The following is a 142,270-nucleotide window of genomic DNA, read 5'->3' on the forward strand; positions in this document are numbered from 1 at the left end:
GGGCTCCCTGCTCGGCGGGAAGCCTGCTTCTCCCGCTCCCACTCCCCCTGCTTGTGTTCCCTCTCTCGCTGCCTCTCTCTGTGTCAAAAAATAAATAAAATCTTTAAAAAACAAACAACGCCCCCCAAAAAAACAAATCTCTAAAATCAGACCAGCACTTTCACCTGTTTACAAAATGACGGTATTTTTTACTCTCAAGGTCAAAACACCGCTGAAGACTCAGTAATGTTCCCCAAATATCCCCCGAACTGGGCTCCGTTTTTGCCTGTGTTTTGAAGCCCAGTGGAATATGGGGCAGTGATCTCCCCCCCGGCTTGGGGGAGGGTGTGGGGGAGGGGGAGGCTCGCAGACTCTAGTCGCTGAGTTCTGCCCTCTGTGGGGCTGGCCAGGTGGTTTCTGGCCCAGGTGCAACGCACACAGGGCCCCAGGGGTGCTTTTTTGCATTTTCTCTGGCAGTTGCCACCGGGGTTAAGCATGGCCAGTGATGCTCTTCATAACGGCCACACACAACTGCTTAGGTGTTTTGCTGAGGAGAAGCCACGAGCAGGGACTCTCAGGAGCCCAGAGCACCCAGCTCCCCCCTCCCACCCGAGTCAAACCTCAGGCCGGGGTGATCCACATGAGGTCGAGGGTCCAGGTGGCACTTGAGGGGAAGGGAATAAGGCCGCACGTGTCCCTAGGAAGGCCTGCTGTGGGTGGAGGCCCTCTCTGCCCCCAGGACCAGCCCACCTCCAGGTCCTTTCCAACCCCGCTCTGGTAGCACTGCCTTAGATTAAGCAGAGAGACAGGCCAGGGTATCCAGCCACCATGTACATCCAGCTACCAGTGTGTTTCTTGCCTCCACCCACTTTCTTATTTCAGAAACAGCGGAATGTCCAACTTTGTGAATTCCATTGCTTAACAGAAATTTGCTTTTAATGTCTAAATGTTCCAAAGATTAGTGGGGGCAGGGAAATGCAGGAAAAGCAGTGCCTCTTGGAAAACACACACACACACACACACACACAAACCCGCACACACAAAGTCCTTTGTGTTTCAAACATTCCTTACAACTTCACTGACCATAGGATCTTGTCTGAAATCTTGTGAAATGGTTAGGCCAAGAATGTCTGTCGTGAATATTTCTGCAGTGATTTCGTCTGGAAGTTCTTCTTCAAAGCAGATTTCTGAACCTAGCCAAACAAGCAAAGAAAACAAATGCCTTCATAACGATTAGGTTTCTAACTAAGAAGCATTTTCCAAAAAATACAAGGAACCGATACTAAACAAAAGTGAGAGGTGCTTTGTGCTACGGTTTGGCTGGGAGTCCTAAAACCCCCCTGGGTGGAAATTGGCTGAAATCCCTTCTTTATGGTTTGGAGCTTGTTACCAAATCTCTGTGAACTTCATTGTAAAGCCTTAACCACATGGTAGGGTTGATTTATGTGTAACACCTGGGAGCGTTACATTCTGAGGTCCCGAGTACACAAGGAATGGGGTGGGGGACTTTGGAGGCTGGAAATGACCCACCAGATACTGGAGTCTACAACTGTCTGAGTTCAGAAACCCTGTTTAATGTGAAACTGGGGATGAACAATGAAAGCTGAGGGAGGGGGCGCCTGGGTGGCTCAGTCGGTTAAGGGTCTGCCTTCGGCTCGGGTCTTGATCCCAGGGGCCTGTGATCAAGCTCCACGTCAGGCTCCCTGTTCAGTGGGGAGTCTGCTTCTCTCTCTGCCTTTCTCCCTGCTTGTACTCTCTGTCAAATAAATAAATAAAATCTTAAAAAAAAAAAAAAAGGAAAATAGCTATCTGAAGTCTTCATGGGGTTGCTTTAAAAAAGAAAGCAAGCAAGCAGAGGGAGAATGACGCCTGGTGAGGGGTCAGTAATGGTGGCAGGCTTTCACCACTGCAGGGCATCAGGCAGCATCTGGGGCTTGGCAGTGGAGACACCCCTGCAGGCCCGGGAGAGCTGTTTATTTTTTTTTTTAATTTTTAAAAAAATATTTTATGTATTTATTTCAGAGAGAGCGAGAGCACGAGCAGGGAGAGGGGCAGAGGGAGAGGGAGAAGCAGACTGTCCACTGAGCAGGGAGCCTGACGTGGGGCTCGATCCCAGGACCCTGGGATCATGACCCAAGCCGAAGGCAGACGCTCAACCAACTGAGTCATACACACGCCCCTCGGGAGAGCTGTTTAGACTGGTTTCTCCAGAACTTAAATTCATAAGGCCCATTTTCCTCCCTCCAGTGGACTAAAGAGGGAGGTGGGCAATCCTCCGGCAGGAGAGGAGAGGAGGACGAGCTTTAGGAACTTTCAAGCACTAGCAACTCAAAGCCGGGCTTGTGCTTCTTCACGGCCCTGTCCTTACTCAAGTCTCTCGACAATGCCTCTCCTGAAACACCTTCCAAGCTGTATCTTCTCTCTTAGTGGTCATGCAGCCCAGCCGCCAAGATGGAGACCGGGTCCGGGGAATAAAGGGAACACAAGAGAAGAAGGCACAAAGGACGGATGGCACATGGTAACAAACGTTTTCATCTCTCAGATACGACCACGGCTCGCTGGTCCTTTCATAACTTATTCATGTTGGGTCCCCAGCAGACTTGCTTTGTTGTGTGAAGGAGAGTGGCCTGCACCAGTCAAGGGAAATAAATGCACTTAGGTCTCCAACAAATTAGTGAGCCGCGGTGGCACGCCCAGACAGAGGCAGCCCCAGTACCTTTGACAGAGGAGGCCGCAGGCTCAGATTTCCACCCCTCAGGATTCAGTCCGAACAGGGTAGCAAAGCAGTCGCCCATCTCCTCTTCGGTCATGTGCTCACCTGAGAATCGTAAAGGGAAGAGTGTCCATTCAGCTCTGGGGACGACGCATCATGTCAGAGCTTAGCATCATCGTTCCGAGGTCTTAAAGAGAATTATCCCGCAATTTCCTTTTCTTGAGACACAAAAACAATCTACGGGGTCCCATGTTACTGTCACAAATCCTTCCTCATATGGGGGTTAAGAATGGTGCTCCCAGGAGGGGAAAGCTGTCGGGGCGCATTTGGAGAAATAAGACAAGTTTCTGATAGCCTGCACTCGGCTTCAGTTCACCTTCCCTCACGCTAGAACCACGGGTTAGACCAAGAGCAATCGTTGTCCAGGGAGAAAGCCTACCTGACTTCCTCACATACAATAATGAGGGAAACAGTAGGTAAAAATGGGAAATTTTACCTTGGTGTGGTTTTACCTCACCCTTGCAGCCCAATGTCATAACAGCCCAGTGAGACTGGTGGCTAGCCCTTTCACCCCCGTTTTACAAGTGAGGACACTGAATCTCACAGGGGCTCAGCAAATTGGGACATAAATCACACTTAGGGACCCAGGACGGTGCCCTTCCTGTCACCCCCCATTTACCAGCTCTGCGGATCAGCAGGTGGCATCCCTCGTGGTTTTTGGGGAAGCAGACCCCCCTGCACCGTCAATTAAAGATGCCAGGGGGTCTGCCTCCCCAAAAACAGCTCCTCTCCGGTGGCAATAGCCCAATGATGTGACAAGATACTCCCTATTTATGGATTTACCTTTCGTTAGAAGCAGTTTCAGGAAATCTTCTCTTCGTATGGCCTTCTTTCCTTTTGAATTGGTAAAACCAAGAACATCAAAGCTCTGCTGGATGCCGCTCATGGTGTTACCGAAAGGTGGTCTGTGATTGAGGTAAACTTTGAAGAAATCCGGTAAGTTGATTTTGTCAATTAGCTTTCCAGTGTCCACATACTCACTAAATCTGATTTCATTAAACATATCTTCAATCTAGGGAAGAGGTTATTAAAAAAAAAAAAAAAAAAAAAAGACCAGAGTAAGCATGAGAGACACTTTCGGGGCACCTGGGTGGCTCAGTCTCAGTTGGTTGAGTGTCCAACTCTTGGTTTCGGTTCGGGTCGTGATCTCAGGGTCGTGAGATCGAGTCCTGTGTTGGGCTCCATGCTCAGCAGGGAGTTGAGTCTGCTTGTCCCTCTCCTTCCCCCTCTGCTCCTCCCCTGCTCTCTCTCTAAAATAAATAACATTTTTTTAAAGAAAGAAAAGACACTTTGTTACACTTCTAAAAATTGGACAGTAACAGACGAATGTTTACAGTTAGCTGAAAACCTGTCTGTTGAGGGTTGCTTATATCCCCCAAGAAAGAGATGTGGACGTCCTCAGCCCCAGGACCTCAGAATGGGACCTTATTTAGAAATAGGGCCATGGCAGACCTAATTAGTTAAGATGAGATCATACTGGAGCGGGATGGGCCTTTAATCCATTGTGAAGGGTGTCCTTATAAGAGGAGGGGAGAGACACACAGGGAGGGGACAGCCATGTGATGACAGAGGCAGGGAGTGGAGCGATGCAGTTCAAGCCCAGGGCTGCTGGTGGCCACCAGAAGCTGGAGGCGAGGAAGAAGGAAGGACTCTCCCCTATAGATTTCGCAGAGAGCACGGCCCTGCTGACAACCGGATTTATCCCGTGAGAGGGGACATGTCTGTTGTTTGAACCCACCCAGTGTGTGATGCTTTGTTGCAGCAACCCTAAGACAGTGGCCAGTTTTTCAATACTATCAGCACTACCACATTATTACCACCTCTTACCTACCCATCTCTTAGTGCATTGACTACTTCCTTGCTTTGTCAAGCAGAGGTTAGTTTCATTTAGAAGGCAGAATCCTCACAAACTTGGAAATGATAAGAATAAGCAAACAATTCCATGTGAAACTCGAATATGGGACCAAGGGCCCTAGTAAATTTCAATTAACTGCACTAGGATTCTTTTTTCTTTTTTTTTCTTTTCCATTTTCAATGTGTACTATTTTATATATACAAAAGATTACATGTGACTTACGGGTTTAATTAAAAAATGAACACCTATGAAGCCATCGTTCATTGAAAAGATCAACCGAACTGATAAAAATCTTTAGCTAGAATAACCAAGAAAAAAAAAGAGAGAAAAGACTCAAATTACTGAAAGAGGGACGCCAGTACCAACTTTTCAGAAATAAAAAGGAGGGCAGCTCTTTCTGCCCACAGGTCTTGTCACCATGTTTTAATAAAACCACCTTTTTGCACCAAATAAATAAATAAATAGAAGTATGAACAACAACAGGTCAACAAGATAACTTAGATGAAATGAACACATTCCTAGAAACAAATGACCAAAACTGACTCAAGAAGAAATAGAAAATCTGAATAGACCTATAACAAGTGAAGAGACTGAATTAGCAATTTTAAAACTTCCCCAAAGAGGAGCACCTGGCTGGCTCAGTCAGCAGAGCATGCGACTCTTGATCTCGGGGTTGTGAGTTGAGCCCCATGTTGGGTGTAGAGATTACTTAAAAAAAAAAAAAAATCTTAAAAACAAAACATAACTTCCACAAAAAAAAGCCAAAGATCAGATGGCTTCACTGGTGAATTCTACCAAATACTTAAAAAATACCAATTCTCCACAAACTCTCCCAAAAACAGAAGAAAAGGGAACACTTCCCAATTCATTCCTGGAGGACTGCTTCCTGGTTTGGAAATTCATTATGCATTTTCCAAATTTTCTAGAATGAGAAAAGGGTGCTGACCTGTCTATGGATTCAAAAGGAAATGTGATGCCAGTTAACGCAGGTCTCCACATCGCTCTCCTTAGGGAACCGCCAGAATGCAAGAAAGGGAGAAATACAAAAACAAACAAAACCCCTCCTCATTGCCATCCACCACTCTCTGTGCGGTATTTTTGTACTATGCACACTGCAGTCAGCTGAAATTCAGAAACCTGAGTTATACCTGGCAAAGGGCAAGAAATGAGTAATTTATTTTAATACCTGCATTTTAAACTGATATGCTTCCTAACAAATTGTGGGGCTTGGAATTTTACAAAAAGAGAGAATAAGGGCCACAGAGAAGTAGGAAATATTTTTTCCCCCAGAACATGAACTCTGCTTTGGTCTAGGAATAAATCAGGAATTGAATCTATATTTGTGCACATTTACCAATAGGCAACCAATTTCTCCCTGTCCACTAAATTTCAGAGAACAAAAATCAGGAAGAGCACCCGTTTGAAGCTACACTAAATATCAGCTTGTCTGGGGCACCCCAGTGTCTTGGTCTGGCCCCAAGTATCAAGAAGAAAATAAAAGTCTTTTGCAGTCCAACCATCCAACCATCCAACCATAATTTCTGTGAAAGATTTGACATACTTTCTTTCCATTTCCCCACCCCATGCATATAAAATATATATGTATATGTTTTGCAAAATTCTTATCATATATGTATATAATTTTGTATCCTGGTTTGTTTTTTTTTCCTTTAACACTGTATCTTAGTAATCATCTAGTATTTTCTTTCTTTCTTTCTTTCTTTTTAATCACCTAGTATTTTCAAAGAAGCCATATATTTTCAATGTAACATTCTAGGAATGGTCTTTAGACATAACATCATTGGTTACAGATGAGAATGAACTTTAATTGATACTATATAAGTACCTTTAAGTGGTAACATTTTCATGTAGAGCATTTATTGAGTTTATATTATGTATAATTGCGAGTTAAATTATGTATAATTTTATGTATAAATAAAACACTATCCAGTATCATATTATTTACATTTTGTACTATATTAATTGTAATTGTATTATAAACATGTGCTATTTACTATGAGCCAGTAGAGACTAGGGCTAAATGTATGATCATTGATGACAGACCTAGGTTTAAATCCTGACTCTCCCATTTTCTATCTGAACTTCTCAGTTTCCTCACCTTGAAAAAAGGGGTAACAGGAGTTTTGAAGTTCACTGTGACGATGTATTTAAGGTGGTAAACATTAATGCCTAACACACGGTAAGCTCTCAAAAAGCAGTAAATACTCTTGTGATTATTATACTTTCTATACCTTTGCTAATTACGATACATGTAATTATAATATAAATTATAATTTATAGTTATATAAATTATAAAGTATATGTATGTTATAACTTATAATTACATAAATAATACACATGATATATATAAATTATAAACGTAACACACGATTTAACTCAATTCAGAAATAGAAGACTAACCCAAAGATAACAAAAAGGAACTCAAAAGTGGGAGTTACTCATACCCAGAGTGTTCCAGAGATCTCAGTGAACATTCTCAGCACAAACCACTGAGCAGGTGATTCACCTCTTACTCTCTTCTCCCATGGGACTGATCAAGAATCACTGCTCAGAAAGCATAGAGTTGGCATCATTGACATTTTTCTCCTGAGCCTCCTTTGCAAGCGTTAGTTGAAAAGACAGATTTTGCTACATGTCTAAACAAAGTTCACGCTTGGGAGAGGAGCCTTGGAGACAGAATGGAACGCTGCGAGCCTTCCCCAGGCCCCAGTGTGAAGCCGACTCCGAGGAGCGGGGGCTCCCATTGCCCTGCCCAGAGCGCTCTGCTTGGCTTCAGCCCTGCCTTTATTGCCATTCTCACGCTGGCCCTTCCTCCGCTAAGGCTGGGCTTCATTTGATGCACTCGAGGAGCTTTGGACATTAAGCTCCATTCCCAGAGATCCTGATTTCATTCGTCTGGGGTGGAGTATGAGCAGTCATAGTTTTAAAAAGCTCCTCAGGGGATCTGAATGTACGGCCAGGATTGAGATGCATGACTTCAAGGCAGGGGTTCTCAAGCTTTGTCAGGGGGTCAACATGACTGGGAGGGCTTATTAAAACCGACGGCAGGTCCCACCCCGAGTTTCTGATCCAGTGAGTCGGGGAGGGGGACGGCGAGATTCTGCCTTTCTTAACAAGTCTCCAGGTGATGCCAATGCTGCTGGCTTGGGGGGCCACCTCTTTGAGAACAACTGCTCTTAGACCACAGAGCTTCGGCAGAGGGGATACTTGTTCCAAAAAGAATCGGGACCAGGCTTAGGATGTTCAGTAGAAAGGCGCGTTGTAGCGGCCCAGAGAAGTAAGAAAGGAAACAAAACAAAGCAAAGCACACAATGCAGGCACAAGGGAGGTCATGGGAGAATTTTTCTTAAAATATACAAAAGGCTTATTTAGAAAAACCACTTGCTGCCCTAGTTCATTTAGTTCAGTTTACTAGCGGTTACCGAACATTTGGTTTCGTGCTAGGTGAATGGAAGGCAAGTCACTTAATGATGACAAGAACAGCCCTGCACTCTAGGACTTTTCGGTCAGCAAATATTTATTAAACACCTGCTAGGTGCCAAGCCCTGGTCTGGGCCCTGTGAAGAGACAACGTACACGGAGAGAGTGAACCAAAAGGAAGGTTCTGTCACTGTGGTTTGGTTCTCAGCCCTGGCTGCCCTCGAAGAACCCCCAGGGGTGCTTTTCATCACTATCCTTGCTCCTAGATTCAACTGCTCAGGAGGGCGGGCCCAAGCATCAGTACTTTCTAAAGTGCCCTCGAGTGGCTTAATCTGTTTGGATACCGTGGCTCTGAGAGATTCAGTGCCAAAGGCAGGCGCTCCACGCCAAGAGCTGGAGGAGCCCTCAGCGAGGTGGGCCTGGGAAGGCTTCATGGAAGAGGTGGACTGGGAGGACAGCCAGCGAGGATCCAGCCAGTCTATGAGGGGGAACAAGTTGAGGAGGGGGCTCGAGCGGGGGCTGCCTAAGAAACTTCCCCAACCCCTTGCACATGGCCCCTGTCACTGTTGTAACCACCGGCGACAGGTGGATTAGGCTTAAAGCACACGAGCTGGTCTCCTAGTTCTCAAGGTCAGAAGTCTGAAACGGGTCTAAAGAGCTAACATCAGGTGTAGGGGGGGGCTGCGTTCCTTCTGGAAGCTCTAGTGGAGAATCTGCATGTGTTGCCCTTCCAGCTTCTAGAGGTGCCATTAGCCCTTGGCCCATGGCCCTTCCACCTTCAAAGCCAGCAGCCTCATCCCACACTCTGACGTCTCCTTCCCTTATCACGCCTCCTCCTCCCCCAAACCTCTTGCCTCCCTCTTATAAAGACCCTTGTGATTACACTGGAACCACCGGATAATCCAGGATAATCTCCCCATCTCAAGACCCTTAATTTAATCATACCTGCAAAATCCTTTTGCTACGTAAGGTAGTGTATTCACAGGTTACAGGAATTAAGACACAGATACCTTTGGGGGGCATTATTCTGCCTGCCACCCCTTCTGACCCTGTTGAGAAGTCCCGAGAGAGTTCTGGTGGGTTGGGATTCCGTTGAGGCACTGAGGAGCTCAGTGCTATCGGCGGGTCAGAGGATGCTCACTGGCAGTCCAAGGGCTAAGTCTGCTGACATGCTTTGTTTGGTTCGTGTGGTTCTTCAAAAATTAGGATATTTCATATAGAAATCTAGTGTTCAGACTTCTCTTGAAAAGTCAGAGGAGTCTCATGATGGTAGTCCTGCATTTCCATATAGAACTGAGAAGGAACCATCCCCAGTAGAGAGCTGTGTTCTCTGGCACTGACACCACATCCAGGCAACAGGGGCCCCTCTGGCTACCCCCTCCTCAAAGGAGTCTTGGGGCCACAGGAGGTGCCCACTAGATGTTATGCTATCATAGACCACGCTCTGGGAACCCTGAACCCCAGGACTCCCTCCCCCAAATAACCCAAGCCCACTTCTAGGGCCTGCAAGGGCTCCTCCTGAAGTCATCCTCTGAGAGGGACCCTCACCAGTGGTGTGCCCCTCCCCACCACGGGCCTGAAGGGCTGCCAAGGAGGGAGCGGGGGGCGGTGGGGGAGACAAGGTTTAGTCACTGGCCTGGCTCTCCTCATGCTGCCCATCCAAGTGCAAAACTCTAGGAGCCCCAGAATTTGAAGGAGCCCAAATTAAAGGTAGAACTGTCAAGGCGGGGTATTAATTTAACATCTTGTTGCTTGGTTTATAACTTCTACACACTTAGCCACGCGGCACCTGGGCCTCTGCGGGCACGGCTGTGCGGGCCCCGTGACAGAAGGGGGGCCTGTTCCTGGTGGGTTGGGTCCCCTTGCCCAGGACTGCTTTACTTCTGCCTCTGTCATTCACCCCCACGGCAGCAGGAAGCCCCTGATGGCCTGAGCACTGTGGTTCATAATTATACTTTCTAACCTCCCCGTGAGGCGGAGAGGAACATGCTACATCTGAGCTGAGGCCTTCCTCAGCGTATGCGCAGGCTCCTGGTGAGGGTTGGTTTCTCTTGTGCTAGTTTCATAGGCTTGCAGGCTGGGAGGACTCTCCCTCCTTCTTATGCTCGCCTCCTCCCAACACAGGGTGCCCCCTGGAATGTCCCCTGCAGATGAGGAGCTGGTCTTCACCTGGCGCCCTCTCCTGGGGCCCCGGGCAGCGGAGGAGGGTGCTGAGGAGCAGGTTGCAAGGCCGGGCAGCCTCCCTGCACAGTCACATCTGGAGACACTTCCGCTATTTATGCCCGGCTCCGTGACTCACAGCTGCTCCCTGCTTCCTCCAGGAACTATATTTGGATAGCGGCTGCCTTTCTCCAGGAGTGGGACACGCCACGCCCGCTGGACGCAGTCGCAGGGTCAGGCCAGCCCTTGGGGCTCGGCCCCTGTGCTTGCTCTCTCCCTGCTGTCTGGGGTGAGGTTGACCCAGAAATGAGAACACCGCCCATTCCAGGGCCCTTCATGATGACCTTCCCCCAGGCCCTCATGGGAGCCCCGGTGTCAAACGCTTCCAGGCACTCACTCCAGGAAATGGCTTTAAAATCTAAATGGCAAGTCCTCCAGCTTGTCCCAGACCCACAGTCAAGGGTTTGTCAGTCAAGCGCTCACAGCTCTTCAAAGTCCTGCTTCCTTGTAGCTGCACCCAGAAACATGGGTGAGGGCCTGGTTCAAGTTAAGAAATAGTAAATAGAGGGGCGCCTGGATGGCTCAGATGGTTAAGCGTCTGCCTTCGGCTCAGGTCATGATCCCAGGGTCCTGGGATCGAGCTCCACATCGGGCTCCGTGCTCCACGGGAAGCCTGCTTCTCCCTCTCCCACTCCCCCTGCTTGTGTTCCCTCTCTCGCTGTGTCTTTCTCTGTCATATATAAAAAAAAAAAAAAAATCTACTAAAAAAAAAAAGAAATAGTAAATAGAAACCAATCTGGCAGTTCCTCGAACACGGGAGTTACTAGTACAGCAATTCTACCCCTAGGTACGCACATAGGCCAAGAGAAATTAAAACGCAGCTCTACACAAAAACCTGTACACAAATATTCATAGCGGTATTATCCATAACAGCCAAAATGTGGAAACAACCCAAATGTCCATCATTTGATCAACAAAAAAATAAAATGTGGCATATCCACATGAATGAACAGAATATTATTCAGTTATAAAGAGGAAGGCGGCGCGGACACCTGCACCTTGCAAACGCGATGCTCTGAGAGAGAAGCCGGTCACAAAAGACCACGTAGTGCATGATTCCATCGACATGAAATGTCCAGAACAGGCAAATCCACAGAGGCAGCAAGGAGACTGGTGGGTGCCTGGAGCTGGGGGGTGGGGGTGGGGAGTGGACTACTAAGGGGTCACCGTATTAAGTGCACTAATGGGCGTGGGGTTTCTTTTTAGGGTGATAAACATGCTCTGGGATTAGACAGTGCTGATGGCTGCACAGCTCTGTGAACAAACTAAAAGCCATTTCAAATGCATGAATTGCATGGTGGGTGATGTATCTCAGTAAAGTTGTCAAAAAGAAAGAAAAATAATAGGAGGTGAAACCATGGCAAAGGCAAGTAGCAAAGCAAGTAACACTAGTATTTTTTAAAATATATTTTCTACCATCACTATGATCTATCCCGTTATAATCATCAAACCAACAAAGATTCGTACATGCTTGTTATAAAAAATTAAGCAAAGATATATAAAGAGAGAAGAGATATAAAGAGAAGCAAAATGCTCTAGAATGCCCCACCCCTCAGCAATAACCAGTGTTCGACGTCGCGACTTTCAGGGTTTCTTCCTTGTTCGCACTAAAGCGCACGTGTAGAAACAGAACACGGGAAGCCTCACGTCCCCAGCTGTAAAATGGAGACCACAGAAGCATCTCCCTGGCAAGAGGATTAAACACCAGCAGGGTTGGCATAAAACTGGGTGTGCCGTGAGAGCCCCAGAGAGAAGGGCCTGGCTGCTGTTAGTGGTGCTCGTGTTATTATGGTCCTGTCGTCCCCTGCATTCTTTTTTAGCGACTGCATGGCATTTCGGGATTTCTTTCTCTAAATGCATTACAGTGTGAACAACAGAAATCGTTTTGTCTTGCCCTGATCTCTCTGCAGGGGGACACACTGCTCACTGGTGTAGGGGCTCTCAGCTGACCAGAAAGGCCTCCCTAAAACAGTGGGCCACAGAAATAACTCCTGATATTCCTGTTTCAGAGCAAATCCGACATACTGAGGGCTTCTTTTCAACATGCAAATCTCCAAATTCCCATGGGGTCTTTATCAGGGCAGACGCTGTGCCCACGACCACTGGCTCAGATTTCTCCTCCTTGTATGGGGAACACTGCACTGCTTGGCCACGGGCCCTCCATCCCAGCTGGGACCATGGTTTAGCCACAAGATTAGCACAAACGGCTTTGGGAGGATTTGTTTATCTTTCCGGGTTTTGTTCTAGATACAAAAGCAATGCAAGCCACATGCTTGTAGCTAAGAAAAATTAGAATATTACAGAAATGTCTATTATGAGCCCCCCTCCCCATATAACCACAACTATCTTCTAAGGAGGGTGGAAACCACTAAATGGGACATTTTTCATTTAAGGACCCTTGAGATGGGCTTATATTGCAGGTTTGGAAACAAGCTAAGAAGAGCCAAACTACCATGGCTAACAGGGAGAATGTGGAGTTCCTGGGGGTTCGCCAGGAAAGAGGGGGGGGCAGAGCACTGAGTCCTGCGTGAGATGAAGGCCAGCAAGGAAGCCCCTGTCAGGGTGATCATCAGGACTGGGAGAAAGGTCTAAAAGGAGTTTTAGGTAAATTGCTGTGAAATGCAGTTATGTGTCTCTTTCTGATCATTCCCAAATTTTCAAGAAAGTTGTCTTGCGTGAGTGGGCTTTGTGGTTTTGTGGAAACTGAGGAATGAGCTGAGTGTGAGGTCTGGAATGACGTGGGGTAGACAGAGTCTGCACACACACACACACACACACACACGGGAGCCCCCAGGGGAGCCCCAAAACTCTGACTGGCATGGACCAGAGCCAGGTTCCAGCTGGTACCAGAGGTCCCTGCTGACACGGGGTTACACGTACAAAGTAGGAAGTAAAAGTTATCCCAGGGCTCCTGGGTGGCTCAGTTGGTTAAACGACTGCCTTCGGCTCAGGTCATGATCCTGGAGTCCCGGGATCGAGTCCCGCATCGGGCTCCCTGCTTGGCGGGGAGTCTGCTTCTCCCTCTGACCCTCCCCCCTCTCGTGCTCTCTCCCATTCTCTCTCTCAAATGAATAAATAAAATCTTTAAAAAAAAAAAAAAAAAAAACTTTAGGGCTACTATTAATTACTCTGAGATCAAATAATAATGTCAGGGATTCTACTTTCCTTGCTATCTTTTTGCCAGATATGACCAAAGACCATCATTCATTCATTCATTCATTCACTCATCTGACCAACATTTGCTGAGTGTCCATTATGTGAGCACTTGCCAGGCACACACCTCTCTGCTTACATTTATAGAACTAAATGGTGACACGACTATTAATTCACTGCAAAAACCTATCAGCATTAAACAATGATTGCTCTGCAAGCTAAATAGAAACATAGCCACAAGTAAGCAGGGAACACATGTGACACATGGGCAATGACCCAACACAATACTCCAAAGTCCTGCAGGAAAAGAAAATGATGAAGCTAGAAGACGAAATTTTGTCCTATGTGAACTCAGCTGTAGAAAACTGTGACACCGAAGTTTTGGTTCCTTCTAAAACATTAGAAACCGTGTAAATCTTTCCTTTAAAAAAATGAAGATCTGTAAGAAGAGTAGGCCCTCCCTGACCACACTTTGGCTGTTATGCCCAAGTTCAGTGTTCTGCAAAGAATGGGAAGGGTTAGGAATTCTTCGGGGAGGGCTATATTCTTGTATAATTTGGCTTCAATTTACCACACTGACTAGATTCAAATCCCCTAGGCAGTTAAAATGACGTAAGAGAAATATAAATAATGTACAGCCTGGGTGGGCGGGGGGCACTGGTTTGAATCTCTGTGACTGCGTCTTTTATGTAACCAAGTGTTGAAGGACTCTATTAGTTCCATGTCCTTCTTCATGCAGCTTCTTGGGGGTGGGGGAACAGCTGCATCTTAATAGGAAATGTTTCATTAACCACGACAAAGCCTGGATTTAAAAGTTTCAAAGCCCTGAAAACATATTTATTGAAATCCCTATAAATCTGATGTGAAAACCAGAGACCAAAAAGTTTTCCCTGTGCAGCGTCAGATAGAAACTAACTCATCAACTTATGAAGTCTGCACACTGATGTGGCCACATCTGGGACAGGGGCCTTCGGAAAACATCTCCAAAGAGTGAGCGTGTTTTTTTAGGTGGATTGAAAACCCTGGAGGCCAAGGGATTTATGAAGACCTTCCAGGAGGGCACTGAAACTCTCCTTTGTAACAGTGAGGAGAGATGTCTCCCATAGCCAGTGAAAACCTTACAATCGCCATTTTAATTTCTTTTTGTTTGTAACCTAAGGCTCAATGCCACTTTATAACATTTGCTGCAGACTAACATTTTTTTTCTGGGTACATTTTACTCATCAGCAAGACCTGGAGAGGTTGTTGGGTTTTATTATATTTTGCCAATGACTGGGTAACTGAGTATACCTTCAGGGATTGCACATGCTTGCTTCTATAGGAAGCAGGAAAAGGATGGTCACTCTGCGCCCACCCTCTGTCTGTAGCACTTCACATGCCAGGTAGTGACTGTCACAGGGGCTAAACACTCAGAATTCCCTTGCCAGCCAAGCAGGACTGCAGGGAGGACACATTTATATGAGCTTAGGGCTGAAAATCAAGACTCCTGAAGGAGGGGTGCCTGGCTGGTTGTTGGCAGAGCATGTGACTCTTGATCTCAGGGTTGTGAATTCAAGCCCTACACTGGGTGCACAGGAAAGAAAGAAAAGAAAGAGAAGAGAAGAGAAGAGAAGAGAAGAAAAGAAAAGAAAAGAAAAAGAAAGAAAGAAAGAAGGAAGGAAGGAAGGAAGGAAGGAAGGAAGGAAGGGGAAGGAGAAGGGAAGGGAAGGGAAGTGACTTTCAGTCACTTATGCAAAGTGTCTTCACCAGATGAGTCAAGGAAATAATGGACTGGTTTTAGAAAGGAAATTGTGAACAGAGAACCACACAGAGGAACATTCGCCTAAAAGCCTTTTACAATCAACAGGTCCAGAGATGAGGACACGATGATGAAAACAATGATACTGGATGGTATTTTCCAAACATTTGACACGTCCACGTCCTGTGCTAAACAGACGCTCATTTACTCTTCAGTCACCCCAGGAGTTGGATGCTATTACTATTCCCACTTTACAGATGAGGAAACAGAGACTTGGAGAAGTCCAGGAACTGGACCAAATCGCATGGATGACAAGTGGTTCCAGGCAGGGTTTGCCCCAGAGCCCCCTGACCTGGGGGGCGCTGCCTCCCTACGTGGACGGCTGGAATCTACGGTCTTCAGAGAGACATCTGATGCCTGCGCACAGGACATGTGTGACAGTGAACCTGAGACGCCCCCAGGGGGTGGAAGATGACCCTCTCCCCGGCTAGACGACAGAGTAAGGGACGCCTCAGTTCCAGAGGCCTCCCTGTGAAGTAAGAGTGTGTGGGACCTGCTTCAGAACAGGCCAAGGGTGGAGAGGAAGTTGGTGGGTCTGGATGTAACAGGAGTTGATCATTGTTCAAGTTGACTGATGGGTACGCAACAGTTTATTACACTATTTTCTCTGCTGTTGTCCATGTTTGGAATTTTCCAAGATAAAAAGTTAAATAAAGTAGAAGAGGGGCCGTCTCATCACCTCTGACAGGAAATACTAAAGTGAGAAGAGGGGCTACTAAGTACCGACTCTGTGTGACGCGAGGTGGGGTGCTCCTTGGACCCTCGTGACATCGCTGGAGGTGCGAGCTGCTGCCAGCCTCCTCTGATAAATGAGGTCACGGGAACCCCGACTATAGTTGAAATGACTTGCCGAGGGAGCAGCTAGATCAGACAGGTTCTGGGTCCCTGCACTTCTTACCAACATAGGCTTTTTTCCCCTTCCTCAGTCTGGAAGTTAGGCCCGCCAGTCACCCCAAGAAGCTGGGGATTAACTTAAGATCAATGTTTGGGGAAAAAAAGGAGAAGATGAACTAGAGACACAATAAAGAAGATGAAATGCAGTGGGGGGCGGGGAATGCTGGTGAGAAGTCAAAGCAATATTTCCAAAGTGAAATGAGAAAGAGGTTTCCACAATCAGTCCAGTTGGGGGGATGTTGTCCCAAATGTATACACCTCACTTCAAGACTCCCAATGTCCAGTGACCTCCTAAAGCCTCAGAATCGTGGACCCATTTTCTCCCTATGCAGAATTCCATCTGGAGCCCACTCCTGCTGCCCCAGAGTCCTCAGGGTCAAGGTGGCTGACCCTGCCTCTGATTCCGGGGGGAGCATGGGAGCATCCAGGCGTGGCCAACCTGAGTAGCAGCTGCCCCGAGGACAATGGCGAGGAGGTTGGGGGCAGTGACCGGGGCTCTGGAGTTGTGCCTGCCGAACATGCGCCCAGGGATCCACTGAGAAGGAAGGCAACAGGGAGGAAGGAGAGACTCGGGGAGAAGGACGCTTCCTGGCAGCAGCGTGAGGGCCTAGATTAGGTCATACTGGGCATTACCTCTATCTCTAGACTTGAAATCCTGTGAACCAAAAACTAGTTTGCATTAGGTTTCGGTAACCTGTAACCAAAGGAGAGTCCTGACTAATAATCCTATTTCTCTTTGTCTAATCCTTCCTTGAGCATTAGTGGCCCTAGTAAATACCTCATGGGGCCACTGTTCCAAGGCAGGGGTTTGCAACCCGGGGAGGGGGGAAAATGCAGACTCCCAGGCCCCCTACTTGGATATTCTGACTGGCTTGGTCCAGGATGGGCCCAGGAATCTGTTCTTTTAGTAAGTGCTCCAGGTACTTCTGATGTAGTTTGCTGGTTTGGGAGCTGGTCGCTCTAAGGAACATGCTTTGGAAATACAGCTCTCAGGAACACTTTTATGTGGGTTGCACAAACTTTCTCCATAGTCGCTTCCATTTCTGGGCATGTACTTTTACAAAATGTACATTGGTCAAAAGACCTTTTGAGGAGCTTAGAATACCCGCTGTGCTTAAGGTACTCATTCAAGTCTCTGCATGGGTCTCTGGGCTCTCAGAGCTCATTTTTCCAGATGCTATTTGGAGAATAAAAGTCACCTTCCGGTCATACCCAGAGTACACAAAAACAGGTGGTTCCAGGTGGGCCAGGAGAAATAACGGGGACCACAGCTTACTTCCCTAAAATGCAGCCAGCCAGCCAGCAATGTGGGTACCACAGCTCTGCTGGGTTTCAGGCCTTCTGTATGCCTGATGGTGGCCTGCGAAATGTGACATTTTGGGAAAGCTGTTTGGCAGCGGAGCCTTGAAGTTCCTATTCTCTGACCCAGTAATTCTATTTCTAGGACTCGGAGACTGGAAAATAATCAGAGGAGTATGCAAAAACTAGACACAAAGATGCTCCTCACAGCCATGTCTCAGACAGACAAACACTTCAGACAATCTGTGTGTCTGTCAGCTGGGGGCTGGTTCAATTAAGTACAGAGCCCGTGAAAGCATGTCATCTACATCAAACCGAAAAGCTTCTGCACAGCGATAGGGAATTAACAAAATGAAAAGGTGACTTATGGAATGAGAGAAGATATTTGCGGGGTGGCTGGGTGGCTCAGTCAGTTGAGTGTCTGCCTTCGGCTCAAGTCATGGTCCTGGAGTCCTGGGATCGAGCCCCACATCGGGCTCCCTGCTCAGCGGGAACCTGCTTCTCCCTCTGCCTGCCACTCCCCCAGCTTGTGCTCTCTCTCTCTCAATCTGACAAATAAATAAATAAAATCTTTAAAAAAATTTTTTTTGCAAACCACATATCTGATAAGGGGTTACTATCTAAAATATATAGGGAACTAATACAACCCAATAGCAAAAAACAAAAACAAAAACAAAAAAACAATTTAAAACTGGGCCAAAGACCTGAATAAGCATTTTCCCAAAAAAGATAGTCAAACGTGAAAAGGTACTCAGCATGACTCATCTTCTGGGAAATGCAAGTCAAAGTTGTAATGAACTCTCGCCTCCCACTGGTCAGAACTGCTCTCCTCAAAGGCAAGAGGTAGGGAGCCTGGGTGGCTCAGTTGGTTAAGCGACTGCCTTCGGCTCAGGTCGTAATCCTGGAGTCCCGGGATCGAGTCCCGCGTCGGGCTCCCTGCTCAGCAGGGAATCTGCTTCTCCCTCTGACCTTCTCCCCTCTCATGCTCTCTCTCTCTCTCATTCTCTCTCTCAAATAAATAAATAAAATCTTTAAAAAAAAAAAGGCAAGAGGTAAGTGCTGGTGAGGATGTGGGGAAAAAGGGACCCTCATGCAGTGTTGGTGGGAATAAATACAGAAAATGTGACTTATGTTTATATAACGGAGTATTATGCAGCCAAAAAAAGAAAGAAATCCTGCCACTTAGGACAACATGAAGGAAACTTGAGGGTATCACGCTAAGTGAAATAAGTCAGAGAAAGAAAGACATGTATGTGGAATCGAAAAAAAACCCCAAACTCAGAAACAGAAAACAGACAGTGGTTGCCAGGGTACAAACTTCCAGTTACAAGATGAAAAAGTCCTGGAGAATATTAGGTACAGCGTGGTGACTATAGTTAACAATACTGTATTGTATATTTGAAAGCTGCTAGAAGGTAGATTGTAGAAGTTCTCACCAAGAGCCCAAATGTCCATTGACTGACTAATGGATAAAGAAGATACGGCACGTATACACAATGGAATATAACTCAACCATCAAAAAGAATGAAATCTTGCCATTTGCAATGACATGGATGGAGTTACAGTATACTATGCTAAGTGAAATAAGTCAATCAGAGAAAGACAAATACCTTATGATCTCACTCATATGTCAAAGAAACAAAACAGATGAACATATGGGAAGGAAAAAAAGAGAGAGAGAGAGAGAGGGAAATAAACCATAAGAGACTCTTAACAACAGAGAACAAACTGAGGGTTGCTGGAGAGAGGTGGGTGGGGGATGCACTAGACAGGTGATGGGCATCAAGGAGGGCATCTATTGTGATGAGCACTGGTGTTGTATCTAAGTGATGAATCACTGAATTCTACTCCTGAAGCCCATATTATACTATATGTTAACTAACTAGAATTTAAATAAAAACTTGAAAAAAGAAAAATAAATAAAAGTTCTCACCACACACAAAAAATTTTAACTATGTGAGATGATGGATATGTTAACTAACCTTATTGTGGTAATCATTTTGCAACAATACATATATAAAATCACTACACCATACACCTTAAACTATATAAGGTTGTATGTCAATTATATCTTAATAAAGCTGGGGAAAAAAGTGTATTTTTACCACCATGCTCACAAAACAATAGTTACTGAGAATGTTGGTATAAATATATACATATAAACACGTATACACACATGTACCTATATACACGCACAAATCCATACATCTATGTGCATATATATACATATACTCTGTAAACTGTTGATATACATGGACATATACACATGTATGCCATATAATGCCAATTTTTTATTTAAAAATATAGATGTATCTATATCCATATATAAAACAATAGAAGGAAGTCCACCAAAATGTTAACAGTGATTATCTCTGAGTAATTTCTATTTCTGTTTTATAGTTCTATTTTCTAAATCAGAAAAAGTTATAAAATTAAGATATGTCCTTTAAAAATCATGTTTTCGGGGGCACCTAGGTGGCTCAGTTGGTTAAGCGTCTGACTTCAGCACAGGTCATGATGCCAGGGTCTTGGGATTGAGCCCCGAGTCAGGCTCCCTACACGGTGGGGAGCCTGTTTCTTCCTGTGCCCCCCCCCCCAACTCATGCTCTCTCTCTCTTGCTCTGCTCTCTCTTTCAAATAAATAATCTTTTTAAAAAATCATGTTTTCAGAGAATTATTAATAAATGCAAAATGGTTATAACATCAAGTGGAAATATAGGATAAAAATACATATTCAACATGGTACCAATTAGTTTTTTAAAATTTTATATAACTGTTACATCTGTGTAGTGGGATTATAAGTAATTATGTTCTTCATTTCACTTGTGTACCTTTTCCAAACTTTCCACAATGAAAATGTGTTAAACATTTCGCATCTGAAGGAAAACCCAGTCAATTGCATTGTGAACCATGGTCTCTAGGAAGACCATTTTCCCTGTAGTGCTTATGGTCCCTGGGAGCCCCTTACAGCTGGGCATGTTTTGTGAGGGTCATTAGGACCGAGGGCTTCTTCTGAGCCCCACAGCCCAGGATGAACACCCACCTCCCAGCGGTGCCCCATTCACAACAGGCCAGTGAACAGCAACTAAGCACTGAAAATCACCCCGATAATGACCATTCACTGGGCCTTCCCTATGCTCCTGGGCTTGCACCCCGGGGCTTCACAGGCGTCACCTCTTTGAGCTCAGTGAAGGCCAGTCTGTCTAATTCCAAAACCAAGCTCTTACCGGTAAGGAATAAGACTTTCAGGTATATCTTTATGGTACGTCTGTTTCTAAGGAGCGTGTCTGGTATGCCCAGAACATTCTTTCTGATCCATTTATGTGAGAATAACGTTAAATTTTTACCTTGACCTATAATTATTGCCCCCAGAGGTCATTTTCATAAATAACAGATCCCACTGCTGTTCTTGTTTTCCTTCTACCTACCTTTTCTTCCGATGGGTAAAAGCCAATTGCTCTCATGACAAAAGGAAGCTCTGACAGGCAAATGTGTTCCGACACCTTCCTGGTCTCCATTGTATCAATACCTTGACTACGGAGCTGAGAATAGTAAAAATAGTCTTCCAGCTCCTACGTGGAAATAAAATGGAAACACAACACACATTTTGGCTTCAGTCTGAAGCATCCATTAGGACTCCAAGGACATTTTCTAGAAAGTACATTTTTGAGCTCAGTGGGAAAAAGAGCTTTGGAAAAAAGCGAGAAGGTTCACCCCAGGCACATCTCTTTTACAAACTTAACTAGATGTTACCAGCAAGTGTTTACTCTGAGGACAATTACCCTGTAGAATTTTCCTTCCCTGCCACCAGGCACCAGACCATAGAACGGGGTCAAGTCTTCGCCCCCAAGAGAAACTGCTGCCTCCAGAGCACTAAAAGAGCAACAGAAACATCACCGTTAGAAGGCGCTCACGCCTGGCCCCACGGACTTCTGCAGGGTATCACAGTGCCCATTCAGTCAGGGGCTCTAGAAACCTGTTAGCAAAATTCCCTCGAAAATGAAGCTGAAAACGAAAAATTCCATTTCCATGTGGAATCTGGTGGTGCAGGGCACCCGCCCTAATGACAGTGACACTCTCTCGCTGATGACAGGGCAGGCACTTGGCAATCTGTCTGCAGTCTTTGGGGAACACGGCTCTCCTGAGGGAGGGAGGGAGGGAGGGCTCCTGGTGCTGAACCCACAGTCCTCCCCAGCAGAGCAGCTTCGCCCGAAACGTGAGATCTGCATATGACCAGAGCCAAAATCCAGGATAAGTGCAGGTACGCCGCCAACACTAATTGCTTCCATAAAAACTCGGGAGGCCACCAGGGACCCATGCCAGTCAGATAAAAATAACCCTCTGCTCTCTAACACGGGATCAGGCTTTCTAAAAATAGGCACTGTAAATGGTAAGAAAACCTACTTTTTGTAGGAGACTGACTTTGCCCCATACAAAATACACATAATACGAAATCATCATAATAATCCACTAACTGGATTTGGGCTAATCAGGCCATTAGCCTCTTCATGAGGTTATTAAAACACACTTCAGTGTAGACCACAGTGGGGAAGTTGTTAAGTATCCAGAATCTGGAGTCGGAAGGACATGCGTGTGAGTCTTGGCTCTGCCACCTGTAAGCAATATGATCACGGGCGATAACCTCCCTGAGCCCCAGTTTCCCCATCTGTAGAATGGGAATAATTACAGGTCTGCCTCACGGGTGGCTATGGAAATGGAGTGAAGCCACATAAAGGGCTGGACACAAAGCCCTCTCTTCTTCTCCTGTAATGAGTGTTTGTCAAGGTGTGCTCTTGAATCAGAAAGAGCCGGATATGAATCCCAGCCCCACCACATACTCCAGTGCATGGGAGGGTCCTTTAACACCTGGGAGCTATCTCCAGACACATGGGGATACCACGTGGGGATACCAATAGTCCCTGCCTCACAGAATGGCTATGAGATGAAATCGGACAATGCACGGAAAGCAGTGAGCACAGGGCCTGGCCCAGAGAAGGCTCGGTACAAGGTAGTTAGGGTTATTCTTTTCTGTTGAACTGGGTATTAATATACACCTATGCCTCTCTTCAAAGAGTCAGCCACAAAACCGTCTTGGCCGTCTTGTCAGGCCCTGCATAAGCAGGCTGCATTGGGGCCTGGGGAGGGGCCGGTGTGTTCTCCAGGTGGGTCTGAGGCCCCTCTGCAGCAGGGCCCAGGCCTCCCCCAGCTCTGATATTGGCCATCGAGGCAGGTGTCTAGCTGAGAGGACTCCCCCTCTGTGGCCTCCAGGCCTTGCCCAGGCCCAATCCCAACAGGCTCAGTGGGAGGCCACTTTTAGCCACGTGGCTCTGGAACAGGGCCAGGTGAAGGCCAGAAGTGATGCAGAGGAGACTGTCACTACCAGGAGTGTCTGGAGACGACTCACAGGAGCTCCGAATGCCCTGGGAGCAGCTCTCTGGTGGTCAGGACTGTCATACGTCTCCTGCTTCCTGGCCACTGTCAACAGACCCAAGAGAGCTGGAGGAACAGGACTGGGGCGGTCCAACGAGAGCCAGGGAAAGAGACCCACTGTCCCTGTGGTCAGAGCTCCAGCTTGTGGGAATCTGAGGACTGTCAGTGGCCATGGTCGTGCTGGGCAATGAAACCCAGCTGTACTGAGAACGAAGCCAACAGCAGAGCCAGGCAGAGAGCAAATGCTGAGGGCACGCCGTCCCTGCTCTTCCTGCAGGGTGGACCTGAGGTGTCCATGACCGTCTCATGAATTCCCCTTTGTGCTTAAGCTGGGTTCCTTATGCTTGCAACAAAAAAAGGGCGTCATCAGGGCACAAAGGGGAAGCACATTTATTGAAAACCTACTGTGTGCCAAGACACACAGACAGTACTTCTGGGAAATGAGCTCAATCAGGAGAAGCAGCGAGTGCTGTAACACATGGTAAGTGCTCAGCAAATAGTAACTGTTCGCAAATGCTCCCCAGGGGAGGAGGCAGGGGGAGGAAGAGCAATGGTAGTAACCATTACTCTCAAAACGGTGATGATATTCCCATTTAACAGATGGAGAAACTGAGACTCAGAAGTTAAGGGACTAGCCTCAGGTCATGCCGCAAGCAGGCAGGAAAGGTGGTATTTGAATCGGGGATTTCTGCTGTCCTCTGAGCACGACAGCAGGACTAGAGGTGGGTGTGAGGTCGAGCATCAAAAAGTAACAGATTTAAAAACAGGTGCAGGACAAGGGGAGCAGAGGGGGGCATGCCAGCAAAGACGGGGCAAAGGCCCAGTGTGTGTGGACTGAACCCTAGGAGAAGATGCCAGGGAGGGAGGGGTGCACCCGGGAGAAGATCGACGTGCTGCAGGGACAGTATCTGGGCCCAGGAGCACCCCGACAAAAATCGTGGGCACGTGAGAGGACGCAGCATCTTAATTTCACCCTCTGACTCAGTCGGTAGACCAGCAGGGAATTGTGTTTGTTTACTTGTTTGGGGTTGTTACATTTCTTCCCATTAGTGAAGCACTGAACATATTAAGACACCAGAAGCAGCAATGAAGTGCTAATTAGTTTATAATGATCCTTTGTCCCCACAACAGATTAAATTGAAATTCTCAGAAGCCTGGACTCTGGCCAGGCCCAGGAAAGCCATTGGAAAGCGGGTGCCTTTTTTTTTTTTTTTCCTTTAATCTCTACCATGATTATGGAGAAGAGGACAAAAATGAAAAGGAGGAGATTTTGTTCTGTCCCCAGGGTGTCGCTCCCACCGTTCCAGGTGACAGACTAGCTGTCAAGGAATCAAGCAGCTTGTTCTGGGCACACGATCGGGAAGTGCTTTTCAATGTGCGACCTCACCTCCAGCTTCTAAATTCCCAAATTCCCAAAATCTGCTCTCTTAGCTGAAGGCAGAGGCGAAGGTCAGAGTTGCAACTGCGACCTGAAACAAGTATGGATCCAAAGCAGATTCACCTGGTTAGTTCTGCTCCTATTCAGGTTAAGAGAAGAAGCTTCGATGTCTGCCATAAAAGAGAGATGTGCACTTGGCACATGAATCGAAGGAAGGAAGGATTCTTTAGGAAGGAAGGTGCCTCCGAGCTGTCTGTACCCAGCTTTTGAGTGTGACGCTGCCAGGCAGGAGGCTATCTGAGAGGCAGGCGCTGGGAGAAGGTGCTCAGGGATGGGAACCGGCTCTGCCCTGTGGCAGCTCACGGAGTTTGGGTGGATGAGGGGATGCTGCAGTACTTGCCCTTTTTAGTAAGGCTCTTTAGCAAGGCCTTCATAAAGAATAGAAGAGAGGAAATAGTTAATGTATTGAGCCCCAAGCTCTGCTCTATTCAATCCTTACAAGGATCCTATAAAAGTCCCTATTATTATCCTCCTTTCCCCCCATTTCACAGACAAGGACTCTAAAGGTCAGAGATGTTAAGAAACAGGCCCTAGGTCTCACAGCCAGCAGAAAGGAGGCTCCACATCCAAACCCAGGTCTCTTTGACCTCAAAGTCCGAGTACTCTGTGATACTCAACCCTGGACCCCTCCAGCCTCACCCAAGGCAGAGTCTCAGCTCAGGGCAGGTGGGTGAGAAGAGCAGGCTGGAAACACGTTTCAAATAATACTCTCACTATTGCTGTTACATAGGCTTCGGAGATTTGGGCAAGATCTTTCTAGCTGGTGTGAATTTGCGGATGACAGAGTGGGAAGCATTTCAGGGGCCGCGTGTGAACAAGGTAGAATCACACTGCCTTCGCTGCAAATACCACTGGTCCCTGAAGCAAAACAGTAATCTTTTGTCCGCACACGCATATAGACAGATGTCATGGGGAACAACCCGAGGGCCAGGCCTGAAGTAAGGGCTTCACACCTGTCTGCGTGGCTGGTTAAAAAACGAGGGTCTACTCCTGACACCTGCCTTGTGGGGCTGAGCTTCTCACCTGATCACGTACCTTAAGTTGATTTCCCACTGCACCACCGATCGATCCTGTCCTCCAGCTGTGAAGGCATAGCAGCCATCGTAGGAAAGGGCCATTCCCGCCACCCCGCTGGGGTGGCATATAACAGCGGATGTCTTGTGTGGATTGCCATCAACTGGTAAGATCTGAAGTCCAACCTAGAGAGGAATATGTCACTGAAAATTCAGATTCAGATAACTGGGCCCCAGGCTCGGGCCCGGCACATTCACGGGTCATCTCCAGTGCCGTTTACCGGAAGGACCTGCGTATCTGTAACCACTTCAGTGTGTGAGAGCCCCCGTTTCATGGGGTTAGAGGTTCACACACACACTGACCCCTGTGGGCTGGTCCCTTAGGAGAGAGACGCCAGGTTGCAGTAGAGACACAGGAAGGAAGCTTTTACCCGTCTTCATAGTCAGACGTCCAAGGTTTTCCAGAATAATTCTGGAATCCTACGATTTTATGCTTTTCAATAGATTATTTTTTTTAAAGATTTTATTTATTTATTTGACAGAGAGATGCAGGCAGAGGGAGAGGGAGAAGCAGGCTCCCTGCTGAGCAGAGAGTCTGATGTGGGACTCGATTCCAGGACCCTGGGATCATGACCTGAGCTGAAGGCAGACCCCCAACCGACTGAGCCACCCAGGCACCCCTCAATAGATTATTAAACGTAGAACTAAGTGTAGCTAGTTTGCATGTCTTTATAAGATTTTTCCATGTAAATAAATTGGAAAGAAAAAAATCCTTTGGTGACCACATGTCTTTATGGGAGTACAGAAAATGCAATAACTGCTCAGAAATGCTTACTAAGACCCAATTTCCACTAATTTATGGCAATTTTCAGTATCACTGTTGACCGAGATGAAGGAGCTGGGCTTGGCTGTGACACCTGGCATCCCGGAGTCTGATTCTACTTGGGCCTGACTGCTAATCCAACCCCAGAGAGTCATCTCCCCAGGCAGAGAGCAAAGGCTGCTACCTTGTCTCTGTTAATAAACACCATGTAGCGTTTCTGCAGTTCCAAGGCGGTTTTCACTGGGAGGATTTGTATCTGCTCAATGGGAGACCCAAAAACCGGCCCAAGAAGTGTCTTTCTGCATGAGAAAAAAAAAAAGAAACATTTTTTTTTGAATGCCACAAATCTGATCGTAGATCATACACATTTTGCATTCCCAATTTCTTGTCCTGTCACTCAGCGAAGAACCTCCCTCTCAACCGCTGCTAACAGCTGCCGTAAATAAGAGGCAACAGCTCCAAACAGTAAATGCTCCAGGGAAAGTCTGATTGTGAAGAATGCTTTCGTGGTGGAGGCTCTGAGTTTCCTCCTTGACAGCTGAGTGAAGGGAACATTATGCCTCAAGAATGTGTACAGGAACAAGGGACGAGGAAAACGCGGTGAGGAAGTGACATGCGTTGCCAGGATGTAGGAAGACACCCCTTCCCCAGTGGCAGGCCAAGAGATCAGAATGAGGTGCTGTCCGTGGCTCGAGACCCCTGACATACAGGTCTACAAGCGCAACACGCAAACTTCCCAAGCACTGTCTGGGAAAATAATTGTGATGAATGGTGCCCCAGCAATGGTCAGACTTCTTTAACTCAGACTCTGGTAGGAATCCGATCCGAGGTGAGGTTACGGCACATTACCCTAAGCCCAGAGCAGTACTTTCCCTGAAGCGAGCAAAACAGGAATTTCAGGACCCCCGGCTCACACAGGTACCTTCTGAGGCCTCAGGGAGTCCTGCTGTGTTTTATTCTTAATTACGTATCATTTTTTTTTGTTTAAATATTTTATTTATTTGACAGAGAGAGAGATAGCGAGAGCAGGAACACAAGCAGGGGGAGTGGGAGAGGGAGAAGCAGGCTTCCCGCCAAGCAGGGAGCCCGATGTGGGACTCGATCCCGGGACTCCGGGATCATGACCTGAGCCAAAGGCAGACGCTTAACGACTGAGCCACCCAGGCGCCCGTCCTTTTTTTTTTTTAACAGGGCCCACAAAATTGAATACGCTTCACATCCCACAAAAGCTGGATCTGCTCCTGTGTAACCATTACCATATTTTTATATAAGCCTCTCATGGTTTAGATGTGTTTTCTTCCTGTGTCCCCTGTACCCAGCCCATGACTGGTGGGGACAGTACACACTCCAGGTGTGTGCACTGACTAAATGAGGCGCAAATCCATTAAGCAGTCTTTTTTAAGGACCTTCTGTGCCAGGCACTGTGTGAGGTGCTCGGGACACAGACGTGAGTGAGATTTGGTCACTGCACTGAGCTCACAGCCTGACAAGAGATGACAGACGTGGAAGCACTGAAGGGAGAGGTGTAGGAACAAGCGAGTTCAGGGCTCAGAGACTGCCCTGAGGAAGGAAACATGTGAGCTGGGTCTGCAGTGGTGAGTTGGAAAGCTAGAGAATATGGAGGTGACAGACAACAGGCAGCAAACACAGGTGGCGCAAGGGCATGGGAAGTGGACTGTTGTTGGAAAAGTGAAGAAAACGAAAGGGGGCAGCAGCAGGAGGGGGAGGGCGGTGAGCTGAGCAAGGGGGCCGGGGCCAGCTGTGAGGGTGCCACGGAGGGGTGGGGTCAGGTGGGTGATCCACAGTCAAGTTCATACACATGGAGACTTAGGTGAGGTGTCAGAAATGCTAAATGGCCACCTGAGGGGTCATGCACCAGCTAGCTGCAGGTCACCCTGAGTAGGGATGTCTAAGGACCTTCCCCGAGTATCGCCAAGTGGACAGAGGCAGCGAGAGCATGGCTAGGGGCAGACTCTGGTTTAAATCCTGGCTCGGACCCTTAAAGAGTAGGGTCAAGACTGCGGGGAACGTGGAACCACCGCATGCTGTTGCTGGTGCTGCTTTGGGAAACAGTCTGGCAGTTCCTCAAATGGTTCAACAGAGTTACCACGTGACCTGGTCATTCCACTCCTAGGTCTCTGCCCAAGAGACATGAAACGGGTGTCTGCGCGGAAACCTACACACAAATGTTCACAAGAATAGCCCCGAACAGAGACGACCCAAATGTCTGACAACAGGTGGATAAATAGGGTATGTCTATACAGTGGAATATGATCCAGCCATAAAAAAGGAACGAAACACTGTCACACACTATACCATGGACGAGCTCTGAAGAATCTTGCTGAGTGAAAGAAGCCAGACACAAAAAATCACATATTATATGATTCCACTTAAATGAAATATCCAGAATAGACAAAGCCACAGAGGCAGAACACAGCTTGGTGGTTGCCAGGGGTGGGGCAGGAGTGGGGACAGGGAGGGAGGGAATGGGGCTTGTTTTTGGGGTGATGGAAATGCTCTTGAATTAGACAGCGGTGATGGTTGCACAACTTTGCAAATATAGTAAAAATCACCGAAAAGGGGTAAATTTTATGATATGTAAATTATATCTTAATTTAAATTATAAATAAGAAAAAGGGGGGGGAAGTCAAACTATTCAGCATCCCAGTGCCTCAGGTTCCTCACCAGTAAATAGGGACAATGACACGCCTTCCGCCTGAGACCATGGTGTACAGTAAGTCGGTTAATATACGTAAAGCACTCAGAACAATTTCTGACACATAGGAGGGCCATGTAACTGTCACCTAGTTTTGTTAAATGTATCTGACAATTTTGTAAAGTTAGTATCTTTTGCTTCTGATTGAAAAAGTATCACATACTCATTGTGAACAATTTCACACATTTAGACGTGCACAGGATAGATAATCTACCTAGACGCCCACATTGCTGCACCCTTTAATCCCCAAGTAATCATGGGTAAGTTTGGTGTGTAGGACTCAAGAATTTCTTTTATATATTCTAACCTATATAATTATAATTTTATGTGAAAAGTAGATAAATTATAGAAGTGTAATTTTATAGGAAAATGTGTTACGTCTTGGAGATATTTCCATGTTACTACACAGAGAGCTTACTTTTTCTTTTCTAAAAGCAGCATCATGTTTCAGTGTAGTGACAAGTCATTATTTAACTAATCCCCTATTAATGGACATCTGGATTGTTTCCAATTTTGGAAAATATTTTCAAGCAAGACATCCTTTCACTTATGTCTTGGCATACTGTGTGAGGACTTCTGTGGGCTACATTCCTAGACATCAGACAACATGATACAATTTAGCAAAGCTCTCCCAAAAGGACACCCCAGTTTCCACAACCCCCCAACAGCCAGTGAGTGCCCACCCACTTATACTTTGCCAACACTGTGCCCTGTCAATCATTTTTATTTTGCTAATCTGATTTCTGAAAAATGATGTCTTGTTTTCATTTGCATCTTTGATACACTAGTGAACATCTGTTCATAGGTTTATTGGCCTGTTTCTGCCAACTGCCTTTCAAGTTCTAAATATTTTAAGTGCATTTTAAAATTGTTTTCGGTAAGTCCCGCCCCATGAAAAGGCAATTCCTTCCCAAGTAAGCTGTGGTTATGAGGCTTTGTTATTCCTACAACTTAAAAGATGCTTTATGCAAGGGGCTTTACTTTGGAGTGATGGAGATGTTCTGGAACTAGATACAGGTGTTGGTTGCATGACACTGTGAATGCATTAAATGCCACTAAGTTGTTGACTTTAAAATGGTTAGGTTTTTTTTAAGATTTTCTTTATTTGAGAGAGAGCACGAGAGGGGGGAGGGGCAGAGAGAGAAGGAGAGAGAGAATCTCAAGCAGACTCCCGCTGAGTGCAGAGAGCTGCACGCAGGGTTCAATCCCACAACCCCAAGATCATGACCTGAACTGAAATCAAGAGTCAGACACCTAACTGACTGAGCCAACCAGGCACCCCTAAAATGGTTAGTTTTTATGTTTTACGTTACTGAATTTCACTTTGATAAATTATTTTTTTAAAAGATGCTTTATAGAAGAAATTTAAAAATAAAAATAAAAAGGGGTGCCTGGGTGGCTCAGTCAGTTGGGCATCTGCCTTTCGCTCAGGTCATAATCCCGGGGTCCTGGGATTGAGCCCCGCATTGGGCTCCCTGCTCAACAGGGAACCTGCCTCTTCCTCTCCTCCCTGTTCATGCTCTCTGTTGCTATCTCTGTCTCTCTCAAATAAATAAATAAATTTAAAAAAATAAAATAAAATAAAAACAGGGGCGCCTGGGTGGCTCAGTTGGTTAAGCGACTGCCTTCGGCTCAGGTCATGATCCTGGAGTCCCAGGATCGAGTCCTGCATCGGGCTCCCTGCTCAGCAGGGGATCTGCTTCTCCCTCTGACCCTCCTCCCTCTCATGCTCTCTCTCTCTCTCAATAAATAAATAAAAATCTTAAAATAAAATAAAATAAAATAAAAACAAAAAGATGCCTTACGCTAATTTCCAATTGTCAGGGGCAGAAACTCCAAATTATGTGGCCTGAAGTCCCTGCTTAGTAACTGTTAGTGGGAACTTGGAGCCTGGGGCCCTTCATCCCCAATCTACCTGCTCAGTGAACTCAGATTTACTCCGGACTTGCATATCTGTGGGATATTCAATATCCAAAAAGTTTGTATCCATTAAAGATGATGTATGAAGATTCTGAGATCTTCCTAAAATTTCTTTTGTACCTATTTCTTTCAAATGTCTCCTTCCTAGCGTTTTAATATTAAAAAAAAAAAATTGTGCTGGATTTCTCTCCTGTTCCTGCCACATGACATGGCATTTCTCAATCATTTTTCCTTGTACCCTTCTGCAAACAAATGTTTAAAAGAGAAGAAGATTATGATGATCATCTTGGGTGATCCTGGCCTTTGAGGACCTATCTTTCTGAGAAACATTTCATGACACCGGTCTTCCTCAAGCGTGGGGCCAGCTACTGTTGGCTTCGCACTTCCTTCTCTCAGGTGAGGTCACTAATGCATTCTCACCTGTTGCTCAGCCTCAGTGCCTCTGTTCTTTCCAGACATACCCACAAGGCAGCCAAACCACAGGAGGAGAGGGGATGCCCTCTAGGGCTGACTAGGTAGGAGCCACGGCCAGGGCTGCACCTGGGCCCAGTAGTGCCAAGTAGAGGGCAGAGCCAGAACTAGGCTCAAGGGTTAAGTCCCGCCCCATCCTGAGCAGCAAGTTCTGTCACCTCTCTGAACCTCAGTGGGATACTACTTGGTGGTGGGCGGGGGAGGGTGGGTTGTTGAAGATGAATGCAGAGCCCCGGTGCAAGGATGATGCACCATGATCTGTATCTATCACAAGGAGCAAACCCGGGGAGCCCCGGGCCTAGCAGCACAAGGGCCAGCCACAGACGTAGACCTATTTCAGGACAGAGGAGCTACTGCTCAGAGATGTGGAGCTTTGGATGCCCTGGGCTTGGTCTTCGGCCACTCTTCTATCTGCTTTTCCCTTCTGGAATCTTCTCTTGTCTCATGACTCTAAAGTACCATGTGCTCCTGACCTCAAATGTGGACCTCAGCCCAGCCTCTCCCACAAACTCCACTCCCCTACCAAGATGCAAATTCCATGGCGGCAGGAACACTGCCGTTGGCATCCCTACCTTCAGCACCTCGGACAGAACCTGGCTCAGGTAGAGGCGGGGTAAATACTGAGTGAACACGTGAATGCCATCAGGTAAACTTAAAAACTCCCTTAGGAGCTCAGAGTAAGGAAAATCGCACAATTAGGGGCACCTGGTTGGCTCAGTCAGGCGAGCATGTGATTCTTGATATCGGGATTCAGTTTGAGCCCCACAATGGGCATAGACGTTACCTTAAAAAAATAATAAAATCTTTTTTAAAAAATCGCACAATTGGTAATTTTCAAGTGAATATATATGTTTTTTTATCCACGAGAGAAAGATGGGAGAGTTTATAAAGCATCAGCGACTTTGCGGGTTCCTTTCCTGGGTCTCGGGCACTGAGCTCTGGGTCCCTCATCTCTGTGCAGTGCTGGGCTCTGGATTTGCCTCCTGCCTCTGGCAACTTCCCAGCCACGTGACCCTGGGTGAGAATTATTCAACTCTTCTGTGCCTTGGTTTCCTCCCCTGCATAGTGAGTGGTAGTAAAGGTAGCCAAGCTGCTCTCAGGTCTGTAAGTTGGGACTTAAAAGAAGCCGGGGGCGGAGAAACTGATCTAGGTATCACATCAGCGGGAAGCTCCTCATGCTTACCTGCACATTTTGGTGGTAGAATTAAAAAGTTTCACTTTGTAGCCACTGTTGCAAATGAGCAGGAAGAGTTCCTTGGTGAGTGGTGGGTACCAGACCATACAGGTGGGATAGTTGCCCTGGTCGGTGCGGTGAATGTCCAGGACCTCCAGGTTGTCTCTGTAGCTCTTGAGAAGATTATATTCAATCTGCAGAGGAGGCCAGATAGACACACATGAGGACTGAGCCAAAGGAAGGCAGCCAACAGTCCTATTCTGGGAGAGACAGTATTGGTCCTCCTAAGGGAAGACTTGCCTAGACCCTCACTCCTCATAGGCTGCCATGATGGAGCATTCCTTCTGAGCAAAGACAATGAGCTAAGTGCTCTAAAAACATGACGCCACTTAACACTCCTGACTCCCCTGCCAAGTCATGCTGTTGTGCCCATTTTACAGATTAGAAAACAGATGTTCAGAGAGGTTCAGTGGCTTGCCAAGGTCACACAGCTAAGAAGTAGTAGGGTGAGAATTCAAATTTGGGTCCAAACAGACTCCAAAACCTGAACTCTCACAGTTGTGTTATATCGTCTCCCTTACCATTATCTTGGGAACTCCTTGAGGGTAGGAACTAATTCATATCTAAATCTCATCACTTAACAGTCATAAATCAGCAGCTTGCTGAATTTCATCCATAGGTAGGTTTTGGTGGCCAGCCCATAATGAATGGATGATTGGATGGCCATAATACAGGACAGAAGGGGATGGAAGAAAGAGAGGGAGCGAGGAACAAAGTTAAGATGGATAGATACAGATCTTTGACTCATGATGGGGTTACATTCCAATAAACCACTGTAAGTTGAAAATACCATAGATCAAAAATGCATTTAATACACCTAACCTACCAAACTCCATAGCCTAACCTGGCCCACCCTAAACATGCTCAGAACACGGACATGAGCCTACAGTTGGGTGAAATCACCCACCACGAAGCCTATTTTATAATAGAGTGTTGACTATCCCGTGTAATTTATTGAATTCTGTGCTGAGAGTGACAAACAGAAGGGCCATATGGGTGCAGGTGGCGGTCAGCCTCGTGGTTGCGTGGCTGACAGGGAACTGTGGCCGCTGCACAGCATCCAAGAGAGGATGGGACAAGACCCAAATTCAAAATGCCAAGTGCATTTTCTACTGAAAGGAGTATTGCTTTTGCACATCCTTGAGACCAAGTGTCGACTCAGAAAGGTTTATGCTACCTCATTGTACGTTCATTTTCTCCAACAAACACCCAGACTTTGGGCCCGGTTCTATGCCAGATGCCAGGGACACAACAAGAATGAAACACCCACTGTCCCGGTGGCAAGGTAAATGGACACTGAACAGCTCACCAAGAGCCTGTCTCTCCCGAGGCTCAGCAGTCTCGGCTCATTGCTGTCCAGATGAACCCCAAACAGGAGACTGCGGATGCTTTTGCGATGAGAACGAAGCCTTGCCAGATATTCCCAAACCCGGTGTCCATTTTTGACTACCACCATGTAAACAGCCACAGTAAAGTGTACATCCTGAATAGGAGCCAAAGAGCAGAAGTTATTCCTTTTTAAGTTTTGTAACTTAAAAATCATCACCATGTTTTTCATACTAATGTTGCCTTTAGAATATTTTATCCAAAAAGAAATTTTAGTCTATCTGAGCAAGTAAAAAAAATCACATCCATTTTACAGATGAGAAAATTAAGGTTAAAAGTAGATAACCCACAAAGGTAAGGGGGGGGGTAGAAAGCATCTACCTGACACCGTGGTCTTACGCTTCTTTCCAGTCCCCACCTCATTCTGTGTGGAAAACTGAAACCCTGACTCTTTTTGCCTTTGTCTTCCCTACTCTGTATCCAGCTACACAAAATGAAAAAGGTATGAGTTCTAAAAAGTATCACGGCTGAGAGTGAGCCGGGTGGGAGAGTGTGCGAGAGCAGCCGGAAGGGAAAGGGGTACCTGGGTCAGGAGCCGCAGGGGTGAGGAGGTTCAGCGGTGAGCCTGTAAAGGTGTGGAGCACACAGACCAGGGGAGGCGCCGGGCACAGAGGCGGGGGTGGGGGAGTAGTGGGGACGTGGGGAGCAGCAGGGACGTGGGAAGCAGCTGTGGCTCTTTCCCCTCGGCCAACATCAAGGCGAGATGAGCACACGGCAGACCAGGAGAGCTGGCAGGAAGGGAGAGGCTAAAGGTCTCAGAAAATCTTTACTGAGCTTAGGAGCCCTATTCACAGAGGGAAGGAACAGAATCCAAAACACCGGGGGAAGACGGTGCTTTGAGATAAATGTGAATGTCATCTTGTCAAAAATCAAAGGGAAAGATGAAAGAACAGATGCCAAGGAAGGGGTCCAGAAACCAACACACCAAAATGAGCGGTCAGGATGGCAGAATCCCAGTCTGCAAGTCCTGAGGCCTGGTCTCATTTCGAGCGAGAGTCCCTCCTCTCTTTACAGTGGCTTTGTGGAGATACATTTCCCACTGCACACAATTCACACCTTTAAAGTGTACGACCCCGTGGTTTTTAGCGTATTCACAGAGCTCACCACCACAATTTTAGAGCATTTTCATGACCCCAGAAAGAACCCCAAATCCACTAGCAGTCACTCCCCGTCCCCCCACTGCGCCCCCCTCCCCGCACCTCCACCAGCCCTCCCTCCCTTTTGGTCGTAAACAAGATTGCTAGATCACAGGACAGCACCCAGTGGAAACACTCACAGCAGTTGCCATGTACTGGGAGTCATGGGAGAAGCTGATATGAGTCACGTTGGTTCTGGAATATTTGAAAGGCTCTGGGATTTGGTTTTCTAGGGACATTGCATCAAGAATATAAACTGTCCCCTCAGTGAAGCCAGCCCCAAGAAGGGCTCCTGAAATCACAAGCCAGAGAACAATGCTCTAAAAAGGACTTCGTTCCTTCAGAAAACATCAACTCTCGGGCCAGACTCTGTTCTAGGTGCTGAGGAGACAGCAATGAACATGACAGGCCGGGACCCTGGCAGGAGAAATAAACGGAAAAGCATGAGGCTCTGGGGTGGGTGCTCAGACACTACTAGGCACGGAGTGCTGCAGGGTCCCGAGGGGCAGGTGTCTCATCTAGCTGGCTGTGGGGACAGCGGTCAAGGTAAACTTCCAAGGGCACAGCCATTGGGTCTGTTTTTTCTTGGAGCCCAAGATAGGCTGATAAAATGAAAATACCTTCAGGATTGTAGGTTAGACTCTGGACGCCAAGCCCCTTCTCAAAGACCCTGCTGAAAAGGTACTTTTTCTTTTCGTAATCCCACACTTTGATCATCCCACAGAAACTCCCAATGGCGATGAGGGGTTGGTATGGGTGGCAGGAGATGGCACAAATCGCATCCTTGGGCTCCACGAATAACTTCTCAAGTTTGGTCCCATCTGTCGTTAAGTGGTACACTGTTGCATCAGATGTTCCAATGATAAGATTCCTGTTTGCCAAGGAGAGACCCAACAGTATCAGTGTTTGCAGGGAATGGGGCACGTCAGCTATTCTGCTTCTAATTGCACAGGAAACGCCTCTGTCGTCTGTAATTTAGTGACATTATTAACCCAACATCTCCAAAAATACACTACCAATACCCAACAGCCTCCATTTGCAAGTGAAAAAGCCCACATTTCTACATGTAAATTGAGTCATTAAGTATGCAGATGGACAGTCAGTTGTACAATTAGCTAATCTGCACATGCAAATATTCATTTGTGTATGCAAATATGGAGTTTGGTGCAGACATACAGATGTGCCTGCAAACACTGCAAGGGTAATTAAGCAGACTCACAGATAATTCAGTCTTGAAACGTTATGGCTGTTAATTATCAAATGCCTTTAACCGCAGCGCTAGGACAAACTCGGCTTCGAGAAAAGACACCAAGCTGCAGCAAAGGACTCCAAACACAACAGAGATTAGAGCTCAGGGATAAGCCCTTTCCAGTTTCCAGTTGCTAAAGACTCTTGAAAGAAAATAATGCTTCATTTTAAAAAACGATTGGACAGTGACTCTAATCAGCTGTGGAGATCCATCCGAGAGCCCCATAAAGGCCCTCCGAGGAAATCCTGTTCTAGCTCGTGTCCCGGGAACACGGTGAACATTCCACTGCGTGCCGACTAACAGAGAGGACATCAATCATTTGTTGGCCATTCAAATTCTAGATTCATTAACAACTTACCTTACAATAAAAAGGTCACCTTTTAAAGTGCAGTCTGGAGGATAGTTTGATTTTTCAGTGGGCGGAGCTGCTGGGGTCTTTGAAAACGACAGGGTCCTTATGGAGCTCAGTTGGAAGTTGCTGTACCAGTTAACAATGGACAGGGTGTGATCGTAGAACTTAATGTTGCCTCTAATATCACCTGTGACAATATAGCTGAAAGGGAAAAAACATCGTTTGGTAACTAACAGTAGTAGATACCAACTACTGAACAGCTAATTATATGTCAGGCTTGGACTCCAGGTGTTGTAAAAACTTCACTTAACACTGTCCTATGAGGCTGATTTTACTGTTGTTCCGCTTTACATCTGGGAAACTGAGGCTCAGAGAAGTTGCTCAAGGCCTGGGGTTGCCAGATTTAGCAAATAAAAATACAGGATGCCCCAGGAAATTTGAATTTCAGTTAAGCAATGAGTAATCTTTTAGTAGGAGTATGTCCCAAATATCGCACCGGACCGACTCACACGGGGCAAGGCTCTGGGCCCGTGGCCAGTCTGTGCGGGGATCCAGGTGCACCTAACGCAGAGCGCACACTCTCGCTCTCCTCTCCCTGCCCTCCCAGATCAGCCCCGTGCAGCGGCAGTGGGCGGTGTTGGCATTCTCTGCCAGGAGCCCACGGAGGACTCCAGAGCCCATCTGCCCGCCCTCCGAAACCACACAGCCAGGCAGCGGCACGCAAGCAGCTTTACAGGAAAGCACTGCTCTCAGAGCCACGGCAAAACCCTGCCGAGTCTCGGCCCAAGGCCGTGTCGCGTGACAAAATGTCTTTTATTTCCAGTCCTCGGATCCAACCCAAACGGGCTTTTTTTTTTTAAGCCTCTGACATAAGTGTAATCACGGGGAGATAGAGGGATGAATTTCCTCTTATAGATGCAAAGTGATTAAATGCAGTTTCCGATTAATAAGCAAGCCAGGTAGGCAGAGTAATTGGCTACAGCATCTTTCACTGCCCTCTGCTGGACAGAAGCGGCAAAACAGGCCAAGTGTTTTCAAGACCCTTCATGGGCTCCCTGGTCCTGGCTGGGTTTTATTTAACATGGAGAGAGGGGGAACCCAGGCCTTAGTCTTTACTGGGCCCTAACCCCCCCAACTAATTAAAGGTTGATTCATCATCAGCTGCAATTCTACTATTGTCTTTTCCACACCCCTGAGTGAGGACAATTTGCATTTCTCTTTGTAAAGCCATGCCAGGACCTCACTGCTTCCTGTATTAAAAGAAATGAAAAGGAAAGCAGGGCTTCTGGAAAGCAGATGGCACAGTGACTCCAACTACATGTGCATGGTCCCTGTCATTAGGCAGCGGGAACTTGGGAACTTCTCGAACATACTAATAAGGACTATTTCATCTAGAGCTCCCCTGTGCCAGACAAGGTACTATGAGTTTTACATGGCTTGCCTCACAAAATCCTCATAAAATCACTCTGAGAGAGAGTGTGGTCATGCCCATTTTGCAGATGGAAAAATGGAGGCTCAGCCAAGTTAAATCCCTTGCCCCGAGTCACTCAGCAAGGAAGGGATGTGAACCCTTTTCTGTCTGAGACTAAGGCTTTTAATGACCCTCTCTGAGCCCCCACAGCCTCTTGAGTCAGTAAACTTTATAAAGTTCTGTTGTATTTCATCTTTTCATAATGGGTGTTATTTTGTAATCAGAAAAAATATAGCTATTCACGTTATTTTCTTAAAATTAAAGTATGTAACATTTAGGGTGCAAAATAAGTCTAATTAGTGTGGAAGAAAAAAACAAGTTTCTTTTTGTTTCACCAACACAGAGGGATTTTTAAAAGTAATGCATGCCCATGATTAAAAGAAAAAAAGAAAGGCAAACCAATTAGTACAAATGAGACTACAAGAAGAGGTGCATCCATCCTGACCCTTGATCCTACTTCTCTGTTCTTTTCCTCAGAGGCAGCAAACATTCCCAGTTAATAATGAATTTCACCAGAAATATTCTATGCATATACAAAATATATGTATACATCCGAAAGGCTTTTAATATACTTTGGTAATCACTGATAGCTACTTTTTCATTAAGTTAATTACCTATCAACTGTAGTGAGCACAGTGATGCCCTCTTTCTGCAAATGAACCAATTTACAAGGTTTAATGTGAGGAGAGCCCACCAAGGCGGAGGCAGAGGATGGCGGGCGGTGTATGTCCCAGACAACCAGCTTCCCTTCCATTGTTGCTGAGAGTATTTGTGTTAAATTCAAATGAAAGACTGACTGGCTGAATTTTCCCACAAGCTTGTTGAATGTCTGCATTTCAAAAGACAGATTATAAGTTACAGTGGTAATAAATATAAAACAAAGCATTTGTCAATATGGCATATTTTATAATATTACATTGATTTACAGTAGGAAAAAGATACAATTAAAAAACCAATCACTAAGAAATCTCTCCCCCGTGGATTGCCGTGGTGCAGGCCATTCTGAACCTCTGAAGGTTTGCTAGGAGCAAGTGAAGGGTTGTGTACTGGGTTAATTAAACTGTTTGCTTAAAGCAAATGAAAAGGTGTTTAACCACTTGTTTATACCTGTTCAATTTCTCTTACTGAGGTTTCAGAGACTGATGAAACTAATGTCTATCGTGAGCAAAAGCATGCTCCAGTTGTAAGATATCACAAAAATAATTATCCCAGTCTTGTAATTATAAACTTTTTTTCCCATAAACCATTTTCCCATCAGTAGAAATTAAGTACTATACACAGACATGCCCCTGACTCCTCAAGAAATTTGTGCTACATAAAATAAGGCACTAGGGCCATCTTTCTTAGGCAATGTCTTGGAGACCAAGTGTAGAAAGAACCCAGAGTGTGAATGGAGCCCCTCAGGGAGTGTTTAATGAATGAATAAATCAAAGAAACTCCTCCATTTGTCATGCAATACAGCAGGTTTGCTGCCCGGTTCTCTAACCACACGGAGAAGACCCTAAGGCTCACCTCTTCTGTCTTAAACACAAGACGGTTAGTAAAACAATAACTGGTCAAGTAAGGGCATCAGGTTCTTCCTAAGAGCTGTTCTGCTTCCATACAAGGCATTTTCATTTCAAGCTGAAGTCAGTCCTCGTTTGTGTGTTCTGTATTTGCAAATTCACCTACTCCCTAAAATTTATTTATGACCCAAAATCAACCCTCATGGCACTTTCATGATCGTTTGCAGACACGTGCACGTGCAGAGTGGCAAAAATTTGACTTTCCCTGTGCGCACATTCCTGCCGAGGTCGAGCAAGGACATGCTCTGCCTTCTTGTTTCAGCTCTCAAACTGTAAACAAGTATCCTTTTCAGGGTCTGTTTAGTGCCATGTTGTTCACGTTTTTGAGGTGCTTTCTGTTGATGATGGCAGTATTCAAACTAGCCGCAAATATGCTACTGAAATGCTGTCTAGCATTCCTAAGTGTGAGAAGGCCATGAAGTACCTTCCGGAGAATATACCTGAGTTAGATAAACTTCATTCAGGCATGCGTTCCAGAGCTATTGGCTGTGCATCAATGCTAATGAATCAACATTATGTATTAAACACGGTGTCTTCAAACAAAAACACACATAAAACAAGGTTATGTATTGATCTGTTGATGAAATTGTTCTGACCCGAGGCTGGCAGGAACCCAATCCTGTATTTCTCCTAGGAGCAATGATCTTGTATTCACTAACTGAGGTCTGCGGAGACTTTATGGAACGAAACTGCCAGGAATAAATGAGAATTGGCTTTATTGTTTGATAACTTTGATTTATGAGAAAGAGTTTGCAGACAGAATAATCTCTCTTTGTATTCATCCATCTCATCTTTTTTTTCTTTTTTTTGGCATGCCCTCTTAAAAATAAATTTCTGTAAATCGTACCAAGAGTAAAGAAAGGAAGCAGAAGAAACACCATAAGGTGCTCACTGAGGGCAGATTACATGGGTGTCAAATGCAGTTGCTGCAGGAGACAGGACCCGAGGTCCACCTCAGATGAGACCGCTCCAGGCAAGCAGGCAAGATAAATGGTTTCCCCCAACACCTGCCTCACCGCCTTTCTACTGGCTCTGAAACATTAAATACCCAGATTGTGTTGTGTTACTCTGAAAGCTGGGTAGGCTAAAAAGGAGCCACTCGTGTTCAACTATTTATTACATCAGTCCAAAGCAACTTCCATTCTTTGTCATAAGCACACATAGGTTAGTAAAGCCATCACTTATTTGGATATTTTCTCAAGGTAGTCAACTTTCTTTTCCATATTTTATTTTGAACAATGGTTCCATTATTTTCAGCTGACAATTCAATATGGTAAAGGACCCAAGTAAAAATGTCAAATGATTTCCCAACGGTTTAATATCAAGACATACAAAGAGTAGCCCAAAGTGACTAAGCTTACACATACTTATTTACTCTCCACAAAATCTGACACATAAAAATGCAATAGGCATACTCACTTTTTCTGTTAAACGTGGGGCACTGTAAGCAAGTATATTTCCCTCTTCATACTGATAAGTACAGAAAAAATAATCACTACTACAAAAAGACCTAGTTTCCAAAAGAAAGAACTAATATAACCACAAGATCAAAACAAATGCATCTAAACAGGGTCAGAGGGCGCCTGGGTGGCTCAGTCGTTAAGCATCTGCCTTCGGCTCAGGTCATGATCCCAGGGTCCTGGGATCGAGTCCCACATCGGGCTCCCTCCTCGGCGGGAAGCCTGCTTCTCCCTCTCCCACTCCCCTTGCTTGTGTTCCTGCTCTCACTGTCTCTGTCTCTGTCAAATAAATAAATAAAATCTTTAAAAAAAATAAAAAAAAAATAATAAACAGGGTCAGAGCTTTGCAATCTCTACAGATAAGAGAATCTGCTGCCTCCAGGAACATCTGAAAACATTCTGAAAGAGGGGCACCTGGGTGGCTCAGTCGTTAAGCGTCTGCCTTCCACTCAGGTCATGATCCCGGGGTCCTGGGATCGAGCCCCACATCAAACCCCACATCAAACCCCGCATCAGGCTCCCTGCTCGGCGGGAAGCCTGCTTCTCCCTCTCCCACTCCCCCTGCTTGTGTTCCCTCTCTCGCTGTGTCTCTCTCTGTCAAATACATAAATAAAATCTTAAAAAAAAAAAAACATTCTGAAAGAAAAGCAAGTACGTAAAAAAACGCCACAAATGACTGACTTTAAATGATAGTAAATGCAAATCTGATGGCCACATTTATAAGGCATTAAAGCTACAATAAGTACGGGAAGTAATGACCACCACTGAAAATTAGTGATTGAATCAGTATTTTTGTTTTGCTTTTTTTTTTTAAGATTTTATTTATTTATTTGAGAGAGAGAGAATGAGAGACAGAGAGCATGAGAGGGAGGAGGGTCAGAGGGAGAAGCAGACTCCTTGCCGAGCAGGGAGCCTGATGCGGGACTCGATCCAGGGACTCCAGGATCATGACCTGAGCCGAAGGCAGTCGCTTAACCAACTGAGCCATCCAGGCGCCCTGTTTTGCATTTTTAATTGAGGTAAAATTCACATAACATAAAATTAAACCATTAATCATTTTATTATTTTTAAAAGATTTTTTTTTTACATTTTTTAAAATTTAAATTCAAGTAATTATAAAGATTTTACTTTTAAGTATCTCTACACCCAACGTGGGGCCTGAACTCACAACTCCAAGATCAAGAGTCACATGCTCCACCGACAGAGACAGCCAGGTGCCCCAACCATTAATCATTTTAAAGTGTACAATTCAGGGACATTTAGTACATTAATAATGCTGTGCAACCATCCCCTCTGTCTAGTTCCAGGGCATTTTCATCACCCCAAAAGGAAGCCCCCTCTCCATTAAGCTGTCATGTGTACCCCTCCCCCAGCCCCCGACAACCACCATTCTGCACTTCGTCTAATAGATCCTCCTATTCTGGACATTTCATATCAATGGAATCATACAGCTTGTGGCTTGTCGTGTCTGGCTTCTTTCATTTAACATGATGTTTACGAGGTTCACCCACGTTGTAGTGGGTTGTCAGTGCCTTGTTCCTTTTTACGGCTCAATCGTAGTTCATTGTATGGATGGACCACATTTTGTTTATGCATTCATTAGCTGGTGGACATTTGGTTTGCTTCTACCTTTTGGTTATTGCAAAGAATACTGCTGCTATGAACACTTGTATGTATGTATTTGTTTGAATGCCTGTTTTAAATTCTTTTGGATTTAGGAATTGCTGGGTCATATGGTAATTTTATGTTTAACTCTGATTTTTTTTTAATCTCATGATTCTGCCCTGTGTCAATATATATATTACTGATCTGTTTGCTAATTCCTTTCTAAAAGGGGGTAAAAGCCAAGGTCCTGAAAAACCCTGTATTTTTTAAACCTGTTAAATACATTCAAATAAATATTTGCTTCATTATTTTAAAAAATTAAATGAAATTTAAATTATCTGCTTCTGATTTAATACACTAATTTCCAACGAGACTAAAATAAATGCTATAATTAAATCAAACCATTTTAATACATATTTATTGCTTCCTAAGTAGATACTATATTGTTACATTACCAAAACATCTATACTCAGGGAATGAATATATACTTGTCCCTACATTTAAGACAAATCAAAATATTTCTACTTACCCACAAATAATATATTGCCTGTGTTTTACTATTGCTCACCAATTCTTTATTATTTGTTGGATTAAACGTAAGGTAGTTCTGAAATATAAAGTATGGAAATATATTACATTACAATAAATTTTCTGTTTCTCTCTGGCTAAGCTAAATGTTAAAAATAAATAATATTTTTATTATAATAAATAGCTGAGTAGGAATATAAAACAGAAAAAAAACACGGCAGGAGCGCCTGGGTGGCTCAGTCGTTAAGCGTCTGCCTTCGGCTCAGGTCATGGTCCCAGGGTCCTGGGATCAAGTCCCACATCGGGCTCCCTGCTCAGCGGGGAGCCTGCTTCTCCCTCTCCCACTCCCCCTGCTTGTGTTCCCTCTCTCGCTGTGTCTCTCTCTGTCAAAGAAATAAATAAAATCTTTAAAAAAAAAAAAAAAAAGAAAAATACACGGCATTTTGTAAGCAACAGGAATATAATTTAAACACTGAGTGTTAAAATTAATGGTCTCAAATGTGTTCCCTTTCTTATTTAGTCTTTTTTTTTAAGATTTTTATTTATTTATTGAGAGAGAGAGGGAATGATAGAGAGAGAGCATGAGAGGGAGGAGGGTTCAGAGGGAGAAGCAGACTCCCTGCCAAGCAGGGAGCCCAATGCGGGACTCGATCCCGGGACTCCAGGATCATGACCTGAGCCGAAGGCAGTCGCTTAACCAACTGAGCCACCCAGGCGCCCCCTTATTTAGTCTTATTTATTATAATTCATCATCTGTAAATTGGAACAAGCAAAAGTAGCACAATATTCACTAATAGCCTTTACTCTGTGTCCTTTTGGGCAAAAACTGCTGCATACACATTTCTAAATTTGACAAGGCCACAAGGTAACTTGGAATGAATGCCAAATACCGGAAAGAGTTTCTGATTCTTGCCAACATGGTGAATAGCATGGGCTGCCTGGCTCCCTTCCCAAAAATCAACCCTGCAGTAACTATGGAAGTGAGGAAACCACAAAATGCAGAAGCTAAACAACAGCAACAACACAGTGGAGATCCCTGGGGAGACTCAGGCGCGTGTCCTGCCAGGGTATGTGGGTGGGACAGGGTGGCTGCAGCCTGACGTGAAGGGCTGCAGGGGGCAGCCCCAGGAGACGGATTCTAGAAACATGTCTTAAGTTCCATTTCTGCCACCTCTACCCCATCGCCTATTCCTTGCCTACTCCAGGAATGTAAAGGACCAGTGCCAGTGTCTGAGAAGTAATTTCAGGACAGCTCAAAGGCCTGGGGGGTGGGAAGGGGTGGGGAAGATCAGATGGAAGCAAGTGCGTGGACAAGATCTCACGAAGGCTGGAAATCAGTCGCAAATCACTGCAATCTATGATTCAATTAATCAAAGTTAATCTCTGATTAACTTTGCCAGATGCCCAGCAAGAAGCAAAAGTAAGTCTTCCTCGGAGGAAGTTATCATCCTGAGCCTCAAATTATTCCTATACTTTTTAAAGTACGACATTGGGCATTTGATGAAAACATAACCAGGCATATGAAAGAGACATATCTAAATGACTGACAACTGAGGAGGGAAGCAATCATCTGCAGGAGATGCAGGTATAGTATTGACACACAGACTTGACAATAACTGTGGTCACGATGTGCAAGAAAGTAGAGGACAAGATGGGTAATCTCAGCAAAGAACTCTATTTTTAAAAAGAATTAAATGGAAATTCTAGATCTGAAAAAAATTATTAAAAAAAAAACTCAAAATAGGATTTAATAGAAAATTGAATATAGCCAAAGAAATAATTAGTCAGTACGAAGGGAAGATAAATTATAGGAGAAAATATCCAGACTGAAGGATAAAGACACAAAAGAACAGAAAATATAGACAAGACAATAAGAGACATATAGGACAAGATGGGTCTAATGTACGTATAATTGGAGCTCCAGAAGGTGAGGAAAGATTTTAAAAAGGTGATAAAAGTAATGTTTAAAGAAGCAGTGGTGGAGAATTTTGCAAAACTGAGGAAAGATAAGACATCCCAAGTTCAAAGAACCCCAAAAGATGTGTTTTGGGTATTTTTTTTTTTTAGATTTTAATTTTTATTTATTTATCCTTTTTTGTAAGTAATCTCTATGCCCAACGTGGGCCTCAAACTCATGACCCAAGATCAAGAGTTGCATGCTCCACTGACTCAGCCAGCCAGCACCTAGTTTTGGATTTTTTTTAAATCAACAACATATCTATATACATACAGTCATCAAAAACTGCTGACAACCAGCAGAAAATCTTAAAAGCAGCCAGAATGGAGCAGGAGGGGGAAGACACACAACTTCCAAAAGAGGGAACAATAAGATCGACAGCTGGGGTGCCTGGGAGGCTCAGTCGTTAAGCGTCTGCCTTCGGCTCAGGTCATGATCCCAGAGTCCTGGGATTGAGCCCCACATCAGGCTCCCCGCTCTGCGGGAGGTCTGCTTCTCCCTCTCCCACTCCCCCTGCTTGTGTTCCCTCTCTCGCTGTGTCTCTCTCTGTCAAATAAATAAATAAAATCTTTAAAAAAAAAAAAAGATTGACAGTTGACTTCTCAACAGAAATGGTGTTAAGTCTGAAGAAAATGGAATAACATCTTCAAAGTACTGAAATAAGAGAACTACCAACCTACAATCCTATAGTTAGGGAAAACAGCCTTGAAAAACATAGATAATTACCAAGAGAAATGAAAGCATATATCCCTACAAAGACTTGTGCATGAAATTTCATGCACCTTTGTTTTCAAAAGCCACAAATAGGAAACAGTGCAAATGTCTTTTAACAGTGAATAAAGAAATTGTGACATATCCATTCAATGCATGGCTATTCAGCATTAACATTATAAAGGACACATAAAGAATAATAAGAAGGAATAAACTATTGCTCCACACATGGATGAATCTCAAAAATTAAACTGAATGAAAGAAGCCAGAGCCCTCCACAAAAAGAGTCCATTCTGTAAAATTCTAGGGTATGCAAACTAATAAACATTAATAAACAGGAGGGTAGATGTTGGGAGATGGGTGGAGGGGGAGTTGAGGTTTATTCCCATCACAATGGAAAGTCACTCAAAGACTTGCAGTAAGAGGAGTGCCTGGATGGCTCAGATGGCTAAGCGTCTGCCTTCGGCTCAGGTCATGATCCCAGGGTTGTGGGATCGAGTCCCACAGCGGGCTCCTGGCTCAGCAAGGAGCCTGCTTCTCCTTCTCCCTCTACCTCTCTCCCTGCTCAGGCTCTCTCCTCTCTCTCTCTCTCTCTCTGTATCTCTGTGTCTCAGATGAATAAATAAAATCTTAAAAAAAAAACAAAAACTTGAAGTAAGAGAGTGATATAATCCGTTTTGCTTATTTAAGAATTATCACTCTGACTGCTGCAGGAAGACTGGTAGGATTGGGACAAGAGTGAACACAGATCAGCTGGGAGGATGTTGTAGTCATGCAGGGAGCTGTGGTGGCAGTAGAAACGGAGAGGGGAGGAAGGATTTTGGAATGCATCTTCAGAGTACACAGTACTTAAAAGACATAGGAATGGATGAGAACACCCAGGAAGAAGGTGTAGCAAGAAAAGGAGCTCCCACAACTCAACCCTGAGGCCTGCCAACAGTTAGAAGGTGTGCAATGAAAGAGGACAAGCGGGGTGCCCAGGTGGCTCAATCATTAAGCATCTGCCTTCGGCTCAGGTCATGATCCCAGGGTCCCGGGACTGAGCCCCACATTGGGCTCCCTGCTCAGTGGGGAGCCTGCTTCTCCCTCTGCTGCTTCCCCTACTTGTGCTCTCTCTCTGTCAAATAAATAAATAAAATCTTTTAAGAAAGAAAGAAAGAAAGAAAGAAAGAAAGAAAGAAAGAAAGAAAGAAAGAAAGAAAGAAAGAAAGAAAGAAAGAAAAGAAAGAAAGAGGACAAGCCCACAAAGGAGCCCAGGAAAGGTCAGTGAGCCAGCAGGAAAGGTGTCTTGAACCCCCACTGGGAGGGGTGCTACTGAGGATTTAATAGTGCTCGTTGACTTGGAAACACCACCGACCAACCGTGATAAACAGATCTGGTAGAGCCATGGGTGGGTGGAAGACAGATCAAAAGAACCAAAATGTTCATCATCAGTAGGATAAATGAGCTGTATTATACTCAAACAAGGAGAGACTCTATAGCAGTGAAAATTAATGAATTATAGCTCAATAATCAACATGGATGAATCTCAGAAACAAGGGGGAGAAAATGAAGCAATTATGACTCCAAATATGTAACAAACAAAACAGGTAAAACAGAACAGGGTAGTACTGATGGAGGGGTGCCTGGCTGCTCAGTCAGTAGAGTGTGCAGCTCTTGATCTCGGGGTCTTGAATTCCAGCCCTATGTTGGGTATGGAGCCTACTTAAAAAAAGGTGGGGGTGGCGCCTGGGTGGCTCAGTTGGTTAAGTATTCAACTCTTGATTTGGGCTCAGGTCATGATCTCAGAGTCCTGAGATCAAGCCCCATGTCGGGCTCTGCATGCAGTGTGGAGTCTGCTTGAGATTCTCTCTCTCCCTCTCTTTCTGCCCCTCCCGGGTCACGCACACAGACACACACACACTCTCTCTCTCTCTCTCTCTTGCGCGCGCGCATGCGCGTGCGCACTCAAAAAAAAAAAGAGAGAGTACTGAGGAATACATACATTGCTAGAAAAAGTATAAAGGAAAGCAAGAGAATATGTAACACAAAATCTGGGACACTGGTTAACTATAGAAAGCAAGGTTGGGGATGAGATTGGGGAAGGAGGACAAAGGGACTTCTAGGGTTTGGGTGATGCTCTTTCTTGACCTGGCAGTAAACACACAGGTACATTCTGTTTTGTTCCTTAAAATGTACACATTTTACATGTATGCCTTATTAAGCAATGAAAATACAAAGAGATCAAATATTTTGTGCACAAAAAAGCAAGAGATGATGAAGTAAGGAAGTGGGTATAGACAGCTCTTCAGAGATGTGTTACTATGAAGAGGCGCAGAGAGCAAGAACTGGAAGGAGATGCGCTGTCAATGGCGTTCTCCAAAAATGGGTGACACGAAAGCATGTGCATCTGCGGAGGGGATAACCATCCAGTAGAGGGAGAGCTGATCACTGCGGGAGAGGACCTTGAGCACGTGAGAGGGATGGCATCTCGTGCCCTGGCCTCTCCAACACTTAGAGGGGCAAGACACGGTGGTGAGGTTGAAAGCAGGCTGTAGGCCTGGGAGTGAGAACAGGCCAGTGTTTGTATCCGATGGCCTCCGTTCTCTCAACGCAAAATGAGAGAGGTCATCAGCCGAGAGGAAGAGGAAGGGCTGGGGAGCTCGGAGGAGGTGAGACAGTCGTCTCTAGAAATGAAACAGCCAGCCTATTAGAAAGCCAGGCCATGCTGAGCGCTCACTCGCCCTTTGTGACTCAAGGCCAAATCGAGGGATTCGGTTCAGCTGGGTGGGCAGGAGCGCAGGCAGGCTGATGGCAGAGCCCTTCCAGACTTGGAGCCTTGCACTGCTGTCCAACAGCATGTTCCGTCGTGACGGAGATGTTCGCTCATCTGTTCAGTCAAACATGGCGGCCACTAAGGTGGCTGGTGAGTACTTGAAATGTAGTGATGTTGAGGAAATGAATTTGTAGTTTTATCTCACTTTAATTGATTTAAATCTAAGTAGCCACATGTATTCTGCAAAGTTTCATGACACAAAATCACATAAAAATGAGTTGAGTTTCTATATACTAGCAATGAACAACCCAAGAAGGAAATTAAGAACACGAATCCACTTATGATAGCATAAAAATACCTAGGAATAAATCTTAGGTGAAAGATTTGTACACCGCAAGCTACCCTGCTGAAGGAAATTCATGAAGACATAAGTAAATGGAAAGACGGCCTGTGCCCGGGCATTAAGAGGACAACAACTGGGCGCCTGGGTGGCTCAGTTGGTTAAGCGACTGCCTTCGGCTCAGGTCATGATCCTGGAGTCCCGGGATCGAGTCCCACATCGGGCTCCCTGCTCAGCAGGGGGTTTGCTTCTCCCTCTGACCCTCTTCCCTCTCGTGCTCTCTGTCTCTCATTCTCTCTCTCAAATAAATAAATAAAAATCCTTAAAAAAAAAAAAAAAAAAAAGAGGACAACAACTACCCAAAGCAACCCGTAGATTCAATGCAATCTCTAGCAAAATCCCAGAGGGGCTTTTTGCAGCAATAGAAAAACTCACTATGGCTGGTGGCTACTGTATCAGCTCAGCTTACAAAAGCTGTGAGGAAATTTTTTCAGAGACCTAGACCTCTGACTGGGTTCTAGGTCCAGCATCCAGGTATGTACTTTCCACAGTGTCTGGCGCATAGTAGGTACTCAGCAAGCGTAGGATGAAGGATGCAAGGATGAGTAAGACGATGCAGAACAGCAGAGTCAACTTTGTGGGTGTCCTTGGGAAGTCACTTCAAGCAAATTGAGACTAATAATTTCTGGATATTAGGAGTAGTGAAGGGCATGCTTCTAGAATAGAAAAGGCTGCTGGACCATGACTTTAGACAAATTATCTAGTAATTAATAGTAGCATTCCACAGATGTTACTAAATAACTCCTTCTCAGCATGTTTGCATGGATTGCTTGAGATACCTTATGTAAAGAACTTAGCAGCATCTGGCATATAACAAATGCTTAAAAAAATGTTGCTAACTATCATCAAGATTAAAATGAGATCAAGGATATGAAAGTGGTTTTTTACAAACTCTAGTGTACCATAACCAAACTCCAGCAAAACCAAAAGTAGGTTTGGACCTGGGTTCAGTGTAACTGTAGACAGATCTTTACAGACTCATCAGGAGCTCACCTGAACACCATACTCTTTGGGAAGGTTGAGCGTACACGCTGGCGTTTCCACTGCTAAAGTCCACCTCCAGATGCAAACTTTCTGTGAGTGACAGCAGATAGAGGAGAATGAGAAGGTTCCTGAAGGCTGCTGAAGTACCCTACACCTCTCGTGCTAACCCTGTAACTTCGGCTCACGGAGCACGGCACCGTGAGCTAAGCCCCAGGGAGAGAGCCCCCGACAAGGGGCCATGGGGTCCGGTCGTTCCCTGAGAGCATCACAGATGCCACGTGGCCTGAGCAGAGCTGCTCACCAGGACACACTCGACAGGCTGGCCAGCCCGCTGAGGCGGACTCCAAGGGCCCCATACCTGGATTTCAGCATCCGAGATGGTTGCCAGATACTTGGCGTCCCGGGTGATGGCTATGGCCCCGATGCCGTTGCCGTCTGCGCAGCTGTCAAATATCGTGTGCACAGGAATGCTGCAGAACAGGGCAGGGGGACACCCATTTTGGGGGTCTGCCTTGCTTCCCAGACAGACTCACTTCAAAAGCCCAATGGCTATGGAGGAACCAAACGTGGTCCATCCATACAATGAACTATGATTCAGCCGTACAAAGGAATGAAGCGCGGACCCCTGCTGTACCAGGGGTGGACCCCGAAAACATAATGGGAAGTGAGAGAAGACTGGCACAAAGACCACATGTTGTATGAGTCCATTGATAAGAAAAGTCCAGAATTAGGAAAGCCATAGGGACAACGCAGATTGGTGGCTGCCAAGGGGAATGGGAGTGACAGCTGATGGTTTTGGGTTTTCCTTTTGGAGGGTTGAAAATATTTTGGAACCAGGGGCGCCTGGTTGGCTCAGTCGGTGGAGCATGCAACTCCTGATCTCAGGGTTGTGAGTTCGAGCCCCACGCTGGGCATAGAGATTACTTTAAAATCTTTTTTTTAAAAAGCAGTTGGAATACAGGTGGAATACAGGAATACAACACTGTAAATGTGCTAAATGCCATTGAACTGCATACTTTACAATAGTGAATTTTACGTTATGTGAATTTTACCTCAATTAAAAAAAAAATAAAACTAACTCAGCATAAGCAAATGTGCTATTTGTTCTCTTCATGAAGTCAGCCGTCACTCACTATTGAGTGCTGATTCTGTGCCAGGCACGAAGGATGGAAATATGAAAAAAGATGCCTGGGACAATACCCCAGCTCTCAGGAAAACAAGCGCCCTCCCACCTAAGCGGGAATATAAATAAGCCCAAGCTTTCTAGACAGCAACTTAGCTGCATCTATTAAAATTTTAAATGTACATACCCTATGACCCAACAATTCCTCTTACACAGCATTTTCCCAGAAAAACAATAGCAAAAGTAAACAGATAGATATAAATTCATGTTCACTGTGGCACTGCTTTAATGGAAAAAAATCTGGAAACAACACAAATATCCATGGATGTGGGAACTGTTAAAAAATATCATGACATAACCATATAATGAAAAACTAGGCTATTCTCAAAAAGAATGAAGTAGATGTGGGACGGTGACCAAAATTTTGTGAAAAAAGCAAACTGCAAAACAGTGTAGGTAGCATCATCCTGAGTGAGGGAGAGAGAGTGCATGCATTTCTGTGCACAGAGGAGTCCAGAGGACGGGACTCCAAACTAAACAAGGGTGACTCTGGAGACGTGTTTGGGTGAGGAGGGACTTTCATTTTTTTTTCCCTCATTCACCTCTGTACTGTGTCACTGGCAAGACTGTAGACCTTAAGAAGCAGGCAAAGCCTTGTCACATGCAGAATTAAATTAGATATTTAAGTATCTAAGAGAGCCCAAGAGATGCAGGAGACAGCAGAAGCAAGGATGGGAGCGATGGGGTGAGGGGCGGGAAGTCCCCGACCTGCACTGGCAGTGAAGGGCCGGTGGTAGGAAGTCCTAATCCACATACAAGGGCTGGTGGTTCCCCACTGTTTTTCATTACGGAGCCCTTGCTACGGGAAACATCAACAGGCCTCAGAGGTCACTTCGGGGCCCCAACTGGCTGGGACCAAGTCTGTGCCCCAGCTGAGGACCTGGCTGGTTCTCTGTCGCTTGAGAAGACCTCATCCCCCTGGGAAGTTGCCCCCAGATGCACTTGGGAAGGCAGTCCTAATACTGCTGTGAATGACACAGTGATGTCCTTAGTGGGGAAAAGCATCTTATCCCTGTGGATATTCAGAATTAAATATAGAGACAGTGATGTCAGTTGGGCCTGTATTATAAACATATTGGTGGGAAGAGAATTTGTTTATTTTGTTTAGGAATGGGTGATGTTTAAGAGAATTAACGTATTAGAGCCTCTGATGGATTAGATTTGTGATTCTAATTTAAAGCCTGTAGTTGATTTAGACTTGTGATTTTAAATTCAAATCACATTGGTTTATAAACAATATTAGAATACTTATGAGAACGTAAGATTTGCCATAGTTATGTCTAATTTATTAGATTTACAGGAATTACTTAAGTATGGGTGAAGGGTTTATTTTTTAATCAGACTACTAAAGACCTTAAAGATAAAACCAAATATATTCAATTTCTAAGTGCAGTTTAAAAGTGTTTAAAAGGAATTAATAATCAAATCTATGAGTGGGGCCAAACATTAATCAAAACCCCCTTAAAGGCAATTGCAAAAATATGCTAGATTTATAAAAGGAGTAAGATTTATAAGTTGAATGAAAAGCTTAAGGAAAAACTATGGTTCTTATAACTTTAATAAAGTGAATATTCATTCTAAAACCAAATAATCTTTTCTGGGTCCCAAAGTCATCATTTACTATATCATAAAATTATATGGACATATTGAATTGTTAACCACAGAGGCACTTTGTAATTAAAAAGAAAAAATCACCGCCAGGGTCACCCCCCCCCCCCGCATCTAGTGGGGGAGACAGCTTTTCAAGCAAGAAAAAACCAAAGAATAAACAGTTTTTAGGAGGCCAGCCATGCCTGGGGAAGGGGCACTATCAGCAACAGCTTCAGAGAAGAGACACGCGTGAGGAGCCCGCCCTTCCTGCCTGCGGATTCTCGGTCACAGGATGTAACAACTTTCCCTCGTGTGTAAGTCGGATGTCTCAGTACTTGCAGCTGGAAACATGTGACAGCCACAGGTGACAGCTAGTCACGCAGAGGGGGAATTTCACTTTCTGGGGGACAAGTTCCTGTGGCTATGATGCAAGATGCATTTTCCCTCTAACACAGGCTGGGTTGGCAAGAGGCAGCCTCTGAAGGGTGTTCAGCAGGGAAGCAACACAATCAGATTTTGCGTTTGGGAGATCACACTCAAAAGGCTGTGGAGAAAAACCACGTGATGCTACATGATGATGTTCACGTATCTGTATTTAAGACAACAGCAAATATTCTGGAAGGAAACACACCAAATTGACTACCTCTAGGAAGAAGACAAAGATTGGAGATGGTGGCCAAAGGAGACATTAGCTTTCAATTAAGAGATTATTAAAAATCAACAGATAAGTAGATAAGCAAAATTGGTATATCCATGCACTAGAATCTTGAAAAGAAAGGAAGAACTGATTCATATGCTACAACACAGGAGAACTCTGAAAACATTATGCTGAGAGAAAAACCAGACACAAAAAGCCACATATGATTTACGGACATAAAATGACAACAGGCAAACCCGGAGAGACAGAAAATAGATGAGGGGCTGAGGGGAGGGAGAGTGGGGAGCTCACTGGCACAGAGTTTCTGTTTGGGGTGATGAAAATGTTCTGGAAATAGTGCCGATGGTTGCACAACATTGTGAATGTAACTAATGCCACTGAATTATGTTTAAAAATCGTGAAGATGGGGCACCTGGGTGGCTCAGTCAGTAAAGCAGCTGGCTCTTGGTTTCGGTGCAGGTCATGATCTCAAGGGTCCTGGGATTGAGCCCAGCATCGGGCTCTGTACTCAGCGAGGAGTCTGCTTGAGGATTCTCCCTCCCTTTCCCTCTGCCCATCTCCCTACTCACGCTCTCTTGCTCTTAAATAAATAAATATATATATCTTTTTTTTTAATTGTGAAGATGGCCAATTTTATGTTATGGATATTCTACTACAATGAAACAAAATCCCCATTCTGGAGGCTGGGCTTCAGAGTGAAGCTACAGAGAAGGAAGCCAGGCATGTGAGAGCCCCGATGACACCAGGTGGGGCAGGGGCAGTGGGGGTGGGTTCAGAAGTCATCTGGGAGGAGATGCAACAGGGCTTTGGGACATTTTAGCAGGAGATACCCATGGGACATGCAGGTGGAATGTTCTCCAGCAGCTTCCTCATCCGAGAAAAGAGGAAATATCAGGTGGTTATGGAGATGAAGATGGTATGGTTTCAAACCCCAGGTCCGTTCCCTCCTGGCTGGAGGACAGTACCAACCGAATCCTCACCACCTCAGGCCAGAGGAAACAGAGTCTCAGAAGGTGGATGAAAACCAAGGGGACATGGTATCAGAGAAGCCAAGAAATGAAGAGTGTCAAATGCTGCCAAGATGTCCAGGAAGATAAGGACCAGGATTAGGTAACATGGCCCCAGGAGGTCGCCAGTCACCTGGGGGACCTGTATCTTAGAACATCCAACATAACTTTCCAGAACACTCGAGAGCATTAAACACAACTTCCCAATCATGCCCAACTGGACTCATCCACCCCCCATGTCACCCCACCCCCCCACAACCCAACCAGGGCCTTACAATCTTATCAGTTAACCTAACACTGCACTCTGCCTCTAGGACCGGGAACTAAGAAAACTCACGTATGAGCATCTATCACAGGCCATGTACTGTGTGCTCTCCTGGTCTTCATGACAGTCCTGTAAGGTGAGTGTAATGCGCTGAGGGCCCCCTCAAAAGTCATGTCCACCCAGAGCCTCAGAATGTGAACGTTATATGGGAATAGGATCTTTGCCGGTGTAGTTAGTTCAGATGAGGTCATGCTGGATTAGGATGGATCCTAAATCCAATGGCTGCTGAACTCAGAGAAGACACAAAGAGACACACAGGTGAGAATGCCATGTGAAGACAGAGGCAGAGACTAGAGTGACTAGTCTACCAGCCAAGGAACGCCAAGGACCGCCAGCCACCACCAGCAGCTGGGAGAGGGGCCTGGAGCAGGTTGTCCCTCAGAGCCCCAGAAGAAACCACCCCTTTGGGCACGTGATTTCAGACTTCCAGCCTCGTGAACTGTGAGGGAATAACTCGCTGTTATTTTAAGCCCCTTGGTGTGTGATAATATCTTAGAGCAGCCCAAGGAAACTAAAACAGTGGGTATGATTAGCCTCCTTTTTTGTAGGTGGGGAAAGTCGCTTCACTTCTCCGGGCCTCCAAGCTGGGTTAGTGTGAGTTAACCTTCCTCAGTCCCATCTACTCTGGGACACTGCCAAACCAAGTCTCTGGGCCTAAGGAGCCAAGAACTGTAAATGGGAAATTCACCAAGGTAATGTCACTTGATCAGGCCTCAAGGCAACAAGATGGCCAGCCTCCCCAGGCTGCTTTACCCTCACCCGGCATCCCGTCACTGGCTTCTGCATGCCCAGACCGGCATTACTCATTTGTTGCAGATCACTATGCTAGGTAGGAGAAAGCAGGACTGCACCAAGCCTACCCTGTGAAGGAGTCCCATATAATTATCAGGCAGTTGGGCCCTTTGTCAGCCGTGGCAATCCACCGCCTGTCTTCACTGATGCAGAGGCAGGAGATCACATTAGGGTGGCCCTGCAGAAATGCACAGAAAATGCTTTGAAACATCAAGGAGAGTAGGAGAGGCTGGGACCCCAAAGAGAGAACTAAGCTCCCTTTCCAGGTTCACCTGGCTGAAAATTCCACTCCTACGGCCTTTCCCTGGCCAGTGGTTTTCTCCATAGCCAGTGGTTTTCAGATTTTCTCTCCCTCAAAACCCCGAAGGACAAGTCACACTCCCCACGAGGACAGGGGCTCCCTACAGGTCTAGGCATGTGCCCAACTCTGAACCCAGCTTGAAAATAAATGTTGGGGTTCTGCCCAACCACCAGCCCCCTTGAAGCCCTGCTGGCCTCATCTCCCTAAAACAGCGTCCACATCAGGTCACTGAGCAGCTCCGGAGCAAAAGCCTCTTCACTGGTCTCTCTGCTTTCCTTCCCATCCCCCGACAATCCTCGCCCAGTAACTCAGGAACCTTCTGGAAACACAAACAATATGGTAGTGGTCCCTGCCAGGAAATAGCCCGTTTCCTCCCTTCTTCATCTCCCCTTGCTCACTCCAAGTCAGCCATACTGGCCTCCTTTCTGGGCCCCGTGGGCAGGCCTGCAAACCTGGAGCTCTCTGGGTCTGGAATGCTCCTCCCCAGACTGCCCCTGGCTAGTTCATTCTCCTCAGTCAGTCAGATCTCGGCACAAAGGGCACGTTTGCATTGCCAGCCCACCCAGTCGGACGGCCATCTCTCACTCTTGATCTCTCTCCTGCAGCAGTCCACATTGCCTTTGGAGTGCTTATTATAATTCGTAATTGTGTGGGGAGGGCATGTAGGACACCAGGGAGGCACAGAGGGCACTGGAAATACATGAAGATGCTCAAGGGAGGAAGGCATAAGGACAACAACCATCCTACTCGACGCTTCCACGTCAGGGGACCTACATTCAAGACCTGGCTTCACCAGGCACCAGTGCCGCCTTGGGCAAGTCAGTTAAACCGCTCTGAGCCTCAGTCTTTTCTTCTGTAAAATGGGGATATTAACACCCACTCCTCAGCATGACTATGAGGATCAAAGCCCTTTTAAACCTGCAAAGCCCTCTAAGTGTTAAGTAGGTCCAAATCCCTGCTGAAGCCTTTTGTGTACCCCATGGCACTGTGGAGACAACATGATCTGTCCTGACCACGGTTTTACGGAAATGTAAAAATACAGATGTCTTAAATTCTTGTTGCTATAAAATTAAAATCAATTGCTGTTTGTAAATGGATTCTGATTAGAAACAGAGACAATGAACAATAAAATGTGTTTCTAAAGACAAGACTTGCTATAGTTCAGGGGCACCTGGGTGACTCAGTTGGTTAAGCCTTTGGCTGAGGTCATGATCCCTGGCTCCCTGCTCAGTGGGAAGTCTGCTTCTGCTTCTCCCTCTCCCTCTGTCCCTCCCCTTGCTTGTACTCTCTCTCTCTCAAATAAATAAATAAAATCTTAAAAAAAAAAAAAAGACTTGCTATAGTTCAGAAGAGAGGTAGGAAAACATGATAGTGACATAATGAAGTCAGCCCTTGGAATAAAAGATAAAATGCTATATTCTAGTGAAAAACAACCTCTTTTACTTGTAATTAAAAACAACAACAACAACAACTTGCAGGGGCGCCCGGGTGGCTCAGTCGGTTAAGCATCTGTCTTCAGCTCGGGTCATGATCCCAGGGTCCTGTGATGGATCCCCCACATTGGGCTCCCTGCTCAGCAGGGAAGTCTGTTTCTCCCTTATGCTCTCTCTCATTCGCTCTCTCAAATAAATAAATAAAATCTTAAAAAGCAACAACAAAAACTTGCATACCTGAAGATGGTGCTGAGTATTCTTGAAAACATTGTAGATGACCGCAGTGTGAGCACAGACATACAGAAGAACTCTCTGGTTTTCGTCTCGAATATAGTAAACAGGAAGAGAACTGTTCCATCCGAAAGACCAAGTCATGGTCTGGAAGACAAAGACAAAACCAGCAAGACACTAAGTGTGCCGAGCCCAGAACTGTGATGCCAGGCACCCTTGGCACAGGCTCTGGAGGAGAAGGATTTCACATCATCAGTCCAAAAAGGAGAAATCACCTCACGAATGTCCTCAACTGTGCGCTATGGTGCAGATGACCCTTGAAACTACGATGCTGAGTGAAAGCGGCCAGACACACAGGACCGCACAGTGCATGCTCAGTCAGATCCATAGAGGCAGAAAGTAGCTTAGTGGCTGCTGGGGGCCTGGGGAAGGTGGGTGGGCAGTGACTGCTACGGGATATGGACTTCTCTTGTGGGGGATGAAAACGTTCTGGGATTAGACAGTGGTGACGGTTGCACAACCTTGTGAACATGCTAAAAACCAACGGATGGTACGCTTTAAAAGGGTGGATTTTACGAGGATGTGGAGAAATTGCAACCACTGTGCCCTCTTGGTGGGAATGTGAAATGGTGCAGCTGCTGTGGAAAACACCATGGAGATCTCTCAAAAAACTGAAAGCAGAATTACCATATAATGCAGCAATTACACGTCTGGGTATATAGCTCAAAGAACTGAAAGCAGGGTCTCAAAGAGACATTCGTACGCCCATGTTTACAGCAGCATATTTCACAGAAGCCAAAAGGCAGAAGCAACCCACGTGTCCCTCGACGGATGAATGGATAAACAAAATGTGAATATTATGCAGCCTTCCATAGGAGGGCGATCCGACACACTCTACAACATGGATGAACCTTGAAGACATCGTGTTAAGTGAAATCCACCAGTCACAAAAAGACAAATACGGTAGGATTCCACTTACATGTTCCCTAGAGGAGTCAGATCCGTAGAGACAGAAAGTAGATGGTGCTTGCCAGGGGCTGGTCTGGGGAACAGGAAGTTAGTTGTTCAATGGGTAGGGGGTTTCAGTTTTGCAAGATGAGTTCCAGGCATTGGTTGCACCACAGTGTGAAATGTACTTACTACTACGCTGTATACTTAAAAATGGTTAAGATGGGGGGTGCCTGGGTGGCTCAGTCGGTTAAGCGACTGCCTTCGGCTCAGGTCATGATCCTGGAGTCCCGGGATCGAGTCCCGGGATTGAGTCCCGCATCGGGCTCCCTGCTCGACGGGGAGTCTGCTTCTCCCTCTGACCCTCCCCCCTCTCATGTACTCTCTCTCTCTCTCTCTCTCATTCTCGCTCTCTCAAATAAATAAATAAATCTTTTAAAAAAAATGGTTAAGATGGTAAATTTTAGGGGCACCTGGGTGGCACAGCTGGATAAGCGACCAATTCTTGGCTTTGGCTCAGGTCCTGATCTCAGGGTCATGGGACTGAGCCCCACGTCAGGCTCCGCGCATAGGCTGCTGAAGACTCTCTCTGCCCCTCCCGACCCTCCCTTTCTCTCTCTCTTTTGAATAAATAAATAAATCTTTAAAGAAAGATGGTAAATTTTACTTTATGTGTATTTTACCATAATTTTAAATTTTAAGAGGGTGAATTTAATGGTAAGTGAATTATACCTTGCTTTAAAAGAAAGTCAACAGGAAACAGAAAGAACGTCCTATCCTTCCACTCCTCAGAACCTAGACTGCTCAGTACCTGACACAGCGAGCACTTAATATTGTGAAATTCAATTTACTTCATGAAAATATATGGAATGGACAAGTTACAGTATAGTCACTAAGGAACTTCATAAGAAAGGCAATTATTCAGCCACGAATATTTGGTCCTCATATATCATTTTCCCTGGAAGAATAAAGCATAGAGAAAATTCCCTCAGCATAATTAAAAATTCCATATTGCCAGGAATAAATCCAAAATAAAAATTTTCTGAAATGAAAAATTAGAGGTACTATAAATCTGACTACTACTTTTAATCCAATAGTAGTTTACTTATGCATATTTTTTGTGTTCAAAGTCTTTTATAAAAATCATGGATAAACAAACTGGATTCATACAAGGGAGTATTATTCAGCAATAAAAAGAAATGAACTAGCAAGCCAGGAAAAGACATGGAGAAATCTTAAATGCATTTTGCTAAGTGAAAGGAGCTAACCTAAAAAGACTTCACAGTGGGGACGCCTGGGTGGCTCAGTGGGTTAAGCATCGGCCTTCGGCTCAGGTCATGATCCCAGGGTCCTGGGATACAGCCCCGCATTCCGCTCCTTGCTCAGCGGGGAGTCTGCTTATCTCTCTCTCTGCCCCTCCCCCCACTCGTGTTTTCTCTCTCTCTCTTTTTGACAAATAAATCAAGTCTCAAAAAAAGACTTTACACTGTATGATTCCAACTACATGACATTTTGGAAAAGGCAAAACTATGAAGACAATAAAAAAACCAATGGTTGCCGGGGAGAGAGGGGGTAGAGGGAGGGATGGAGAGTGGGGCATGAGGGATTTGAGCGCAGTGACACTACTCTGTAGGACACCACAATGGTGGATACACCTCGTTATACCTTAGTCAAAGCCCAGAGGATGTTACACCACGAGGGGTGACCCCTAAGGTGGATGATGGACTTCAGTTAATAATAACGATCAGTATGAGCTCATCAACTGTAACAAATGTCCCACACTAATGCAAGATATTAACGAAAGGGGAACCTGGCGTGGGGGGGGGGGCACAAGGGAGTATATGGGAACTCTGTGCTTTTCGTTTCGTTTGCTATAAATCTAAACTGCTCAAAACCATAGTCCATTTAGGGGCGTGTGGCTGGCTCAGTCAGTAAAGCCTACGACTCTTGATCTCCAGAGTGTTCCAGCCCCACACCGGGTGTAGAGATTACTTAAAAAAAAAAAACAGTCTGAGGCCAATCAGTCAAATGTGGTAGCGTCTAAAGTGATGGCTAAGTGATCTGAGATTTTTGGTAACAAATTCACTCAGTATTAACAGAACTTCCTTGCTCAAGCAGCACTCACATTAACTGAAACCACACAGTATCAACTGCATTTGCACTAGTTTTACCATTCATGGTGAATGATCATGGAGACAGCCGTCTCTTAAAGCAATCTTCCAAAACACGAACACAAACGCTATTGTCAAAGCCAGATTGCACTACATTTGACAATCATAAGAGTCGTCCTCATAAATGCATGATACCTTGTTTTCTGGGCTGGAGACGGTATCTATGGCTATCCCCATTTACCCTGGGCACGGTGAGTTATTCCAGGCCTTTGGGATAAGGCAGGACATCCCAAAGGAAAAGGGGGATGCTGCGGGCAGAGAGAGGGCCAAGAGCACACTCCCTGAAGCACCTCTGGTGAGAACAAATCAGAAGTAACACACAGCCATCAATAATAGAGAACCGGTTGAATTTAAAATGAGGAAGTGGACCTACATGCCCAGATACAGAAAATCCTCCGAGACATGGTGAGTGGAAAGACATTCTGCGGTAATGCAGAAGATCTTACTGGTAAAACAAAACCTAAGGTGTCATGGGGTGTGTGCATGCACACAGGAGCGCACAGACAACATGTCTGCAGATGCCCAGGAAAACGTCTGGAAAGATACACAGTTACACCAAACAGTAGTCACCTCAGGGAAATGGATTTGGTGTGGTCTGTGCAAGAAGAGGAATCTGCTTGAAATTTTTTTTTTATTTTTTATTTTTATTTATTTATTTTTAGAGCGGGGAGAGACAGAGGGAGAGAGAATCCCAAGCAGGTTCCATGCCCAGCGCAGAGCCGGATGCGGGGCTCCATCTCACAACTCTGAGATCATGACCTGAGCTGAAGTTAAGACTCAAACACTTAACTAACTGAGCCACCCAGGCGCCCCTGCTTTAAAGTTGTTTTGTTTTTTTTTTTAAAGATTTTATTTATTTATTCATGAGAGACAGAGAGAGAGAGGCAGAGGGAGAAGCAGGCTCCCAAGGAGCAGGGAGTCTGCTTCTCCCTCTGACCCTCCTCCCTCTCATGCTCTCGGTCTCTCATTCTCTCTCTCGCAAATAAATAAAATCTTAAAAAAAAAATTATTTAAAAGAGCACCTATTAATTTTAACATAAAGAAAAAAAAAAACAATACAGGAATGGGGGAAAAAAAGGAAGTGTCCTCAAAGAACTAAACAAATTTGCAGAAGGAGGTGGTCTAGAAGAGTTGGGTTCTGCAGTGAGCCCAAAGCTAACAGGGGACCCAAACCCCTGGCACAGAGGTCACTTGCTCTCATTAGTGATATCACCTGATGTCTTGTCAGCTGGCTAAACAAGACAAAGTCTTAATGGGCTCTAAAACTTATTCTTTCTTTCACACTTGATCTTAGCCAAAAGGCTGAGAAGCGATTATTATTCTTTCAGATTGAGCAAGCACAAACTTTGACCTTGAACTCCACTGCTCAAAGTAAACCCAATCTACAGAAAGGAGGCTGTCAGTTGTCTGCATCTCCCACTAGGCATTTTCCATCATCCTCATCGTCATCATCTAGATGTGAACACTCGTCAAGTGCTCACTGTGTGTCAGGAACTACATTAAACACTTTGTGTACATTCAATCACTTACAAATCTTCCAAAGGCGGAATCTACAGGGGAAAAAAAGGAGATGAATCCTAGGAAGCAATTTTCAGGAGCAGATGGAAAAAGAAGGGAAAAACTCTCCTCTTCCTTCTCTTGGTAAATGGTAATATTTGTATTCCTTGCAGATGGTGCCTCCCTGGAATATTGTTGTGACAGCAAAGGCAGGTTCCTTTGGACCTCCTGGTGCTTTTCTCAGTGGCTTTCACTTTTTCCAACCTTTCACTTTCTGGTCCATTTCCGAATGGATAGTTTTAGGAGCCCGTAATGGTTTTAGGAGCTTGTAAAGAGGTATCAAGCCAGCTAAGGCAGAAGAGGTGAGGAGAGGAGAGAAAGGGGAAAGGAATGGAGGAAGTGAGAGAGAAGGAGAAGGGGAAGAGAGGGGAAGATGGAGCTTGAGTCTCCCACAAGCAACAACACCCTATGCAACAGACAAACCACGTCCGGAATGTCCTGCCTGAGGAGCAACACTATTGGACCCAGATGCAGCGCTCCTGTCGCACGTCAGCCCAGAGTGCTGAACTGAACTTTAAAACACACGAGTCTATTATTAGTTCAAAAGGGATCTTTCTGGTGGTATTTTTTCCCCATATGCATAAAATTCCCTTATTTCACAATGCTCTCAAAGCACTGGAGGAAATTAAAGAGCATGTTACACTTACCAAAGGATACACGTTGGCACGGTCATCCTTTTGAAACAAAATGTCCTCGCTGGCAGACACCAGTGATTTCTCCGGGATCTCTGCTTTGGACTGGAATTCTTTCTCTTGTTCGTCACTTAAGTATGATAATCTTTTCTCTTCTCTCCTTTCTCGTCCCAATTCATCTTGGGGCATCTGGTCGATTTTCTCCCTGAGCTCACTTGAGGACTGTGTTTCAGGGAAACTAATATCTTGTTCCTCAGAACGGGTTTGATCCAAATCAAGAAATCTTAGTTCTGAGCTCAAGTCTCTTAAAAGCTCATTTGTTTCAGAATGCTCTGATTCTAATGAATGCTTTGACTCGCTAAGGGTTCTCTTAAAAAAGAAATAAAAGACGATTGTGAGTCCAAATACAGTGTGTAGCTGCTTCATTCCCTCCTTTACTTTCCTTTCTGTTCCTATTCAGCCAGCCTTAGTGTTCGCCTCACATTGAAACTATGAAGTGTTTTAAAAAGGAGTCTGGGGAGCACCCGGGTGGCTCAGTTGGTTATCTGCCTTTGGCTCAGGTCATGATCCTGGGATCCTGGGATGGAGCCCCACATTGGGCTCCCTCCTCAGTGGGGAGCCCGCTTCTTCCTCTCCCACTCCCCCTGCTTGTGCGCTCTCTCACTCGCTCTCTCTCTCTGTCAAATAAATAAATAAAATCTTAAAAAATAACAATGATTAAAAAAAAATAAAAAGGAGCCTGGGACATTTTGTACTTAAATAGCATGAATCGTGGGTGTGCCAGGTATATTCTTGGCCTACTAGCAGAACCACACAGCAAAACCATTCTTCTAAGTGGCACTGGTTGTCTCCAAGGATAGACGAGTCACAGAGTCACTTCTCCTTGTACCACAGCTGAGTCGGGCCTACATTATTACGATCACGCTGACTCTGTTCTTAGACAAGCACACTCTAACTAACCCCTAGGAGCTCTTTATGTCAGCTCCGCTGCACACCTCCTCCAGGAAGCTTTCCTTGACCATCCTCCTAGTTGGGCTAAGTCCTTGTTTTTTGTTTTTTAAATATCTTCCATGCATCTCTCAATCACTGCACTTAGCATATTGTTTTATGGTGTTCATGTATCAGTCTGCCTCCCTACACACCCTAGAGCTCCTTAAGTGAATGGATTGTATCTTATTTGTATTATCCCCATAGCCTGGCATATGGTAAGCATTCAATGATTCTGAATAAATGAATGAATGAATGAATGAATGACTTAAAATTACTACTTACTAGGGAAGTTCCTGACATGACTGACTGGGAATCAGTCAATGTAAGTCTCTTCAAACTGGTCATGGACTTGGTGACTTCTGGAGGCTTCACTGTGGTTTCTTCCTGTCCCGCAGCCCCCTCCTCCTGGGCTGCTCCAGGCTTTTCCTCTATTTCTTCTCTGACGGCCTCCTCCTCCCCCCCATATTCTTCCCCCTCTTCCTCCTCCTCCCCTTCGTCTTCCTCTTCCCATTCCTCCCCTTCTTCCTCCTCCTCCCCTTTTTCTTCCACTCCTTCCTCCTTCTCCCATTCCTCCTCCTCCCCCTCTTGTCCTTTCTTCTCTTTCTCCTCTACTCCTCCCCCCTCCTCCCCTGGCTCCTCTTCCTCCACTCTATCCTCCTCCTCCGCTTCCCCTTCCTCCCCGTCCTCCCCTTCTTTCCCTTCCTCCCCCCCTTCCTCCCCCTCTTCCCCTTCTTCCTCCCTTTCCTCCCCCTCCTCCCTTTTCCCTCCCCTCCTCCCCTCCTCCCTTTCTTCGTCCCCCACCTCCTTTTCCCCTTCCTCCCCCTCCTCCCCTTTCTCCTCCACTCCTTCCTTCTCTTCCTCTTCCTCTCTCCCTTCCTCCTCTCCTTCCTCTTCCTCTTCCTCTTGCTCCCCCTCCTGCTGAGGCTCTTTCCGTACTAATATGTCATCTTCTTTTAATTCCTGTTGCATACTTTCCATCTCTCTGTAATATTGGTTATACTCTTCTTCCATTTCTGTTTCTCCATCTTCTTCTGCTTCTTCTAGTGGGGACTCCCCTGCATCTGACATTCTTCCTTGTGGAGTTTCCTTTAGAGAAATTTTGACCATAACAATCAGTAGTTCCCTCGGTTTCCCATTTTAATTTCCTGGTGCACTAACCTATCGATGAAGCGTGCAATACCAGCTCCTTTCCACAGGAATGAAAGGAATCCCATACTTCTGGGAAAGCCTGTCCCAAATCTAAAGCATATTGATGCCGGGGCCTCTCATCTTTCTAGGAATAACTTTAGAGCATTGTAACTCACTTTATGTATATTCATATTCCCACAGGCAGCAAACTGACAACCCAGGCATTAACAACAATTCTAACACTGTAAATAAGGGCAGAAGCAGTGGCTTAGTGGTTAAAAGCATGGGCTTTGCAGTCGGCCTCTCCTAGCACTGAATCCTGGTTCCACCACCCACTTGCTCTGTGACCTTGGGCAAGTCACTGTACCCCCTCAGAGTCCAAATTCGCTCACAGGCAGAATAAAAATGAGAACCCTAAACTCTGGGGTTGAGATGACACGTAAAATGCTCAACGCAGCTGCCGCAGAGGGCTTGAGAAAGGCAGCAATCGTTTACAAAGTTTAACAGACTTCTAACACAGTCTCGCATTTATTTCTTCCGACAAACTTGAGTTTGAGGCTCTGGGAGTTGAAGGGACTTAATCAGATCACACGGCTGGGAAGAGGCAGACCTCTCTAACGCTCGCTTCCTCCGGCTGGAAAAGCATTGCTACGATTCCGAGCCCGGGGCCCTGAGCATGGGGCCTGCTCGGACTGCAAACTTCGCGGGCGCATCTTGATGCGGGGGGTCCAGGGGAAGGGAGGAAAGGGGGGGGGCTGTGGGGGGGGGACACAACGCCCAGGCGCGGCTCCTTCCTCCAGCTCGGGTCTCTCTGAGGCCGCCCCGGGCCCCCGCCCAGGTGCGGCGAGCGCCCCCCACCCCGCGGGGCACCAGGCCCCCCTACGCCAGGGCCCCGGCCCCCGACTCACAGAGCGCGCCCTCCGACGGCCTCAAAGGCCAGGCCCTCCCGCCGCCTGGACCCCTCGGTCACCTCCGCAGCCTCCAGCGGCCGCCGCTTTCTCCTTCACGCGCTCCCTATAGCTACGGTTGCCACCCAAGCCCCGTCCCCTAGGTAACCGCCGCCACGGCGACCGGCCGTAAAGCGGGAGGGCCGGCCGGTGGTCACGTGCCCGAGGCTCTGCCGCGGGCGGGCCGGCACGCCCCCTGGCGGTCCCCGGGGAGAGGCGCGGCTGCGGCCCCCGCGGCCAAGGTAGCCTCCCTCCCCCAACTTCTTCCCAAGGCGCCGCCGAAGCCGGAGAAGCCGGAGAAGCCGCAGAAGCCGCAGCGCTGGCTACCTGCAGTTGTGACTTTCCGAAGGCCTGACGACGCGAAGTACGAGCTGTTTGGTAAAATTCTCTTTGCCAAAAGCAAACTAAATTTGCCGGTCTCTCAGACGCAGCCCTTTCTCAAAGGCACTCCATGATGGGCGCGGTATTTTAGCTAGCTCGGATGACACTATGTAGGCTACACGATCTTGCTCTTATCACAAAATGTGTCTGCAAAACCAGCTTGGTTCAACCTATTAGGATCATTTCAAAATGACTCTCAGCTACAATCTCACACACCATCCCGAGGTTTCTAAAGGGAGACCTGCAGGAAGCCAGCCAAAGGCACTGACGCGGAAAACTCTGGTGCTCTCATTTTAGGAGAATGTCAATGATTCTTCCCGCCCCCCCCCTCCAAGCCCCAACGCCGGTTGATTAATAAGCATACATCTCAAAAAAGGAACAAACTGGATGGTACAAGCTGTGTTTATTATAATCTAAGGCTTATAAAAAGAGATTGGAAAACACTTGGAATCAGCACACACAATTTAAACAGCAAATGCTGGTGAGCACGGCATGTCTGTGGCTACAAGGGGGGGGTGCATGTGGATGTAACTTTTGGGGAACACACTCAACAGGAAGGTTTTCCAGCTGAGCATGAGAATCCATGGCTGGAAAAGCACGCCCCAGTGCTGACTCCTGTCAGGGCAAGCTGGTTTCTGTATCCAACCCAAGCAAATCCATTCCCAAGGAACCCAGGCATGCCTCAGCAGAATGGGCCACACCACCTCTGAGACAGAAAGCGGTGTGCAAGAAATGGGGAAATAAACACTGGGATAAGGTGAAGAAAGTAAAACACAGGGTCACTAAGAATCACTGAAACCCATGTTGCCATGTGAAAGAGAAAATAAAAGGAAGAAGGAATCAGCATTTTCAAGAAGTCAGATCTGCACACACTGCTGGTTGCCATCAGCGATCAAGCACACCTTGGCAGTTTACAAACTTCTGTTGATCTGAGGGAATGATGAGGAGGTTCAATTATAAAAAATCAATTTAGAAGGTAATTTGCAAGGCTTTTTATTCCAGAAACAAACGGAGCTTGCTTCCCTCTAGTGGTTTACAGAAGAGGAAGCGGACACTGCAGTGAGCTACCCGGGGAGCTTGCTGGTTTTCCCTATTCTTCAAGGGAGCAGTTGAGGCCCCAGAGGATATAATTTCTGTATCCAGAGCAGCAATGACACAATGCAAATGCAGATGGTGCAAACGCCATTCACTAAAGTTTGATGCTTGTTCTGTCCAACTTTTTTTTTTTTTAATAAGCTCTACACCCAACATGGGGCTTGAACCTACAACTCGAAATCAAGAGTTGTATGCTCCACTGACTGAGCAAGCTAGGCACCCCTGTCCAACTTTCTGTAAGAATGTTCTAATTCCTGTCTGAGTTTTGGTTTGAGAGGTTCATAAGAAATTCAGTTGGCACTACATGTTAACTAAATTTAAGTAAAAAATTAAAAAAAAAAAAGAAAGAAAGAAATCCAGTTGGGGTGATAACATGGTCATATCAGCACTGAAACCTGTGTTTATTTGGGGAAAGAAATCCTAAAAGAATAAAGTCCTATCAGCACCTACCAGAATAACTCCCGCCCACTGGCCCACAATCCAGAGGACTCCCATTTAGGGCCATGGCCTAATTTGCAAAAGATGCCAAGCACACATCAAGTTAACAATGCCTTAATCCCAAGAGATTACACTGGGAGGCCACAGCATTTCCTTCACCCAGAAGTTCAGGTTTCCAGCCTCTTCCAGATCCTTAAGCTTCGGGGACAGAAGAGAAGGAAGAAATTCCCACCAGACCCACATCCAGGACAAGGGAAGATGTTTTCCTATTACTGTTCCCCAGGGACAATCATCTTTGCAAAGGAATAATGTTGCAGCTGGAAGAAAAAAAGAAAAGGAACAACATAAATTTGGTGGCTCCATTCAGAAGACCAGAAAGTGAGCCCTCTGAGTGTTTCACCTGCATTCTTTTAATTCTTTTAAAGCAAATGCCCAGTTATTGAAAGAACCAGAGTGACCGGGGCTCCCTCTGCCTCCATACCTGCAATCTCATTCCTGCTGCAGGTGCTTATCAGGAGTTTCTACAGGTAATCTGGGGAACACCCTCATTTCCCAGTGCCCCCCCCCCCACCTCCTCCCCAGAGCTTTAGGGCTGACACACACTCAAGTGACAACTGACAGGGAGTTGTCAGTGAGCAGAAATGATACTTTACCCCAGCAGTCCTTTTCCTGCCCAGCGGGTTGGGACAAGTCTAAGCTGGTGTTTCTCCCCTCTGCGGATCACTGTCACATTCAGGGGTTTCTGAAAGGAAAATAAGCTCATTTTATAGTCAACCTGTTTAGTATTCAAAGAGATTCAGACTAAAATGCCGAGATACTGACTTTTGCACATCAGAGTGGTAAGGATGCTTATATTAATCATAGTCCTGCAGTTGTCAAGAGTGTGGGGGATGTGACACTCTTGGGGCACCCGATGGGCCACAAATTGGTAGCGTATTCCTGGACAAACATGTCTCTCCACCAAAAAAAAAAATCTTTAAAAAGGCACACATGAGATACATTTTGCAGAAGTACAAGATGATATATGAACAAAGTGTTCCTTCTAGGACTGTTAATAAATTCAAAACCTGAAAATACCCAAAATATCCCTCGATAAGGTATTACTCAAATATAGCATAGTGAATGAAGCAGTTTTAGTAAAAACAAAACAAAGTATGAACCCATCTGAATATACGTTTTTGTGTTTGTTTGTTTTTTATTTATTTTTTAAATTCTTTTTTAAGTAGGCTCCATGCGCAATGTGGGGCTTGAACTCTCAACCGAGATTAAGAATTCAATGCTCTACCAACTGAGCCAGCGAGGCACCCCTGAATATACCTTATAAAAGGGCATATATATATTGCTTCATGCATACAAAACTCTCTGGAAGATATACAAAAAAACTGTTAACAATGGTTACTTGCAGAGAGAAGCACTAGGAGTTCAGAGTGAAAGAAGATGACATTTACTTTTGTATCTTTCTTTTTTTTTTCTTTTTTCTTTAAAGATTTTATTTATTTGAGAGACAGCAAGCGAGAGAGCACAAGCAGGGGGAATGGCAGAGGGAAAGGGAGAAGCATACCCCCTGCTCAGACTCCAGGTCCAATTCCAGGACCCAGGGATCATGACCTGAGCTGAAGGCAGATGCTTAACCAACTGAGCACCCAGGCACCTCTACTTTTATATCTTTCTGTACCATTAATTTGTTTTTAGCATGTGTATGTATTACTTTGATGTAAAAAATTAAAATAGAATACATATGAAGGCAACTTACAAATTACAAGGTGCATCAAAATCTAGAACTTTGTGCATCAAAGGACACTATCAACAGAGTATATCAACAGAGTGAAAAGTAACTCACAGAATGGGAGAAAATATTGGCAAATCATATATCTGATAAGGGATTAATATCCAGAATATGTAAAGAACTCCTGCAACTCACAACAATAGCAAATAAAATAATTAAAAAATAAGCAAAAAACACAAGTAGACATTTCTCCAAAAAAGAGAAACAAATGGCTAAAAGCACATGAAAAGATGCTCCACATCACTAATCATTAAAGAAATACAAATCAAAACCACAATGAGGTATCACTACATATCCACTAGGACGGCTACTATCCAAAAACAGAAATGACAAGAGTTGGCGAGGATGTGGAGAAACTGGAACCCTTGTGCACTGCTGGGGGAAATGAAAAATAGCCAGCCACTGTGGAAAACAGTATGGCTGTTCCTCAAAAAACTGATAAAAGATTTACCACATAATCCTGCAATTTTTTTTCAAAGATTTATTTATTTGAGAGAGAAAGACCATGCAGGCGGAAGGGCAGAGGGAGTCCCAAGCCGACACCGCTCTGCGCGTGGAGCCCCAAGAGGGGCCTGATCTCATGACCCTGAGGATCAAAACCTGAGCCAAAACCAAGAGTCAGATGCCTAACTGACTGCACTACCCAGAAGCCCCCACATAATCCTGCAATTAAACCTCTTGGTATATACCCCAAGAATTGAAAGCAGGGCCTCGAATAGGTATTTGTATACCCCTGTTCATAACAGCATTATTCGTAACAGTCAAAAGATGGAAGCCAACGAAGTGTCCATCAATGGACAAACGGATAAACAAAACGTGGTCTATTCACCCAATGGAATGTTATTTAGCCTTAAAGAGGAAGGAAATTCGGACACACACAATGTGAATGGACCAGAAGACATTATGCTAAGTGAAATCCACCAGCCACAAAAGGAGAAATAGTGTCTGATTCCACTGAGAGCAAATTCATAGAGACAGAAAGCAGGTTAGTGGTCACCAGAGGCTTGGGGAGAGGAGAATGGAAAGTTAGTGTTTAACAGGTACAGAGTTTCAGTTTGGAGAGTTGAAAAAGTTCTACGGATGGATGAAGGAGATGGCTGCAGAACAATGCCAGAGAACTGCATTCTTGGGAATGGTTAAAGTGTTTACATTTTATGTTAGGTATATTTTGTCACAATTTTTTAAAAAAGATTTTATTTATTCATTTGAGACAGATACAGAGAGAGAGAGAGAGAGAGAGCATGAGCAGAGGGAGAGGGAAAAGCAGACTCCCCGTTGAGCAGGGAGCCCGACGCGGGGCTCGATCCCAGGACCCTGGGATCATGACCTGAGCCAAAGGCAGACGTTTAGCCATCTGAGCCATCCAGGCACCCCTATTTTGCCACAATTTTTTAAATTATGGCAGGGTGCCTGGGTGGCTCAGTTGTTAAGCATCTGTCTTCGGCTCAGGTCATGATCCCAGGGTCCTGGATCAAGCCCCGTGTCGGGCTCCCTCCTCCGCGGGAAGGCTGCTTCTCCCTCTCCCACTCCCCCTGCTTGTGTTCCCTCTCTCACCGTGTCTCTGTCAAATAAATAAATAAAATCTTTTTTTTTTTTTAAGATTTTATTTATTTATTTGAGAGAGAGAATTAGAGACAGCACGAGAGGGAAGCGGGTCAGAGGGAGAAGCAGACCCTCCGCTGAGCAGGGAGCCCGATGTGGGACTCGATCCCGGGACTGCAGGATCATGACCTGAGCCGAAGGCAGTCGCTTAACCAACTGAGCCACCCAGGCGCCCCATAAATAAAATCTTTTAAAAAATAAAAATAAAAATAAATAAATAAAATTATGGCCGATCTTTTTTTTTTTAAGATTTTATTTATTTATTTATTTATTTATTTGACAGAGAGAGAGAGACACAGCAAGAGAGGGGAACACAAGCAGGGGGAGTGGGAGAGGGAGAAGCAGGCTTCCCGCCGAGCAGGGAGCCCGATGCGGGGTTCTATCCCAGGACCCTGGGATCATGACCTGAGCCGAAGACAGACAACGCTTAACGACTGAGCCACCCAGGTACCCCTGCCTTCTTTTTCAAAAAGCAATCACTATAGACATATTCATCCACACTTAGGAAATGTGTGAGATACATTGATGTGCTTCTGGTTCTAGAAATGATATCTAGGCAAGATATGATGTTTAGACAAGCTAGAAACGCAGAGGTCATCCTTGACACGGGCTGGGCATCATATTAAAGCCCATATACTTACATTCTAAAGGTCTCTCTAATTTACCCACTTCCTTCCACCTCCAGCCCATTCACCAAAGTCAAGATCACCCCTTGACCAGGCTGCTAAAACTGTCAGCCTTCCAATCAGCTCTCTACCTAGCATCTGGAGAAATCTTTCCAAGATACAAAGCTGCTTACATTATGTTACCCTCAGTTTGGAAGTGTGCATGGCTCTCTACTTCTCCTCAAGAAAAAAGAATGAAACCTTGATAGGACCACAAGGCCTCATGAAGTCTGGCCCCTGCCAACTTCCCAGCTCCACCTCATCCCTCCCTACTCCCTTCCTCCTTGCTCTGGGCTCCAACCGACTTCTCTGGCCCTCAGGGACATGACCCTGCTGGAAGGCTCCTCTCGCCATCCCCCTGCCAGTCTCCAGCCGTGATCAACTTCTTTTTTTTAAGATTTTATATTCTTTAAGTAATCTCCACAATCAACATGGGGCTTGAACTCACAACCCCGAGATCAAGAGTCGCATGCTCCACCGACTGAGCCAGCCAGGCAACCCCAGACCTTGATCAACTTCTTCTTTTTTTTTTTTTTTTTTAAAGATTTTATTTATTTATTTGAGACAGAGAGCATGAGAGGGAGGAGGGTCAGAGGGAGAAGCAGACTCCCCACCGAGCAAGGAGCCTGATGCGGGACTCGATCCCGGGACTCCAGGATCATGACCTGAGCCGAAGGCACTCGCTTAACCAACTGAGCCACCCAGGCACCCCCCTTGATCAACTTCTAACGCTCACAGGTCACATCCTCGGGAAGGTTATCCTAACCCCATCATTCCTCTCCTAGCCTTCTGGAACTTTCCCTCATGACACTCATGAGAGTGTATAATTACGTTTGACTAATGTTTGTCTTCTCCACCAAAGTGCTCCCGAGGCAAGGGCCTTCTGCTCATCTGTGTTGTTCCCGCTCTAGTCCAGCACTCAAACAGAGCAGGGAAGGGACTTAGGAGGGACAGACCCAGGACTTTTGTTCTTTCTTCAAAAACATTTGCCCTACCTGATGCTTTTACACTAAAAATGTATTCTTTTTATTTATTTGAGATATAATTCATATACAATAAACCCGTTTTAAAGTATACAATTCAGTGGATTTTCGTACAGTCAGACATTTGTACAACCATGACTACTACCTGACTGAAGAACATTTTCATCCCCCAAAAGGACCCCTGCAACCATTAGCAGTCAGTCGACCCAATCCAGCCTCCACTCAGCCCGGGGCGACCGACCACCAACATGCTTCCTGTCTCCACAGATCTGCCTGTTCTGGACACTTCACATAAACAGAATTCTAAAATACGCAGCCCTTTGTGTCTGGCTTCTTTTACTTAGCACAAATCCTTTCAAGGTTCATCCACGTTATAGCACGTCAGCACTCCATTCCTTTCCACAGCTCAATACAACATGCGTTGTTTATAATAAAGATAACTCTTTTTTAATTTAAGATTTTCTTTTTTCCTTTGAAAATGCATGCATCTGATGCAGAAACTGAGCTTTGGAAAGACACCAAAAGAAAGAGAGATTTGTCTACAAGAGTATTAATTTCCAGGGGCGCCTGGGTGGCTCAGTTGTTAAGCGTCTGCCTTTGACTCACGTCATGATCTCAGGGTCCTGGGATGGAGCCCCGCATCAGGCTCCCTGCTCAGCGGGAAGCCTGCTTCTCCCTCTCCCACCCTCCTGCTTGTGTTTCCTTTCTGTCTCTCTGTCAAATAAATAAATTAAATCTTAAAAAAAAAAAAGAGTATTAATTTCCAGGTTTCCATAAAATTGGAAACTACCTAAAAACCTAACAATAGAATGTGGTGGGGTTTTTTGTATCTTTTTTTTTTTTTTTTTTTTTTAAGATTTTATTTGCGAGAGAGAGAATGAGAGACAGAGAGCATGAGAGGGAGGAGGGTCAGAGGGAGAAGCAGACCCCCCGCTGAGCAGGGAGCCCGATGTGGGACTCGATCCCGGGACTCCAGGATCATGACCTGAGCCGAAGGCAGTCACTTAACCAACTGAGCCACCCAGGTGCCCCTGTATCATTTTTCTAAAGTCACAAAGCTGACCCTTGATTCTCAAGTTGGACTCTGGTTCCACGAGGATCCAGGGCCCTGAGGGGGTGAAGACTCCCCACCCCAGCAGCTCAGCTTTTATCTGTTTGATATATTGGAATTCCCCAAGAAATTTCATTTGAGAAAAGGTGCTGTTGCTTAAAAATGTTCAATAACTACTTTTGTAAAAAAGGATTCATAGTGTTATTAACTATAGTCACCATGCTGTGCGTGATATTCATAATAATGTTGTATTGCCTATTTGAAAGTTGCTAAGAGAGTAAACCTTAAAAGTTCTCATCACAAGAAAAAAAACTGTAACCACGGTGATGGCTGTTAACTAGACTTATCGTGATGATCATTTTGTAATGTATAAAAACACTGAATCATTACACTGTACACTCGTAACTAACATAATGTTATATGTCGATTATACCTCAATAAGAAAAAAAGGATTCACAGATCTATGAAGAGCTTAAGAATATATTTAACTAGAAAAGACAGACTAAAAATCAGTAGCTGTTACCGCTAATCACCAAAAACTGGAAACAACCTAAATGTCCCTCACTGGTAAATGGGTAAACCATCTGGCATTCATCTACGCAGTGGAGCGCTACTGAGCAGTAAAAAGGAGCGGACAACAGACACACACAACAATGTGGAAGAATCTCAGATGCAGAATGCAAAGTGCAAGAAGCCAGATTTAAAAGGCCATCCATACTGTGCAGTTCCATTTATAGGACATTCTTGAAAAGGTAAAACTGTAGGGATGGAGCACAGATTGGTGGTTGTGTGGGGTGAGGGTTGGGGGAGGGGTTAACCACAAGAGGTTATGAGGCCATTTTGGGGAGGATGACAGAATTGCTCTGGATCTTCATTACAGTGGCAGTTACCAGACTATGTACATGTGTCAAAATTCCCAGGACCGTACACTGTAAAGGGTGAATTTTGCTGTAGGTAAATCACCCCTTAATAAAAATAGCCAATAGCTCTATAGGCTGGTATATGAACAGACCGACCCCAGAAGGACACACAGCTGCAAAGTGGCTACCTCTGGAGGAGAGACAGATTTTTCATTACATGTTCTTTGATTTGGTCTTAAACATGTGTATGTATTACCTCTTCCAGAACAAGAGACATATTTACAAAATAAACCAGTAACAATGAGCCCAGGCAACTGCAAAGTTTAGAAGTGTGTGCAGTAAGCAAGACACGTGAGAAAACCGTAACACTAGGAAAGCCTGGGGAAAAGGAGTGAAAAAGTAAGAGAGACTCTGGGTAAACATAACAGAACAAACCGACATCTAGAACCCTCACTAACATCATGACAGGACAGCCAAGGGGTAACAAAGGAACACCACCACAAGACAAATAAATCACATGGAAGGAGACTGCAAAGATGAGAGAAGGCACCAAAATGAAAAGCCAACAGAAACTGGACAAGTGGTAACTAAGCAAGTAGAGAAATCAGAAACCCTGTGTGGTGGGTTCTAGAAAATGCCCATAAATTCTTTGATATTCCTTCAAGAGGTAAAGGCTAATTCCCCTACTTTGAGTGTGGGCTGGACTTGGTGAGTCCCTTCTAATGAACAGAATGATGTGGAAGTGAAAATGTGCGTCTTCAGAGACTGGGTCAAAGGCGACTCCGCAACCTCCTCTCTGCTCTCGCTTGGACGGCTCACTCTGGGGGAAGCGGCCGCCATGTTGTGAGGACACGCCTAGCAGCACTATGGAGAGGCCAGAACGACGAGGAACTGATGTGCCATCAGCCATGTGAGTGAGGCATCTCGGAAACAGATATTCTAACATCAGTCGAGCCTTCAGATGACTGCAGCTGCTGCCAACATCTTGACTACAACCTCATGAGACCGTAAGCCAGAAACACCCAGCTAAAACACTCCTGGATGTCCAACCCTCAGAAACTGTGAGAGATAATAAATTTAAGCTGCTTAACCGACTGAGCCAGCCAGGTGCCCCAATCTTCTGTTATTTTTTTTGCTTTTTGCTTTGCTTTTTTTGCTATTTAAAGGAGTACTATGCCAGAAACTGGAAGACTGCAGCCAGTCTTTACTTTTTTACTCAACAATAAACAACTAATACACCCTTTATGGCAACAGGTTAAAAAGAAGCTGATGGGGCACCTGGGTGGCTCAGTTGGTTAAGTGTCTGCCTTCGGCTCAGGTCATGATCTCAGGGTCCTGGGTCAAGCCCTGCATCAGGCTCCACACTCAGCAGGGAGCCTGCTTCTCCCTCTCCCTCTGTCCCCTCCCCCACTCATGCTCTCTCTCTCTCTCTGTCTCTCAAATAAATAAATAAAATCTTAAAAAAGAAGAAGAAGCTGATAAAGAACAAAGGGATTTGTTCCAGGGAACCCCAGAAAGGTTCAGAACAAACAGACCAATGGATAATAAAGAATAAGAATCCCACTTACAGGAATTTGACATATAACAGGTGGCAATAGAAATGAGTGGGTAAAGTATTAACTATTCACTAATGGTACAGGGACAACTACTGTCCATCTGGGGAAAAAAAAGTTTGGTACCCCACCTAACACCATTCACAAAATAAATATCAGATGAGGTATATACTAAATTGTTGTATATACAACAAATGTCCACACAATATCTTATACATGAATGTTCACAGAAGTATTATTCACAATAACCAAGAAGTGGAACCAAACCTAATACTCATCAACTGACGAACGGATAAATAAAATGGGTAAGTAATGTATATCCATACAATAGGATAGGACTCAGCCATAGAAAGGAATGAAGTACTGAAACCTGCTACAACATGGATGAACCTTGAAAACGTGATGCTAAAAAAAGGAAGTTAATCACAAAATATCACGTATTATACGATCCCATTTATATGAAATGTCCAGAATAAGCAGATCCATAGAGACAAAAGTTTAGTGCTTTAGGGATTGGTGGGTAGGGGGAAGGGGGAGTGACCGCTAATGGGTATGGAGTTGATTTTCGAGGTGTGAAAATGTTCTAAAATTGATTGTGGTGATGGATGCACAGTTCTATGAATATACTAAAAACCACTGAGCTATGCAGGGTTTGGGTTTTTTTTTAAGATTTTATTTATTTATTTGACAGAGAGAGACACAGTGAGAGCAGGAACACAAGCAGGGGGAGTGGGAGAGGGAGAAGCAGGCTTCCCACCAAGCAGGGAGCCCAATGCGGGGCTCGATCCCAGGACCCTGAGATCATGACCTGAGCCGAAGGCAGATGCTTAATGACTGAGCCACCCAGGTGCCCCTGCAGGGTTTTTTTTAAAAGATTTTATTTTTTTAAGTAATCTCTACACCCAATGTGGAGCTCAAATTCACAACCCCAAGATCAAAAGTCACATGCTCACCGACTGAGCCAACCAGGTGCCCTGAGTTATGCACTTTAAATGGGGGAACTGTATGGTATGTGAATTATACCTCAAAACCATTATTAAAAAAATAACAGAAAATTGGGGCACCTGGCTGGCTCAGTCGGTTAAGCAGCCGACTCTTGATTTTGGCTCAAGTTATGATCTCAGGGTTATGAGACTGAGCCCGTGTTGGGCTCCACGCTGGGCGTGGAGCCTGCCAAAGATTCTCTCTCTCCCTCTGCCCCTCCTCCTGCCTCTCTCTCTCTCTCAAAATAAATAAATAATAATAAATAATAATAATAGATCAATTCCAGATGGATTAAAGAAAAACTAAAAACAAATCAATAAAAGTATGAGAAGAACTTCCTTAAGCAGACACAAAATGCAAAAGCCATAAAGCAAGAAACTGATGAATTTGTCAAAATCAGAATTTTGAACTTCCATGCAAGTACAGATTTGCTGGAGGTGTCGGTGAAGAAATGAAGGCCTGACCTCTGGCTGGGGCACAGACACCAACCGACTGTATTTCGGCCCAATGCCTGCCTTCCGACGAGTTACATGTGGATGAGCAGCACAGCCAAGCAGCTGAGTGGGCACAAGACAAACCAGAAACTGTGGGTTAAACCGAACATTTCATATGGGAATGAAAAACTTTCATAGATAATTTCTGTAGACTTTGAGTCCCACATTTCTCCTGCAAAGTGTGGATCTTTGCCAAGATAACTTTTGTTAAAGTTACATTACTGAGCCATGAGCTGAGGTGATCAGGTGGAAATGCTATTTAAAGGAGTACTATTCCAGAAACTGGAAGACTGCAGCCAATTTCGAATCCCAACCCTTATTATATTTTCAAGGACTGAAACTGTCAATCTGCGCATGAAGCAGTTCTAACGTATTCCTGCTTGAATTGTGCTTTGCTACCATGTACTGTCCCGTATTTCCTTAAATTCTCAGGTATGGTTTTGGCAGGGAAGACCTTGTAATATTAACAAATTTAACAAAATGGTTATCTAAGTAACTTAAAAAAAAAAAACTTCCAAGTAATTAGTCACCATAAACTAAGTTAAAAGACAAGGAGCAAGGGCGCCTGGGTGGCTCAGATGGTTAAGCGTCTGCCTTCAGCTCAGGTCATGATCCCAGGGTCCTGGGATCGAGCCCCGCATCAGGCTCCCTGCTTGGCGGAGAGCCTGCTTCTCCCTCTCCCTCTACTGTTCCCCCTGCTTGTGCTCTCTCACTCACTCTGTCAAATAAATAAATAAAATCTTAAAAAAAAAAAAAGACAAGGAGCTAATCAGGAGAAACATATATAGCATGAAAACAGGCAAAGGTTTCGTATCTGGAGTATGTTAAAAAAATTCCTACAAATCAATTTTTTTTTAAAGACAACCCAATGGGAAAAAATATAAACAGACAATCCACAGAAATGAAAATATGAACATTAATGCACATATAAAATAAAGATACTCAACCTCACTGGTAATCAGGAAAATACAAATTAAAATAAGATGCTGTTTTAGCAGGGCGCCTGGGTGGCTCAGTTGGTTAAGCGACTGCCTTCGGCTCAGGTCATGATCCTGGAGTCCCGGGATCGAGTCCCGCATCAGGCTCTCTGCTCGGCAGGGAGTCTGCTTCTCCCTCTGACCCTCCTCCCTCTCATGCTCTCTGTCTCTCATTCTCTCTGTCTCAAATAAATAAATAAAATCTTTAAAAAAAAAAAAAAGATGCTGTTTTAGCAAAAATGTTAAAAGATCAGCAATACAGAGTACTATGGATGATATGATACACTCACATACTGTTGGCCGGGGTATAAATTAGTGACACTGTTTTGGATTACCTACCATAAGTGTGTATCATCCACTGAGAGCCTGTAATTCTACTTTCTGGTATTTACATCAAGAAGTAGTACCGAACAAGAATATATGACTGTTCATGCTAGTATAAAACCAAAAATAACCAAAACGTCCCCTGATAAGGCAGGGGATGGACAAACTGGGGTCTGTTCCTACAATGGAGTGCTATGCAGCAGTACAAAAGAGCAAGGTATGTGAAAATGCAAAGATCTTCAAGAAATACTGTTGAATGAAAGCAGGATAGGGGGCGCCTGGGTGGCTCAGACGGTTAAGCGTCTGCCTTCGGCTCAGGTCATGATCCCAGAGTCCTGGGATCGAGTCCCGCATCGGGCTCTCTGCTCCTTGGGAGCCTGCTTCTCCCTCTGCTTCTCTCTCTCTCTCTCTGTCTCTCATGAATAAATAAATAAAATCTTAAAAAAAAAAAAAGGGCGCCTGGGTGGCTCAGTTGGTTAAGCGACTGCCTTCGGCTCAGGTCATGATCCTGGAGTCCCGGGATCGAGTCCCGCATCAGGCTCCTTGCTCGGCAGGGAGTCTGCTTCTCCCTCTGACCCTCCTCCCTCTCATGCTCTCTGTCTCTCACTCTCTCTCTCTCAAATAAATAAATAAAATCTTTAAAAAAAAAAAAAAAAAAGAAAGGATAGGAAGCAGGGAAGGAGTATTTATATAGTTATATAGGGCGGCTGCAAAGGCCCCACCCAGGTGTCATTTGTACAAGATAAGGGACGGAGATAAGGGAGAAAAAGCTTTCCAGGCAGAAAGAACAGCAAGTGCAAAGGCCCTGTGCCTGAGCAACAGCTCTGTGAAGGCAGCAAAGACCCCAGTGCCAATTCCTGGCCCCGGGGCAATTCTAGGGTTACTGATCAGGTTGGGTGACCTCCAACTCACCCCCTCACTGTGCTGTACCACACCGGCAATGTTATGCAGAGACTGGAAGTTCTGGGTGTTCACAGAACCAAACTCCACAATCTCGTCATCCACCTGCAGACCCTAAAGAGAGAGGAGAAAATAGAAAACCAGGGCAGAGGTTAAATGTGCTTCTGGTGTTCTTTACCCTTCCATGCCCAATTTAACGTCCAGGCCAAGAGCTTGTTTTCTGCGGGGAAGAGTGGCAGGCACAAAGCAAAGAGGTCAGGGATTTAGCTACCTCACATGGAGGGCGGCGGCGGTGGGTAACTGGGCCACCTCCTCCTGGGGATTCCTTCTAGGACAGATCTAGTAAAAGGGGGCCAGATCTGCCCAATGTCTGATAAAAGCTGGTGGCGGTACAGGCTGTAAAGAATGTGGGGGAAAAGCCAAATGCTGTCTTCTGGGGTCAGGGGCGAGAAGAGGCAGGCCAATCTGGGCCTATTTTGTTCAGCAGTCAGAATTTAGGCAGGTTTGCCCTAGAGGTCCCCAGACAAACAGCCACAGGCACAAGGCTGACCGAGGACTAGTGTGATCCTTTCATTCTAAGAACACAGATCACGATTCATTCATTCCTTCCACAAATATTTGTCGTGGGCCAACTACAGCCCTGTGCTAGATGCTGTGCATAGAGGAGCGAGTAAAACGAAGCTCATGTGTGACTTACCATCTTGTGATCATTAGAGACTTCTGGCAGGACCTGGGTTCAGGACCCAGTTCCATAGCTGAGGAGCTATGTGTCTTGGCACCAGTTACTTCAGGTCTTAGAGGCTTTGTTCGTGGGTAAAATGGGGTTAAGATCAGTGCCTACCCCAGAAGGTGGCTGTGGGATTAAATGCTAACTACATAGCCACATAAAAACTTGAACATGATGTTCAGAGTCACATTATTCATAACAGCCAAAAGACAGACACCAAATGTTCATGAACTGATGAATGGATAAAATCGATGGGACATATCCACACAACAGAATATTACCCGGCCATAAAAAAGGAAACAAATAGAGATACATGTTCTATCACAGATGAACCCTGAACACATGATACTAAGTGGGAAAAGCCGGTCATAAAGGGTCATATATAATTCCATTTATATGAAACATCCAAAATAGGCAAATTCATAGACGGAAAGCGGACTAGTTGCAAGGGGCTGGGGGGGATGGGATTGGGGGCTGATGGCTAATCAGTATAGAGTTTCTTTTCAGAATAATGAGAATGTTCTAAAACTGCTTGCAGTGATGGATGCACAGCTCTGTGAATACATTAAAAGCCACGGACTTGTATACTTCAAATGGGTAAAATTTTATGGTGTGTGAACAGTTCCTCAATAAAGCCGTTTTAAACTTTTAAGAATATGCCAGGTAAGATCTAGAACTCGCTTGGCAGACAGCTGGTGCAAAGCAAGGACTCAGTAAATGGCAGCTACTGTTGTCCTTTTCATGTCTACTACTTAGTGCCTGGCTGAAATAAGCCCAAGAGATCCTCTTTCCCTCTCTCGGAATATTTATCACCTTCTACCTTGTGTCTCAGGCCCCTCCCTGACCAGGTTAGTGAGCAGCAGGGGCTGACTCCTCTCCAAAACCCTGGCCCCAGCACAGGGCTGGGCCCCCAGGACTCAGTCAGTGCTTGCTAAGTAAGTGGGTGGAGTCCAGCTGCAGCATGGAGAGACAATGGGTCTGTCTGCCCATGGTCCCCCCCATCAACCCCGAGGCTACGTGACCCACAGCACCCTCTGGGGATGGATTTCGGTGGTGGGGTATTGGCTTACTGCAATACCGGCAGGGGAGCCAGGGCTGATGCTGTTCACTTTGGCGAAGGCCTGAGGGGGGCTGAGGCCCTCCCTCTGGCCCTGGTTGTAGCTCATGGCCTCTCTCTGGGCCTCAGCCATGTCCCGGGCCTGCTTCTCCTTGTCTCGAGCGTGCAGCTGGTGCAAGGCCGTTTCCACCTGCTTCATGATGGCCTGGTGATCATTCTGCAAGCCTGGGAGGAGAACGCCACATCAGCGGACGAGGAGAACGGCTGAGGACACCAGACTCCCACATCCACTCACTGAATAGTTACCAAGCACTTATTCCCGGCCAGACACTGGACTAGAGGCTGAGGGCAAACCTGTGGCCAACAGGGGGCCACCATCATGACGCTCACAGTCCAGCAAGGAAAGCTGCTCAAGAACAAGTCATTACTGTAACATCTGATGACTGCTGCTGAGGGCGAGCCAGCCAGGACCCGACCTTGCCAGTCTAGGAGATCAGGGAAGCCTTCCCAAAGGCAGCGCTATTTCAACAGAGACTTGAAAGGTGAGGAGAAGCAAGAAATCGCCCCGCTGAATCCACAGCCTCAAATGCATACACGGGGCACGTGTGGTGGCCATGCAAATGAGTGCCGTGAGCTGGGTGTAAGGACTTCACTTTTCTCCTAATGCCCCTGGAAGGAAAAATGATGCCTAAGTCCACTAATACATGGCCGGTGATGTTCGGTCTGGGAGAAATAATAGCAGATAAGCTAGAGATTAGAAATTTGGGGGTAAAATCCTCTTTTTCAGTACTGATGGCTAATTCAAAATGTGGAGAACTGGGGTGCCTGGCTGGCTCTGTTGGAAAAGCATGCAACTCTTGATCTCTGGGGTAGTGAGTTCAAGCCCCACGCTGAGTGTAGATTTTACTTAAAAAAAAAAAAAAACTTCTGAGAATAGTTTTTCAAAAGAAGATCAGTAAGAATTGCTCACAGATGCCTGGGTGGCTCAGTCAGTTAAGCGTCTGCCTTCGGTTCAGGTCATGATCCCAGGGCCCTGGGATCGAATCTTGTGTGGCTCTCCCTGCTCAGCGGGGATTCTGCTTCTCCCTTCCTTCTGCCCCTCCCCCTGCTCATGCTCTCTCTCTTGCTCACACTCTCTCTCAAATAAATAGATAAAATCTTAAAAAAAAAAAAAAAAGAATTGTTCAACCAAATTCTTAAATATAATAAAGTCATTAAGATAGTGTGGTATTGGGGCACCTGGCTGGCTCGGTCAGAAGAGAATGCAACTCTTGATCTCAGGGTTGTGAGTTAAAGCTCTACACTGGATGTACAGATTACTAAAAAAATAAATAAATAAACTTAAAAAAAAAAAAAAAGACAGGGACGCCTGGGTGGCTCAGTCAGCTAAGCATCTGCCTTAGGCTCAGGTCATGATCCTGGGGTCCTGGGATTGAGCCCTGCATCGGTCTCCCTGCTCAACGGGGAGCCTGCTTCTCCCTCTCCCTCTACTCCTCTCCCTGCTTGTGTTCTCCCTCTCTCTCTCTCAAATAAATAAATAAAATCTTAAAAAAAAATTTTTTTTAAAGTGAGATATCAGCAAAGAGATATATCAACAGAACAATGCAAACAACTAAGATACCTAAATACGTCTGAAAATTTCCTATGTCATACTGCAGCATTTTAAATTAATGGAGAAAGAATAGGCTATTTAATAAATGGTGTTGGAACATCAGGGTAACCATCTGGAAAAAAATAAGTCAGTGCCCTCTCTCACACGGTATACTCTGCTTCTCCAATTTCCCTCAGTATCCGAAATGCCAAGAAAGCAGGCCACATCCCTCGGGAGTCTGAGGGTTTAGCCAAAAGCCCCAAATTTCCCTCCAGTCTTAACATCGTTTTTCCCTACTCTGTGTCTTCCACTTGTCTCAATACAAAAACGGTATGCTTCTTTTCCCAAAACCTACAAGGAAAAGTGATACTCGAAGATGCTGTTCTATGATTATATGGCAGCTTTGAGGGACGCTTGGCAGCTCAAGAGGTATCTCACGCCTGTGGTTACTTGTGCCTCCAGTGAGAAGCTCAGCCTTATACCAAAACAGGCTGGGGATGGAATCAAGATTCAGACCCATAAACCAGAGGTCATTAAGTGAAAAATGTGCACGATAAATTCCCCTCTAATAGGATTTTGTGGGGAAAGGCTGCCGGTTGCCCATCTGTGGCAGGGATGAATAACGGCCCCAAACATGTTCTCATGCCAGTCCCCAGAACCTGCCCATATGTTACTTTCCAAGGCAAAGGGGGCTTTACAGATGTGGTTAAGTTCAGGATACTGGGTGGGAAGATCATCCTGGATTACCCAGATGGGGGGCCCAGTGTGATCACAAGGGTCTTCATAAGTGAAAGCGGGAGGCAGAGAGTGAAAGAGGTGGGATGGGTGGACCAGAGGTTGGGAGGTGCAGGTGATGGCTTTGGGGACGGGAGGGGCTCTGAGCCACGGGACATAGGCACCTCCAGAAGCTGGGAAAAGATAAAGAAACGGGCTCTTCCCTAGAGCCTCCAGAAGGAACACAGCCCTGCCAACACTTTGATCTTAGCCCAGCAACACTGATTTGGGTATCTGATTATTTTAAGACAATAAATCTGGGACATTTGCAGTCACTAAGTCTGTGGGTATTTGTTACAGCAGAAACAGAAAACTAAGATACTCCCCAACTGCTACTCTCAACTTGTTCCTCAACTATAAACAAATAAATGACTTTATTTAGGACAGTGACATGCCCACCACGGGGTACATTCCCCAACGTGTCTTGCAGGCAGAGGGGCCGAGGAGGGGAAAGCAGAAATCAATGCAACAAGGTGGAGGTGGGACCTGCAGGACAGATCCTTAAAGGGAGGGTACTGGCTGGCAAAGGACCTGTTGCCCTTCCTACCGTCTTCCTTCCCTTCATTCCTGGCTGGCACATGGACATGGTGACCCTAAAGATGGATGACATGTTCTAAGGATGGCAGAGCCCGGGATCTGACGGCCGGCCCCACACTGGTGACCTCCACATGGCTGTACTGAGGGGCGGAACACTCCTGTGTGAGTGGCCGCAGTCAGGTCACTATTCTTACCAGGTGAACGTACTTCCTAACACATAACTGATCTGATTAGGATTGTAAGCGATTTGTGACCTGGGTTTCTAGCGTCATTTCGGAGAAGTTTCCACAGCGAAGCCAAGTCCTTAAAAACAAAATGAACAATGAAACCATAAATTTCAAACCCTAGAGGCCACCCCATTTCCTCAGTTCTCAGTCCCTGGAAGAGGAGAGTGAGCTAATCCCATCAAGGTGGAAGAGAGGAAAGCAGAGAATAGTGAGATTTCACACATGTGCCTCAGCCTCCCTCGCTGCAAGCTGGGGGATCGGCTGCGCACGCGCACACCACTCACAGACGATGTTGTGCCTTGCGGTTCGAACTTGGTACAGGTCCACGTCTGACCGGGGGTAGCCCTCGCAGTCCACCAGCGGCTCGTTCATCCCCACGCCTTTTTGCTAGAGGGAAGAAACATGCTTAAGACTTCACAGGTATGAAGTCCTCAAGACCTTTTCCCCTTCGCAGCCATCATCAAGGCAACAGAAATCAAAGCTGCCACATACCAATCACACAGCATGGGCCACATACTTTCCCCAAATGCTCCCACAACCACCCTCGGAAGGGGGCACTATTTTTTTTTTATTGACTTTTAATAACACAAGTAACGAATGAATCCGTTCTCCTCTTTTGAAGTTGGAACAGTGCAGAAAGTAAAGACTCTTTTGAGCTTCGTCCCCAAGGCCAGCCTCCTGGACTCCTCCAAACCCTCCTTCCTACAGCAGCTGATACCTGGCTGGTGGCCTTGGAAGCTGGAGGGGAGTGAAAACCCCAAAGAGCATCCAGCTGTGGCAGGACTTTGGTTCTTTCGGAAAGTAAAAAGGGATCTAAAAGGGATTTCAAAGAGGTTTTCATCCCTTTAAGGACTCACTGATATCAATCGCCTCTGGGGAAAGGAATTGGGTGGCCTAGGGGACAGGGAAGGAAGAGGGACTTTTCATTTTCTATCCTTTTGTAGACTTTTTGAATTTTGACCATGGACGCGTATTCCCTATTCAAAACAATATATTTAACATTTTAAAGTCTTTTCCTATGTAAGTCAGAGCAGGGTGCACAAAGGCAATGAAATGCGTCGTGTAATGGAGGGCAGAGAGTTTCCAGTCGGTTAGACTGATTTGAATCTCAGTTCTGCCGTGTACAACGTGGGTACCCTTGGTTAAGACCTTCCCCTCTCCAAGCCTCAGCTTCCTCAATTATAAAATGGGAATACTGGCACTCGCCTCCCTTCGCACCTGCCGTGAGAATTAATGAGTTGACCTGTGTAGAGTGCTTAGCACGGTGCTAGGCATATTCACAGTGAGGTGAACAGTGGCCCCCAAAAGATGTGTCCCAAGTCCTAACCCTCCAGAACTATCAATGTGCCTTGTTTGGAAAAAAAAAAAGGATCTCTGAAGATGTAATTAAGGCTTTCGAGATGAGATCATCTTGGATTAAGGGTGGGCTCTCAATCCAATGACAGGTATCCTTACAGAGAAGAGAGGCGGATCCGGGACACAGAGAAGATGGAGTGACCGGGGCAGAGACTGGAGTTAACCAACTGCAAGCCAGGGATGGCCAGCAGCCACCAGAAACTAGGACGGAGGCATGGAACAGACTCTCCCTCAGAGCCCCCAGAAGAAACCAACCCTGTCGACATCTCATTTATTTTTAGCACTGAATAATATTCTATTGTTTAGAGGCACCACAACTTATTTACCGATTCACCGACTCAAAGACATCTTGGTGACCTCAAGTTCTGGCAACTGTGAAAAAAGCTGCCACGAACGTCATGAAGGTTTTTGTGTGGACACGTTTTTCAACTCCTCTGGGTAAATACCATGGAACCCAGTTGCTGCATGGTATGGTAAGAGAGTGTTTGGCTTTGTCAGAAACTGCCCTACTTTAGCGTTCCCTCCAGCACGGAATCAGTTCCTCCACATCCTCAGCAGCATCTGGAGTTGGAATCGTGAACACTGGCTATTCTGACACCTATGCAGTAGTACTTCATGGTTGTTAACTTGCATTTCTCTGATGACATATGACCTGGAGTGTCTTTCCATAAGCTTATTTGCCATCTATAGATCTTTGGTGAGCCGTCTGTTAAGGTCTTTGGCTGATTTTTTAAATCAAGTTATTTGCCTTTTTTAGGATTGAGATGGAAGAGTTCTTCGTATTTTCTACACCCCTTGTTAGGTATCTGCAAATATCCTCTCCCATTTGGCGAACTGTCTTCTCCCTCTCTTGACTGTGTCTTTTGAGACACACATTTTAAATTCTGATGAAGTCCGATTCATCTATCTTTTTTCTTTCGTTGCTTGTGATTTTGGCATCACATCTAAGAAGGCTTTGCCTGATCCAAGGTCACAAAAATTTACTATGTTTTATTCTAAGAGATTTATAGTTTTAGCTTTGCCCCCTTTTTAAAAAAAATAATCACAGAGCAGGGCTTCAGGCTTAAAGCTTTCAGCCAGCAATGGTAGCTAGTAAAAAAGAATGAACATACTACATCACCTTGATATGCATTTTTATCTTATATTTAAGGGGAAAAATTCCCAGTTTTTTCATATGCTGTAGAGTTATAAAATTTCCATTTAAGATAAGTTAAGTAAAAAAGTGGATCAACATAAAGAAAAATACCCAGGGAAAGCAGTACAGGAGGTATTATGGATACCTGTTTGAGGTATAAAATAAAGCTCGGAAAATTGTTAGCATAATGCTTGAAAACACAAGTTCTGGATTCAACAGGCCTGAGATCTGAATCTCATTTTGTGACTCTAAGCAAGTGACCTCCCCTTTCTGAGTCTCAGAGTAACATACTAACTTCACAAGGTGGTTGTGTGGATTTTGTGATGTAACACATACATAAACCAGCACCCTTCAGGCATATAATAAATGGTACCCGGGCCTCCATTTGAGGCTTCCATTTTACTCCCATCACCTCAAATGCATTCCATCCACCCTACATAGGCTTTATTTAATTTATACTTCCTCTGCAAATTGATTTGTGATTTTACACCAATTGTCCTAAGAAAAACTACCAGTTTTGGAGTCAGACAGACCTGGGAACTAGGCCACTTCCTAGCTACATGACCCTAGACAAGGGTTTGCCTCACCCTGGGCCTCAGTTCCGGATGATAAGGCGCCTTACCTGTCACTCAAAGCTCGGTCTTTCGAGCAGTAGCATCAGCATCGCTGGGAATTTGCTAAAAATACAGCATCTGCACCTGCGCGCCCCGTCCTCGTCAGAAACTGAATTTTAACAGATCCCCAGGGGCTTGCCAAACACGTGAAAGTTTAAGAAGTTCTGACCTGAAGTGGGTTAGCAAAGCACAGATCTTCTGGTACACGTTCAACAAGGACTGACGATGGTGGTGATTATCACCCCGCCTCTGCAAATTTATTAGCTCTGTGGCCTGAGGCAGGCTTAAGTTAAGTAACGCCTCTGTTTCCTCATCCCTAAAATGGGGGGAATAGTAGAACTCACCTCAAAAGGTTGCTGCAAGGGTTAAATGAGCTAACCAATGTAAAGCAATTAAAACAGCGCCCATGGGACGCCTGGGTGGCTCAGATGGTTAAGCATCTGCCTTCGGCTCAGGTCATGATCCCAGGGTCCTGGCATCGAGCCCCACATCGGGCTCTGTGATCAGCGGGGAGCCTGCTTCTCCCTCTCCCTCTGCCTGCCTGTCTGCCTATTGTGATCTCGCTCTCTCTCTCTCTCTGTCAAATAAATAAAATCTTTAAAAAATATAAAAATAAAAAATAAAACAGCGCCCGGCACACGGTAAGGGCTCCATAAACGCTTGCTGTATACCAACACCCATTGCTCTTAGGTGCCTCCTGCCTGCTGCCGACAGAGGCCGCAGTTGCCGCGCTTTGAGCCTCCCGCGGAGGGAGAGCGCCACTGCGAAGAGCTCAAACGCAGACCGCCCCGGCCTCCCAATCCTCCCAGGTCAGGAGGGCCTGGGCTCCCCCCGACGCCCGCCCGGGAGCCCCGAGCCCACTCACGCTCTCCAGCACGTCATAATTGGCTTTGATCTGCGCCTCGATCTCCTCCTTGCGCCGTATGAGCTCCTGCACGTCGCTGACTGTCACCGCGCCGGCCTGCGGGGAGTCTTCGCTCTGTCTAGTTTCGCCCTCCGACATCGTGGACCTCCGCGCGGGGTCCTGGACACGAGGCTTCCCGGCTTCCGGGATGCGGACGCCCGAGGAGACTGCGGCTACGGGTTCGCCCGCGAGCCAAAATTCCTCGCCATCCGCGAGCCAAAATTCCTCGCCATCCGCGAGCCGCAGTTGAAGGGAGGGGCGGGGTTTGGGGGCGGGGTCTCCGGAAGCCACACCCTGCTGGAACTGGGGAATCTTCTGGTGACTGGGGAAGGCCAGTATGGGGAGGAATGGGTTCCAGGTCCCTCACCAGCCAGAACAAGATGATCTCTCCCTCGATGACCCGTTCGCTTTCACATTCATTCAGCAGACATCTATTGAGTGCCTACCACATGTTTTTGCCAGAGCACTGTGCGGGGCGCTCCAGTTCAGCTCTTCACATCTACCCAGCCCTTGAGAGGTAACAAAACACATTCAGATTCCTTACCCCCCATTTTTTAAAAGATGTTATTTTTTTAAATTATTATTAATATTATTATTATTTTTTAGAGAGAGAGTGTGCACGCGGGAGGTGGGGAGGGGCAGAGGGAGAGAGAGAATCCTAAGGATGCCCCACGCCTGAAACGGGGCGGGGGGGGGGGGGGGGTCCATCTCATGACCTTGACATCATGACCTGAGCGGATATCAACAGTCAGATGCTCAACCGACTGAACCACCCAGGCACTCTAAGATTTTATTACTTTTAAGTAATCTCCAAACCCAACGCGGGGCTGGAACTTGCAAGCCCCGAGATCAAGAGTCACATGCTCCACTGGCCGAGCCAGCCAGGTGCCCCTCCTTATCCCCCATTTTACAGACCCTACAAGCTTAGGTTCAAGTCTGGTTCTTGCCACTTACTGCAACGTACATGACCCTAGGTAAATTACTTCACTGCTCTGAGCCTGTTTCCTCATCTATAAAATGGTTGGATATTGATAGCAATATATCTCAGAGCTGTCATTTTGCCAACAAATATTTATTGACTGTCTCCTCTATGTCGTACCCTGTCCCAGGAGCTGGAAAGGTAAAGAATTGAGTTACGACTCAGTGCCTCTTACATATTAAGGCCTCTATAAATTTTCGCAAACATAGTGATGATCATAATTTATCAAATACTTACAATGTGCCAGACACTGTTCTAAGTGCCTTACATGTATCAATTCAACAACCTTGTGAAACCAGGATTATTATTGTCCTCATTTGACAACTGAGAAAACCCTTTCAATAACCAACTTGCCCAAACAGCAGAATAAGCTTCCAAATTTTCAACCCAGCTTAACCGAATGATGAAACTAGACATCCAAACATGTGCCCCCTAATATTTTGCAGTGAAAAGGACACACCATCACCTATGCAGTATTCAAACATGTTTGTCCTAAATCTAATCACGGTAAATAAACACAAATCCAAATTAAAGAACACTCTTCAAAACAACAGGCTTGGGGCGCCTGGGTGGCTCAGTTGGTTAAGCGACTGCCTTCGGCTCAGGTCATGATCCTGGAGTCCCTGGATCGAGTCCCGCATTGGGCTCCCTGCTCGGCAGAGAGTCTGCTTCTCCCTCTCATGTGCTCTCTCTCATTCTCTCTCTCTCAAATAAATAAATAAAAATCTTTAAAAAAAAAAAAAAAACAGGCTTGGGGCGCCTGGGTGAGCTCCGTGCTCCACGGGAAGCCTGCTCCTCCCTCTCCCATTCCCCCTGCTTGTGTTCCCTCTCTCACTGTGTCTTTCTGTGTCAAATAAATAAATAAAATCTTTTTTTTTTTAATTTTATTTATTCATTTGAGACACAGAGATACAGAGAGAGAGAGAGCATGAGCAGTGGGAGAGGCAGAGGGAGAGGGAGAAGCAGACTCCCGGCTGAGCCAGGAGCCCGATGTGGGGCTCGATCCCAGGACCCTGGGATCATGACCTGAGCTGAAGGCAGACGCTTAACCATCTGAGCCACCCAGGCGTCCCTAAATAAATAAAATCTTTAAAAACAAAAAACTGGCTTGAACTCTTCAAAAAAGGTCAGTGTTGTGAAATACACATATAGGAGCTCGGCAATTGCCTAGTTTTAAGACTAAACAGACACAACAATTAAATGCAATGTGTGATCCTTGATTGACTCCCAGTTTCTCCCCCCCCCAAAAAAAACAAAACAAATAAACAAACAAAAGCACCCTATAAAGGACATTCTTGGGACAATTGGAGGAAATTTGAATATGGAGAGTGTAGTATTGACGGAAATTTTCTGATTTTGGTACTTGTACTGTGGTTATATAAGACAAGATCCTTAGCAAATGCACCCTATGGTATTTAGGGCCAAGAAAGGCAACTTACTTTCAAATGGTTCAGAAAAAAGTACAAATATATACTTACAGACAAGAGGATGATAAGGTAAATGTAATAAAGTGTAAATAATTGGTGATTCTGAGAGAAACATATATTAACATTCTTCTAACTATCTTTGCTACTTTTCTGTAAGTTTGAAACTCTTTCAAAATAAAAAGTTACAAAAGTAATCTTTAGGGCGCCTGGGTGGCTCAGTCGTTAAGCGTCTGCCTTCGGCTCAGGTCATGACCCCAGGGTCCTGGGATCGAGCCCCGCATCGGGCTCCCTGCTCGGCAGGAAGCCTGCTTCTCCCTCTCCCACTCCCCCTGCTTGTGTTCCTGCTCTCACTATCTCTCTCTCTGTCAAATAAATAAATAAAATCTTAAAAAAAAAAAAAAGAAAAAAGTAATCTTTACACAGAAAAAAAGTAGAATTGATTACATTCGGCCTCCTATATTTTGTTCAATTATCTTTTATTTTTTAAAATATTTTATTTATTTATTTGAGAGAGCGAGAGAGCACAAGCATGGGGAGGGACAGAGGGAGAGGGAGAAGCAGCCTCCTCACTGAGCAGGGAGCCCAACGTGGGATGTGATCCAAAGACTCTGAGATCATGACCTGAGCCGAATGCAGATGTTTAACCAACTGAGCCACCCAGGCACCCCTCAATTACCTTTTTTAAATAAACTAACATTTCTAACATTGACACCCCTCCAAAAAAAAAAGAAAAGAGAGAGACATGATAACTAAACACAGTGCACAATCCCTAATTAGATATTAGATTTTTTAAAAAATAAAAAGCAGCAGGGGCACCTGGCTGGCTCAGTTGGAGAGCCATACGACTCTTGATCTTGGGGCCATGAGTTCCAGCCCCACATTGGGTGTAGAGATTACTAAAAAAAAATTTTAATTTTTAAATTTTTAAAAATCAAAAACAGCAGCTTTAAAAGACATTAGTGGGACAACCTGTTGAAATTTTTATTATGAACTTTATATTATAGTATTGTATCAATGTTAAATTTCCTCAGTAAGATATGGGATTGTAATTATATAAGAGAATCTCCTTATTCAAAGAGATGAATGCTAAAGTATTTAGAGATGCAGCGTCATAATTTCTGCAACCAACTTTCAAGGGGTTCAGGAAAAAAGCTATACATACACATGCCTAAATATAAAGGTGGTGGGCGTGGGGGGATAGAGAGGGAGAGAGATAGATTGAGGGAAAGGCAAAATGTAACAAGAGGTAAGGGAAGGATATATGGATGTTTGCAGCAACTATCTTGCAATTCTTGAGGTGTGAAATTTTTCCGAATAAAAAAGGCAGAGTGCAGATTCCTACCCAAGCCTCTTGTGCTACACATGTGGGAAGATTTCCACTGATCTGAAACCAGAGCTACTGTTTAAGTCACTCTATGATGTTATTGTTAATATTGTCTTTATTATAAACCTAGATCCAGGGATGCCTGGGTGGCGCAGTCAGTTAAGCCTCTGCCTTCGGCTCAGGTCATGATCCCAGGGTCCTGGAATCGAGTCCTGCATGGGCTCCCTGCTCAGTGGGGAGTCTGCTTCTCCCTCTCATGCTCGCTCTCTCTCTCTTCCTCTCTGACAAATAAATAAATAAAATCTTAAAAACAATAAATAAAAATAAACCTAGACCCAGTACCTCCTACTGCCTTCATAGCTCTCAAATCCATCCATTGCCTCCTCCACCACTCTCATCCCAACATCCCAATCTTTTTCCAGATTGCAGCAGCCTCTGACATGGTCTCAGCTTCCAGGTCACCGCATTCATCCATTCTCCACATTAACAGCCAGAATAACCTCCCCAAAGAGTAACATTGTCACTCTGCTGCTTAAAAGGTTTCCATGGCTTTCCAGTGTGCTTCTCTTGGCTTTCATGACCCTTCTAATCCCTGCTTGCCTTTGGACACACACACACACACACGCACACCCACACACACCAGCACATAAACAAACTTATTTTCCAGTCACACTGAACTTCTAGCAGTTTCTGGCACATTTATTGCTCAGTCTCCCTTAGCACTGGGTCTTAGCACCTGCTCATCCCTCTTCTAGAATACCATCTCAGGGAACGCCTGGATGGGTCAGTTGGTTAAGTGTCCGCTCTCAATTTTGGCTCCGGTCACAATCTCAGGGTCCTGGGACTGAGCCCCAAGTCAGGCTCCACAATCAGCCCAGAATCTCCTCCCCCCACTTGCACTCTCTCTCTCTTTCAAATAAATAAATTAATTAAATCTAAAAAAAATTAAAATTAGGTAAATAAATAAATCTTAAAAAAACAAAACAAAACAAAACACCGTATCAGGCCAGGCTGATTCCAGCTCCTCTTTCAAAGATCTAGCTCAAACATTACCTCCGCTGGAAATCTTTCTCTGACCCACCCCAAAGCTAGGGGTGCTGTTCGCAGCACTTCCCACCTGGTATTGTAAGTGCATGTTTACCTGTATGTCCCATGCACTAAGGACTCTTAGAGTGCGTGGGGTGAAGCTTATCTTCAAATGTTTGTGAGTGAGTGTTTAATAGAGGATGCAAAGAGAACAGGCTGAGGGAACAATGTGCTCCTTCCCCATTCCTGTTGTCCTGGTTCATCTTATCTGCAGGGGCCACAGACAGCCAACAAAGCCTTTGTTCTAGAAAGTTGCCACAATCAAGGAGGATCTAAATTGTTTGTCTCTTCCAAACATCCACAACTTGCTCATTTTTATTCCAGAACAAGGAGGCCAAAAGATAAGGAATTGGGAAATAGAGCCAGGAAGCTAGAGCTGCCCCAGGAAGACATGGTTGGTCATACTTCATACAGCCTGCCTTCGGGACTCAACAAATTTTTCTTATTTCCCCTCCTGCCCCTGGGAGTCGGACAAACTGCCAAGTCCATTACCTTCAGTCCTGAAGCTATAAACCAAGGGGTTGGACTTCAGGGTCCAAATTGTGTGAATTGTGTCTGTATGAGTTGGTTCACTAGGAGTTTTTATTTATTTATTTTTTTTAAAGTAGGCTCCAGGGGCACCTAGGTGGCTCAGTTGGTTGGTCATCTGACTCTTGATTTTGGCTCAGGTCATGATCTTGGGGTCGTGGGATCAGGCTCTGAGTCAAGCTATGCACTCAGTGGGGAGTCTGCTTGAGATTCTCTCCCTCTCCCTCTGCCCCTCCCCCAACTTGCTCGCTCGCTCTTGCTCTCTAAAATAAATAAATAAATCTTTTTTATTAAAAAAAATAATAGGGCACCTGGGTGGCTCAGTTGGTTAAGCGACTGCCTTCGGCTCAGGTCATGATCCTGGAGTCCCAGGATCGAGTGCCGCATCGGGCTCCCTGCTCGGCAGGGAGTCTGCTTCTCCCTCTGACCCTCCCCCATCTCATGCTCTCTCTCTCTATCTCATTCTCTCTCTCAAATAAATAAATAAAATCTTAAAAAATAATAATAAAAAATAAAAATATATATAAAAAAATAATAAAGTAGACTCCACATCTACCATGGGGCTCGAACTCATGACCCTGAGATCAAGAGTCACATGCTCTTCTGACTGAGCCAGCCAAACACCCCAGTTCACTATGAGTTTTAAAGAATTTTAAATTAGTTACGGATATAGCCAGCACACTCAGAAGGATATTTAAGGGGCATTTAATGAAAGGCCTGTTTACAGAGTCATGGGCAAACTTAAGGGAACAAATCAGGGATGATGAAACCTTCCGGGACTGGCAATCATGGAGGTCAGTTACCACCCCCAGACCTACAGGGGCAAGGGAAGAGAACAGTTTCAGGACCTAGAGAGGGTGTAGCCACCCAGCAGGAGTGTGGTGTTCAGTGGTACACAGCTCCTGCTAAAACATCTGGAGTAAATACCTCTCCTCTCCCCTCCTGCTGGAGCCTCTGATAAGCTCTGATAAGGGCCAAACGGTTTGGGATACAGAGTAGGTAGGGGCAGGGAAGGAAGAGACTTGGAGGGGCAAAGGAATATCCAGCATGGTTGCCAATATTTAAACACTTGGGAGAGTAAGATGCAGAGCTCCACGGAGTGTATGATCCTGTTTCTATACAACAAAGTCAATTCTCCCATATATGTATATATAATTGCTTGTATATGACTGCACGAAGAGTGAGGGGCGCCTGGCTGGCTCAGTCCGTAGAGCATGCAACTCTTGATCTCAGGGTCGTGAGTTTGAGCCCTGTGTTGGGTATAGAGATGACTTCAAAGGAAAAAAAATCTCTGTACTCACTTCGGCAGCACATAAACTAAACCACAAGAAAGGAGAAAGGCAGGGGATTATACATGTGAGATTGTTAATATTTAGTTCCTGGGCAGAGTGTGGGGCAGGGGAGAAGACAATTGAAAAAATAGGATGTTTATTAATGTGAATTCAGAGTAATTTAACAAAGAAAATATTAAAGAAACTGCACATCCAAGCAAGATAGATCATTGTAGATGCTGTTTCTAATGACAAGATTTTGCTTCTAGGTCTTGTTGAAAGTAATTATGATATAGTCATTCAGTGAAACACACATACATACACAATGAACATAGGTGTTTATCACTATGAAAAGTGTTTACAATGCATATGTTTAAAAAGTTGTTACAGAAAAGTATATCTATACCCATATCCACACCTATCTATGTATTGATGTGTATCTTGGTGGTTATGCCCAAATCAGTCATGGTGGTTGTTTATAGTCTATGGATGAAGGATACTGGGTGGGTTTGTCTTCTGTATTTTCTTTCTCCTTTTTTTTTTAACTTTTAATTAGGTGTATCCTCTCTTTTTTTCTCCCCCTTTCATTAATTCTGTGTTAAGTAATAAAACACATATCTGAGCTGGTTAAACATATGTGTTCAGTTTGTGAAAATTCAGAGAGCTGTATCCTTTTTGCACTTTTCCATGTAGGTGAATCTTCAATAAAAATAAATTCAGGGCACCTGGTGGTTCAGGTGGTTAAGCGTCTGCCTTCAGTTCAGGTCATGATCCCAGGGTGCCAGGATCGAGCCCTGAGTTGGGCTCCCAGCTTGGCAGGGAGCTTGGGTCTCCCTCTCCCTTTGCCCCTCCCCATCCTCCTCCACACGCACTCTCTCTCTCTCCAATAAATAAAAATCTTAAAAATAGATATGAAGTGAATGGATTTTACATACAAATTCAACTTTGTAGCTTCATTGAAACAAAATCTGGCCAAATTAAGCCCACGTCCCCACAGGCAACAACTGCTGGAGCAGAGTAATCATTGTCCTTACGGACAAAGCATGAGTGTACAACTCCACAACCCCAAGCAGGTCTTCTCTGTTTCAGGACACTCTCTGGACATCCCTAGATTAACGGCCTCACAGACCCTTTTCATTTGTAAAAATCCTAAGGTTCTCCAGAAACAGTGAGACACACCAGGAAAAATGAGAAAATAGGACTGAGAATAAAGGGAACGAATCTCAACTCTACCACTTACTAGTATGAATGAACCACTTAGCTTATCTGAGCCTCAGTTTCCTGAATTGTAAAATGGGTATCATAATAATACCTACCTTACAGCGTTGTTAGGTTAAATGTATAGTATTGGACGCAGAGTCACTCCTATCTCTATAGGTAGTAGAGACTTACAGCTTTTCCTAATACTCAGAAACGGGAAAAGAGGGCTCAAAGAGATTAAGCAGTGCATTGGCAGCAACTCAGCCAGTTGGAGGCCAAGGCTAACTCCCCGATTGCCCTTGGGAAGAATGAAAGCCAGTCGTCTGAACCTAAGGGTGGGGGATGTTTCAAAGCTTGGGGACTCTGGATGATGAGGACAGAGGTTCAGTCTGGAAGGCATCAGTGTCTGACCCTGAGTAACCTTGCCCCTCGCTTATGCAATGGTGGAGTTACTGACTGATAGTGGTTTCACCTGAGAGGAAAGAGAAAACCCCTTTGATGTGCCCTGGGCCTCAGGCCAGAGCAGTTGCTCAGCCTCCTGGCCATTGCTCTCCTCTGCCCACTCCCCGTCATGAAGGCCTCCCACTCCCTAACCTCAGGCAACCAGAGCCATGGAGCGGCTCCTACAGGCTCACGAAAGCCCATTAAAGTTTGCAAACCATTTTTTTTTTTAACACCAGCATTACCTAAAATTAAGTTCTACTAAAAATGAAACTTTAAAACTGCAAAAATTGAAATAAGATCAACTTACAACGAAAACTGTATTAAAAAACAAAAAATATCTGTAGCTATTTAACTCTGCTGTTGTACGGTCAAAGCAGCCATAGACAGTTTGTAAATGGGTTGGTACCACTGTGTGCCATTTATTACAAAAACAGGCAGTGAGGAAAAAAATTAGACCGTGGTCCGGATTCGGACCAGGGGCTGTAGATTGTGCCCTCCTGCCCTGACAATAAAATAAATCCAGCCTTGGGCGCCTGGGTGGCTCAGTCGTTAAGTGTCTGCCTTCGGCTCGGGTCATGATCCCAGGGTTCTGGGATCGAGCCCCGCATCAGGCTCCCTGCTCGGTGGGAAGCCTGCTTCTCCCTCTCCCACTCCCCCTGCTTGTGTTCCTGCTCTCACTATGTCTCTCTGTCAAATAAATAAATAAAATCTTTAAAAAAATAAAAAAATAAAATAAATAAAAATAAATCCAGCCTTGGCTTGTAGCATTTGCTGAATTCTGTGGTGTAAATACTCCCTATGGCCAATTTCAAGCTACCAATGTGAGGTCACTCATTGAAACTTGCTCTACTTTAAAATCCCGCCACCTTCCTTCTGGGAAAAGGCACAGGACAGAGCATGACTGTCAAGAAATGATAACCCAAACCTATGCTGCCTGGGAGGACTTAAAAAGAAACCCCAATAGCAAACCCAGAATGGAGTCAGTATGGAGTCACTTTTCCTTTCGGGAATCATCCCTTCCCCTTCCCGTCCATGTGGTTTGGGGGCAGGCGAGCCAAGACCAGCCAGTGAGGATCCCTGTGATTTCTTCAGGGATGGGAGCCTGACCAGAGCTGGCCAATGTGGGTTTGCCCTGGGACTTTTGCTTGAGAAAGAGCGTCTCTCTGAGCTCTGTATTTGTCAAACTTATCGAACGGTGCTTTGGGGGCCATCTAACTCCACTGAGGGAAAAACATGCCTGGGAAAGCAGGGATGGGAAAGAACTAGGCAGATTCCTAATATCTGAGCACCTTGGTGGTGGTACGAGTGGTTTGGGTGGCCTCTAAGGGATCTCCCTCAGAGTTCCCTGTCCCAGGGAGGAAGAGTCTCCTGTTTCTGACTCCTCCTATCCTGGGCCCCACCGGTGGGGCTGGCCAAGGGGGTCTTCCACCACCTACCCCTCCTTCTCAATCCGGTTTCCCCCCTCCCTTTCACCGAGGTGAAGCCCTACAAACTTCTTGCACCTCAGCTCTGTCTCAGCGTCTGCTTCTGGAGAACCTGTCCCATGAAAATGTCCTCACTACTTGCACTTCTCCCCCTTTTGATTCGCTACAGTCAAGCATTGTGCCCATCTTGTCCTCTCAATATTATTTCTAATGTTTTACAGATAAGGGAACTGAGACTCAAGAGACTTGCCCAAATAGTCTATTTTGGTCAGAAAATGCCAAGCCAAGGGGCACCTGGCTGGCTCAGTCTGTAGAGCAAGCGACTCGCAGTCTCGGGGTCGTGAGTTTGAGCCCCACATTGGACATGGAGCCTACTTAAAAGAGTAAAAACAAAGGTAATACTGCATGGAGCACTGGGTGTTATACGCAAACAATGAATCATGGAACACTACATCGAAAACGAATGATGTAATGTATGAGGATTAACAACATAATAATAAAAAAAACCCAAAGGTAATAAATGCTCAGCTTGGGGCGCCTGGGTGGCTCAGTTGGTTAAGCGACTGCCTTCGGCTCAGGTCATGATCCTGGAGTCCCGGGATCGAGTCCCGCATCGGGCTCCCTGCTCGGCAGGGAGTCTGCTCCTCCCTCTGACCCTCCCCCCTCTCATGTACTCGCTCTCTTTCATTCTCTCTCTCAAATAAATAAATAAAATCTTTTAAAAAAAAAAATAAATAAATGGTCAGCTTTCACCACCTCCTAATTCTTTTACTACATTTCGTTTTACTTGTGCTTTTGAGGTGATTTCTGTTACATCTGTGTGATATGCTGGTGTACATGCCATTCTCAACTCCAAGTTTTTATTTGCATGACTGGGCCTTCCAGGAATAGGGCCTGGTAACGCAGAAGGCAGCTGTCTGTGAGCCAGCAACGGCTATCAGTTGATAGGAGGCCTTGGATATTATGAGGGGTGTAGATAATAAGATCCTGTCCCAGAGTTTGTTTTGTAGTTTCCTACTGGCTGTTGAGCTGGCCCCCAGGCCTGAGTTAGGACACCCAAGGCCATTCCTGTTCTTTCTGTCACATGCAAGTTGTAAGCCTTCCCGGTAGGAAGACTTAATTAAAGCTGGGGCACTGAGCAAGGCCCTCTTGAGATTTTTAAAAGCTTTTTCCGACTCTGGATCCCATATGAATAGATGGATACTGGCTGTCTGGGTGTCCTTGATCCGAGAGAGAGGGTGTGCTATTTCTCCATATTCTAGCATCCAGGAGCGGCAGTGTCCTGCTATGCCCAAAAAACCTTTCCAACAAGGGAAAGTTGTGGGGTCCTTAAGGTGTATGGGAACAGGCCCTGCTGTTAAGGCCCGACCCACTACAGCCTGAGCCGCCCAGACCTGGGAATGAAGAGAAGTGTGGGCTCCCAGGCATTAAGAGTGAGAGAAAATTAGATCTCCGCAGGTGCACCCCAGAAGGTGAGAAAAAAATTTGGCTTATGGGGTTGCCCAGTGACACCCTTAAGGACAACACTGCGGTTGAACAGTTGGCCCCGGGGTGGAGAGTAGAACAGAAGAGGTGGCTCCATTATCAAGAAGGAAATCGACTGGTTTTCCTTCTGTTTCCAAAATTCCCTGAGGCCCTGGGTTCCCTATGGTGGGCTGTTGTGGAGAAGCCACCACGGAGAGCCCCGGGCCCCATCAGGTCCCGATCAGGGGCGCTGGCCACCTGAGCCCTCGCAGATTGAGATCCCCGAGGGCATTCAGATTTCCAGCATCCCCCTCCACAGGTGGGACAAGGGTTATAGGGCCTTGGTTTTTGTCACGGGGCCAGTGTCCCGGGTGGCCACCCAGATGGCCTTTGGTGCCAGAGCCTTGGGAGGCCGATCTTCCTCACTCTCCTCTGGGTCCGGACTGTAAAAGACCCACTGGCAGCTTGTTAGAGCTCTTCTAGGGTCCCCTCGGGGCCAACAGCCAACTTTTGCAGTTTTTTTCCGTGTAAGAACAATCTCGGCCTCAGGGACAACCAGGCAGGGGAGATAGCTGTGTATTTAATGAGAGCCTCTCTCAATCTAAGAAAATTGTTGGGTCTTCTTCCCGAGTTTGGGTTGACAGTTTATTTACCAACAGACCCAGATATCCTTTACCAGAGACTTTGAAAGCTACCTTAACAATTGCCCATGAAAACTTTGAGACAGGCAAGATCAACCGCCATTTTTTATCAATAGACCCAAATATCCTTGAAAAGCACACACCGATGTCCGGTAATCAACGCTTTAGCACTTTACTCTATTAGGAAAAGACCTAGATGTAATCCCATTTATCATCCAAGCAAAGCTTTCTTAACAATTACCCATGAAAACTTTTGAGACAGACAAGATTAACCGCCATTTTAACTCGAGTTTTTTTGACCTTCCGCAAACCTAGATAGAATCGTTCCTGGTTCTAAACCCCATCAGCTCGGACAGATGAGTAGATGCCATGCTTTTTTTTCCCACCAAAGTGGGAATATGCAGTCCCTGTCAGGCCGGAGAAGACAGGGAATTTCCCCAAAACAAAGGGAGTTTTGGCAGCTGCTTGGGAATATTCCTTAAAGTCTCTGTCCTGAGGTAGACTAACCACAGTTGGTTCCAATTATAGCCATTACCCTGGGAAATGAGGGAGAAACCCCCATATACCGCTCAATCCCTCTATGATACGAGCTTGGACGTGACAGCGATACCAATTTCCAAGGGGATCGTTAGGATCCTAACTGGGGTCTTGAGAGGGTCCCCGGTTGGGGTCTTGAGAAAGTACAGCTGGGACTCCAGCTGGAAACTGAAGCCATCCATGGGCTCACCCATCCCTTGATCCCCGTATCTTTCAGTGGTGGCCAGAACCCCACATTTTTCTGCTTCAGAGAGGGTCTGACTTAAGAGAAGCACTACATCCAAGCTTGGAAAACTTTGAGGTCGCCCTTCATCTCAGGTCTTGTGGCAGTACCGCCCCTTGATCCCCCTTGCAGCACTACCTGTTCTTGCAGAGGGTAAAGCCCTGGAGCACCAGCAGGGGTTCCAAGATAGGCTGGGACAGGTATGCGGACCTGACCTTACCCTAGGAAGGATGGAGCCAGGGGTGGAGATTCCCCTACAGACTATTTGCCTATCAACTTCTATGTGGCTGTGGTGTTCCTTTGTTCCTCCCGGAGTGGAGGGGGGGTGGGGGGAGAGCCGGAACAAAGCAGCCAGGAGGCTAGGATCAATCCCACATGGCTGAGATCAGAACAAAATAAAATTTTTCCCAGTTAAAACCAGGAAGGCAAAGTCCCTCAGGTGGCCACATCTCCTCCTCCAACTTCTACTGTGGCCATGTCCCAGGACAAAAGAGAATGAGTTGCCTTCGTCCAGTTAAAACCAGGAAAGCATCCGAGTAAACGATATTGAGCGATTTATGGGTCTGATACTCTTCCTATAGCCCATAATGCCAGGAAGGGACTCTTAAAGGAGTAAGGTCTTGGTCTGGGAATTACGCATCTACAAGAAGAAAGGAAAAGGCGTCCCTTACCTCAATTTCTTATAGTTGATCAGGGAGACTCGGGAAGAGAGGAAAAGGCGTCCCCTACCTCAGTTCCTCCTCATCTTTTCCTGATGTGTCGTCCTAGCGACTCATGCGACTGACAGCCAGAGCCCCTGTCCTCCTTGCAAGGTGCTGGGAGGAGTCGTGCTTACCCAGGCTTGGTGCTACCTCCAGAGAGCGACCCTGGTTTCCCCACGCTTGAGACTCCCTTAGAAGTCAATGCATAGGGGCGCCTGGGTGGCTCAGTTGGTTAAGCGACTACCTTCGGCTCAGGTCATGATCCTGGAGTCCTGGGATCGAGTCCCACATCGGGCTCCCTGCTCGGCAGGGAGTCTGCTTCTCCCTCTGACCCTCCTCCCTCTCATGCTCTCTGTCTCTCATTCTCTCTGTCTCAAATAAATAAATAAAATCTTAAAAAAAAAAAAAAGTCAATGCATACACTAGACTTCTTTTAGTGTTCTGTCTGGCATAGCCACATGGAGGGACAAGATGGGGCACCCGGGGAGGGGAAATCCACCTGGGATAAGCCCTGATGGAACCGAAAAGTTGGGAGATCCCTTAGATCTTAGTTCTTTTGCCCCGCTTGGCCATTCCTTCACATAGGTGGCATAGCCAATCTGAGGGGTGTCCCAGTAATGCCCAGGATAGGAGGAGTCAGAAACAGGAGACTCTTCCTCCCTGGGGCAGGGAACTCTGAGGGAGATCCCTTAGAGGCCACCCAAACCACTCACACCACCACCAAGGTGCTCACATATTAGGAATCTGCCTAGTTCTTTCCCATCCCTGCCTTCCCAGGCATGTTTTTCCCTCAGTGGAGTTAGATGGCCCCCAAAGCACCACTCGATAAGTTTGACAAATACAGAGCTCAGAGAGACGCTCTTTCTCAAGCAAAAGTCCCAGGGCAAACCCACATTGGCCAGCTCTGGTCAGGCTCCCATCCCTGAAGAAATCACAGGGATCCTCACTGGCTGGTCTTGGCTCGCCTGCCCCCAAACCACATGGACGGGAAGGGGAAGGGATGATTCCCGAAAGGAAAAGTGAGATGCTGTAACAACAGAGTAGGAATAGAGGCTGGCAGGAAAATCCTAGACATTCCTCAGTGGCCCCAGAGCTGAGCCCAGAAGACATCCTTCATCCCACATTGCCTGCACTGTTTGAACACTGAGACTCAGAGAGGATCTGGGAGTAGCCCAAGCTCATGGTCTTCAGAGCCCAGGGGTCCTGTATCCCATGCCACAACTCTCTTGGGCCCTCCAGGCTGTCACTGATGCTGCCTGTGCCCCCAAAGCTCAGGCCTGTGGGCTCTGTGCCCCAAGAGATAAAGACTAGCCAGCTGCACCCGCCCCACTGTGCTACCCCGATAACTGCCAAGCCCCCTGGCCAGCCCCCACCTGCTCCCAAACTGCTGCCTGCCCTTGCTGGCAGGGCTGTGGGGCCTGGGGCGGGGAGGAGTTCTATCCGTGTGCCTTTGAATCCTCATTCCCTCTTTTGGGGGCTCTGTAGCTGTGTTGATTCTAGAAAGCAGAGCACAGGACCATTTGGCTGTTTTTAGGTCCAATTTTAAAATGCAACTAAAGCCTTTTGGTTTATTTATGTTCTCTGAATATAATAAAGAATCACAAATAGGCCACTGGGCCGATCCAGTCCAAGCACAGCAGCTATGAACAGCTGGGTTCTCTGTTCAGCCCTCTTCCCTATGTTGACCTTGAAGAGAGGAGCCTTTAAAGGCCTGATGATGTTGCAACTATAAAACTCGCACTGCCTCAGAGATAAAACCCAAATACCCAAATCTAACATTTGAGACCTTCCCACATTCCTCATAATAATCCACGTAAGCAGTAACCATTAACCGAGTCTTACTGTGGGCCAGGTATCAGGCAAAGCACTCCACGTACATCAGACCAGATGATCCTCATAACAACCCTATGGAAGGAGGTACTATTTTAATTCCCATTTTACAGAGGAGGAACCTGGAGAGGCCACGTTCAGGCAATAGGCTTGAGCAACGGAACCGTGAGCAAGGCACAAGGGCCCCCAGCGACCACACCACTGGGCAGAATGCAAGCAGGCTCATTAAGGGACCCACCTCAAAATAGCCATAGACCTTCGTAATCACTGGGCTACTCACAACCAGGCACAGTTACCAAAAAAGGGACAATTCCATACGTTCCCATACGTCCTCACCCCAGCCTATAACTGTGGCCCCTCACCACCACCTCATGGCGGACGGTGTCTCTCCTTTGCTGTCCCGCCCACTGCCTCCCTGCAGTGTATTCAGCAAACTTCTATCTCCTTTGCTCTGCCTTGAGTGAACTCCTGCGCGTCCAGCACCACTGGGCCCCACCCAATTGGGACGCCCCACATTTGGTGGCTCACACGGGGGACCTCTGCTGGCCTGGGAGTCTCCCCAGATTCTCTAGGAATTTCTCAGGACTTTCCGTCAGTGGATGGACTCTCAGATTCCTGGGAGAACTGATGAACTCTGACTGATGACCTCTCCGGTTGCTTGGAGAACTGGTTACTCTTTGGTGAGGATCTGAAGTCACAAAGGGAACCCCTCGGATGGCCCTTGCCTGAAAGGGTGAGGGATTTCTCCTCTTGGCCTTCAGAGGGAGCCTTCCCTCCCTCTCCTCTCTCTCTGGCCCTTTGGTGGCCTAACCCTAGTATTCCTCAGAGAACTAAAGTCTCTGGCCACGGTGGCTCCCCGGTGTGGTCTGAAGGTCTGAGGGCCTGTGAGGGCGAAGGACCCCTTTCCTTTCCTCTTCCACTCCATATGCAGCTCATCCAGGGCAAATCCGCACACGTTACAGACTCAGTTGGGACCCTCTCCCAACGGGAACTGACTCTCAGCCGCCTGGCTTCTTTCAGGCACGCCCCGCTTCCCTTTACTCTCGCGGATCCAGCCACCATCTTGATCTGTAGGCAGAACACGCTCCTCTGTGATTGAGTGCTGAGTCCCCCACCTCCTTTTTCTGACCTAGTTTGGCCACGAGGTGTCCAGCTTTCCCTGTTGCCCCAACAAGGATTCCTTTTGCTCTCTGCCATGACAGGGTCTCCTTGGTGGGACACCCTAGTAGAGTCAGTTGCTCCATATGACATCTGGCTCTTTTTCAGGTCAGTGGCAATGTGGGGCCGGGCAAATGGTCAGGAAAGAATTCTTGAGACGTTTTTGTTGCAAAAAAAAGGTGCTTTTATTATAGTACAGGGACGGGGCTGTGGGCAGAAAGGCCGTGCTGGGATTGTGAGGAGTGGCTGATTATAGACTCGTTAGTTAGTGAACAGCGGTAGGGAATAGCGTAAGTCTCTAAGGAATTCATGCATGTTAAAAGCAAGGTCTCCAGGACCTTAAGATAAGGTTGCTTCTATTTAGTAAAACATTAGTCATGAGACCTTTCAAATGTATATCAGTGGGCCGCAGGTTTGAAAGGTAATTGCTAACATAGATCTTGTGTATGTGGTGTGGCGGGGGAGGGCAGGTTACAGTTATGGGAGGGGAGTAACATTGACAAGAGCAAAGCTCTAGTGGTAAAACATTAAAGGAAGTTCTTGAGGGAGCTGTAGGAGTGTTACAATCCGTGTGCCTCAGGAATCCTGCCTGGAGTCATGGCGAAGTTCTTTTTCTTCCATCGAGTGGGATGCCCTGCCTGAAATCAAGACCACTAGTCCGAGCTCCATTCCCCTTGGTGGGACGCCCCTTGGGGAATCTGCAGCTGGTCTTTACAAATCCCCTCTATTCCTTCAGACTCGCCCTGGGGCTGTATTTTTTAAAAACTGGAACAAATTTGGCCCCCAAGGCCTGAGGAAAAACGTCCCATCTTTTTATGTCATGTTTCCTGGCCTTGGTACAAAGTCCCAGATCAAGAGGTATGGCCCTTCTATGGAACCCTTTCTTATAATACTATTTTCCCGCTTGACCTCTTTTGCCAGAACTCCTTCAAATGGTCAGAGGTCTCCTGTGCAAGCCTTCATGGCACTGTCCCCCAAATCCCGACCTCTACAAAAACTGTAGAATGTGTCTTGCTGGGTTTCATGGCCCATCTGGCCCTACAGACATTCCAGATGATCCCTCTTTTACTCCATCCCATCGTCTTTCCCTTCCCCCTGAAGGCCCAGCAGCTCCCCTGGACTTAAACCACCCACTTAGACTTTCCCACGGGTACCCCAGGTAAAAACTGACGATGGGAAACAAACTCATTGACTTCTAGTGGACACAAATGCGACATACTCAGTAATAAGGCTAATTTAAGCTTGTTGGTGTAACTAAAATAGATGTTTTTAGAGTTATTGGCATTAAATATAAAACTTTTATTCTACCAAGGTTTACTGAAGTCAAATAAACTCATGTTATCTCCATTGCAATTCGTCAGCAAAAAGATGGCTTGAAATGATGGTTCATTTTATAAATAAATAAACTTTTCTTTAAAAGATGCAGGGTGGGGGTATGGGGAGGGAGGTGCGCCTGGCTGGCTCAATCAGAAGAGCACGTGACTCTTGATCTCAGGGTTGTGAGCTCAAGCCCCACGTTGGGTATCGAGATCACTAAAAATAAATAAACTTTAAAAAATGATGGTTAATTTTGTCTGTCTCATAAAGTTCTCATGGGTAATTGTTAAGTTAGCTTCCAAAATCTTTGGTAACCTGAAACTTGGAAGTTTTGCTAAGTTAAATTATAAATTGGGTTGAAATCATTGGATATCTAAGTCTTTTCCAAGTAAGATAAAATATGGAAACACTAATGACTAAACAAGGTTTACCTGCTTTTGGCTTCTTATTGAAGAGAAACTAGGGGCGCCTGGGTGGCTCAGTCGGTTAAGCATCTGCCTTCGGCTCAGGTCATGATCCCGGAGTCCTGGGATCGAGCCCCGCGTAGGGCTCCCTGCTCAGCGGGGAGCCTGCATCTCCCTCTGCCTCTCCCCTGCCCGACTCGTGCTCTCTCTCTCTCACGCTCTCTCTCATGTAAAAATAAATAAAATCTTAAAAAAAAAAAAAAGAAGAGAAATTAAGATACCTGGGTCTGTTGGAAAACGTGCTGTGTGCCTTCCTGAGACATTGTACTAGGAAAATGCATGTTCCTAAAAATTATGAAGTACATTCATAAATTTGCCAATCTAAAGAATCCTGCTGTAATAGAGAGTTTGTCTTCATTGGAGACTAAAGTTTCTGAGAGTTAAAATTCTGCTAAATGTAGTTAGGACTGATGGAAATGATAAGGAAAGCAACTCTTTATGTAAGAAAGTAGGAGACATGTAAGAAAGGTATAAGAAGTGAGCATACATTTTGTTGAGGGAGAAAGAAAATAACTTTGTCCTAAATTGAGACTGGTTAGTTAGACCGAAAAGGCTTAGGACAAAATCTGAAGACAAAAGAAAGTTGTAGAAGGAAAAGCTTTAGAAAAGAATTTTATGTGTGGTTAGGACAGATTAAGATTGAAATGAATGGATTTTAAAAGTATGCTGATATAAGACTGAAATTCTGCTTTACTCTTTGTTAAAAAGACAACTTGTCTTGGATTACAGGTCAGCTCTTGATAAGAAAGTGTAAACAAAGGTTTCTTTTTCTTTTCTTTATCCAGAAGATGAAAGTTTTTATGTTTTGTCTTTATCAGGTCTTTGATTACTTAAAGTTAAAACTTCTCAAAATTTATAATGATCTGTAATCCTATTTAAACATGTACTTTAAAACCTTCTAAGGTTTCTGACAAACTTCCCTGAGATTTGAATTGTAAATGAAGTCTTTTTGAAGAGGCTTGTTTCTTTGGTATGTTAAGTTACTCAGGAAGCCCCATCAAACAAATAATACGCCTTAGGTTGTATTAAATGGGTAAATGCTATAACTGTTTTAGAAACTGCATAAAATCCCTAAGGTTTTAATATGTTCTGGTATCAGGTCATCACTTGATATTCTAATCATTAAAATGCTAGGTGTCTGAGAAATAACTGGATTTCCTTGTCAGCTGCATTATAATGAACTCTCATATCAGATCTTTATCCATGTCCGTTTCTGAGTTTTTTGGTTATTTATAGTTATTGTTCTGATGCTCTTGCAAAATGAGTTTTGTCTTCAAGGAGATTCATGAAAAGGACTTTTTTTTTTTTTTTTTGGACAAATACAGGTATTTGTTATCTTTAAGATCATAAAACTGAACTGGGTGAGAATTTCCAGAACTCATGCAAAAGCTGCATTCAAACAGGACAAAAATTAATAATGTAGGACTGAATGAATTAAAGAAGATAATTAAAGTTTTTATGACTCTTGTTTGAACCATAGCTGGTTCTTTCATGTTCGCTCTTCCAGATTAAGGAAACTTTCTCTTAAGACATCCATGATATACAGAAATGTGATAAAATATCCCTTTGTGAACAAATTGAAACATTTAACTTTTCTCCCTACCTGAACCCTCTAAAATTCAGAAACTCTCAGTATTTTTTTTCCCATGGCAATTATAATTATTTGCGTAAGTTCAATAAGAATCTGTTCTCCCTGTAGCAGAACACCACTGGAAACACTGGTTATTTTACCAAGGCTTTGACTGAAATGTCATGTTTGAGACAGACAAGCATAGACTCAGATACGACCAGACAGCTCTAAGGAACTAAGGTTGACTTTATGGAGCCAGGGAAACCCCTTGGAAATGTTGGCCTGATACCTCGTTTATAGAGTTCCCAGCAGCCATACCAGTAAAGTAAAGAACATCACTTCCTGGCAGGTACAGGAACCTCAGGACATTTTGGGGACCTAGAGAAGAGGAATTTGCCCAAATCTACAGGGACTGCAGCCTTGTCTGATGGTATATATGTGGCCTGACTTTTCGCCTCCAGCGGCTATTAAAAGTTCAATCTAGAGATTCCTTATGAAAAGTTCCAGCAAAGCAGATATTTTTTAAGATTTTATTTATTTATTTGAGGGAAGAGAAAGGGAGCATGAACAGAACAGGACAAGGGGCAGAGGGAGAGGGAGAAGCAGACTCCCCACTGAGCAGGGAGCCCAATGTGGAGCTTCATCCCAGGACCCTGGGATCATGACCTGAGCCAAAGGCAGATGCTTAACCAACTGAGCCCCCCAGGCACCCCCAGAAAAGAAGAGTTTAAAGGATTTATATGGTCAGGGGCACCAGGGTGGCTCAGTCTGTTTAGCGTTAGACTCTTGATTTTGGCTCAGGTCATGATCTCAGGGTCATGAGATTGACCTGCCTCAGGCTCCATGATGGGCATGGAGCCTGCTTGGGATTCTCTCTCTCCCTCTCTGTTCCTCCACCCCACCCCTGCTTTCTCTCTAAAAAAAAAAAAAGATCTATACGGTCAATCACTATTCTTGCTGAGCTTATGTAAACAATTAGACCACGTTTGTTAAAACTGGACTTGTTTTAGGGGCAAGTCAGCTTCTCCCTGTCCCTCTGGCTCTCCCTCCTGCTCGTGCTTTCACTCTTGCTCACTCTCTCTCAAATGAATTAAAAAAAAAAAAAAAACTTAAAAACCAGACTTGTTTTACAAATTAGTCTTGATTTGGCTATCTCTGGGAAATAAGCGTGAATTTAGAGAAAAACTATGTTCCAATAACATACCTTTGCGGATGCCAAATTCTAGTTCTGATTGTCTTTGAATGTTTGTTGTTTGCCTAAGCTAGACAACTCGAGGGAAACATCAGAGAAATTGCCACGATAGCTCACATGTAGACAATCTTCATGCTTGTTACTCTGTGGGGATAATAACAGGGCCCCGTGGGCATACGATTATTTGAACAGCGGGAAAACCGGATGGAGTCCCCCAACAATCGTATAACTCAACTACCACCTTGACCAATTCTGTGTGGCGGGGATGACAAAGTCGCTCCTTAAAAGCTGGAGCCTACCCCACTCCACAGGGTTAACTGTGGACTTGTTGGGATAATGGATGGCCCCACTTTCCTTAGGATTGGATAGAGGACGCACCTAGGGACACCCATATCCCCCAGACAAGTCTTCTCCCATTTGCTAGCAACCCTTCATAATTAGGATATTGTGAAGGCCAGACACCAAAGAGGGCTTCTTGATGGTTTTATCCCTTAGCCATTTTTCTCTCAGGAGCTGCCTCTGTTGATGTAAAATTGCAATTAGAGGCTCAAGCCAAGCATCATACAGCGGCCATCTTTAATGAAGCCCAACACACAGTCACCCACAAATTCAAAAGGTCGCCCTCCAAAACGGAGAATCAACACAACAGGCCCCTCCCCCAGAAGATCAGCAAGAACATCCAGCCAAGACCAAGTTTACCGATCAATAAGAACTGCAAAACTCCAGCGCTAGGGGAATACAGCACATAGAATTCATGGTTTTTTTCCCACAATTCTTTAGTCTTTCAATTTTAATTTTTTTTCTCTTCCCTTTTCAACCAATTTGTTATTTCATCAACTCTTTTTTTTAATGTTTTAATTGTCATTTTTACATTCTATGCTTTCATTGTATTTAATTTTATTTGTGTGTATATATATATACATATATATATGTATATATATATATATGTAAGTTTTTCTTTCTTTACAATTTTGGGATGTAGTTGCTTCTAACAGAACAAAATACACCCAGAATCTAGTATATGTCTATTCTCTTCACCTGTCTGATCATATTCTCTTTCTTCTTCTTCTCCTTCTTTTTGTTAAAGTCTTCTTAAATTTTCATCGTCACAGTTACATTCTATCCTTTCAAAATATTTAATTTATTTTTGTATATATATAAGTTTCTCTTTCTTTACAATTTTGAGATGTAGTTTCTTCTAACAAACCAACCAGAATACACTCAGTATATAGAGTATTGCTCTGTTCTGTTCAACTGTCTGTTTATATTCCCCCTTTTTTTTTCTTTTTTCTCTTTTATTTGGTCTTTTAATTTTCATTTTTACACTTACATTCTATCCTTTCGCTGTATTTAATTTTATTTTTGTACATATATGTTTTTCTTTCTTTACAACTTTGGGATCTAGTTTTCCAACAAATGGGCCAAAATACACAAAGGATCCAGTGTATTGCTCTATTCTGCTCACCTGTCTGATTATATTCTTTTTTTAATTTTAATTTATTTTTATTTTTATTATTATTATTATTATTTGTTTTGTTTTCAGGTCTCTTCTAATTTGTTTAGTGGATATTTCTCTGGGATCATTGTTGTCATCTTAGTATTTTGTTCTCTTGTTCATCTATTCTTCTCTGGACAGAATGACAAGATGGAAAAATTCACCTCAAAAAAGAGAACAAGAGGCAGTACTGACTGCCAGGGACCTAATCGGTATGGACATAAGTAAGAAGTCGGAACTAGAATTCAGAATAACTATTATAAAGATACTAGCTGGGCTTGAAAAAAGCATAGAAGACACTAGAGAATCCCTTTCTGGAGAAATAAAAGAACTATCTAATCAAGTCAAAACCAAAAAGGTGGGGCGCCTGGGTGGCTCAGTCATTAAGTGTCTGCCTTAGGCTCAGGTCATGATCCCAGGGTCCTGGGATCGAGCCCCACATAGGGCTCCCTGCTCGGCGGGAAGCCTGCTTCTCCCTCTCCCACTCCCCCTGCTTGTGTTCCTTCTCTCGCTGTGTCTTTCTCTGTCAAATAAATAAATAAAAATCTTTAAAACAAAAAACAAAAACCAAAAAGGCTGGGGCACCTGGGTGGCTCAGTCATTAAGCATCTGCCTTCGGCTCAGGTCATGATCCCAGGGTCCTGGGATCGAGCCCCGCATCGGGCTCCCTGCTCCGCGGGAAGCCTGCTTCTCCCTCTCCCACTCCCCCTGCTTGTGTTCCCTCTTTCGCTGTGTCTCTGTCAAATAAATAAAATCTTAAAACAACAACAACAACAAAAAGGCTATTAATGAGATGCAATAAAAAATGGAGGCTCTAACTGGTAGGATAAATGAGGCAGAAGAGAGAATTAGTGATAGAGAAGACCAAATGACAGGGCCCCTGGGTGGCTCAGATGGTTAGGCGTATGCCTTCAGTTCAGGTCATGATCCCGGGGTCCTGGGATCGAGTCCCGCACCGGGCTCGCTGTTCCACGGGAAGCCTACTTCTCCCTCTCCCACTCCCCCTGCTTGTGTTCCTGCTCTCACTATCTCTCTCTCTGTCAAATAAATAAAATAAAATCTTTAAAAAAAAAATGACGTCTCATTATGAAGGACCAAGATTTTCTCACGGTGCCATTGCCCCCTTCCACTCCCTGCTTCCACAAAACACGTTTTAGTTAGATTGCAATTGCTTTTCTTTGTCACTTAAATACAATTCTACAACTTCTGTTTCTTGAGGTATCATCTTCAGAGAACATGGTATAACTCTCCTCTTGGTAAGACGAAAGAATATGCCTCCCAGCTTCTGTTCTCCAGGCGTCTACTTTTACATTCTGTCTCGTAACCAAGACTCCCACTTTGATTTGTCAACAGGCTGATTACAGATGTGAAGAAGTGTTAACAAACCCTGCTGTACCCATCCAATGAAACCCTGGAGCCCTCCCCAAACCCACATTTTCAGACGTTAGCCAAGGGCCAAACTTATAAGCAGGCCTTTCTAGAACTGTTAAGCTAACTCTTTTCTGCACACTCCCTTTGCCCTTAGCCAAGGCATCTTTAAAGCAAAACATGCAGCACTGAGCTGAGATATGCCCTGCAGAGATCTTGGACTTAGCCAGGTACAATGAAACCCAGGAATCATAAAGGTTTGTCTTAGAAAGGGAAATGGCTTCTTCTTTACATTTCTGTAGGAGCCTTTCTTTACATGAGCAGAGGCAGCAACAATTCAGCCCAACACAACTGTGGCCAGTAAGTTGAAACTGCTCTGATCACCTTCTAGGGCACAAGCAATGAGTATCATGATATTCGGGGGACTCACACAAGAAGTACAATCCCAGAGGCCCCGCGTGGTCCCCCTGGAAACACAGAGTTTACTTTGTTAGCACTACCCCGCCCCCAGCAGGCCATGTACTTACCTGAACGTCGAGGTATCAGGGCCCCTAGATGGGACCTCCCATCCTAGGGTTCTCACTGCAGTCCAAATAATTCCCTTGAGTTCTTGGCTTACGATGGACTACTTGAGGCCATCAGTTCCAAATTGTTTTTGCATGTCAGTGAGCTGTGTGGACATCTGGATATGTTCGTGGTAAGTGCAGTAACTGGGCCACACCCTGCTGTCAGGTGGGGTCTTCAACTCAGAATCTGAATTCAAAGCTGGAAGCTGCTAGGGAAGGCAACAAGGGGAGTTTTCCTTCAGAAAGAAAGGAAAGCCCAGAACAGTTCTGAAAAACCAAGATCAGTAATGCTCTCTCCTCTCCTCCCCTGAGCCTCCCAGTACTGGGGTTTTGTTTTTTTCTGTTGTTAAAAAAATCAAAAAAAAAAAAAAAAATCAGTATTGGGAGCCTGGGTGGCACAGTTGGTTGAGTGTCTGACTCTTGGTTTCCTCTTGGGTCACGATCTCAGGGGTCCTAGGATCGAGCCCCGCATCGGGCTCTGAGCTTGGTGGCATGGAGTCTGCTTGAGATGCTCTCTCCCTCTCCCTCTGCCCCTCCCACTCATGCTCTCTCTCTCTCTCTCTCTCACTAATAAATAAAGAAATCTTTAAAACAAATCAGTATGTCCCATTCAGTAATTAAAACTTTAATTATTTTTCAGCCACCCCCTACCCTCACCCAGACCTTTGTCTGGAAGAGTTCTACGCAAGAAGGACAAAAGCATTTTCATAGAAAAAAAAATTTTTTTTAAGCAACTTCTCCGAAAAGACTCAATTAGGTTCAGGAAATAGGGCAAAATCCTGCTTTTTTAAAAATGTTCAAAATGGGTTTATATAACTCTCTACCCCTTTCACCCTAAGCATGGATCTAGTGAGCCCCTTGAAAAGATAATGTTTTTTTGCGGGGGGGGGGGGCAGTTGCATTTAGCAGACGGCCCCACTGAGGTGCGTGTACCAAGAGAAAGTGAGGAAGGAACAGTCAGACTATCATCAATCCATTGATGGAAACTGCAGCTAAAGGAAAAGTCAAATACAACAATCCACAGCCAGGAGATGTCCCCCATCTGTCAGGAGTGGGTGGGAGGGTCACAGTCCTTGTGACATGCCCTCCCCCAACCTGCTGCTTTGGGCAGGAATCACAGTTCGGAATGCAACAAGTTTGCACCAGAAATAGCCGATCAGCTGCTCGGTTTTAACTTGGGCCATCAGAAAGCAAATCTTTCCTCGCGGACATCTGCAACAACCAAACGGTCCAGCAGCATCCATAATGTTTTCACAGCGTCTGCTCCACAGAGGGGTGTCCCAAATCCGCCCAGCTCATCGAGTGCAGTGACTTCACCTGATGTCAGCTCCACACAGCTTGTGATGAGGCTGAAATAACAGCGGGTGTCAGCTTGGAGGCGGAGCCAGGCATCCGGGATCTGTGAATTCAGGATTTCAAAAGTCAGTGGCAAAAAAGGTAACTATGCCGGGGCTGGGGGGCTCAGTCGGTTAAGCATCTGCCTTCGGCTCAGGTCACAATCCCAGGGTCCTGAGATTGAGCTGTGCACTGGGCTCCCTGCTCAGCGCGAGGCCTGCTTCTCCCTCTCCCACTCCCCCTGCTTGTGTTCCCTCTCTTGCTGTGTCTCTGTCTGTCAAATAAATAAATAAAATCTTAAAAAAAAAAGGTAACTATGTAAGATGATGGATACATTCGTTAGCTTGATCGTGGCAAACACTGCACAATGTATATACATATATCAAAACAACACATTGTATACCTTAATTATAGGCAATTTTTGTTAGGCTATTTTTGTCAGTTATCCCTCACTAAAGCTGGGAGGGTGGGCAGGGCACTGGCTTTTCTTCTGCTGCAGCCAAGCGAGACAGCTTCCCTAACCCTTTCTGTCCTGTTGGTCTTAGAGCCCAAGTGGATGTCCTCAAAAATATACCTCCAATTGTCAGACAGGCAATTTCACAAGAGTTCATTAGCAACTAAAAAAACTGCTTTTTCAAGCCATAAAAGTGTATCTCCACTTAGAGATTGCTTCTCTTTCTCAGTTGTCTTCCCACCCCCTGCCCAGAAGCTCCAAAAGGCAAAAATCATAGTAGGAATCATTTGTTACAGAAGATTGTTCTGTTTTCAATACTCAAAAGATTTCAAATTCCAAGCTGCCCACATGGCAAAATGCAAGAAAGTTACATCCCAGTGACTTTTTCTTTCTTTCTTTCTTTCTTTTTTTGGCGACTCTTCTCTAATTGGGACGATCCCTCTGGCACTTACAAAATTATAGGCATATGACATTTTACATCAATTTTAACCATACATCCAAATATAATAGCTATGAAATACAAAGGCATTTAAAAAATTCCTTCTCCAGGGCTCCTGGGTGGCTCAGGCGTTAAGCGTCTGCCTTCAGCTCAGGTCATGGTCCCAGGGCCCTGGGATCGAGCCCTGCATCAGGCTCCCTGCTCAGCCAGAAGCCTGCTTCTCCCTCTCCCACTCCCCCCGCTTGTGTTCCCTCTCTGTCTCTCTCTCTGTCAAATAAATAAATAAAATCCTTTAAAAATAAATAAATAAATAATCCCTTCTCTTTTAACTTCATTGAAAATTTACTTAAACTCCTAGCAGTAAATTCAGCATTTATGGGGTGGGAGTGGGGGGCGGCAGCAGCTGTGGAACCCCCCCCCACACACACACATTTTCTTTCCCCTCTGATCTGTCTAAAGCTTTGCCCCCTCTCTGAGAACTGATTTAACGATTTCCCTCCCACTTGGAGGAGAGAATAATACAAACTTCCAGCATTTGGGGTCCAACCAAAGCCCACCATTGGAAATGTTTGGGCTCTTTCTCCTCCTGCCTTGAGGAGAGAACAAAAACCAAAGGTATCATCCCCACTGAGATCCCCCCATTGTTTTATTTTTTATTATTTTTTAAAGATTTATTTATTTATTTGAGAGAGAACACGAGCAGGGGGAGCGGCAGAGGGAGAGGGAGAATCTCAAGCAGATTCCCTGCTGAGCACAGAGCCCCACGAGATCTCACAACCCTGAGATCATGACCTGAGCTGAAACCTAGAGTCAGACGCTCAACCGACTGCGACTGCGCCACCCAGGTGCGCCCCCCCCCGCCTCATTTTAGCCAGCGCAGCCAAAAGAGGCCAAGGGATCCAGCTCAACTCTCGTGGGGTACCATCTACTGAGTGTTGAGTCCCAGAGGTCATTTTTACTTCTCACAACATCTGCAGCTGCAGCTCAGGGGGAACGGCACAGCCACCCAGGCACCAAAGGTTGGCTGACCATTCCGGGAAGCCATGCAGGGCCCCCCCCCCCCCACCATGGTCCCTGGGTAGGTACCGAGTACTCAGTAAGGGCTTTGCAAAGGAGCTGAGGGCCTGGGCCACCTTGGTCATGGTCACAGAGGAAGAAGATCGTCAGTGCTTATACAGCTAGGAATCTCATATGCATCTCTTTGAAAGGATGTCCCTTTCCCTTCGTGCTTCCTTTCCCCCAGACAATGCCTGTACCATATTTCAGTGAGTCAGGATCCATCGAGCAAATCCTATTGCTGCCAGCACGGTGTTAGGGGTTCCCAAGCCCACCCTTGGGTTTGTTAATGTGCTATGAAGACGCACAGGGCCCAGAATTGGTCATACTCACGCCTAAGATGTATTACAGCTAAAGGACACAGAGCAAAATCAGCCCAGGGTAAAGGCACATGGTGCCTACAAGAGGGCAAGGGTCTTCTCCTGGGGAGGTGGGGGGGGGGGGGTTCACATAGGATATGCTAATTTCCTCCAGCAAGGGGTTGCGGAATGTCGTCTACAAAGGAACCTTTCCAGAACCTCAGGCACGCAGGTTTTTACTGGGGGCTGGTCCCATATGCACCTGTTGCACAGCACGTACCCAAATCCCAGACTCCCAGAAGGAAAGCACATGTTCACCATAAAGCACATGCCTTGTACAAATAGTTTATACCCAAGGAACCACTCCTGTCATTTCTGGGGACGGTGGGGACCTTCCTGAAATCCGAGTTTCTCAGTGCCAGCCAAGGCTCAACCTTGCAAGCCGGCCTTTCTATGAACAGCACCCTCAAGCTTGCTGTGTCCATTCCTTTCTGCACACCAGGGCGCAGTGGAGGATGAGTCTTAAGGGCCCATCTGAAGAGAGGGCGCCATGAGCACGGTCTCTAGAACCCAGCTCCCAGCTCAGGTTGGACAGAAGGTGGCAACTCGGGAGCAAAGAGCAGAGATGGCCATACTCAGCCACTGCTGACATGTTATCCCACCCTGCCCAGCCTGAGAAGGAGAATCTAGGAGGGAATACAGGGGCTCCAGAGACGGGGCCCTGTGCGTTCTCCCTCCCCCGTTTCGGCCTGCTGCTGGAGGAAGCACGCAGGAGTGTATCCAGAGTGTGACTGAGATCTGCAGTGTTTCTGGAAGCAAAGTCCAGGGGGTAGGACAGAACCACCAGCCTTGGCCAGCTGAGCCAGACACTTGCCTTCAGCACTCTGAGGCTGCTGATAACCTGCTCCCTTGATTTGGTAAACATTGACTATGTGCCTAGGACACCAGCCAGGCCAGGCTCCAGGAGTGGGGGTTCGAGTTGGCGACTGTGAACAAGGGGACAGGATGTTCCTTTTCACCTGGGAGGCTGAGAGGGCTGCACCGAGCCCTTCTCCCCTGGTGGAACCTTCTGGCCTGAGAGCTCCATTCTGGGCTACCTCTATGCCAGTTTTCTCAACTGGAAACCTAGACCCAGGGGGCGGAGGTGGACATTGAGGGCAGGCTGGCAATGCAACCCCAGGAGGGGCAGAATAAGGAGGTGGGACTACCTGGCCAGCCTCCAGACTTGCCCAGAAAACAGAAGAGAGAAGCTGGGAAAAGTTGTCTGGACTGGTGGAATGAGATCCAACTTCAGAAGCAAATAGGCCAGGGTTTGGGTTTCTCTTCCTCCCAGCTCCGGGGCTTTAGTCTCCCCATCCGTCCGGTGGGAACATCAACATCTCTGATGTGTAGAGAAGGCAGTGCAGCAATTAGAAAGGTGGTCTTGGAGTCAGAATAACCCGGTTCACATTCCAGCCCTACTATGCCTCTTGCTAACTGTGTGGCCCGGAAAAGTTCTCGAACCATCCTGGGCCCTACCTCCAGGGCTGCTGGCTAAAGCTGACCCATGGCAGAGCTTAGCTGAACCTCAAACCTGGGGCTGGGGAGTGCCGCCTGGGCCCCCTGGGGAGAAGAGGGGGCCTGGCAGGGTTTGCTGAGGAAGGCAGAAATGGGGGAGTCTCCTCCCAGATAAGTCCCTCTCTGCTCCCTGGTGGGAGGGAAAGGCATGGGAGGGAAGAAAGAAGGAAAGGAGAGAGTGGCCTCAGGCACTTTCTTGCTGTTTGTTACTTTTCTCATCTGAAATATGGTAATGTTGGACCGAACGATCCTTGAAGTCATTACTAGACATGCTGATCTGTTTTTCCGTATTAAAAAAAAAAAAAGGGGCTGGTGCAGGACGATTTAGGAACCCAAGTGATGCAAGAGGGCAGGGGGTCATAACATAGTCATGGGTCAAGACTGTGAGCATCAGAGACTGGAAAAAGTTTCCAGGCAATGATGACAGTTGAAAAGTCAGTTCCCTGGAAAGAGGGCAAGATGGCTCAGCACCAGAGTTTTGGGGGACTGGGGTGAAGCAAGCGGCAGGGGGTTGTCCTGGAACCTTCAGGTGAATGCCATGGCTGGCCAGCAGTCAGTCACCATTCCATCTTTTAGGAATGTGAGACCTGAGGACTCAGGTATGGGGTTGCTGAGAGAGCCCTGGCATTCCTCCCAGAGCCATCTGCTCTCCCTTCCCACCACCCTGCAGATACTGAGAACCTGGGGCAGGGGGCAGGGCCATAACCTCCTTCCCATTACTCAGGCTGTGGCAACCCCAAGGCCCCCTGTTTTCCATCAGTTGCCCAAAGCCCTAAAGAGACAAGTAATCATAACCAACATTAACAGAGAATTCCTATGTGCTGCGCTCTACTCCAAAGACTTATGCTTCATCTCACTTAATCCCAATCATACTATTATTGCTTCCATTTTACACATTTTACAACTCCTCTGAGACTGAGGCTCAGAGGGGTTCCGTGACTCTCCGTGACTCTCCGTGACTCTCCCAAGTCACATAGTATGTAGCAGGTCCAGGATTCAAACCCCCATACCCATGCCTCTAACCACTATGGAGTACAACCCTTTTACCTAATTATAAACCACATGCTCGCTATGCAAACAGGGCTTCAGGACCAGTCCCTAATTCCCCGTCAAATTTTCCCTAAACAAGAATTCCGCAGTCACCACTGCACTCAGTCTGGCCTTGACTTCTGAACTTTGGATTCTGGAGGGCAGAGATCATAGTCCCAACCTGGGGTCCTGGAGTGTGCCCTTGGCTCTGTGCCTTGGCTCTGCCCCACTGACCAGTGGCCTTGGGTAGTCACTCCCCTTCTCTGGGCCTGACAATATGACCCTGTCCACTGAGGCTGCAGCCGGATCAGAGACTCCCAAGCATAGGAGCTTCCAGGGTTGGATCAGCTTCCGCCCGCCCCTAGGAAGGCCAGGAGGCCAGGGGCGGGATCTGCTCGGTGTTAAATACTTCTGTCCAGCACTCCACTGGCCTCTTGTACCAGTCTCAGAGCAGGAAGTTTGACCAAGATCAACCATGGTAAGTGCCTGCCTGGGGGGCAGGGCAGCCTCCCCAGTGATGATCTGCAGTGAGACTTCCAGAAGCGCCTTGTGTCTAAGCTTCCAAGTCTTACTGTCCTTTTCTTTCTCCTTAGACGACTTACAGCGACAAAGGAAAGAAGGTAAGTAGGAGGGGAAATGTGGGGTCAGGGCCCCAGGAGACAGGGATGTCAGCAAAGAGCAGAAAAGGAACTTCAGCGGGTATGTGATGTCCGAGATGCACACTCAGGCCCATCTCTCCAAAGAAAAACTTTACCTCTTCTTAAATTCCTGCTAATCTCTTAATCCTGTCTAGGAGTTCTTTCTAGATTTTTTATTTTTTCATGTGTAATCTCTACCCACACGGTGGGGCTCAAACTCACAACCTCGAGATCAAGAGTCGCATGCTCGGGGCGCCTGGGTGGCTCAGTTGGTTACGCGACTGCCTTCGGCTCAGGTCATGATCCTGGAGTCCCTGGATCGAGTCCCACATCGGGCTCCCTGCTCGGCGGGGAGTCTGCTTCTCCCTCTGACCCTCCCCCCTCTCATGTGCTCTCTCTCATTCTCTCTCAAATAAATAAATAAAATCTTTAAAAAAAAAAAAAAAGAGTCGCATGCTCTACTAGCGGAGCTAGCCAGGTGACCCTGGAAGTTCCTTCTAAGGTCTAACTTAAATCCGTGTTGCTGTAGCAGACAGCAGTTCCACTCTGTGAAATCTGGGCGGGCCTCCCAAGGGGGCTTTCCGATCCCCAACATCCAGGAGCTTGACTTCTCCATTGGAAACCTCTTTTGAGGCTTGGCAAGGCTGCAGGGTGTTTGGCTTCTCAGTTTTGGAATTAAGGCTGGGACAAGGAGAGTGGTTAGGGGACACCTCTCCATCCACACTTTTCTAAACCCACTTCCAGAGACTTAGCTTCTCCCCTTCCCTCCTCCTGCAGCCTCAGAGAGGCCGATTCCTTCATTTCCACTCCGTGACCTTCTGGGTTGGCAACGCCAAGCAGGTAAAAGCTGGGGCCAGGTATTAGAGTGGGCAGAGGGCGGGCCAGAGGGCCTCCTGGACAAGGGTGGTTCCCTGGCTGGGCCTGTGATTGGCCGCTGTGTGGGGAGGATCAGAGTCAGCGTTGGGACCATCCCAGAAATACAGACGCTCTTTAGATCCTAATTACACAATCAGGGCCTCGGACCCCAGCAGGAAACCTATCTGGTGTCGGAATGGGCCAGGGAGCCGCCTTTCTTCCCAGGACGGACTCTGTCCCTGGGGCAACAGGGCAGCCAGGCCAACGGGGACTGGAGGCTTCAGCCGGGGCAGGGGGGTCCCCCAGGCTGGCCCTCAGGAACCCGGTGGCAACTCTCTGATTCAGGCTGCGTCATTCTATTGCAACAAGATGGGCTTTGAACCACTAGCCTACAAAGGCCTGGAGACGGGTTCCCGGGAGGTAGTCAGCCATGTGATCAAGCAAGGCAAGGTAAGTCCCCACCCCAGGACCCCACTCACCCAGGCCAGCCTCTCTGTCCCTGCTGGTCTCTGAGCCTCCTAAGGGCTCTGGTGCTTGTGGGCGAAGTAGACCAGGAGGCCCTTTCCCCAGGCCCACCTGGTTCTCTCCCAGGATGTCTGGTGAGGATAAGGGAGCATGAACTGAGAGCCACCCCCAGCACCTCCTTTGGCACCTTCGTACAACAGACCACAGAGACCTTAGTCTCATCTCCTTCTCGGCCTGGCCCAACTCTGGCCTCACAGATGTTTGGGAGAAGTTGGCAGAGGCCTTAGACATCAAAGCTGAAAGTCTGACTAGTGCCCTGATCCCTGGGAATCCTGGGGCTCTCTCCCATGAGGGGGCTGTTGTTCATCTCAGAGGGGAAGCTGAGGCAGAGAAGGGGCTGGAACCCAGGGTCAAGGAGTCCTTCCTGGCTGGGAGGGGCGATCTGATCCGAATGCCCCACTGGGGTGTCTCACAGGTGGGTGGGGAGGAGGGGATGGGGGTGCACCTCCACATGCTGGCCTGAGCCACCAGCTACACCTCCTCTCTCCTCTCTGCCTTAGATTGTGTTTGTCTTCTCCTCCGCCCTCAACCCCTGGAACAAAGGTGAGGAAGCCCAGGGGGTTCAGGGTGCCAGGAAGTGAAGACATGCTATTGTGGGTTGTGGTTGGGCTCAGGGACTAGGGAGTGGGTCTGGTTCAGCAAGGGTTCCCCAGCCTAGAAGAAGATGGAGCCCAGAGGCTGACAGAGAGGTGAGGGAGCCATGACTCCAGCACCATGACCTCCCCTACCGGCCACAGAGATGGGCGACCACCTGGTAAAACACGGTGACGGAGTGAAAGACATCGCTTTTGAGGTGGAAGACTGTGACTACATCGTTCAGGTGAGCCCGCACCTGGGCTGCCCTCTGCCTGCCACGGGGAGCCCTGCGGGTCAGGGCTGGAGGACCCGCCATGTTGGAGTGACAAGCCCAGACATTGGTGTGATGCACACCCGAGTTCCAGGGATGCCCTGGCCCTTGCTAGCTGCATGTCCTCTCACTGAGCCTCAGTTTCCACATCTGTAAAACGGACAACCACAGCACCTACCTCACTGGATGGACACAGAGGACCTGAGACCATAATTACCACTTCTTGAGCACGACTCTGAACCAAACACCATATTCAAGAAGCAGCTTAGAGGTTCAGAGCATAGAAGCCAGAGGCCCACTGCCCAGGTCTGAATCTTATTATCTGTGAGACTTTGGGCAAGTGACTTAACTTCTCTGTGCCTATAGATCTCATCACCTATAGAACGGAGACAAGAACAGTACCTTTCCTGTAATGTTGCTGTGAGGAAGAAGGAGTTTGGTAAATACCTTCACCAATGCCTGACATGTGATAAGCATAGCCATGCAGTAAGGTTTCGCTACATAAAGGCATGAGCCATGCATGGAAGGCACCCCGCAGAGGGTCTGACACACAGCAGGTTCTCAGTCAGTGGGAGGGGTTCTTCTATCCCACCGCCTGGTTTACAGATGGGGAAGTTGAGGACTGGAGAGGGGGAAGGGCCAGAGTGAGTTAGCAGAGGTGGGACACACGCCCACCCCCCCCCCAGTTTGTCTCTCATAGCTCCAACTCTGGGCCTGGGCCTCAGTTTCCCTATTTGCCAAACAGGCACAAGGCACGGGTGTCAGGGGCAACAGCTGAAGCCGGCTGTCATTCCTGCCTGGGTCTGGGAAAGCAGGATGAGCCTGTGGCAGGACGAGGCAGGACCACGGGGCAGCCAGCCAGGGCTCCGGGAGGGTCCAGCACTTACTGCCTCCCTGACCCATCTTCTCTGCAGAAAGCCCGGGAACAGGGCGCCAAAATCGTGCGGGAGCCCTGGATAGAGCAAGATAAGTTTGGGAAGGTGAAATTGGCCGTGTTGCAGACGGTGAGTTCGCTTCGGTGCCCCTACCCCTCCTGCTGTCAGCTCCCCTGAGATGCCAGGATCCCCACCCCCATCCCCACCCCCACTCCCTCATGCCATCCCACCCTGGTGCCTTGAAGCAGACATTCTCCTCTAAGTCTCACTGCCTGTAACGCTTGGCCAGTGTGCAGAGGCTGATGGGAGCTACCAGTCCCCCCCCTGATGCTTCCCTCCCTCCCCTGTGGACGGAGAGAGTGTGGGGGCAGGTGGCAATGACAACACAGGGGTGTAAACTGAGGACAAGGGCTTTGAAGAAGGGGGCGAGTGGGGTCTGGGGAAGACTTTGGGCAAAGCACTCCACCTCTCTGGGACTCTGTTTAAATGAGCAAGGACTGCAGCTGGTTTCTTCAACTATAACCCCATCCAGGGTCATTGCAAGGCTCAAGTGAGATCATTCCTGCACAGCGTTTAGAACAATGGTACCTGGTGTATCACAGACACGCAGCAAAGATTCCCAAGTCTGTGTTACTGTCATACAGAGATGACCACAGGTCCCACCTCCTCAAGGTTAAATACAACTTAAAGATTGTTAACATGATTGAAAAAAAAACAAAAACCTTTTTTTAAAAAAGATCTTGGGGCGCCTCAGTGGCTCAGTCGTTAAGCATCTGCCTTCGGCTCAGGTCATGATCCCAGGGTCCTGGGATCGAGCCCCATCGGGCTCCCTGCTCCATGGGGAGCCTGCTTCTCCCTCTTCCGCTCTCCCTGCTTGTGTTCCCTCTCTCACTGTGTCTCTCTCTGTCAAGTAAATAAATAAAATCTTTAAAAATAAATAGATAAGATCTTATTTTATTTTTTAAAGATTTTATTTATTTAATTATTGAGAGTGGGGAGAGGCAGAGAGAGAATCTCAAGCAGACTCTGTGCTGAGCAGGGAGCCCAACACGGGGCTTGATCCCACGACCCTGAGATCATGACCTGAACCGAAATCAAGAGCCAGTTCCTTAATCAACTGAGCCACCCAAGCGCCCCCTTAAGATTTTATTATTAAGTAATGTCTACACCCAACATGGGGCTTGAACTCACAACGCCGAGATCGAGAGTCTCACACTGCACCGGTGGAGCCAGCCAGGCGCCCCAGAACCCTTTGATATAATTTGAGCCAGTGCCCTCATTATTCTCACTTAGTCAATACATTTGTACTGAGCACCTACAATGAGCCAGGCACTGTCCTAGATGCTGAGGATCCCATGATGAGCAAAACAGTGTCCCTGCCCTCACAGAGATTCCTGTCCCATGGGGCAGGCAGACGGTCAAAGAAAGTCCCAAACAAATGACAGACTGCAATTCATTTCAGAGAGGGGAAGTGACTTGCCCAAGATCACAGACAGAGTTAGGGTCAGACCCGGGGTGGAACCGTGTGGGCACCGGGAGATGTGGCCCTGTCTTGGCGGGGATGGGACCACAGGGGCCAAGCCTGGTTGTTTTCTACCCATAGTATGGGGACACCACACACACCCTGGTGGAAAAGATGAACTATAGCGGCCGGTTCTTGCCTGGATTCGAGACCCCAGCATCTGTGGACCCCCTACTTTCCAAGCTGTGAGTGCCCCTCGGGCTTCGGGGGGTATAGAAAGTCCTGAGGGTGGTGGAAAGCAATGCCCTGATCCTCCATGCAGACTGGGCTTCTCTGAGGGGCAGAGCATCTGGGAGGCTGCTGGGGGACTCCTGAGGGTCACTAAGGGGTGGCTTGAAGAGGCAACACAGAGGTTAAGCACCTAGGCTCTGGAACCAACTGCCTGGGCTCAAACCCCAGCTCTGTCATTTTTTTTTAAAGATTTTATCTATTTAAGAGACAGAGAGAGAGAGAGCATGAGCCAGAGGGAGGGGCAGAGGGAGTGGGAGAAGCAGACTCCCCGCTGAGCAGGGAACCCAATGCGGGGCCCAATCCCAGGACCCTGAGATCATGACCTGAGCCGAAGGCAGACGCTTAACTGACTGAGCCCCACAGGCGCCCTATGGCTGTGTCATTTTCTAGCTATTTAATCTCCGTATTTATTTTATTCTTCTCTGCCTCAGTTCCCCATCTGTAAAATGGGACTAGTAATAGCGTGCAAGTCAACACCAGTAAGGTGGCTCTAGAATATGCTATGTCACAGTGAGCGGCTACTGTGGGGAGGGGGAGATTTAGGAAGTAGCCCTCTCCTCACCTCCTGATGGCTTCCTCCCCCGAAAGGCCTAGCTGCAGTCTCGAGATGGTCGACCACATTGTGGGAAACCAGCCTGATCAGGAGATGGTGTCTGCCTCTGAGTGGTGAGTCCCTGGCCCAACCCCTCACTGCAAAGGAGACAGGTCCGCTCCCCAGTTCTTTTCTCGAGACACTGGACTGGGAAATGGAGCACAAGGGCGAGGGAGCTTAGCTTGATGCCCCTGAGTCATCTGTTCCCTGAGGATCAGAGCCTTTAAGGCTCAAAGGGACCCACGGGTCCTCCCTCTGAGGACCCTTGGGGAAGGTTGGCACAGAGGGCGTCACAGTCCAGGGAGACCTGGAGGAAGTCTGTCGCTACCCCAAACAGCGCCCTTGCGCAAATGAGAAGCAAGTGCCCTTCTCAAAGGGCACTTCTCTTGGTTGGACCCTTGCCATACCACACAGATCTTGTTACAAGACACTTCACGTCCACCCGAAGGAAAATGGTCAGAATCAAGGTACAGGCGTTCAGTGGGTATGAGGTGAATGGTGGTTCCTTTCTGGAGGCTGCTCAGGGGACAAATTCTGGAAGGTGGAAGTAGGGGCAAGGAGCCAGTCCCTGGCAGGCACACAGAGCCAACGTGTCCTTATGGCCACCCCACAGGTACCTGAAGAATCTGCAGTTTCACCGGTTCTGGTCTGTGGATGACACACAGGTGCACACAGAATACAGCTCTCTGCGCTCCATCGTGGTGGCCAATTTTGAGGAGTCCATCAAGATGCCCATTAATGAGCCAGCACCAGGGAAGAAGAAATCTCAGATCCAGGTGGGGCCTTCCCTGGACTCCGGGGGCCTGGCTGGGGAAGAAGAAAGCAGGGAAGAGCTTTGAAGGCACCTGAGGAGGCAGGAATATGGGCGACAGGAGCCAATGACCGTGTTTGCCTTGTTTCCCTCCCCCAGGAATATGTGGACTATAACGGGGGCGCTGGGGTCCAGCACATTGCTCTCAAGACCCAAGACATCATCACAGCGGTGAGAAGCTCATTCCTAGTCCTAATTCACCTTTCATCTAGCTCCAGAGCCAAAATGGAGGAGGGAGTGGGGGGCGGGTAGTGGCAATCCTCGGCCCCCTTGGCCATCCCAGATGGCTGACTGGGCTCTCTTACTGGTTCCTGCCACTCAAATGCAGGCACATTCCCACCCCAGAGAGTTCCCTTTCCCTGCTGGCTTTAAAAGTAGCAGGTGCCAGAGTAAAAGAGGAAGCCTGGATTCTAGTCCTAGTTCTCCAAGTGACTTGCTGTGTGTCCCCTGGGGGATTCAGCCCCCTCTCTGGGCTTCAGCTGCCTCACCTTGAAAATGAGGATATTAGGCTGCAAGATTGACTAGGTCCTTTGAGCCAAGTTAAATGCGCAGACTCTGTGGAACCGGCCTATTCCTAAGGCAGCAGTATATCAAAGTGGACACGAGCCTGACTGTCCCTTTCCGTCCTGGCCTAACCAAGAATTCACTGCATGACCTTGGCAATTTCACCCATTCATTCACCCACTCAGTAGATGTGTACTGGGCACCTACTATGTGTATCGGGCACCCTTTTAGGTACTTGGGATACATGAGCAGACAAAACAATAGTCTCTGCTTTAGTGAAGGCATAAAACAAAACAAGGAAGATACATGTGCTAGATGGTGTGAGTGCTCTGGAGGAAAACCAAGCAGGGCAATGGGAGAGGGAGGGTGAAGGACACTGCACATTTAAACAGGGCGGTCACGAAAGGCCACATTGAGAAGGAGACATCTGAGAACACAGAGTTGGAAGGAGGGAAGCATGTAGACAACTGGGAAACGTGCCCCGAGAGTAGAAGCGACAGGCAGGGCAGAGGAAGGCTGGAGGCACAGCAAGGAGATCAGTGTGGCTGGAACAGAATGAGCAAGGACGAGGGGGTAGGAGGTGAGGTCAGAAGGTGGGAGTGAGGACAGATGGTAAGGGCTTTGAATGTGACTCTGAGACAAGACACCACTGTGGGGTAAGCAGAGGAGTGGCGTGATTTGACCTGTGTTTTTAAATAAAATCACTCTGGCTACAATGTTGAGAATAGATATTTAATCTCTTGATGCCTCAGTTTCCCCAACTATGAAATGGGGATAATAATTGTCCAGATACCTCAAAAAGTGACTGCATGGACATAATGAGGCAATACACGGAAAGTGCTTGGGAGGCAGGCACATGATGAGAATTCGGTAAACGTGAGCGATGGCTGTTCTTCTAACCGGGTCCACAAGGGGACTGGCAGGCAGGGGAAACTAGGATAGGACTCTGCCTCCTCCTGGCTAGTGGTGTTGAGCATGGAGAGAGGAGGAGACTGACCTTGACCCTTCCTTGAGACAGATTCGCCACTTGAGAGAGAGAGGCATGGAGTTCTTGGCTGTTCCACCAACGTACTACAAACAACTTCGGGAGAAGCTCAAGTCGGCCAAGATCCGAGTGAAGGAGAGTATTGATACCCTGGAGGTGAGGCTAGTGCAGGATCCTTGAGTTTGAGCTGGGGACAATGAGCCCTGAGTTCCATCTCGCCTCACAAACACTGTCTATGCGCCTACCCTGAATTAGGCATTGGGACACAGAAGGAAAACCAGACCAGGTCCCCACGATCATGGGACTTGCAGTCTGGTGGGGAGATAGATGACAGGCAAATAAATAAATAATAACACAAACACCATCGGAGAGTTGATGCTGTGCAGAAAGTTAAAACAGGCTACGACGGAGAGTGACCTGGGGCTACTTCACCAGAGGTGATCTGGGAGGGCCTCTCTGAGGAGTTGACTTTTCAGTGAACTCTAAACAATCAGCGGGAGATGGCTGTGTGAAGCTAGGGGAAGGACAGTCCTGGTGAGTCAGGAGCAAGCTCCAAGTGTCTGAGGAACAGAAAGAAGGCAAGAATGGATGAAAGGAAGTATTTGAGGACTGGCCTAGGTCACTGAGATAGGCAGGGGCTGATTCCTCTTATAGCCTCTTTAGGAGTTTGGATTTTGTTCTTCTGTGGCCAGACACCACTGGAGGATTTTGTTTTGGTTTGGTAGTGTTTTGTTTTTGTTTTTAACAGCCTCATTGATATAAAAGTCACATAACATATAAGGCACTCTTCTAAAGTTTTTTTTTTTGGCAGAGAGAGAGAGAGACACACACACACACAGCGAGAGAGGGAACACAAGCAGGGGGAGTGGGAGACGGAGAAGCAGGCTTCCCACTGAGCAGGGAGCCCGATGTGGGACTCATCCCAAGACCCCGGGATCATGACCTGAGCCGAAGGCAGACGCTTAACTACTGAGCCACCAACGCGCCCCTAAAGCAGTCTTTTAAATTCAGGGCACCTGGGTGGTTCAGTCAGTTGAACGTCTGCCTTCGGCTCTGGGCATGATCCTGGGGTCCCGGGATGGGATCAAGCCCCAGGTCGGGCTCCCAGCTCAGCAGCTCAGTGGGGCTCCCTGCTCAGCAAGGAGTCTACTTCTCCCTCTCCCTCTGCCCCTCCCCCCACTCCTTCTCTCTCTCTCAAATAAATAAAATCTTTTAAAAAAACTTTAAAAAAATATAGGGCGCCTCGGTGGCTCAATTGGTTAAGCGACTGCCTTCGGCTCAGGTCATGGTCCTGGAGTCCCGGGATCGAGTCCCGCGTCAGGCTCCCTGCTCGGCGGGGAGTCTGCTTCTCCCTCTGACCCTCCCCCCTCTCATGCTCTCTCTCTCTCTATCTCATTCTCGCTCTCAAATAAATAAATAAAATATTTTAAAAAATAAAAACTTTAAAAAATAAAGTGCACCATGCAGTGGTTTTTAGCTATTCATTATGTTGTGCAGCTATCATCAAAATCAATTTTAGAACATTTTAATCACCTGAAACTTCACACCCTTCATCACCTCCCAGTCCCTCCATTACCCGCCCCCCGCCCCGCTCCCTGCAGTCCTAGGCAAGCATTCATCTGTCTTCTGTTTCTATAGATTTGCCTGTTCTGAACTTGTCATATAAATGGAATCATGCACTATGGGATCTTTTGTGTCTGGCTTCTCTCACGGAGCATCATGTTTGCAAGGTGCATCCAGGTTGTAGCAGGTGTCCGCGCTTCCTTCCTCTTTGTGGCTGAATCATAGCCCATTGTGTGGGTATATCACATTTTTCTTATCTATTCATCAGTTGATGGACATTGGGTTGTTTCCGCTTTTTGGCTATTACTGTGAGTAATGCTGCTGTAATCATTCGTATACAAGTTTTTGTGTGGACCTGTGTTTTTAATTCTCTTGGGATTATACCTAGGAGTGGAACTGCCAGGTTATAGGTAACCCTATGTTTAACCTTTTGAGGAATCGCCAGTTTTCTCCCGGGGCTGCAAGCATTTTACATTCCACCAGTAACATAGGAGGGTTCTGATTTCCACTGGAGGACTGTAAACAGGGGAACGACATGATCTGATTTTTAAAAGATCCCTTGGGGTGTCTGTGGGGAGGATAGATTGTAAAGAGGCAAGAGGGAAGCAGTGGGACCGGTGCAGAGACCACTGGGGTGGGTGATCCAGGACAGCCTTGACGGTGGCTTGCACACGGACTGTGGCGGGCAGGTGGTAACAGGAGAATTTAGGGATCTATTTGGGGGTGTCTGGAACTGCGGGAGAATGGGATCTTTTCTTGACTTTCGGGTGCAGGAGCTCTGACGGGCTTTCTAAAGACTCCACCGTGCCCGACTGGAGTGTGGGCCAGCCGCCCCTCTAACCCAGCCTCCTGTCTCCTACCTAGGAGCTGAAAATCCTGGTGGACTACGACGAGAAAGGCTACCTCTTGCAGATCTTCACCAAGCCCATGCAGGATCGGCCCACGCTCTTCCTGGAAGTCATCCAGCGCCACAATCACCAGGTACGAGCTATTCCCGACAAGCCCCCGAAGCCAGGCAGGGTAGCACGGTGGGCTTTCTCTAGACCCGCAGCTCACCTTCTTCTCTCTCCCGCTCCAGGGTTTTGGAGCCGGCAACTTCAACTCACTGTTCAAGGCTTTCGAGGAGGAGCAGGACCTGCGGGGCAACCTCACCGACTCGGAGAACACCCGGACCCTGCCGGGCATGTAGGCCCTGACGGCCCGGCGGCCCCACCGTGGCCCCACCGTGGCCCCGCCCACCCGCCGGCGTGCGGTGGGCCACGCCCTCAGTCCTGGAACACGCCCACCCCACGGACCCCGAACTGCAAGCCTTCCTTACTGGCCACTCCCTCTAGGCCCCGCCCACCAGCCCGGCACACCCAGGCGCTGACCACGCCCCCTCGCTTGGGCCCCTCCCTGCTCCCGCCCTCCGGAATAAAGCGGACCGGGGTCCTGTGAGAGGTCTTGGTGTTTGCGCCGTGCTGGGGCAGTGACGCCCCTCGGCCTGCAGGGGGAGCTCAGGGCCGCAGCACTGCAGGAGGCGTCCGCGTTCTTGCTTCGGAGCCAGGCCCAAGCCCGGGAGGCGCCGAGTGCAAGCGTTTTGCTAAGTGGGACCGCGCCGGTCAGGGAGAATTCTGGAACCAAGGGGTGCGGAGGGCTGACACGCTAGAGGGGAAGACAGTATCATTTCACAGAGGGTTATGAAGATAAAGCGGTGATGATGAGATTGTGTGAAGGTAAAACTGGGAGGGGTGCTAATTTCGGTGGAGAGAAAGCCCCTCTGGAGAGAGGACATTTGGGAACTAGCCACGGAAAAACCTGGGGAAAGAGCATACCCAGGAAGGGTAGTAGGCCTTGAGGTGAAACCGTGCTTGGCAGCATCCCGTCTGATGGCCTTATGATATCTCCCCAAGTTTGCTGCTCTGCGCCCAAACTTCTGGGCATGGGAGAGAGGAAGGTGTTAGCCAAGGAACTTTGGGGCACATCCCTGCTCAGCAACCTAGGGACATGGTTCCTGGTCTGAGAAGTAGAGCAGGTGTGTGTGTGGGGGGGGGTGGCTCTGAGCCCCTCAGCTTCTGCCCTCGAGTTTTAAAAACCGGAGAAAGGAACTGGGGGTAAATTGGGTCTCTTCTGCTTCTGATACTTGCCCAGCCCTTCCTGCGGGTGAGTCAGCTCAGAACCCGGAGCAGGCGGACCTGAGCATAAGGAAAAATTCTAAGTTGGTACAATAGAGGAATTTGGGGATTCCCCCCCGCCGCAGATTATAGAAGTCAGGGTTTCTGGGATCATGAACTTAAGAAATGAAAAGAATAGCAGTGAGAAGCCAGAGGAACAATGACAACCCCAGTTAAAAATACCCTCCCTCCACTTTCCCATGGCTTATGCAAAGCAGAGAAATTCTGTATCTCAGAAGGTTGCAAACTGGTGGCTCACGGACCAAATGTGGCTCACAGATGTATTTTATTTAGTCTGTATAGTTTTAAACAAATGTGAGTCATCATTTCAGAAAGTTGGGATACTTCACATACAAATTCTAGGATTCTGGTTCTTCTTGGAAGAACCAGGCCATTCTGGGCTTGCCTTCCTATGCAGTAACAATCAGCTGGTGCCAGGTGGTGGGTGCCTCCTTAGACGGGACATGGGCAGAGCAGACCCTCATTAGCTGAGCACGGGCTAGGGAGCAGGATTGCCTGGGTTCATACCCCAGATCAGCTACTTGCTAGCTGTGTGACCTTGGGCAAGCTACTTGACTTCTCAGTGCCTCAATTTTCCTTACCTGTTAAATGAGGATGGTAACAACACCCACCTCCTAGCACTGCGGTACGTTTAATAGATGTTTTAAAACAGTGGCCGGGGGGCGCCTGGGTGGCTCAGTTGGTTAAGCAACTGCCTTCGGCTCAGGTCATGATCCTGGAGTCTTGGGATCGAGTCCCATGTCGGGCTCCCTGCTCGGCGGGGAGTCTGCTTCTCCCTCTGACCCTCCCCCCCTCATGCTCTCTCTCTCTCTCATTCTCTCTCTCTCTCAAATAAATAAATAAAATCTTTAAAAAATAAAAAAATAAAAAATAAAACAGTGGCCGGCATGATGTCAGGGCTATGTGTTTGCTCTTGTTATTTTGGGAGAGGGGCCTGGGTGAGGGGTCTTGCCCAAGTCTGCCTGGCACTTCCTTCTCCCCACCCCACCCTGGCCTACATGCAGATGGCTCAAGTTGGGGCTCCCTTTTTGGCCCCCACAGCAGGACCAGAGAAGAAAGGGCTTGTCCTATGGGACTGAGGGGGCAGAGGGAGAGGTGGATAGATTTGAAGAATAAGGGAGAAGGAGAACCATCTGACTTGGTAGTGGAGGGAAAAGGAGAGGTTGGGGGTTTCTAGGGTTTGAGTTTAGGTAACCAGCCGCAGCAGTGGTGGGCGGAGGGGCCGAATAGAAGTGCCATTGACCAAGGTGGAAATTACAGCAGGAGGAGCAGGTCCAAGAGGGAAGATGAAGGAAACTCAAATTTGGATGTGTGTTTCCTTTCTGTGCCTTGGGCTGGATGCCCTGGATTGTCCTCATGTGGCCCTGCAAGGCCCCACAGCACCTGCCTCCCCCACCCCCACTCGGGACCTCTCAGACCTCATTTCCTTTACTCCCCCCTCCCTCATTCAGCTGCAGCCACTCGGACCTCCGGACCTCCGTGCTGGTCCTCAATTACACCAGGCGGCTTTAGCCTCAGGACCTTTGCACTCACGGTTCCATCTGCCTTCAATACCCTCCCTCCAGGTGTCCACGGGGCTGATCTCCTTTGAGTTTTGTTCACATGTGGGCTAAGCAGACTTCCCTGACCACTGTATTTAAAATCTCACCCCCTCTCAACTGATACCCCTTCTCATAGCTAATTTTCTCCTTCTCATAGCGTGTGTTCTTCACGTTTGCCTGGCTCACAAGAACACAATCACCAAGACAGGGGGGTGTCTTCTCCACTCCTGTATCCCCAGTGCCTAGACAACCGTCTGACACATGGTAGGTGCTCAACAATATTGGGTGAATGAACAGAATGGCTAGCAGCTGCTCTTTTCTCTTTCCTGGCTCAGTCTCCCCCTCAGCCTTTCCTGTCCCCACGAATCCACCTTCAGGGGTGTTCACCTGTCTGGATGCACAATTCCGAATAGCAGCCCACCACCGAGGGCATGTCCCCTGCCTTCACAAGTGAGGCTGCAAAGAACATCTGTGTACGTATTGTTGCCTGCTTGTGGCTGTCGGGCTCGATTCCAGGCAGCGGAACATTTGGGCTGGAAGTTCATGAGCATTTTTAAACTGTTAATATCTAATGTTTCCTCCTGAAGGTTGTGGCAACTTAAGCTTACACTGATGATGCCCAAGTGCCCCCCGCCCCATGCCGGCCAGCACTGGCTATTCTGTGGTGGAATTTGCATGTCCCTGGTAAGAAGGGAGGTCAGGCATTTTCTCAGTCATGCTGCTTATGGCTGGGGTTTGGCGTCTGTCCTTCTCAGGGGCAAGTGGACAACATCTAACCAACTCTCCATGGGCCCCGTGGCTACCCCACCACTGGATCAGGCAGAGTTGAGACCTACGGGGCACAGAAGCTCTGGAATACCACAAACACTAGATTCACTTAATGCTTCTTCACTTGTGGCTCTTTTTTCAGTCCCTTCCCCCTCAAATGCAAACCAGAGGGCTGTCTCCTGAAAACGAGTGGTGAGCATCTTTGAGGTACCACCTTTCCAACTTCTTCCCGTGAGAGCAATAGGATATTTGAGCTTGTTTCCTAATTGCAAACCTTTAGCAGTGTTAGACCTAAGATTTTAAGAAAAGTTGTAGAAGCAAAACTGAAAAGCAAAAAAACCTTGAGGGGCGCCTGGGTGGCTCAGTCGTTAAGCATCTGCCTTCGGCTCAGGTCGTGGTCCCGGGGGCCTGGGATCGAGCCCCGCATCGGGCTCCCTGCTCCGCAGGAGGCCTGCTTCTCCCTCTCCCCACTCCCCCTGCTTGTGTTCCCTCTCTCGCTGTGTCTCTCTCTGTCAAATAAATAAATAAAATCTTTAAAAAAAAAAACAAAAACACAAAAAAACCTTGAAAGGTCTAGTCTGTAAGTTGGCCCAGTTCACATAATCCACCTGACAGGCTCAGAGTTTAAGAACCACCAAACTGAGTGGAGCATACCACACCTAGCTCCTTCTACCCGGAGCCTAGCCAGGCCACCCTCCCTGTGAGCCGTGTGTGCCCCGTCAGAAAGAGAGGAGGAGGAGAGGGAGAGAGGAGAGCAAGAGAGATGGCGTATCTGTAAGAAAAGTCAGTATATTTATGGTTTGCTTTATAAAAGTTACTATAATACAATGGTACATAGTATTGAATTCACAAAAATATGAACAAATATTTACAGCAAGACACACCCACAACGGAAACACTTCTCTTCAAAACAAGTTACATACGGATGACAGAGTCTATATGCACAAACATCCCTAAAACTTATGGGTTCTCTTCTTTGCAGGAGGAGAGAGGCAGGGAGGGAGGGACAAGAAAAAAAAAAAAGGCAGAACCCCCCAGCTTTTCAAAAGCAAACATTTGTTCAATGAAAATGAAGGTATTGAAAGAAAAATGAGCCATGTTTCTGGATATGGCAAACCATTTTGGGGGTGGGGCGGGGGTTCCTGGGGACAGGGAGGGTGCAGCCCCTCGCCGCTTGGGCAAGGTGAGGCCAGGGTGAGGGGTGAGGCTGGCCCCCAACCCCGGTTTCCTCACATTCCCCCTCCACTTCTTCTCGGGGGAGAGGGGTGAGAATGAAGGCAGCCCCTTGGGGGCTGCACAAGGAACTTAAATCAACCATCTCTACAAACTACACATTTCCTCATGTGAAAAATAAATTATTTCCTCAGTTGCACAATTAGGCAGAAAACCGCAAACGGAAGAGAAGGTTGCCGCTGTGCCCGGGTCCCTCCTCTGTGTCTTAATGCCACCGATTTCATCGACCTTGAAACCTTGAAATTGGTGGGCACAATCTCAAACAGGGAGGGCATGGGGTAAAGAAATTAAAAAAAAAAAAAACACAACAAAACCACCAACGACAAAAAAAAAAAGAGAAAAATAACAATTCTTTGTACAGAATTTACATGATAACAAGCTTGACACAAGCTGAAGATACCAGAGGCTCCGGGCCTGGGCCTGCATCCTCAGGGTGGGGGCGGCCTGCTGGGAGCTCTCCCGTCTGGGTGAAGATGACTCCTGGTCACAACAGTCACTTTCCAGAAATTATTTACATGCCTGCTCTGCTTTCTGGGGTGAGAGGGACTTGCTTTGTGTGTGTGTGTGTATGCGTGTGTGTGTGCGCGCGTGTGTGTGTGAGTGAGAGAGAGAGATTTTTGGAAATACAAAGAAATGAGCAAAAAAGTCTTCCCACATGTTTCTACAAGAAACAATGTTCCCGAGAAAAAGTCCTTTATGGCAGCCTATATACAGAAGTTGGTTCTGAACTTCAAAAACCTATTTCTTCCCTTCGTTTTGATTTTATATATGCACAGGAAAAAAAAATCCATGGAAATAAACCCTGAAGAGGATGATGGGAAGGGGGTAAAAAAGGTTAAGGGAAAAAAACCCAAAAAACCTGTCAGACTTAGATCTGAGTTTTAAAATCTTCTCCAAGATTTTCCTTTCTCTGGGAGAATCATCTTCTCACTCCAAAAATAAATATGCTCTTGCCTTCTTGGGATGAGGGGGCTGCTGGCCAGGTAAGTTGGGGTGTGGGCTAGGGATAAGCGGGTGAAGCTTATAAACAAAAAAATGCCACGTGCATATGGTCAGAGACCCGTAGTGGCGGGACTGGGGGACCCGCCTGCCCTGGGAGGCCCTCCCACCCGGGTGAAGGTGAGGGCAGGAGAGAGTAGACAGGACCCTTCCCAGTGCCCCCACACCCACACTGGGGCCTCAGGGAGGCTCCCTCATTGCTGGCATTCGAATGAGAAAGTAAACATTGAACCCAAGATTTTGGGGGTGGCGGGGTGTGGGGTGGCAGGAAGAGCCCAGAGGGGAAATTCCTGCCTGGGACCAGCTTGGCTCCACCAGGGTCTGCTAGGGGAAATGGTGCCCCCAGGCTGCTGGGGAAGGAACAGATGGGGGCGGTCTTCTCCTCACTGAGTCACCTCCGCTGGCAGAGAGGGGGCCTTGTGTAGTGTTCTGAGGTCAGAGCCGTGTGGCCCGACCCCCCTCCTCTCTGCAGCACCTGGCCCAGCGCCCTGGCCCGGGGGTTCCGGAACGTGGGCCGACACGCCACCACACCGAGGCCTCTGCAGCCCCCAGCGGGGGTCCCCGCTCTCTGATTCTGCTTTCACATTTCAACGGTTAAAACGTCTTTTCTTATGACGAGGAAGAGAGTAAAGAGAAGACAAAACAACATAGCAGCATTCATGGAAAGAGGCTGATGGGGAAGACAGGAAAAGAGAAGGACAGAGACAGAGAGACGGAGAGTGAGAGACACGGACAGAGAGTTTACGCTGGGGCTCAACGAAAATCCTGAAGGGAGCATTTTAAAAAACCAAAGAGACGTGGGCTGAGAGACAGAGAAGCCCTTTCCCACTGAGGGGCTGGAGCTGCGCTGGGTCCTGGGGGTAGTGTTGGGGGTGCCAGGCCCTGACATGGCCGCTGGGTAGGGGACAGCACCTGAAATGGGGGTGGGAGGTGGGGCTGGGCCCCGGGGCCTGGGGTCCGCGCTCGGGAGCCCCAGGGCGGCGCGGGCAGCCTTCCACGGGGCCTAGTTGAGTGTCCCCCGGCAGTTCTCAGAGCCACACAGGCAGGGGATCTTGACGTCCTCGATGGGGAACTTGTAGTCGTAGGTGATCTCCTCGTTGACGTTGATGTGCTGCTTTGAGTAGATGACAATCTTCTTCTGCGACTCCACCGTGATCACCTTGGCATAGCAGTTGGGCTGTGGGTGAGGCAGGAGGGGAGGCTGAGCCGAGGACTCACCCGGTACTCCACCCAGGCCCATCGCCACGAGGCCCCCCGAAACCCGATGGAGCTCCATGCCCGCGGCCTGACAAATGTGCCGCACGACCCCATGCCCACTGGCCACCTGCTCGAGCCTCGGCTGCCCTATCTGGGTGACAAGGACCCCCCCGCCTCTGATACTAAGTAAGAATGATGATGATGGTAATAATAATAAAATGTTCCCCCCAGGGCTTCAATTTCCATTTATACTACAGGTGACTCCCCAAATTCTATTCCTGGCCCAGGCCTCACTTCAGAGCTCTAGAGAGGGGGTCAGCAAACACCGGCTCCTCGCTGCCTGTTTTAGCAAGCAGACTTATTGGCAGACGGGCATCCCCGTTCATTTACATACCGTCTACAGCTGCTTTTGTTACAATGACAGTTAAAGTAGCTGCTAAGAGATCCTCTGGGCCACAAAGCCAAAAATATTTACTATCAGGTCCTTTACAGAAAAGGTTTGCTGGACCCTGCTCCAGACCCAGAAATCCAAGCACCTGCTCAATATCTGCCTTTGGCAGCTCCAGGAGACATTTTTGACTCCGTAAACTCAAACCTAAAACTCAAGGGAGTGGCCATGCCACGCGTCCAGGCCCCCAGACACCCGCCTCCCCCACCTTCCTCCACCGATGCTCGATCTGGCCCACGGCCACGCCCAGAGGGTTCTACCCCCAAAGACCTCTTGATTCTGTCCACTGCTCTCCACCCCCACTGCCACGGCCCCAGGCAGGCCCTCTCACCACTTGGCTGGACTTCAGCAGCTCCCCCTGCCTCTCAGTCCTCTGAGAAAATCTACTCCTGACCCAGCAGCCAGGGAACTCCTGTCACCCCATGGCTCAAAACCTTCCAGCAGCCTGCCTGGCTTTTAGAGAAACTTCTCAGCTCTGCCGGCAAGGTTGAGTGATCTGGCCACCCCAACCCTGCCAACCTCATCTCTTACCTGCCCTCTCGCCCCCTAGTCCATCCCTGCTGCCTGCTTTGCTGGCCCTCAAACAGGTGTCCTCCCCTCCAGGGCCTCCCTGAGCAGAATGCGTGCCCCACTCACTGCCACCTGGGTGAATCCCTCCAAACCCTCAGATCCCATAGGAGAGGCAAGACGAAGTCCCCACTGGCACAGGTGATGATCCAGTCACGGTTGGGAGAGCTAGCTGGGTCAGCACACTCAGAGGGCCTGCACTCAGGGGCACATTTGGTTCTCCCAACAACCTACAGGGAGGGACTGTTTCCATCCAGATCAGGAAACTGAGGCACTGAGACATTACGTAACCAGACTACAGTTCCATTGCTGAGTAGTGATGTCGTGACTCGAAACAAGAGTTTGGCATCTGCTCTGGAACTCGCCTGCCCCGTCGGAAGCTCCCCATGTTTGTCTTCAGCATGAGACTCACCCGCGTTACCAACACTCACTGCCCCCCGGGCCAGCGCCGTCCACCACCACCATCACTAGCCACGTGTCACTATTTAAGTTAAACCAAATTAAATGAAAAGCTCAGTTCCTCGGCGGCACTGGCCACATTTCAAGTGCTCAACCCAACACGCAGCTCGCACCACATCAGTGGACAGCGTGGATGCAGAGCATTTCTGCCACTGCACAGAGTTCTAGTGCACGCCCTGCCCCAGAACGAAAGCTGTTAACTGTGAACTGAGCAGACCACTTCTTGAGCTCCTTGGGTCTCACTATGCCCATTTTTCAGAAGAGAAAATTGAAGCTCAGGGGAGAAAGACTCCGTATCCAAAGCCTCACCCCCCGCCCCCGCCCCCATCACCAGCGGGTGACCAGAGCTTGGGAAGGAGGCCACGCCGATTCTGTGCCAGAAGCTTCTGGGGGCGGCAGCGGCCCCATCCCAGGCACTCACGTTGCAGCTGTGGTTGATGAAGCGCGCAAAGTTGCCGCACTTGGTGGCATCGATGATGGTGTCGTGGTCCACCCGGAACATGTAGCTGCTGCCAATGCCCTCGTCCTCGTAACGCTTTTCCCGCATGTCCGCGATCACCTGGCCAGGAGAAGGCCTCAGTCTGGGCTGGGCCATCCTGCCCCCACCCCTACGCCCAGCCCACCGGGCAGCGCCTACCTGGCGGATGTTCTGGCCCACGTACTCAATGACCATCTCGTCAGCCGCGATGGGCTCCATGGCGAACAGGCCCCAGTCGTGAATGTGGCTCTTGCAGAACTTGAGCTTCTTCTTCCGGAACTGGGGAGGGAAGGAGCTGAGAGGTGAAAGCCCTGGCCTCAGTCCCGCGGCCCCCCTGGCTGCCCTGGGTGGGGCCCGGCCTCACCTTGAGCTGGTTGAACTTGAGCAGGTCACTGTCACAGCTGCCAGTGAAGGAGGACAGCAGACGGCGCTGCTCAGAACGCCGCTCTGAGCCCGCCCGAGTGGAGGCATGAGGCTGCGCCGGGATGCTCATGCCCTGCCGAGGACGACGGCGACAGGTCAGGAGGGGTGGCTGTCCCGCGGTTGGGGGGAGCTGGCCCACTCACCGGGGTCCTGGGTACCCGTGTCCCTATCGCATCCTTGGTGACACCCCCCGCCAAGCTCTGGTCCCTGTCTTCCCAACTTCCCAGCTTCCTTGCTCTGGGCTTGTCTGTGCCTGTCCCATCCCTACTTGTCACCTCTCCTCTTCCCTGCTCCTTCCTGCCAGAATCTGAACGTGCTCAACGTCCTCCAGGCAAAGCAAACAGCACATCTTTCCCTTCACACTTGCCGTCTTTCCCGTCTCAGCTGGAAGATTTGGAAATGCCTCCACTTTCAGGAGGGAAGATGGTGGGTGTCTATCCACCCCGACCCCCGTGGCTCTCACCTGGGTGAGCTCATCCTTGCTGTGACCCTCTCTTAACATTTCCATCCTGATGACCAGAAGTCCCCCTCCCAGGCCCCAAAATCCAACTAAGTAACAGACCTTACTACCTGGATGTTCCACAAACCCCAAAACTCAAGCCTCCCACCTCAGAGCTTGGCATCCAGCTTCCTAGTTCCCCAAGCCGGACCCAGCAATGTCCCAGCCAGTTCCTTTGTCCCCTACAGACAATCTGGCCCCCAGGCCTGTCCTTTCAGCTTCCTAATATTCTACTGTTCCTGATACTCTTTCAAACAAAGCCACTTTTTTCTCACGGCAAACTCAGTCGAACCTACCCACGTGTCTCGACTGGGACCTGCAGCAACTGTGCCCCAGTCTCCCCTCAGGACCCCTGTAGTCAACTCTCCACATAGCAGCCAGCGTGAGCTTTGAAAATCGGGCTGAGCCACGTCACCCTCACCCTCTCTCTGGAAACCCCCATGCAGCTCGCTGTCACACAGAATACAAACCTAACCTCATCACCACAGCCTCCAGGGCCCTGATAACCTGTTCTGTCTCTGGCCTCAACTAGTCTTTCCTGCCCTTTCTCACACCACCCAAGATCCTCCCCACCTCAGGGCCTTTGCACATGCTGTTCACTCTGTGTGTGACTTCCAGACTTAGTGAGTCCCTCTCCTGCTTTAACTTTTCTTTTTTTAAGTAGGCTCCACACCCAATACGAGGCTTGAACTCATGACCCCAAGATAAAGGGTCACATGCTCTACTGACTAAACCAGCCAGGCACCCTTCCTGTTTTAACTTTTTATTGAAGCCTTTTTCTACTTCTCTGTGGTGTCTCCCAGTTATCCACATGGCTCATTTCTTTACTCTATTCAGACCTGGCTCAACTGTCACCTTCTCTGACCCCTCTGACTCACCAATCCCTAACCTCCTCTCCTGTTAACCCCACTTGAAATTCCATGTTTATTTGTTCACTTATTTCCTACCTCCCTTCTGAAAGGTAAGTTCTGTAAGGAAGAGGATTTTGTTTCGTTCACTGCTGTAGACCCAGAACGGTGCCTGGAACACAGCAGGCACTCAACAGACATTTGCCAAATTTAAAAAGGAAAGAACGAACCTTCTGGAAATGCAACTCCAACTCGGCTCACATCCCTGATGAAAACCTCGGAGGCTCCCACTTCCCACCCTCGCCGCACTTTTTCCAACCTGAGCGCCCAGGGGAATAACACCCTCTGTGCCGGCCCCTCTGGCTCCACAAGCCCACATGCTGCCTGGCACCCACTGCAGCCGGGGAGGCTCCAGGGTGTCTGGGCAGCGACGGGCGATGGCAGGGGCAGAGGCAAGGGTACTGATGGCAGTACCTGCGTGTCTGTCGGGGGCTCGTCGGTGCTGGCGCGGCTGCTGTTGAGGTATCTGAGCTTATCCTTCTTGTCGATGGTATAGAAGCCCTCACTGCGGGCACAGCCCGTCACGTGCTCACGGATGCCATCGTCCCGTTTCTTTTTCTTAGCTGAAGAGAGGCTGGTGGGTGGGTGTGGGTTAAGGGCCACATGGATATTCTTGGAGAGCCCCTCCTAGTCCTTCCAGAGGCCAGCCTTCCTACCCTCAGGCTAACCTCCAGGAGGCTCCACCCCCCACAGCATCTCCCGATGCTCCCAGCTCCGTCAGGGGTACCTAGTTGCATGGCTCTGCGTGTGTTTCTTAGCCACTTTCTGCCTCAGTTTCCCCATCAGCAACCTGGGGCAATAACTATGCCTCTGTGAATGACTGCATATGCTTAGGTGCTTAGCAGACTTCCTGAAACAGAGAATTGCTGAGTAAATTAGTTTGATATAGCGGGGATGACGTCCGCTCCAACGGATAGCGCCGTCCAGAGTGGCCAGAGTAATAACCAACTATCAGGGTAGCATCGTGGTCTGGAGCCCAGATGCTGGAGGCAGATTTGCCTGGGTTCAACTCTCAGCTCTGCTACTTCATAGCTGTAGGACTTCGGGGAGGTCAGTTAACCTCTTTGAGCCTCAGTTTCTATAGAAATAAAATGGGAATAATAGCCCCTACCTCACTGGGCTGTTGGGAAGATTAAATGAGATGATGAGGGGGCTAGAGTGGGCCCCCCGGTCCCTGCTACTGTGATGTACAATTGCGGTGCTACACGGGGCCCCGAGACCTGCTCACTCTGGGGCTGAGACGGGCCTGGCACAGAAGGTGGCGACTCCATATGGAGCCTGGCATGGTGGCAGCCCAGACACGGCTTAGGAGGTGACGGGGATTTG

General features: G+C 47.0%; 4 protein-coding genes across 5 annotated transcripts in view; 1 reads left to right on the top strand and 3 right to left on the bottom strand.

Annotated features, from left to right (window-relative positions):
- Positions 1–846: 846 nt before the first annotated feature.
- On the bottom strand, positions 847–64,258 carry CFAP251 (cilia and flagella associated protein 251). Its single transcript, XM_035016946.1, has 21 exons — positions 64,117–64,258; positions 62,860–63,213; positions 57,543–57,683; positions 55,640–55,749; positions 50,375–50,486; positions 50,026–50,106; positions 43,211–43,288; positions 41,036–41,086; positions 38,666–38,880; positions 36,587–36,781; positions 35,600–35,850; positions 35,120–35,271; positions 33,767–33,940; positions 32,407–32,591; positions 26,301–26,415; positions 25,316–25,479; positions 21,195–21,285; positions 20,841–20,984; positions 3,536–3,764; positions 2,696–2,797; positions 847–1,172 (listed from the first exon to the last, which is right to left on the bottom strand). Exons 1-21 carry the CDS (start codon positions 64,177–64,179, stop codon positions 1,036–1,038), a joined length of 3,144 nt encoding a protein of 1,047 aa, XP_034872837.1. The 5' UTR covers positions 64,180–64,258; the 3' UTR covers positions 847–1,035.
- A 2,419-nt stretch (positions 64,259–66,677) lies between these two features.
- PSMD9 (proteasome 26S subunit, non-ATPase 9) lies at positions 66,678–89,203 on the bottom strand. The gene is made up of 6 exons (XM_035016947.1): positions 88,886–89,203; positions 85,200–85,302; positions 81,800–82,011; positions 80,015–80,116; positions 68,477–68,565; positions 66,678–68,140 (listed from the first exon to the last, which is right to left on the bottom strand). Exons 1-6 carry the CDS (start codon positions 89,021–89,023, stop codon positions 68,113–68,115), a joined length of 672 nt encoding a protein of 223 aa, XP_034872838.1. The 5' UTR covers positions 89,024–89,203; the 3' UTR covers positions 66,678–68,112.
- A 31,514-nt stretch (positions 89,204–120,717) lies between these two features.
- HPD (4-hydroxyphenylpyruvate dioxygenase) lies at positions 120,718–130,641 on the top strand. Its single transcript, XM_035016948.1, has 12 exons — positions 120,718–120,780; positions 121,141–121,245; positions 121,821–121,863; positions 122,058–122,140; positions 123,082–123,171; positions 124,646–124,749; positions 125,384–125,461; positions 126,001–126,163; positions 126,298–126,369; positions 127,721–127,843; positions 130,115–130,231; positions 130,329–130,641. The coding sequence occupies exons 2-12, from the start codon at positions 121,165–121,167 to the stop codon at positions 130,437–130,439; spliced, it is 1,065 nt and encodes a 354-aa protein (XP_034872839.1). The 5' UTR covers positions 120,718–120,780; positions 121,141–121,164; the 3' UTR covers positions 130,440–130,641.
- A 3,571-nt stretch (positions 130,642–134,212) lies between these two features.
- SETD1B (SET domain containing 1B, histone lysine methyltransferase) overlaps positions 134,213–142,270 on the bottom strand; it is a 23,788-nt gene continuing 15,730 nt past the window's right edge. The window contains exons 13-18 of one of the 2 annotated variants that reach the window (XR_004681401.1): positions 141,359–141,525; positions 139,479–139,610; positions 139,274–139,393; positions 139,058–139,195; positions 136,878–137,142; positions 134,213–134,242 (exon numbers count right to left, since the gene is read on the bottom strand). Coding sequence is in view for 1 of the 2 variants with exons in the window: in XM_035016949.1 (XP_034872840.1) it covers positions 136,969–137,142; positions 139,058–139,195; positions 139,274–139,393; positions 139,479–139,610; positions 141,359–141,525 (731 nt within the window). In the remaining variant the exon portion in view is untranslated. Of the gene's footprint in view, positions 134,243–134,504; positions 137,143–139,057; positions 139,196–139,273; positions 139,394–139,478; positions 139,611–141,358; positions 141,526–142,270 lie in introns of those variants that run through there. The other variant, XM_035016949.1, reaches the window with a different exon arrangement.

This window comes from Mirounga leonina, unplaced genomic scaffold, assembly GCF_011800145.1.
Source record: "Mirounga leonina isolate KUSES-001 unplaced genomic scaffold, KU_Mleo_1.0 Mir_171, whole genome shotgun sequence".
NCBI lineage: Eukaryota > Metazoa > Chordata > Mammalia > Carnivora > Phocidae > Mirounga > Mirounga leonina.

Bases quoted from the DNA above. Each gene is read 5' to 3' on its own strand.
- CFAP251 (XM_035016946.1), bottom strand. From the start codon at position 64,179: ATGACCAGTTTGAAGAGACTTACATTGACTGATTCCCAGTCAGTCATG. The intron at 21,286-25,315 runs GTACGTGATCAG...TTGCTCTTTTAG, and splicing joins CAGTGGGAAATCAACTTAAG to TGCTCTGGAGGCAGCAGTTT. The intron at 2,798-3,535 runs GTAAATCCATAA...TACGATTCTCAG, and splicing joins GAAACTGCTTCTAACGAAAG to GTGAGCACATGACCGAAGAG.
- PSMD9 (XM_035016947.1), bottom strand. From the start codon at position 89,023: ATGTCGGAGGGCGAAACTAGACAGAGCGAAGACTCCCCGCAGGCCGGC. The intron at 82,012-85,199 runs GTGAGTGGTGTG...TTCTCCTCCCAG, and splicing joins CGCAAGGCACAACATCGTCT to GCTTGCAGAATGATCACCAG. The intron at 80,117-81,799 runs GTAAGCCAATAC...CTCTCTCTTTAG, and splicing joins GCTCCCCTGCCGGTATTGCA to GGTCTGCAGGTGGATGACGA.
- HPD (XM_035016948.1), top strand. From the start codon at position 121,165: ATGGGCTTTGAACCACTAGCCTACAAAGGCCTGGAGACGGGTTCCCGG. The intron at 123,172-124,645 runs GTGAGTTCGCTT...TTCTACCCATAG, and splicing joins AATTGGCCGTGTTGCAGACG to TATGGGGACACCACACACAC. The intron at 126,164-126,297 runs GTGGGGCCTTCC...TCCCTCCCCCAG, and splicing joins AGAAGAAATCTCAGATCCAG to GAATATGTGGACTATAACGG.